The sequence below is a fragment of the Ovis canadensis genome, chromosome 13, assembly GCF_042477335.2.
Source record: "Ovis canadensis isolate MfBH-ARS-UI-01 breed Bighorn chromosome 13, ARS-UI_OviCan_v2, whole genome shotgun sequence".
NCBI lineage: Eukaryota > Metazoa > Chordata > Mammalia > Artiodactyla > Bovidae > Ovis > Ovis canadensis.
The window spans coordinates 12,826,346-12,966,346 of NC_091257.1; positions in this window are offsets into that span (position 1 = coordinate 12,826,346).

Sequence of the window (140,001 nt, forward strand, 5' to 3'; positions counted from 1 at the left end):
CTTTCCCACGGGGCTTTCCCTCAGGGCTGTCCCACGTGCACACGTGGTGGGAGTGGATCCTCGGCTTGAACGTCAAGGCAGTGCAGGGAAAACAGTTTCCTCTGGAATGGACTGACACATCTGGTGGACTCTGGAATGGTGGCACGACCCTGGAGTTCCTCTCGCCTTTCCTGTGGAGAGCGCCTCCTCTTGAGATGCGACGGGAACGCCGGGGAATTCTTTCCCTAAGAAACAGGGAAAGGATCCCTCATTTCGAGCAAGGAGTCGGAAACGGGGCTCCTCTGGATGTGTGCGGGACCCTCGTGCTTCCTCTCGAGTGGAGACGGGTATGTTGGGGAACTTCTTGAGTTGCAGCAAGGGTGTGAAGGACCCTTTGGAAGTTCCAGTGGTTACATGTGATTAGCCTCGAGAAGCCTCAGCGGAAATGGGCCTCATCTCGGCTGGAGGGCAAAACCTCCTGGATTTTCTCGAGTTGCGGCAGGTGCTCTCGACTTACGACAGGGACCTCAGGGACCCGCTCTGGTGGCCTCAGGAAAGGCCAGTCCCCATGCGAGTTCCTCGGGAGCCTCCTGGGAGTTCCTCTCCCGTCGATGCCGGGGCCTAAGACCTTGTGTGGAGTCGGGGCCGTAACCTGAGGATTCCTCTCCAGTGCTGACATGGATCTTGGGGTACTTCTGGAGTCTCCCCAGGGGAGTCAGTCCTCGTCTCGAATGCGGGCATGCACTTGCGCTTTCCTCCAGAGCGGTAGCAGCAGTGTCACGCAGTCCGCCGCGTGGATCAAAGGATCTATGGTTTTCCCTCGAGACTTTCCCAGGAGGCTTTGCAACGTGGCTTTCCCTCAGGGCTGTCCCACGTGCACACGTGGTGGGAGTCGATCCTCGGCTTGAACGTCAAGGCAGTACAGGGAAAACAGGTTCCTCTGGAATGGACTGACACATCTAGGGTCTCTTGGAATGGTGGCACGACCCTGGAGTTCCTCTCGCCTTTCCTGTGGAGAGCGCCTCCTCTTGAGATGCGACGGGAACGCCGGGAATTCTTTCCCTACGAAACATGGAAAGGATCCCTCATCTCAAGCTAGGAGGCGGAAACGGGGCTCCCCTGGATGTGTGCGGGACCCTCGTGCTTCCTCTCGAGTGGAGACGGGTATGTTGGGGAACTTCTTGAGTTGCAGCAAGGGTGTGAAGGACCCTTTGGAGGTTCCAGTGGTTAGATGTGATTAGCCTCGAGAAGCCTCAGCGGAAATGGGCCTCAACTCGCCTGGAGGGCAAAACCTCCTGGATTTTCTCGAGTTGCGGCAGGTGCTCTCGACTTAAGATGGGGACCACAGGGACCCGCTCTGGTGGCCTCAGGAAAGGCCAGTCCCCATGCGAGTTCCTCGGGGGCCTCCTGGGAGTTCCTCTCCCGTCGATGCCGGGGCCTAAGGCCTTGTGTGAAGTCGGGGACGGAACCTGAGGATTCCTCTCCAGTGCTGACATGGATCTTGGGGTACTTCTGGAGTCAACCCCGGGGGAGTCAGTCCTCGTCTCGAATGCGGGCATGCACTTGCGCTTTCCTCCAGAGCGGTAGCAGCAGTGTCACGCAGTCCGCCGCGTGGATCAAAGGATCTATGGTTTTCCCTCGAGTCTTTCCCACGAGGCTTTCCCACGGGGCTTTCCCACAGGGCTGTCCCACGTGCACACGTGGTGGGAGTCGATCCTCGGCTTGAACGTCAAGGCAGTGCAGGGAAAACAGGTTCCTCTGGAATGGACTGACACATCTGGTGGACTCTGGAATGGTGGCACGACCCTGGAGTTCCTCTCGCCTTTCCTGTGGAGAGCGCCTCCTCTTGAGATGCGACGGGAACGCCGGGAATTCTTTCCCTACGAAACAGGGAAAGGATCCCTCATTTCGAGCAAGGAGTCGGAAACGGGGCTCCTCTGGTTGTGTGCGGGACCCTCGTGCTTACTCTCGAGTGGAGACGGGTATGTCGGGGAACTTCTTGAGTTGCAGCAAGGGTGTGAAGGACCCTTAGGAAGTTCCAGTGGTTAGATGTGATTAGCCTCGAGAAGCCTCAGCGGAAATGGGCCTCATCTCGCCTGGAGGGCAAAACCTCGTGGATTTTCTCGAGTTGCGGCAGGTGCTCTCGACTTACGACGGGGACCTCAGGGACCCGCTCTTGAGGCCTCAGGAAAGGCCAGTCCCCATGCGAGTTCCTCGGGGCCTCTCGGGATTCCTCTCCCGTCGATGCCGGGGCCTAAGACCTTGTGTGGAGTCGGGGCCGGAACCTGAGGATTCCTCTCCAGTGCTGACATGGATCTTGGGGTGCTTCTGGAGTCTCCCCAGGGGAGTCAGTCCTCGTCTCGAATGCGGGCATGCACTTGCCCTTTCCTCCAGAGCGGTAGCAGCAGTGTCACGCAGTCCGCCGCGTGGATCAAAGGATCCATGGTTTTCACTCGAGTCTTTCCCACGAGGCTTTCCCACGAGGCTTTCCCACAGGGCTGTCCCACGTGCACACGTGGTGGGAGTCGATCCTCGGCTTGAACGTCAAGACAGTGCAGGGAAAACAGGTTCCTCTGGAATGGACTGACACATCTGGGGGACTCGTGGAATGGTGGCACGACCCTGGAGTTCCTCTCGCCTTTCCTGTGGAGAGCGCCTCCTCTTGAGATGCGACGGGAACGCCGGGAATTCTTTCCCTACGAAACAGGGAAAGGATCCCTCATCTCGAGCTAGGAGGCGGAAACGGGTCTCCCCTGGATGTGTGCGGGACCCTCGTGCTTCCTCTCGAGTGGAGACCGGTTTGTCCGGGAACTTCTTGAGTTGCAGCAAGGGTGTGAAGGACCCTTTGAAAGTTCCAGTGGTTAGATGTGATTAGCCTCGAGAAGCCTCAGTGGAAATGGGCCTCATCTCGCCTGGAGGGCAAAACCTCCTGGATTTTCTCGAGTTGCGGCAGGTGCTCTCGACTTACGACGGGGACCTCAGGGACCCGCTCTGGAGGCCTCAGGAAAGGCCAGTCCCCATGCGAGTTCCTCGGGGGCCTCTCGGGATTCCTCTCCCGTCGATGCCGGGGCCTAAGACCTTGTGTGGATTCGGGGCCGGAACCTGAGGATTCCTCTCCAGTGCTGACATGGATCTTGGGGTGCTTCTGGAGTCTCCCCAGGGGAGTCAGTCCTCGTCTCGAATGCGGGCATGCACTTGCGCTTTCCTCCAGAGCGGTAGCAGCAGTGTCACGCAGTCCACCGCGTGGATCAAAGGATCCATGGTTTTCACTCGAGTCTTTCCCATGAGGCTTTCCGACGAGGCTTCCCCACAGGGCTGTCCCACGTGCACACGTGGTGGTAGTCGATCCTCGGCTTCGACGTCAAGGCAGTGCAGGGAAAACAGGTTCCTCTGGAATGGACTGACACATCTGGGGTCTCTTGGAATGCTGGCACGACCCTGGAGTTCCTCTCGCCTTTCCTGTGGAGAGCGTCTCCTTTGAGATGCGACGGGAACGCCGGGAATTCTTTCCCTACGAAACAGGGAAAGGATCCCTCATCTCGAGCTAGGAGGCGGAAACGGGGCTCCCCTGGATATGTGCGGGACCCCACGTGCTTCCTCTCGAGTGGATACGGTTATGTCAGGGAACTTCTTGAGTTGCAGCAAGGGTGTGAAGGACCCTTTGGAAGTTCCAGTGGTCAGATGTGATTAGCCTCGAGAAGCCTCAGCGGAAATGGGCCTCATCTCGCCTGGAGGGCAAAACCTCCTGGATTTTCTCGAGTTGCGGCAGGTGCTCTCGACTCACGACGGGGACCTCAGGGACCCGCTCTGGTGGCCTCAGGAAAGGCCAGTCCCCATGCCAGTTCCTCGGGGGCCTCTCGGGATTCCTCTCCCGTCGATGCCGCGGCCTAAGACCTTGTGTAGAGTCGGGGCCGGAACCTGAGGATTCCTCTCCAGTGCTGACATGGATCTTGGGGTACTTCTGGAGTCTCCCCAGGGGAGTCATTCCTCGTCTCGAATGCGGGCATGCACTTGCGCTTTCCTCCAGAGCGGTAGCAGCAGTGTCACGCAGTCCGCCGCGTGGATCAAAGGATCTGTGGTTTTCCCTCGAGTCTTTCCCACGAGGCTTTCCCACGAGGCTTTCCCACAGGGCTGTCCCACGTGCACACGTGGTGGGAGTCGATCATCGGCTTGAACGTCAAGGCAGTGCAGGGAAAACAGGTTCCTCTGTAATGGAATGACACATCTGGGGGATTCGTTGAATGGTGGCACGACCCTGGAGTTCCTCTCGCCTTTCCTGTGGAGAGCGCCTCCTCTTGGGATGCGACGGGAACGCCGGGAATTCTTTCCCTACGAAACAGGGAAAGGATCCCTCATCTCGAGGTAGGAGGCGGAAACGGGGCTCCCCTGGATGTGTGCGGGACCCTCGTGCTTCCTCTCGAGTGGAGACGGGTATGTCGGGGAACTTCTTGAGTTGCAGCAAGGGTGTGAAGGACCCTTTGGAAGTAACAGTGGTTAGATGTGATTAGCCTCGAGAAGCCTCAGCGGAAATGGGCCTCATCTCGCCTGGAGGGCAACACCTCGTGGATTTTCTCGAGTTGCGGCAGGTGCTCTCGACTTACGACGGGGACCTCAGGGACCCGCTCTGGTGGCCTCAGGAAAGGCCAGTCCCCATGCGAGTTCCTCGGGGGCCTCTCGTGATTCCTCTCCCGTCGATGCCGGGGACTAAGACCTTGTGTGGATTCGGGGCCGGAACCTGAGGATTCCTCTCCAGTGCTGACATGGATCTTGGGGTACTTCTGGAGTCTCCCCAGGGGAGTCAGTCCTCGTCTCGAATGCGGGCATGCACTTGCGCTTTCCTCCAGAGCGGTAGCAGCAGTGTCACGCAGTCCGCCGCGCGGATCAAAGGATCTATGGTTTTCCCTCGAGTCTTTCCCACGAGGCTTTCCCACGAGGCTTTCCCACAGGGCTGTCCCACGTGCACACGTGGTGGGAGTCGATCCTCGGCTTGAACGTCAAGGCAGTGCAGGGAAAACAGGTTCCTCTGTAATGGACTGAGACATCTGGGGGTCTCTTGGAATGGTGCCACGACCCTGGAGTTCCTCTCGCCTTTCCTGTGGAGAGCGCCTCCTCTTGAGATGCGACGGGAACGCCGGGAATTCTTTCCCTACGAAACAGGGAAAGGATCCCTCATCTCGAGCTAGGAGGTCGAAACGGGGCTCCCCTGGATGTGTGCGGGACCCCACGTGCTTCCTCTCGAGTGGAGACGGGTATGTCGGGGAACTTCTTGAGTTGCAGCAAGGGTGTGGAGGACACTTTGGAAGTTCCAGTGGTTAGACGTGATTAGCCTCGAGAAGCCTCAGCGGAAATGGGCCTCATCTCGCCTGGAGGGCAAAACCTCCTGGATTTTCTCGAGTTGCGGCAGGTGCTCTCGACTTACGACGGGGACCTCAGGGACCCGCTCTGGTGGCCTCAGGAAAGGCCAGTCCCCATGCGAGTTCCACGGGGGCCTCTCGGGATTCCTCTCCCGTCGATGCCGGGTCCTAAGACCTCGTGTGGAGTCGGGGCCGGAACCTGAGGAGTTCTCTCCAGTGCTGACATTGATCTTGGGGTACTTCTGGAGTCTCCCCAGGGGAGTCAGTCCTCGTCTCGAATGCGGGCATGCACTTGCGCTTTCCTCCAGAGTGGTAGCATCAGTGTCACGCAGTCCGCCGCATGGATCAAAGGATCTATGGTTTTCCCTCGAGTCTTTCCCACGAGGCTTTCCCACGAGGCTTTCCCACAGGGCTGTCCCACGTGCACACGTGGTGGGAGTCGATCCTCGGCTTGAACGTCAAGGCAGTGCAGGGAAAACAGGTTCCTCTGGAATGGACTGAGACATCTGGGGGTCTCTTGGAATGGTGCCACGACCCTGGAGTTCCTCTCGCCTTTCCTGTGGAGAGCGCCTCCTCTTGAGATGCGACGGGAACGCCGGGAATTCTTTCCCTACGAAACAGGGAAAGGATCCCTCATCTCGAGCTAGGAGGTCGAAACGGGGCTCCCCTGGATGTGTGCGGGACCCCACGTGCTTCCTCTCGAGTGGAGACGTGTATGTCGGGGAACTTCTTGAGTTGCAGCAAGGGTGTGGAGGACACTTTGGAAGTTCCAGTGGTTAGACGTGATAAGCCTCGAGAAGCCTAAGCGGAAATGGGCCTCATCTCGCCTGGAGGGCAAAACCTCCTGCATTTTCTCGAGTTGCGGCAGGTGCTCTCGACTTACGACGGGGACCTCAGGGACCCGCTCTGGTGGCCTCAGGAAAGGCCAGTCCCCATGCGAGTTCCATGGGGGCCTCTCGGGATTCCTCTCCCGTCGATGCCGGGTCCTAAGACCTTGTGTGGAGTCGGGGCCGGAACCTGAGGAGTCCTCTCCAGTGCTGACATGGATCTTGGGGTACTTCTGGAGTCTCCCCAGGGGAGTCAGTCCTCGTCTCCAATGCGGGCATGCACTTGCGCTTTCCTCCAGAGCGGTAGCAGCAGTGTCACGCAGTCCGCCGCGTGGATCAAAGGATCTATGGTTTTCCCTCGAGTCTTTCCCACGAGGCTTTCCCACGAGGCTTTCCCACAGGGCTGTCCCACGTGCACACGTGGTGGGAGTCGATCCTCGGCTTGAACGTCAAGGCAGTGCCGGGAAAACAGGTTCCTCTGGAATGGACTGACACATCTGGGGGTCTCTTGGAATGGTGGCACGACCCTGGAGTTCCTCTCGCCTTTCCTGTGGAGAGCGCCTCCTCTTGAGATGCGACGGGAACGCCGGGAATTCTTTCCCTACGAAACAGGGAAAGGATCCCTCATCTCGAGCTAGGAGGTGGAAACGGGGCTCCCCTGGATGTGTGCGGGACCCCACGTGCTTCCTCTCGAGTGGAGACGGGTATGTCGGGGAACTTCTTGAGTTGCAGCAAGGGTGTGGAGGACACTTTGGAAGTTCCAGTGGTTAGACGTGATTAGCCTCGAGAAGCCTCAGCGGAAATGGGCCTCATCTCGCCTGGAGGGCAAAACCTCCTGGATTTTCTCGAGTTGCGGCAGGTGCTCTCGACTTACGACGGGGACCTCAGGGACCCGCTCTGGAGGCCTCAGGAAAGGCCAGTCCCCATGCGAGTTCCTCGGGGGCCTCTCGGGATTCCTCTCCCGTCGATGCCGGGTCCTAAGACCTTGTGTGGAGTCGGGGCCGGAACGTGAGGAGTCCTCTCCAGTGCTGACATGGATCTTGGGGTACTTCTGGAGTCTGCCCAGGGGAGTCAGTCCTCGTCTCGAATGAGGGCATGCACTTGCGCTTTCCTCCAGAGCGGTAGCAGCACTGTCAAGCAGTCCGCCGCGTGGCTCAAAGGATCTATGGTTTTCCCTCGAGTCTTTCCCACGAGGCTTTCCCACGAGGCTTTCCCACAGGGCTGTCCCACGTGCACACGTGGTGGGAGTCGATCCTCGGCTTGAACGTGAAGGCAGTGCCCTGAAAACAGGTTCCTCTGGAATGGACTGACACATCTGGGGGTCTCTTGGAATGATGCCACGACCCTGGAGTTCCTCTCGCCTTTCCTGTGGAGAGCGCCTCCTCTTGAGATGCGACGGGAACGCCGGGAATTCTTTCCCTAAGAAACAGGAAAAGGATCCCTCATCTCGAGCTAGGAGGCGGAAACGGGGCTCCCCTGGATGTGTGTGAGACCCCACGTGCTTCCTCTCGAGTGGAGACGGGTATGTCGGGGAACTTCTTGAGGTGCAGTAAGGGTGTGAAGGACACTTTGGAAGTTCCAGTGGTTAGATGTGATTAGCCTCGAGAAGCCTCAGCGGAAATGGGCCTCATCTCGCCTGGAGGGCAAAACCTCCTGGATTTTCTCGAGTTGCGGCAGGTGCTCTCGACTTACGACGGGGACCTCAGGGACCCGCTCTGGTGGCCTCAGGAAAGGCCAGTCCCCATGCGAGTTCCACGGGGGCCTCTCGGAATTCCTCTCCCGTCGATGCCGGGGCCTAAGACCTTGTGTGGAGTCGTGGCCGGAACCTGAGGAGTCCTCTCCAGTGCTGACATGGATCTTGGGGTACTTCTGGAGTCTCCCCAGGGGAGTCAGTCCTCGTCTCGAATGCGGGCATGCACTTGCGCTTTCCTCCAGAGCGGTAGCAGCAGTGTCACGCAGTCCGCCGCATGGATCAAAGGATCTATGGTTTTCCCTCGAGTCTTTCCCACGAGGCTTTCCCACGAGGCTTTCCCACAGGGCTGTCCCACGTGCACACGTGGTGGGAGTCGATCCTCGGCTTGAACGTCAAGGCAGTGCAGGGAAAACAGGTTCCTCTGGAATGGACTGACACATCTGGGGGTCTCTTGGAATGGTGCCACGACCCTGGAGTGCCTCTCGCCTTTCCTGTGGAGAGCGCCTCCTCTTGAGATGCGACGGGAACGCCGGGAATTCTTTCCCTACGAAACAGGGAAAGGATCCCTCATCTCGAGCTAGGAGGTCGAAACGGGGCTCCCATGGATGTGTGCGGGACCCCACGTGCTTCCTCTCGAGTGGAGACGGGTATGTCGGGGAACTTCTTGAGTTGCAGCAAGGGTGTGGAGGACACTTTGGAAGTTCCAGTGGTTAGACGTGATTAGCCTCGAGAAGCCTAAGCGGAAATGGGCCTCATCTCGCCTGGAGGGCAAAACCTCCTGGATTTTTTCGAGTTGCGGCAGGTGCTCTCGACTTACGACGGGGACCTCAGGGACCCGCTCTGGTGGCCTCAGGAAAGGCCAGTCCCCATGCGAGTTCCACGGGGGCCTCTCGGGATTCCTCTCCCGTCGATGCCGGGTCCTAAGACCTTGTGTGGAGTCGGGGCTGGAACCTGAGGAGTCCTCTCCAGTGCTGACATGGATCTTGGGGTACTTCTGGAGTCTCCCCAGGGGCGTCAGTCCTCGTCTCGAATGCGGGCATGCACTTGCGCTTTCCTCCAGAGCGGTAGCAGCAGTGTCACGCAGTCCGCCGCGTGGATCAAAGAATCTATGGTTTTCCCTCGAGTCTTTCCCACGATGCTTTCCCACGAGGCTTTCCCACAGTGCTGTCCCACGTGCACACGTGGTGGGAGTCGATCCTCGGCTTGAACGTCAAGGCAGTGCCGGGAAAACAGTTTCCTCTGGAATGGACTGACACATCTGGGGGTCTCTTGGAATGGTGCCACGACCCTGGAGTTCCTCTCGCCTTTCCTGTGGAGAGCGCTTCCTCTTGAGATGCGACGGGAACGCCGGGAATTCTTTCCCTACAAAACAGGGAAAGGATCCCTCATCTCGAGCTAGGAGGTGGAAACGGGGCTCCCCTGGATGTGTGCGGGACCCCACGTGCTTCCTCTCGAGTGGAGACGGGTATGTCGGGGAACTTCTTGAGTTGCAGCAAGGGTGTGAAGGACACTTTGGAAGTTCCAGTGGTTAGACGTGATTAGCCTGGAGAAGCCTCAGCGGAAATGGGCCTCATCTCGACTGGAGGGCAAAACCTCCTGGATTTTCTCGAGTTGCGGCAGGTGCTCTCGACTTACGACGGGGACCTCAGGGTCCCGCTCTGGTGGCCTCAGGAAAGGCCAGTCCCCATGCGAGTTCCTCGGGGGCCTCTCGGGATTCCTCTCCCGTCGATGCCGGGGCCTAAGACCTTGTGTGGAGTCGCGGCCGGAACCTGAGGATTCCTCTCCAGTGCTGACATGGATCTTGGGGTACTTCTGGAGTCTCCCCAGGGGAGTCAGTCCTCGTCTCGAATGCGGGCATGCACTTGCGCTTTCCTCCAGAGCGGTAGCAGCAGTGTCACGCAGTCCGCCGCGTGGATCAAAGGATCTATGGTTTTCCCTCGAGTCTTTCCCACGAGGCTTTCCCACGAGGCTTTCCCACAGGGCTGTCCCACGTGCACACGTGGTGGGAGTCGATCCTCGGCTTGAACGTCAAGGCAGTGCAGGGAAAACAGGTTCCTCTGGAAAGGACTGACACAACTGGGGGTCTCTTGGAATGGTGCCACGACCCTGGAGTTCCTCTCGCCTTTCCTGTGGAGAGCGCCTCCTCTTGAGATGCGACGGGAACGCCGGTAATTCTTTCCCTACTAAACAGGGAAAGGATCCCTCATCTCGAGCTAGGAGGCAGAAACGGTGCTCCACTGGATGTTTCCGGAACCCCACGTGCTTCCTCTCGAGTGGAGACGGGTATGTCGTGGAACTGCTTGAGTTGCAGCAAGGGTGTGAAATACCCTTTGGAAGTTCCAGTGGTTAGATGTGATTAGCCTCGAGAAGCCTCAGCGGAAATGGGCCTCATCTCGCCTGGAGGGCAAAACCTCCTGGATTTTCTCGAGTTGCGGCAGGTGCTCTCGACTTATGACGGGGACCTCAGGGACCCGCTCTGGTGGCCTCAGGAAAGGCCAGTCCCCATGCGAGTTCCTCGGGGGCCTCTCGGGATTCCTCTCCCGTGGATGCCGGGGACTAAGACCTTGTGTGGAGTCAGGGCCGGAACCTGAGGATTCCTCTCCAGTGCTGACATGGATCTTGGGGTACTTCTGGAGTCTCCCCAGGGGAGTCAGTCCTCATCTCGAATGCGGGCATGCACTTGCGCTTTCCTCCAGAGCGGTAGCAGCAGTGTCACGCAGTCCGCCGCGTGGATCAAAGGATCTATGGTTTTCCCTCCAGTCTTTCCCACGAGGCTTTCCCACGAGGCTTTCCCACAGGGCTGTCCCACGTGCACACGTGGTGGGAGTCGATCCTCGGCTTGAAAGTCAAGGCAGTGCAGGGAAAACAGGTTCCTCTGGAATGGACTGACACAACTGGGGGTCTCTTGGAATGGTGCCACGACCCTGGAGTTCCTCTCGCCTTTCCTGTGGAGAGCGCCTCCTCTTGAGATGCGACGGGAACGCCGGGAATTCTTTCCCTACTAAACAGGGAAAGGATCCCTCATCTCGAGCTAGGAGGCGGAAACGGGGCTCCCCTGGATGTGTGCGGGACCCCACGTTCTTCCTTTCGAGTGGAGACGGGTATGTCGCGGAACTGCTTGAGTTGCAGCAAGGGTGAGAAGGACCCTTTGGAAGTTCCAGTGGTTAGATGTGATTAGCATCTAGAAGCCTCAGCGGAAATGGGCCTCATCTCGCCTGGAGGGCAACACCTCGTGGATTTTCTCGAGTTGCGGCAGGTGCTCTCGACTTACGACTGGGACCTCAGGGACCCGCTCTGGAGGCCTCAGGAAAGGTCAGTCCCCATGCTAGTTCCTCGGGGGCCTCTCGGGATTCCTCTCCCGTGGATGCCGGGGCCTAAGACCTAGTGTGGAGTCGGGGCCGGAACCTGAGGTTTCCTCTCCAGTGCTGACATGGATCTTGGGGTACTTCTGGAGTCTCCCCAGGGGAGTCAGTCCTCGTCTCGAATGCGGGCATGCACTTGTGCTTTCCTCCAGAGCAGTAGTAGCAGTGTCACGCATTCCGCCGCGTGGATCAAAGGATCTATGGTTTTCCCTCGAGTCTTTCCCACGAGTCTTTCCCACGAGGCTTTCCCACAGGACTGTCCCACGTGCACACGTGGTGGGAATCGATCCTCGGCTTGAACGTCAAAGCAGTGCAGGGAAAACAGGTTCCTCTGGAATGGACTGACCCATCTGGGGGACTCTTGGAATGGTGGCACGACCCTGGAGTTCCTCTCGGCTTTCCTGTGGAGAGCGCCTCCTCTTGAGATGCGACGGGAACGCCGGGAATTCTTTCCCTACTAAACAGGGAAAGGATCCCTCATCTCGAGCTAGGAGGCGGAAACGGGGCTCCCCTGGATGTGTGCGGGACCCCACGTGCTTCCTCTTGAGTGGAGACGGGTATGTCGCGGAACTGCTTGAGTTGCAGCAAGGGTGTGAATGACCCTTTGGAAGTTCCAGTGGTTAGATGTGATTAGCCTCGAGAAGCCTCAGCGGAAATGGGCCTCATCTTGCCTGGAGGGCAAAATCTCCTGGATTTTCTCGAGTTGCGGCAGGTGCTCTCGACTTACGACGGGGACCTCAGGGACCCGCCTGGAGTCCTCAGGAAAGGCCAGTCCCCATGCGAGTTCCTCCAGGGCCTCTCGGGATTCCTCTCCCGTGGATGCCGGGGCCTAAGACCTTGTGTGGAGTCGGGGCCGGAACCTGAGGATTCCTCTCCAGTGCTGACATGGATCTTGGGGTACTTCTGGAGTCTCCCCAGGGGAGTCAGTCCTCGTCTCCAATGCGGGCATGCACTTGCGCTTTCCTCCAGAGCGGTAGCAGCAGTGTCACGCAGTCCTCCGCGTAGATCAAAGGATCTATGGTTTTCCCTCGAGTCTTTCCCACGAGGCTTTCTCACGAGGCTTTCCCACAGGGCTGTCCCACGTGAACACGTGGTGGGAGTCGATCCTCGGCTTGAACGTCAAGGCAGTGCAGGGAAAACAGGTTCCTCTGGAATGGACTGACCCATCTCGAGGACTCTTGGAATGGTGGCACGACCCTGGAGTTCCTCTCGCCTTTCCTGTGGAGAGCGCCTCCTCTTGAGATGCGACGGGAACGCCGGGAATTCTTTTCCTAGGAAACATGGAAAGGATCCCTCATCTCGAGCTAGGAGGCGGAAACGGGGCTCCCCTGGATGTGTGCGGGACCCCACGTGTTTCCTCTCGAGTGGAGATGGGTATGTCGGGGAACTTCTTGAGTTGCAGCAAGGATGTGAAGGACCCTTTGGAAGTTCCAGTGGTTAGATGTGATTAGCCTCGAGAAGCCTCAGCGGAAATGGGCCTCATCTTGCCTGGAGGGCAAAACCTCCTGGATTTTCTCGAGTTTCGGCAGGTGCTCTCGACTTACGACGGGGACCTCAGGGACCCGCTCTGGTGGCCTCAGGAAAGGCCAGTCCCCATGCGAGTTCCTCGGGGGCCTCTCGGGATTCCTCTCCCGTCGATGCCGGGGCCTAAGACCTTGTGTGGAGTCGGGGCCGGAACCTGAGGATTCCTCTCCAGTGCTGACATGGATCTTGGGGTACTTCTGGAGTCTCCCCAGGGGAGTCAGTCCTCGTCTCGAATGCGGGCATGCACTTGCGCTTTCCTCCAGAGCGGTAGCAGCAGTGTCACGCAGTCCGCCGCGTGGATCAAAGGATCTATGGTTTTCCCTCGAGTCTTTCCCACGAGGCTTTCCCACGAGGCTTTCCCACAGGGCTGTCCCACGTGCACACGTGGTGGGAGTCGATCCTCGGCTTGAACGTCAAGGCAGTGCACGGAAAACAGGTTCCTCTGGAATGGACTGACACATCTGGGGGTCTCTTGGAATGGTGGCACAACCCTGGAGTTCCTCTCCCCTTTCCTGTGGAGAGCGCCTCCACTTGAGATGCGACGGGAACACCGGGAATTCTTTCCCTACGAAACAGGGAAAGGATCCCTCATCTCGAGCTAGGAGGCGGAAACGGGGCTCCCCTGGATGTGTGCGGGACCCCATGTGCTTCCTCTCGAGTGGAGACGGGTATGTCGGGGAACTTCTTGAGTTGCAGCAAGGGTGTGAAGGACCCTTTGAAAGTTCCAGTGGTTAGATGTGATTAGCCTCGAGAAGCCTCAGCGGAAATGGGCCTCATCTCGCCTGGAGGGCAAAACCTCCTGGATTTTCTCGAGTTGCGGCAGGTGCTCTCGACTTACGACGGGGACCTCAGGGACCCGCTCTGGTGGCCTCAGGAAAGGCCAGTCCCCATGCGAGTGCCTCGGGGGCCTCTCGGGATTCCTCTCCCGTCGATGCCGGTGCCTAAGACCTTGTGTGGAGTCGGGGCCGGAACCTGAGGATTCCTCTCCAGTGCTGACATGGATCTTGGGGTACTTCTGTTGTCTCCCCAGGGGAGTCAGTCCTCGTCTCGAATGCGGGCATGCACTTGCGCTTTCCTCCAGAGCGGTAGCAGCAGTGTCACGCAGTCCGCCGCGTGGATCAAAGGATCTATGGTTTTCCCTCGAGTCTTTCCCACGAGGCTTTCCCACGAGGCTTTCCCACAGGGCTGTACCACGTGCACACGTGGTTGGTGTCGATCCTCGGCTTGAACGTCAAGGCAGTGCAGGGAAAACAGGTTCCTCTGGAATGGACTGACACATCTGGGGGTCTCTTGGAATGGTGGCACGACCCTGGAGTTCCTCTCGCCTTTCCTGTGGAGAGTGCCTCCTTTTGAGATGCGACGGGAACGCCGGGAAATCTTTCCCTACGAAACAGGGAAAGGATCCCTCATCTCGAGCTAGGAGGCGGAAACGGGGCTCCCCTGGATGTGTGCGGGACCCCGTATGCTTCCTCTCAAGTGGAGACGGGTATGTCGGGGAACTTCTTGAGTTGCACCAAGGGTGTGAAGGACCGTTTGGAAGCTCCAGTGGTTAGATGTGATTAGCCTCGAGAAGCCTCAGCGGAAATGGGCCTCATCTCGCCTGGAGAGCAAAACCTCCTGGATTTTCTCGAGTTGCGGCAGGTGCTCTCGACTTACGACGGGGACCTCAGGGACCCGCTCTGGAGGCCTCAGGAAAGGCCAGTCCCCATGCGAGTTCCTCCAGGGCCTCTCGGGATTCCTCTCCCGTGGATGCCGGGGCCTAAGACCTTGTGTGGAGTCGGGGCCGGAACCTGAGGATTCCTCTCCAGTGCTGACATGGATCTTGGGTACTTCTGGAGTCTCCCCAGGGGAGTCAGTCCTCGTCTCGAATTAGGGCATGCACTTGCGCTTTCCTCCAGGGCGGTAGCAGCAGTGTCACGCAGTCCGCCGCGTGGATCAAAGGATCTATGGTTTTCCCTCGAGGCTTTCCCACGAGGCTTTCCCACGAGGCTTTCCCACAGGGCTGTCCCACGTGCACACGTTGTGGGAGTCGATCCTCGGCTTGAACGTCAAGGCAGTGCACGGAAAACAGGTTCCTCTGGAATGGACTGACACATCTGGGGGTCTCTTGGAATGGTGGCACGACCCTGGAGTTCCTCTCGCCTTTCCTGTGAAGAGCGCCTCCTCTTGGATGCGACGGGAACTCCGGGAATTCTTTCCCTAGGAAACATGGAAAGGATCCCTCATCTCGAGCTAGGAGGCGGAAACGGGGCTCCCCTGGATGTGTGCGGGACCCCACGTGTTTCCTCTCGAGTGGAGATGGGTATGTCGGGGAACTTCTTGAGTTGCAGCAAGGATGTGAAGGACCCTTTGGAAGTTCCAGTGGTTAGATGTGATTAGCCTCGAGAAGCCTCAGCGGAAATGGGCCTCATCTTGCCTGGAGGGCAAAACCTCCTGGATTTTCTCGAATTGCGGCAGGTGCTCTCGACTTACGACGGGGACCTCAGGGACCCGCTCTGGTGGCCTCAGGAAAGGCCAGTCCCCATGCGAGTTCCTCGGGGGCCTCTCGGGATTCCTCTCCCGTCGATCCCGGGGCCTAAGACCTTGTGTGGAGTCGGGGCCGGAACCTGAGGATTCCTCTCCAGTGCTGACATTGATCTTGGGGTACTTCTGGAGTCTCCCCAGGGGAGTCAGTCCTCGTCTCGAATGCGGGCATGCACTTGCGCTTTCCTCCAGAGCGGTAGCAGCAGTGTCACGCAGTCCGCCGCGTGGATCAAAGGATCTATGGTTTTCCCTCGAGTCTTTCCCACGAGGCTTTCCCACGAGGCTTTCCCACAGGGCTGTCCCACGTGCACACGTGGTGGGAGTCGATCCTCGGCTTGAACGTCAAGGCAGTGCACGGAAAACAGGTTCCTCTGGAATGGACTGACACATCTGGGGGTCTCTTGGAATGGTGGCACAACCCTGGAGTTCCTCTCCCCTTTCCTGTGGAGAGCGCCTCCACTTGAGATGCGACGGGAACACCGGGAATTCTTTCCCTACGAAACAGGGAAAGGATCCCTCATCTCGAGCTAGGAGGCGGAAACGGGGCTCCCCTGGATGTGTGCGGGACCCCGTATGCTTCCTCTCAAGTGGAGACGGGTATGTCGGGGAACTTCTTGAGTTGCACCAAGGGTGTGAAGGACCGTTTGGAAGCTCCAGTGGTTAGATGTGATTAGCCTCGAGAAGCCTCAGCGGAAATGGGCCTCATCTCGCCTGGAGAGCAAAACCTCCTGGATTTTCTCGAGTTGCGGCAGGTGCTCTCGACTTACGATGGGGACCTCAGGGACCCGCTCTGGTGGCCTCAGGAAAGGCCAGTCCCCATGCGAGTTCCTCGGGGGCCTCTCGGGATTCCTCTCCCGTCGATGCCGTGGCCTAAGACCTTGTGTGGTGTCGAGGCCGGAACCTGAGGTTTCCTCTCCAGTGCTGACATGGATCTTGGGGTACTTCTGGAGTCTCCCCAGGGGAGTCAGTCCTCGTCTCGAATGCGGGCATGCACTTGCGCTTTCCTCCAGAGCGGTGGCAGCAGTGTCACGCAGTCCGCCGCGTGGATCAAAGGATCTATGGTTTTCCCTCGAGTCTTTCCCACGAGGCTTTCACACGAGGCTTTCCCACAGGGCTGTCAAACGTGCACACGTGGTGGGAGTCGATCCTCGGCTTGAACGTCAAGGCAGTGCAGGGAAAACAGGTTCCTCTGGAATGGACTGACACAACTGGGGGACTCTTGGAATGGTGCCACGACCCTGGAGTTCCTCTCGCCTTTCCTGTGGAGAGCGCCTCCTCTTGAGATGCGACGGGAACGCCGGGAATTCTTTCCCTACGAAACAGGGAAAGGATCCCTCATCTCGAGCTAGGAGGCGGAAACGGGGCTCCCCTGGATGTGTGCGGGACCCCATGTGCTTCCTCTCGAGTGGAGACGGGTATGTCGGGGAACTTCTTGAGTTGCAGCAAGGGTGTGAAGGACCCTTTGGAAGTTCCAGTGGTTAGATGTGATTAGCCTCGAGAAGCCTCAGCGGAAATGGGCCTCATCTCGCTTGGAGGGCAAAACCTCCTGGATTTTCTCGAGTTGCGGCAGGTGCTCTCGACTTACGACGGGGACCACAGGGACCCGCTCTGGAGGCCTCAGGAAAGGCCAGTCCCCATGCGAGTTCCTCGGGGGCCTCTCGGGATTCTTCTCCCGTGGATGCCGGGGCCTAAGACCTTGTGTGGAGTCGGGGCCGGAACCTGAGGATTCCTCTCCAGTGCTGACATGGATCGTGGGGTACTTCTGGAGTCTCCCCAGGGGAGTCAGTCCTCGTCTCGAATGCGGGCATGCACTTGCGCTTTCCTCCAGGGCGGTAGCAGCAGTGTCACGCAGTCCCCCGCGTGGATCAAAGGATCTATGGTTTTCCCTCGAGTCTTTCCCTCGAGGCTTTCCCACGAGGCTTTCCCACAGGGCTGTCCCACGTGCACACGTGGTGGGAGTCGATCCTCGGCTTGAACGTCAAGGCAGTGCAGGGAAAACAGGTTCCTCTGCAATGGACTGACACTTCTGGGGGATTCGTGGAATGGTGGCCAGACCCTGGAGTTTCTCTCGCCTTTCCTGTGGAGAGCGCCTCCTCTTGAGATGCGACGGGAACGCCGGGAATTCTTTCCCTACGAAAGAGGGAAAGGATCCCTCATCTCGAGCTAGGAGGCGGAAACGGGGCTCCTCTGGATGTGTGCGGGACCCCACGTGCTTCCTCTCGAGTGGAGACGGGTATGTCGCGGAACTGCTTGAGTTGCAGCAAGGGTGTGAAGGACCCTTTGGAAGTAACAGTGGTTAGATGTGATTAGCCTCGAGAAGCCTCAGCGGAAAAGGGCCTCATCTCGCCTGGAGGGCAAAACCTCCTGGATTTTCTCGAGTTGCATCAGGTGCTCTTGACTTACGACGGGGACCTCAGGGACCCGCTCTGGTGGCCTCAGGAAAGGCCAGTCCCCATGCGAGTTCCTCGGGGGCCTCTCGGGATTCCTCTCCCGTCGAGCCGGGGCCTCAGACCTTGTGTGGAGTCGGGGCCGGAACCTGAGGATTCCTCTCCAGTGCTGACATGGATCTTGGGGTACTTCTGGAGTCTCCCCAGGGGAGTCAGTCCTCGTCTCGAATGCGGGCATGCACTTGCGCTTTCCTCCAGAGCGGTAGCAGCAGTGTCACGCAGTCCGCCGCGTGGATCAAAGGATCTATGGTTTTCCCTCGAGTCTTTCCCACGAGGCTTTCCCACGAGGCTTTCCCACAGGGCTGTCCCACGTGCACACGTGGTGGGAGTCGATCATCGGCTTGAACGTCAAGGCAGTGCAGGGAAAACAGGTTCCTCTGGAATGGACTGACCCATTTGGTGGTCTCTTGGAATGCTGGCAAGACCCTGGAGTTCCTCTCGCCTTTCCTGTGGAGAGCGCCTCCTCTTGAGATGCGACGGGAACGCCGGTAATCCTTTCCCTACGAAACAGGGATAGGATCCCTCATCTCGATCTAGGAGGCGGAAACGGGGCTCCCCTGGATGTGTGCGGGACCCCACGTGCTTCCTCTCGAGTGGAGACGGGTATGTCGGGGAACTTCATGAGTTGCAGCAAGGGTGAGAGGGACCCTTAGGAAGTTCCAGTGGTTAGACGTGATTAGCCTCGAGAAGCCTCAGCAGAAATGGGCCTCATCTCGCCTGGAGGGCAAAACCTCGTGGATTTTCTCGAGTTGCGGCAGGTGCTCTCGACTTACGACGGGGACCTCAGGGACCCGCTCTGGTGGCCTCAGGAAAGGCTAGTCCCCATGCGAGTTCCTCGGGGGCCTCTGGGATTCCTCTCCCTTCGATGCCGGGTCCTAAGACCTTGTGTGGAGTCGGGGCCGGAACCTGAGGATTCCTCTCCAGTGCTGACATGGATCTTGGGGTACTTCTGGAGTCTCCCCAGGGGAGTCAGTCCTCGTCTCGAATGCGGGCATGCACTTGCGCTTTCCTCCAGAGCGGTAGCAGCAGTGTCACGCAGTCCGCCGCGTGGATCAAAGGATCTATGGTTTTCCCTCGAGTCTTTCCCACGAGGCTTTCCCACGAGGCTTTCCCTCAGGGCTGTCCCACGTGCACACGTGGTGGGAGTCGATCCTCGGCTTGAACGTCAAGGCAGTACAGGGAAAACAGGTTCCTCTGGAATGGACTGACATATATGGTGTCTCTTGGAATGGTGGCACGACCCTGGAGTTCCTCTCGCCTTTCCTGTGGAGAGCGCCTCCTCTTGAGATGCGACGGGAACGCCGGGAATCCTTTCCCTACGAAACAGGGAAAGGATCCCTCATCTCGAGCTAGGAGGCGGAAACGGGGCTCCCCTGGATGTGTGCGGGACCCTCGTTCTTTCTCTCGAGTGGAGACGGGTATGTTGGGGAACTTCTTGAGTTGCAGCAAGGGTGTGAAGGACCCTTTGGATATTCCATTGGTTAAATGTGATTAGCCTCGAGTAGCCTCAGCGGAAATGGGCCTCATCTCGGCTGGAGGGCAAAACCTCCTGGATTTTCTCGAGTTGCGGCAGGTGCTCTCGACTTACGACGGGGACCTCAGGGACCCGCTCTGGTGGCCTCAGGAAAGGCCAGTCCCCATGCTAGTTCCTCGGGAGCCTCCTGGGAGTTCCTCTCCCGTCGATGCCGGGGCCTCAGACCTTGTGTGGAGTCGGGGCCGGAACCTGAGGATTCCTCTCCAGTGCTGACATGGATCTTGGGGTACTTCTGTTGTCTCCCCAGGGGAGTCAGTCCTCGTCTCGAATGCGGGCATGCACTTGCGCTTTCCTCCAGAGCGGTAGCAGCAGTGTCACGCAGTCCGCCGCGTGCATCAAAGGATCTATGGTTTTCCCTCGAGTCTTTCCCACGAGGCTTTCCCACGAGGCTTTCCCACAGGGCTGTAGCACGTGCACACGTGGTTGGTGTCGATCCTCGGCTTGAACGTCAAGGCAGTGCAGGGAAAACAGGTTCCTCTGGAATGGACTGACACATCTGGGGGTCTCTTGGAATGGTGGCACGACCCTGGAGTTCCTCTCGCCTTTCCTGTGGAGAGTGCCTCCTTTTGAGATGCGACGGGAACGCCGGGAAATCTTTCCCTACGAAACAGGGAAAGGATCCCTCATCTCGAGCTAGGAGGCGGAAACGGGGCTCCCCTGGATGTGTGCGGGACCTCGTATGCTTCCTCTCAAGTGGAGACGGGTATGTCGGGGAACTTCTTGAGTTGCACCAAGGGTGTGAAGGACCGTTTGGAAGCTCCAGTGGTTAGATGTGATTAGCCTCGAGAAGCCTCAGCGGAAATGGGCCTCATCTCGCCTGGAGAGCAAAACCTCCTGGATTTTCTCGAGTTGCGGCAGGTGCTCTCGACTTACGATGGGGACCTCAGGGACCCGCTCTGGTGGCCTCAGGAAAGGCCAGTCCCCATGCGAGTTCCTCGGGGGCCTCTCGGGATTCCTCTCCCGTCGATGCCGTGGCCTAAGACCTTGTGTGGTGTCGAGGCCGGAACCTGAGGTTTCCTCTCCAGTGCTGACATGGATCTTGGGGTACTTCTGGAGTCTCCCCAGGGGAGTCAGTCCTCGTCTCGAATGCGGGCATGCACTTGCGCTTTCCTCCAGAGCGGTGGCAGCAGTGTCACGCAGTCCGCCGCGTGGATCAAAGGATCTATGGTTTTCCCTCGAGTCTTTCCCACGAGGCTTTCCCACGAGGCTTTCCCACAGGGCTGTCAAACGTGCACACGTGGTGGGAGTCGATCCTCGGCTTGAACGTCAAGGCAGTGCAGGGAAACAGGTTCCTCTGGAATGGACTGACACATCTGGGGGTCTCTTGGAATGGTGCCACGACCCTGGAGTTCCTCTCGCCTTTCCTGTGGAGAGCGCCTCCTCTTGAGATGCGACGGGAACGCCGGGAATTCTTTCCCTACGAAACAGGGAAAGGATCCCTCATCTCGAGCTAGGAGGCGGAAACGGGGCTCCCCTGGATGTGTGCGGGACCCCATGTGCTTCCTCTCGAGTGGAGACGGGTATGTCGGGGAACTTCTTGAGTTGCAGCAAGGGTGTGAAGGACCCTTTGGAAGTTCCAGTGGTTAGATGTGATTAGCCTCGAGAAGCCTCAGCGGAAATGGGCCTCATCTCGCTTGGAGGGCAAAACCTCCTGGATTTTCTCGAGTTGCGGCAGGTGCTCTCGACTTACAACGGGGACCACAGGGACCCGCTCTGGAGGCCTCAGGAAAGGCCAGTCCCCATGCGAGTTCCTCGGGGGCCTCTCGGGATTCTTCTCCAGTGGATGCCGGGGCCTAAGACCTTGTGTGGAGTCGGGGCCGGAACCTGAGGATTCCTCTCCAGTGCTGACATGGATCGTGGGGTACTTCTGGAGTCTCCCCAGGGGAGTCAGTCCTCGTCTCGAATGCGGGCATGCACTTGCGCTTTCCTCCAGGGCGGTAGCAGCAGTGTCACGCAGTCCCCCGCGTGGATCAAAGGATCTATGGTTTTCCCTCGAGTCTTTCCCACGAGGCTTTCCCACGAGGCTTTCCCACAGGGCTGTCCCACGTGCACACGTGGTGGGAGTCGATCCTCGGCTTGAACGTCAAGGCAGTGCAGGGAAAACAGGTTCCTCTGCAATGGACTGACACTTCTGGGGGATTCGTGGAATGGTGGCCCGACCCTGGAGTTCCTCTCGCCTTTCCTGTGGAGAGCGCCTCCTCTTGAGATGCGACGGGAACGCCGGGAATTCTTTCCCTACGAAAGAGGGAAAGGATCCCTCATCTCGAGCTAGGAGGCGGAAACGGGGCTCCTCTGGATGTGTGCGGGACCCCACGTGCTTCCTCTCGAGTGGAGACGGGTATGTCGCGGAACTGCTTGAGTTGCAGCAAGGGTGTGAAGGACCCTTTGGAAGTAACAGTGGTTAGATGTGATTAGCCTCGAGAAGCCTCAGCGGAAAAGGGCCTCATCTCGCCTGGAGGGCAAAACCTCCTGGATTTTCTCGAGTTGCATCAGGTGCTCTCGACTTACGACGGGGACCTCAGGGACCCGCTCTGGTGGCCTCAGGAAAGGCCAGTCCCCATGCGAGTTCCTCGGGGGCCTTTCGGGATTCCTCTCCCGTCGAGCCGGGGCCTCAGACCTTGTGTGGAGTCGGGGCCGGAACCTGAGGATTCCTCTCCAGTGCTGACACGGATCTTGGGGTACTTCTGGAGTCTCCCCAGGGGAGTCAGTCCTCGTCTCGAATGCGGGCATGCACTTGCGCTTTCCTCCAGAGCGGTAGCAGCAGTGTCACGCAGTCCGCCGCGTGGATCAAAGGATCTATGGTTTTCCCTCGAGTCTTTCCCACGAGGCTTTCCCACGAGGCTTTCCCACAGGGCTGTCCCACGTGCACACGTGGTGGGAGTCGATCCTCGGCTTGAACGTCAAGGCAGTGCAGGGAAAAGAGGTTCCTCTGGAATGGACTGACCCATCTGGTGGTCTCTTGGAATGCTGGCAAGACCCTGGAGTTCCTCTCGCCTTTCCTGTGGAGAGCGCCTCCTCTTGAGATGCGACGGGAACGCCGGTAATCCTTTCCCTACGATACAGGGATAGGATCCCTCATCTCGATCTAGGAGGCGGAAACGGGGCTCCCCTGGATGTGTGCGGGACCCCACGTGCTTCCTCTCGAGTGGAGACGGGTATGTCGGGGAACTTCTTGAGTTGCAGCAAGGGTGAGAGGGACCCTTAGGAAGTTCCAGTGGTTAGACGTGATTAGCCTCGAGAAGCCTCAGCAGAAATGGGCCTCATCTCGCCTGGAGGGCAAAACCTCGTGGATTTTCTCGAGTTGCGGCAGGTGCTCTCGACTTACGACGGGGACCTCAGGGACCCGCTCTGGTGGCCTCAGGAAAGGCTAGTCCCCATGCGAGTTCCTCGGGGGCCTCTGGGATTCCTCTCCCGTCGATCCCGGGGCCTAAGACCTTGTGTGGAGTCGGGGCCGGAACCTGAGGATTCCTCTCCAGTGCTGACATGGATCTTGGGGTACTTCTGGAGTCTCCCCAGGGGAGTCAGTCCTCGTCTCGAACGCGGGCATGCGCTTGCGCTTTCCTCCAGAGCGGTAGCAGCAGTGTCACGCAGTCCGCCGCGTGGATCAAAGGATCTATGGTTTTCCCTCGAGTCTTTCCCACGAGGCTTTCCCACGAGGCTTTCCCTCAGGGCTGTCCCACGTGCACACGTGGTGGGAGTCGATCCTCGGCTTGAACGTCAAGGCAGTACAGGGAAAACAGGTTCCTCTGGAATGGACTGACATATATGGTGTCTCTTGGAATGGTGGCACGACCCTGGAGCTCCTCTCGCCTTTCCTGTGGAGAGCGCCTCCTCTTGAGATGCGACGGGAACGCCGGGAATCCTTTCCCTACGAAACAGGGAAAGGATCCCTCATCTCGAGCTAGGAGGCGGAAACGGTGCTCCCCTGGATATGTGCGGGACCCTCGTGCTTCCTCTCCATTGGAGACGGGTATGTTGGGGAACTTCTTGAGTTGCAGCAAGGGTGTGAAGGACCCTTTGGAGGTTCCAGTGGTTAGATGTGATTAGCCTCCAGAAGCCTCAGCGGAAATGGGCCTCAACTCGCCTGGAGGGCAAAACCTCCTGGATTTTCTCGAGTTGCGGCAGGTGCTCTCGACTTAAGATGGGGACCACAGGGACCCGCTCTGGTGGCCTCAGGAAAGGCCAGTCCCCATGCGAGTTCCTCGGGGGCCTCCTGGGAGTTCCTCTCCCGTCGATGCCGGGGCCTAAGGCCTTGTGTGGAGTCGGGGCCGGAACCTGAGGATTCCTCTCCAGTGCTGACATGGATCTTGGGGTACTTCTGGAGTCAACCCCGGGGGAGTCAGTCCTCGTCTCGAATGCGGGCATGCACTTGCGCTTTCCTCCAGAGCGGTAGCAGCAGTGTCACGCAGTCCGCCGCGTGGATCAAAGGATCTATGGATTTCCCTCGAGTCTTTCCCACGAGGCTTTCCCACGAGGCTTTCCCTCAGGGCTGTCCCACGTGCACACGTGGTGGGAGTCGATCCTCGGCTTGAACGTCAAGGCAGTGCAGGGAAAACAGGTTCCTCTGGAATGGACTGACACATCTGGTGGACTCTGGAATGGTGGCACGACCCTGGAGTTCCTCTCGCCTTTCCTGTGGAGAGCGCCTCCTCTTGAGATGCGACGGGAACGCCGGGGAATTCTTTCCCTAAGAAACAGGGAAAGGATCCCTCATTTCGAGCAAGGAGTCGGAAACGGGGCTCCTCTGGATGTGTGCGGGACCCTCGTGCTTCCTCTCGAGTGGAGACGGGTATGTTGGGGAACTTCTTGAGTTGCAGCAAGGGTGTGAAGGACCCTTTGGAAGTTCCAGTGGTTACATGTGATTAGCCTCGAGAAGCCTCAGCGGAAATGGGCCTCATCTCGGCTGGAGGGCAAAACCTCCTGGATTTTCTCGAGTTGCGGCAGGTGCTCTCGACTTACGACAGGGACCTCAGGGACCCGCTCTGGTGGCCTCAGGAAAGGCCAGTCCCCATGCGAGTTCCTCGGGAGCCTCCTGGGAGTTCCTCTCCCGTCGATGCCGGGGCCTAAGACCTTGTGTGGAGTCGGGGCCGTAACCTGAGGATTCCTCTCCAGTGCTGACATGGATCTTGGGGTACTTCTGGAGTCTCCCCAGGGGAGTCAGTCCTCGTCTCGAATGCGGGCATGCACTTGCGCTTTCCTCCAGAGCGGTAGCAGCAGTGTCACGCAGTCCGCCGCGTGGATCAAAGGATCTATGGTTTTCCCTCGAGACTTTCCCAGGAGGCTTTGCAACGTGGCTTTCCCTCAGGGCTGTCCCACGTGCACACGTGGTGGGAGTCGATCCTCGGCTTGAACGTCAAGGCAGTACAGGGAAAACAGGTTCCTCTGGAATGGACTGACACATCTAGGGTCTCTTGGAATGGTGGCACGACCCTGGAGTTCCTCTCGCCTTTCCTGTGGAGAGCGCCTCCTCTTGAGATGCGACGGGAACGCCGGGAATTCTTTCCCTACGAAACATGGAAAGGATCCCTCATCTCAAGCTAGGAGGCGGAAACGGGGCTCCCCTGGATGTGTGCGGGACCCTCGTGCTTCCTCTCGAGTGGAGACGGGTATGTTGGGGAACTTCTTGAGTTGCAGCAAGGGTGTGAAGGACCCTTTGGAGGTTCCAGTGGTTAGATGTGATTAGCCTCGAGAAGCCTCAGCGGAAATGGGCCTCAACTCGCCTGGAGGGCAAAACCTCCTGGATTTTCTCGAGTTGCGGCAGGTGCTCTCGACTTAAGATGGGGACCACAGGGACCCGCTCTGGTGGCCTCAGGAAAGGCCAGTCCCCATGCGAGTTCCTCGGGGGCCTCCTGGGAGTTCCTCTCCCGTCGATGCCGGGGCCTAAGGCCTTGTGTGAAGTCGGGGCCGGAACCTGAGGATTCCTCTCCAGTGCTGACATGGATCTTGGGGTACTTCTGGAGTCAACCCCGGGGGAGTCAGTCCTCGTCTCGAATGCGGGCATGCACTTGCGCTTTCCTCCAGAGCGGTAGCAGCAGTGTCACGCAGTCCGCCGCGTGGATCAAAGGATCTATGGTTTTCCCTCGAGTCTTTCCCACGAGGCTTTCCCACGGGGCTTTCCCACAGGGCTGTCCCACGTGCACACGTGGTGGGAGTCGATCCTCGGCTTGAACGTCAAGGCAGTGCAGGGAAAACAGGTTCCTCTGGAATGGACTGACACATCTGGGGGACTCGTGGAATGGTGGCACGACCCTGGAGTTCCTCTCGCCTTTCCTGTGGAGAGCGCCTCCTCTTGAGATGCGACGGGAACGCCGGGAATTCTTTCCCTACGAAACAGGGAAAGGATCCCTCATCTCGAGCTAGGAGGCGGAAACGGGTCTCCCCTGGATGTGTGCGGGACCCTCGTGCTTCCTCTCGAGTGGAGACCGGTTTGTCCGGGAACTTCTTGAGTTGCAGCAAGGGTGTGAAGGACCCTTTGAAAGTTCCAGTGGTTAGATGTGATTAGCCTCGAGAAGCCTCAGCGGAAATGGGCCTCATCTCGCCTGGAGGGCAAAACCTCCTGGATTTTCTCGAGTTGCGGCAGGTGCTCTCGACTTACGACGGGGACCTCGGGGACCCGCTCTGGAGGCCTCAGGAAAGGCCAGTCCCCATGCGAGTTCCTCGGGGGCCTCTCGGGATTCCTCTCCCGTCGATGACGGGGCCTAAGACCTTGTGTGGAGTCGGGGCCGGAACCTGAGGATTCCTCTCCAGTGCTGACATGGATCTTGGGGTGCTTCTGGAGTCTCCCCAGGGGAGTCAGTCCTCGTCTCGAATGCGGGCATGCACTTGCGCTTTCCTCCAGAGCGGTAGCAGCAGTGTCACGCAGTCCGCCGCGTGGATCAAAGGATCCATGGTTTTCACTCGAGTCTTTCCCACGAGGCTTTCCGACGAGGCTTCCCCACAGGGTTGTCCCACGTGCACACGTGGTGGGAGTCGATCCTCGGCTTCAACGTCAAGGCAGTGCAGGGAAAACAGGTTCCTCTGGAATGGACTGACCCATCTGGGGTCTCTTGGAATGCTGGCACGACCCTGGAGTTCCTCTCGCCTTTCCTGTGGAGAGCGCCTCCTTTGAGATGCGACGGGAACGCCGGGAATTCTTTCCCTACGAAACAGGGAAAGGATCCCTCATCTCGAGCTAGGACGCGGAAACGGGGCTCCCCTGGATATGTGCGGGACCCCACGTGCTTCCTCTCGAGTGGATACGGTTATGTCGGGGAACTTCTTGAGTTGCAGCAAGGGTGTGAAGGACCCTTTGGAAGTTCCAGTGGTCAGATGTGATTAGCCTCGAGAAGCCTCAGCGGAAATGGGCCTCATCTCGCCTGGAGGGCAAAACCTCCTGGATTTTCTCGAGTTGCGGCAGGTGCTCTCGACTCAAGACGGGGACCTCAGGGACCCGCTCTGGTGGCCTCAGGAAAGGCCAGTCCCCATGCCAGTTCCTCGGGGGCCTCTCGGGATTCCTCTCCCGTCGATGCCGGGGCCTAAGACCTTGTGTGGAGTCGGGGCCGGAACCTGAGGATTCCTCTCCAGTGCTGACATGGATCTTGGGGTACTTCTGGAGTCTCCCCAGGGGAGTCAGTCCTCGTCTCGAATGCGGGCATGCACTTGCTCTTTCCTCCAGAGCAGTAGCAGCAGTGTCACGCAGTCCGCCGCGTGGATCAAAGGATCTATGGTTTTCCTTCGAGTCTTTCCCACGAGGCTTTCCCACGAGGCTTTCCCACAGGGCTGTCCCACGTGCACACGTGGTGGGAGTCGATCCTCGGCTTGAACGTCAAGGCAGTGCAGGGAAAACAGGTTCCTCTGGAATGGACTGACCCATTTGGGGGACTCTTGGAATGGTGGCACGACCCTGGAGTTCCTCTCGCCTTTCCTGTGGAGAGCGCCTCCTCTTGAGATGCGACGGGAACGCCGGGAATTCTTTCCCTACGAAACAGGGAAAGGATCCCTCATCTCGAGCTAGGAGGCGGAAACGGGGCTCCCCTGGATGTGTGCGGGACCCCACGTGCTTCCTCTCGAGTGGAGACGGGTATGTCGCGGAACTTCTTGAGTTGCAGCAAGGGTGTGAAGGACCCTTTGGAAGTTCCAGTGGTTAGATATGATTAGCCTCGAGAAGCCTCAGCGGAAATGGGCCTCATCTCGCCTGGAGGGCAAAACCTCCTGGATTTTCTCGCGTTGCGGCAGGTGCTCTCGACTTACGACGGGGAACTCAGGGACCCGCTCTGGAGGCCTCAGGAAAGGCCAGTCCGCATGCGAGTTCCTCTGGGGCCACTCGGGATTCCTCTCCCGTCGATGCCGGGGCCTAAGACCTTGTGTGGAGTCGGGGCCGGAACCTGAGGTTTCCTCTCCAGTGCTGACATGGATCTTGGGGTACTTCTGGAGTCTCCCCAGGGGAGTCAGTCCTCGTCTCGAATGCGGGCATGCACTTGCGCTTTCCTCCAGAGTGGTAGCAGCAGTGTCACGCAGTCCTTCGCGTGGATCAAAGGATCTATGGTTTTCCCTCGAGTCTTTCCCACGAGGCTTTCCCACGAGGCTTTCCCACAGGGCTGTCCCACGTGCACACGTGGTGGGAGTCGATCCTCGGCTTGAACGTCAAGGCAGTGCAGGGAAAACAGGTTCCTCTGTAATGGACTGACACATCTGGGGGACTTGTGGAATGGTGGCACGACCCTGGAGTTCCTCTCGCCTTTCCTGTGGAGAGCGCCTCCTCTTGAGATGCGACGGGAACGCCGGGAATTCTTTCCCTACGAAACAGGGAAAGGATCCCTCATCTCGAGCTAGGAGGCGGATACGGGGCTCCCCTGGATGTGTGCGGGACCCTCGTGCTTCCTCTCGAGTGGAGACGGGTATGTCGGGGAACTTCTTGAGTTGCAGCAAGGGTGTGAAGGACCCTTTGAAAGTTCCAGTGGTTAGATGTGATTAGCCTCGAGAAGCCTCAGCGGAAATGGGCCTCATCTCGCCTGGAGGGCAAAACCTCCTGGATTTTCTCGAGTTGCAGCAGGTGCTCTCGACTTACGACGGGGACCTCAGGGACCCGCTCTGGTGGCCTCAGGAAAGGCCAGTCCCCATGCGAGTTCCGCGGGGGCCTCTCGGGATTCCTCTCCCATCTATGCCGGGGCCTAAGACCTTGTGTGGAGTCGAGGCCGGAACCTGAGGATTCCTCTCCAGTGCTGACATGGATCTTGGGGTACTTCTGGAGTCTCCCCAGGGGAGTCAGTCCTCGTCTCGAATGCGGGCATGCACTTGCGCTTTCCTCCAGAGCGGTAGCAGCAGTGTCACGCAGTCCGCCGCGTGGATCAAAGGATCTATGGTTTTCCCTCGAGTCTTTCCCACGAGGCTTTCCCACGAGGGTTTCCCACAGGGCTGTCCCACGTGCACACGTGGTGAGAGTCGATCCTCGGCTTGAACGTCAATGCAGTACAGGGAAAACAGGTTCCTCTGGAAAGGACTGACACATCTGGGGGACTCTTGGAATGGTAGCACGACCCTGGAGTTCCTCTCACCTTTCCTGTGCAGAGCGCCTCCTCTTGAGATGCGACGGGAACGCCGGGAATTCTTTCCCTACGAAACAGGGAAAGGATCCCTCATCTCGAGCTAGGAGGCGGAAACGGGGCTCCCCTGGATATGTGTGGGACCCTCGTGCTTCCTCTCGAGTGGAGACGGGTATGTCGGGGAACTTCTGGACTTGCAGCAAGGGTTTGAAGGACCTTTTGGAAGTTCCAGTGGTTAGATGTGATTAGCCTCGAGAAGCCTCAGCGGAAATGGGCCTCATCTCGCCTGGAAGGCAAAACCTCCTGGATTTTCTCGAGTTGCGGCAGGTGCTCTCGACTTACGTCGGGAACCTCAGGGACCCGCAATGGTGGCCTCAGGAAAGGCCAGTCCCCATGCGAGTTCCTCGGGGGCCTCTCGGGATTCCTCTCCCATCGAGGCCGGGGCCTAAGACCTTGTGTGGAGTCGGGGCCAGAACCTGAGGATTCCTCTCCAGTGCTGACATGGATCTTGGGGTACTTCTGGAGTCTCCCCAGGGGAGTCAGTCCTCGTCTCGAATGCGGGCATGCACTTGCCCTTCCCTCCAGTGCTGTAGGAGCAGTGTCACGAAGTCTTCATCGTGGATCAAAGGATCTATAGTTTTCCCTCGAGTCTTTCCCACGAGGCTTTCCCACGAGGCGTTCCCCCAGGGATGTCCCACGTGCACACGTGGTGGGAGTCGATCCTCGGCTTGAACGTCAAGGCAGTGCAGGAAAAACAGTTTCCTCTGGAATGGACTGACACATCTGGGGGACTCTTGGAATGGTGGCACGACCCTGGAGTTCCTCTCGCCTTTCCTGTGGAGAGCGCCTCCTCTTGAGATGCGACGGGAACGCCGGGAATTCTTTCCCTACGAAACAGGGAAAGGATCCCTCATCTCGAGCTAGGAGGCGGAAACGGGGCTCCCCTGGATGTGTGCGGGACCCTCGTTCTTTCTCTCGAGTGGAGACGGCTATGTCGGGGAACTTCTTGAGTTGCAGCAAGGGTGTGAAGGACCCTTTGGAAGTTCCAGTGGTTAGATATGATTAGCCTCCAGAAGCCTAAGCGGAAATGGGCCTCATCTCGCCCGGAGGGCAAAACCTCCTGGATTTTCCCGAGTTGCGGCAGGTGCACTCGACTTACGACGGGGACCTCAGGGACCCGCTCTGGTGGCCTCAGGAAAGGCCAGTCCCCATGCGAGTTCCTCGGGGGCCTCTCGGGATTACTCTCCCGTCGATGCCGGGGCCTAAGACCTTGTGTGGAGTCGGGGCCGGAACCTGAGGATTCCTCTCCAGTGCTGACATGGATCTTGGGGTACTTCTGGAGTCTCCCCATGGGAGTCAGTCCTCGTCTCGAATGCGGGCATGCACTTGCGCTTTCCTCCAGAGCGGTAGCAGCAGTGTCACACAGTCCGCCGCGTGGATCAAAGGATCTATGGTTTTCTCTCTAGTCTTTCCCACGAGGCTTTCCCACGAGGCTTTCCCACAGGGCTGTCCCACGTGCACACGTGGTGGGAGTCGATCCTCGGCTTGAACGTCAAGGCAGTGCAGGGAAAACAGGTTCCTCTGGAATGGACTGACCCATCTGGGGGACTCTTGGAATGGTGGCACGACCCTGGAGTTCCTCTCGCCTTTCCTGTGGAGAGCGCCTCCTCTTGAGATGCGACGGGAACGCCGGGAATTCTTTCCCTACGAAACAGGGAAAGGATCCCTCATCTCGAGCTAGGAGGCGGAAACGAGGCTCCCCTGGATGTGTGCGGGACCCCACGTGCTTCCTCTCGCGTGGAGACGGGTATGTCGCGGAACTTCTTGAGTTGCAGCAAGGGTGTGAAGGACCCTTTGGAAGTTCCAGTGGTTAGATATGATTAGCCTCGAGAAGCCTCAGCGGAAATGGGCCTGATCTCGCCTGGAGGGCAAAACCTCCTGGATTTTCTCGCGTTGCGGCAGGTGCTCTCGACTTACGACGGGGACCTCAGGGACCCGCTCTGGAGGCCTCAGGAAAGGCCAGTCCGCATGCGAGTTCCTCTGGGGCCACTCGGGATTCCTCTCCCGTCGATGCCGGGGCCTAAGACCTTGTGTGGAGTCGGGGCCCGAACCTGAGGATTCCTCTCCAGTGCTGACATGGATCTTGGGGTACTTCTGGAGTCTCCCCAGGGGAGTCAGTCCTCGTCTCGAATGCGGGCCTGCACTTGCGCTTTCCTCCAGAGCGGTAGCAGCAGTGTCACGCAGTCCTCCGCGTGGATCAAAGGATCTATGGTTTTCCCTCGAGTCTTTCCCACGAGGCTTTCCCACGAGGCTTTCCCACAGGGATGTCCCACGTGCACACGTGGTGGGAGTCGATCCTCGGCTTGAACGTCAAGGCAGTTCAGGGAAAACAGGTTCCTCTGTAATGGACTGACACATCTGGGGGACTCGTGGAATGGTGGCACGACCCTGGAGTTCCTCTCGCCTTTCTTGTGGAGAGCGCCTCCTCTTGAGATGCGACGGGAACGCCGGGAATTCTTTCCCTACGAAAGAGGGAAAGGATCCCTCATCTAGAACTAGGAGGCGGAAACGGGGCTCCCCTGGATGTGTGCGGCACCCCACGTGCTTCCTCTCGAGTGGAGACGGGTATGTCGCGGAAATGCTTGAGTTGCAGCAAGGGTGTGAAGGACCCTTTGGAAGTTCCAGTGGTTAGATGTGATTAGCCTCAAGAAGCCTCAGCGGAAATGGGCCTCATCTCGCCTGGAGGGCAAAACCTCCTGGATTTTCTCGAGTTGCGGCAGGTGCTATCGACTTACGACGGGGACCTCAGGGACCCGCTCTGGTGGCCTCAGGAAAGGCCAGTCCCCATGCGAGTTCCTCGGGGGCCTCTCGGGATTCCTCTCCCGTCGATGCCGGGGCCTAAGACCTTGTGTGGAGTCGAGGCCGGAACCTGAGGATTCCTCTCCAGTGCTGACATGGATCTTGGGGTACTTCTGGAGTCTCCCCAGGGGAGTCAGTCCTCGTCTCGAATGCGGGCATGCACTTGCGCTTTCCTCCAGAGCGGTAGCAGCAGTGTCACGCAGTCCACCGCGTGTATCAAAGGATCTATGGTTTTCCCTCGAGTCTTTCCCACGGGGCTGTCCCACGAGGCTTTCCCACAGGGCTGTCCCATGTGCACACGTGGTGGGAGTCGATCCTCGGCTTGAAAGTCAAGGCAGTGCAGGGAAAACAGGTTCTTCTGTAATGGACTGACACATCTGGAGGACTCTTGGAATGGTGGCACGACCCTGGAGTTCCTCTCGCCTTTCCTGTGGAGAGTGCCTCCTCTTGAGATGCGACGGGAACGCCGGGAATTCTTTCCCTACGAAACAGGGAAAGGATCCCTCATCTCGAGCTAGGAGGCGGAAACGGGGCTCCCCTGGATGTGTGCGGGACCCTCGTGCTTCCTCTCGAGTGGACACGGATATGTCGGGGAACTTCTTGAGTTGCAGCAAGGGTGTGAAGGACCCTTTGAAAGTTCCAGTGGTTAGATGTGATTAGCCTCGAGAAGCCTCAGCGGAAATGGGCCTCATCTCGCCTGGAGGGCAAAACCTCCTGGATTTTCTCGAGTTGAGGCAGGTGCTCTCGACTTACGTCGGGGACCTGAGGGACCCGCTCTGGTGGCCTCAGGAAAGGCCAGTCCCCATGCGAGTTCGTCGGGGGCCTCTCGGGATTCCTCTCCCGTCGATGCCGGGGCCTAAGTCCTTGTGTGGAGTCGGGGCCGGAACCTGAGGATTCCTCTCCAGTGCTGACATGGATCTTGGGGTAATTCTGGAGTCTCCCCAGGGGAGTCAGTCCACGTCTCGAATGCGGGCATGCACTTGTGCTTTCCTCCAGAGTGGTAGCAGCAGGGTCACGCAGTCCGCCGCGTGGATCAAAGGATCTATGGTTTTCCCTCGAGTCTTTCCCACGAGGCTTTCCCACAGGGCTGTCCCACGTGCACACGTGGTGGGAGTCGATCCTCGGCTTGAACGTCAAGGCAGTGCAGGAACAACAGGTTCCTCTGGAATGGACTGACACATCTGGGGGTCTCTTGGAATGGTGCCACGACCCTGGAGTTCCTCTCGCCTTTCCTGTGGAGAGCGCCTGCTCTTGAGATGCGACGGGAACGCCGGGAATTCTTTCCCTACGAAACAGGGAAAGGATCCCTCATCTCGAGCTAGGAGGCGGAAACGGGGCTTCCCTGGATGTGTGCGGGACCCTCGTGCTTCCTCTCGAGTGGAGACGGGTATGTCGGGGAACTTCTTGAGTTGAGGCAAGGGTGTGAAGGACCCTTTGGAATTTCCAGTGGTTAGATGTGATTAGCCTAGAGAAGCCTCAGCGGAAATGGGCCTCATCTCGCCTGGAGGGCAAAACCTCCTGGATTTTCTCGAGTTGCGGCAGGTGCTCTCGACTTACGACGGGGACCTCAGGGACCCGCTCTGGTGGCCTCAGGAAAGGCCAGTCCCCATGCGAGTTCCTCGGGGGCCTCTCGGGATTCCTCTCCCGTCGATGCCGGGGCCTAAGACCTTGTGTGGAGTCGGGGCTGGAACCTGAGGATTCCTCTCCAGTGCTGACATGGATCTTGGGCGACTTCTGGAGTCTCCCCAGGGGAGACAGTCCTCGTTTCGAATGCGGGCATGCACTTGCGCTTTCCTCCAGAGCAGTAGCAGCAGTGTCACGCAGTCCGCCACGTGGATCAAAGGATCTATGGTTTTCCCTCGAGTCTTTCCCACGAGGCTTTCCCACGAGGCTTTCCCACAGGGCTGTCCCACGTGCACACTTGGTGGGAGTCGATCCTCGGCTTGAACGTCAAGGCAGTAATGGGAAAACAGGTTCCTCTGGAATGGACTGACACATCTGGGGGTCTCTTGGAATGGTGCCACGACCCTGGAGTTCCTCTCGCCTTTCCTGTGGAGAGCGCCTCCTCTTGAGATGCGACGGGAACGCCGGGAATTCTTTCCCTACGAAACAGGGAAAGGATCCCTCATCTCGAGCTAGGAGGCGGAAACGGGGCTCCCCTGGATGTGTGCGGGAACCCACGTGCTTCCTCTCGAGTGGAGACGGGTATGTCGGGGCACTTCTTGAGTTGCAGCAAGGGTGTGAAGGACCCTTTGGAAGTTCCAGTGGTTAGATGTGATTAGCCTTGAGAAGCCTCAGCGGAAATGGGCCTCATCTCGCCTGGAGGGCAAAACCTCCTGGAATTTCTCGAGTTGCGGCAGGTGCTCTCGACTTACGACGGGGACCTCGGGGACACGCTCTGGAGGCTGCAGGAAAGGCCAGTCCCCATGCGAGTTCCTCGGGGGCCTCTCGGGATTCCTCTCCCGTCGATACCGGGGCCTAAGACCTTGTGTGGAGTCGGGGCCGGCCCCTGAGGATTCCTCTCCAGTGCTGACATGGATCTTGGGGTACTTCTGGAGTCTCCGCAGGGGAGTCAGTCCTCGTCTCGAATGCGGGCATGCACTTGCGCTTTCCTCCAGAGCGGTAGCAGCACTGTCACGCATTCCGCCACGTGGATCAAAGGATCTATGGTTTTCCCTCGAGTCTTTCCCACGAGGCTTTCCCACAGGGCTGTGCCACGTGCACACGTGGTGGGACTCGATCCTCGGCTTGAACGTCAAGGCAGAGCAGGGAAAACAGGTTCCTCTGGAATGGACTGACATATCCGGGGGACTCTTGGAATGGTGGCACGACCCTGGAGATCCTCTCCCCTTTCCTGTGGAGAGCGCCTCCTCTTGAGATGCGACGGGAACACCGGGAATTCTTTCCCTACGAAACAGGGAAAGGATCCCTCATCTCGAGCTAAGAGGCGGAAACGGTGCTCCCCTGGATGTGTGCGGGACCCTCGTGCTTCCTCTCGAGTGGAGACGGGTATGTCGGGGAACTTCTTGAGTTGCAGCAATGGTGTGAAGGACCCTTTGGAAGTTCCAGTGGTTAGACGTGATTGGCCTCGAGAAGCCTCAACGGAAATGGGCCTCATCTCGCCTGGAGGGTAAAACCTCCTGGATTTTCTCGAGTTGCGGCAGGTGCTCTCGACTTACGAAGGGGACCACAGGGACCCGCTCTGGAGGCCTCAGGAAAGGCCAGTCCCCATGCGAGTTCCTCGGGGGCCTCTCGGGATTCCTCTCCCGTCGATGCCGTGGCCTAACACCTTGTGTGGAGTCGGGGCCGGAACCTGAGGATTCCTCTCCAGTGCTGACATGGATCTTGGGGTCCTTCTGGAGTCTCCCCAGGGGAGTCAGTCCTCATCTCGAATGCGGGCATGCACTTGCGCTTTCCTCCAGTGCAGTAGCAGCAGTGTCACGCAGTACGCCGCGTGGATCAAAGGATCTATGGTTTTCCCTCGAGTCTTTCCCTAGAGTCTTTCCCACGAGGCTTTCCCACAGGGGTGTCCCACGTGCAAACGTGGTGGGACTCGATCCTCGGCTTGAACGTCAAGGGAGTGCAGGGAAAACAGGTTCCTCTGGAATGGACTGACATATCCGGGGGACTCTTGGAATGGTGGCACGACCCTGGAGATCCTCTCCCCTTTCCTGTGGAGAGCGCCTCCTCTTGAGATGCGACGGGAACACCGGGAATTCTTTCCCTACGAAACAGGGAAAGGATCCCTCATCTCGAGCTACGAGGCGGAAACGGGGCTCCCCTGGATGTGTGCGGGACCCTCGTGCTTCCTCTCGAGTGGAGACGTGTATGTCGGGGAACTTCTTGAGTTGCAGCAATGGTGTGAAGGACCCTTTGGAAGTTCCAGTGGTTAGACGTGATTGGCCTCGAGAAGCCTCAACGGAAATGGGCCTCATCTCGCCTGGAGGGCAAAACCTCCTGGATTTTCTCGAGTTGCTGCAGGTGCTCTCGACTTACGACGGGGACCTCTGGGACCCGCTGTGGTGGCCTCAGGAAAGGCCAGTCCCCATGCGAGTTCCTCGGGGGCCTCTCGGGATTCCTCTCCCGTCGATGCCGGGGACTAAGACCTTGTGTGGAGTCGGGGCCGGAACCTGAGGTTTCCTCTCCAGTGCTGACATGGATCTTGGGGTACTTCTGGAGTCTCCCCAGGGGAGTCAGTCCTCGTCTCGAATGCGGGCATGCACTTGCGCTTTCCTCCAGAGCGGTAGCATCAGTGTCACGCAGTCCGCCACGTGGATCAAAGGATCTATGGTTTTCCCTCGAGTCTTTCCCACGAGGCTTTCCCACGAGGCTTTCCCACAGGGCTGTCCCACGTGCACACGTGGTGGGATTCGATCCTCGGCTTGAACGTCAAGGCAGTGCAGGGAAAACAGGTTCCTCTGGAATGGACTGACACATCTGGGGGACTCTAGGAATGGTGGCACGATCCTGGAGTTCCTCTCGCCTTTCCTGTGGAGAGCGCCTCCTCTTGAGATGCGACAGGAACGCCGGGAATTCTTTCCCTACGAAACAGGGAAAGGATCCCTCATCTCGAGCTAGGAGGCGGAAACGGGGCTCCCCTGGATGTTTGCGGGACCCCACGTGCTTCGTCTCGAGTGGAGACGGATATGTCGGGGAACTTCTTGAGTTGCAGCAAGGGTGTGAAGGACCCTTAGGAAGTTCCAGTGGTTAGATGTGATTAGCCTCGAGAAGCCTCAGCGGAAATGGGCTTCATCTCGCCTGGAGGGCAAAACCTCCTGGATTTTCTCGAGTTGCGGCAGGTGCTCTCGACTTATGACGGGGACCTCAGGGACCCGCTCTGGTGGCCTCAGGAAAGGCCAGTCCCCATGCGAGTTCCTCGGGGGCCTCTCGGGATTCCTCTCCCGTCGATGCCGGGGCCTAAGACCTTGTTGGAGTCGGGGCCGGAACCTGAGGTTTCCTCTCCAGTGCTGACATGGATCTTGGGGTACTTCTGGAGTCTCCCCAGGGGAGTCAGTCCTCGTCTCGAATGCAGGCATGCACTTGCGCTTTCCTCCAGAGCGGTAGCAGCAGTGTCACGCAGTCCGCCGCGTGGATCAAAGGTCTATGGTTTTCCCTCGAGTCTTTCCCACGAGGCTTTCCCACGAGGCTTTCCCACAGGGCTGTCCCACGTGCACACGTGGTGGGAGTCGATCCTCGTCTTGAACGTCAAGGCAGTGCAGGGAAAACAGGTTCCTCTGGAATGGACTGACACATCTGGGGGTCTCTTGGAATGGTGGCACGACCCTGGAGTTCCTCTCGCCTTTCCTGTGGAGAGCGCCTCCTCTTGAGATGCGATGGGAACGCCGGGAATTCTTTCCCTACGAAACAGGGAAAGGATCCCTCATCTCGAGCTAGGAGGCGGAAACGGGGCTCCCCTGGATGTGTGCGGGACCCCACGTGCTTCCTCCCTAGTGGAGACGAGTATGTCGGGGAACTGCTTGAGTTGCAGCAAGGGTGTGAAGGACCCTTTGGAAGTTCCAGCGGTTAGACGTGATTAGCCTGGAGAAGCCTCAGCGGAAATGGGCCTCATCTCGCCTGGAGGGCAAAACCTCCTGGATTTTCTCGAGTTGCGGCAGGTGCTCTCGACTTACGACGGGGACCTCAGGGACCCGCTCTGGTGGCCTCAGGAAAGGCCAGTCCCCATGCGAGTTCCTCGGGGGCCTCTCGGGATTCCTCTCCCATCGATGCTGGGGACTGAGACCTTGTGTGGAGTCGGGGCCGGAACCTGAGGATTCCTCTCCAGTGCTGACATGGATCTTGGGGTACTTCTGGAGTCTCCCAAGGGGAGTCAGTCCTAGTCTCGAATGCGGGCATGCACTTGCGCTTTCCTCCAGAGCGGTAGCAGCAGTGTCACGCAGTCCGCCGCATGGATCAAAGGATCTATGGTTTTCCCTCGAGTCTTTCCCACGAGGCTTTCCCACGAGGCTTTCCCACAGGGCTGTCCCACGTGCACACGTGGTGGGAGTCGATCCTCGGCTTGAACGTCAAGGCAGTGCAGGGAAAAAAGGTTCCTCTGGAATGGACTGACACATCTGGGGGACTCTTGGAATGGTGGCACGACCCTGGAGTTCCTCTCGCCTTTCCTGTGGAGAGCGTCGCCTCTTGAGTTGCGACGGGAAAGCCGGGAATTCTTTCCCTACGAAACAGGGAAAGGATCCCTCATCTCGAGCTAGGAGGCGGAAACGGGGATCCCCTGGATGTGTGCGGGACCCTCGTGCTTCCTCTCGAGTGGAGATGGGTATGTCGGGGAACTTCTTGAGTTGCAGCAAGGGTGTGAAGGACCCTTTGGAAGTTCCAGTGGTTAGAGGTGATTAGCCTCGAGAAGGCTCAGCGGAAGTGGGTCTCATCTCGCCTGAAGGGCAAAACCTCCTGGATTTTCTCGAGTTGTGGCAGGTGCTCTCGACTTACGACGGGGACCTCAGGGACCCGCTCTGGTGGCCTCAGGAAAGGCCAGTCCCCATGCGAGTTCCTCGGGGGCCTCTCGGGATTCCTCTCCCGTCGATGCCGTGGCCTAAGACCTTGTGTGGAGTCGGGGACGGAACCTGAGGATTCCTCTCCAGTGGTGACATGGATCTTGGGGTACTTCTGGAGTCTCCCCAGGGGAGTCAGTCCTCGTCTCGAATGCGGGCATGCACTTGCGCTTTCCTCCAAAGCGGTAGCAGCAGTGTCACGCAGTCCGCCACGTGGATCAAAGGATCTATGGTTTTCCCTCGAGTCTTTCCCACGAGGCTATCCCACAGGGCTGTCCCACGTGCACACGGGGTGGGACTCGATCCTCGGCTTGAACGTCAAGGCAGTGCAGGGAAAACAGGTTCCTCTGGAATGGACTGACACATCTGGGGGACTCTTGGAAAGGTGGCACGACCCTGGAGTTCCTCTCGCCTTTCCTGTGGAGAGCGCCTCCTCTTGAGATGCGACGGGAACGCCGGGAATTCTTTCCCTACGAAACAGGGAAAGGATCCCTCATCTCGAGCTAGGAGGCGGAAACGGGGCTCCCCTGGATATGTGCGGGACCCCACGTGCTTCCTCTCGAGTGGAGACGGGTATGTCGGGGAACTTCTTGAGTTGCAGCAAGGGTGTGAAGGACCCTTTGGAAGTTCCAGTGGTTAGATGTGATTAGCCTCGAGAAGCCTCAGCGGAAATGGGCCTCATCTCGCCTGGAGGGCAAAACCTCCTGGATTTTCTCGAGTTGCGGCAGGTGCTCTCGACTTACGACGGGGACCTCAGGGACCCGCTATGGTGGCCTCAGGAAAGGCCAGTCCCCATGCGAGTTCCTCCAGGGCCTCTCGGGATTCCTCTCCCGTCGATGCCGGGCCTAAGACCTTGTGTGGTGTCGGGGCCGGAACCTGAGGATTCCACTCCAGTGCTGACATGGATCTTGGGGTACTTCTGGAGTCTCCCCAGGGGAGTCAGTCCTCGTCTCGAATGCGGGCATGCACTTGCCCTTTCCTCCAGAGCGGTAGCAGCAGTGTCACGCAGTCCGCCACGTGGATCAAAGGATCTATGGTTTTCCCTCGAGTCTTTCCCACGAGGCTTTCCCACGAGGCTTTCCCACAGGGCTGTCCCACGTGCACACGTGGTGGGATTGGATCCTCGGCTTGAACGTCAAGGCAGTGCAGGGAAAACAGGTTCCTCTGGAATGGACTGACACATCTGGGGGACTCTAGGAATGGTGGCACGATCCTGGAGTTCCTCTCGCCTTTCCTGTGGAGAGCGCCTCCTCTTGAGATGCGACAGGAACGCCGGGAATTCTTTCCCTACGAAACAGGGACAGGATCCCTCATCTCGAGCTAGGAGGCGGAAACGGGGCTCCCCTGGATGTTTGCGGGACCCCACGTGCTTCGTCTCGAGTGGAGACGGATATGTCGGGGAACTTCTTGAGTTGCAGCAAGGGTGTGAAGGACCCTTAGGAAGTTCCAGTGGTTAGACGTGATTAGCCTCGAGAAGCCTCAGCGGAAATGGGCCTCATCTCGCCTGGAGGGCAAAACCTCCTGGATTTTCTCGAGTTGCGGCAGGTGCTCTCGACTTATGACGGGGACCTCAGGGACCCGCTCTGGTGGCCTCAGGAAAGGCCAGTCCCCATGCGAGTTCCTCGGGGGCCTCTCGGGATTCCTCTCCCGTCGATGCCGGGGCCTAAGACCTTGTGTGGAGTCGGGGCCGGAACCTGAGGTTTCCTCTCCAGTGCTGACATGGATCTTGGGGTACTTCTGGAGTCTCCCCAGGGGAGTCAGTCCTCGTCTCGAATGCAGGCATGCACTTGCGCTTTCCTCCAGAGCGGTAGCAGCAGTGTCACTCAGTCCGCCGCGTGGATCAAAGGTCTATGGTTTTCCCTCGAGTCTTTCCCACGAGGCTTTCCCACGAGGCTTTCCCACAGGGCTGTCCCACGTGCACACGTGGTGGGACTCGATCCTCGGCTTGAACGTCAAGGCAGTGCAGGGAAAACAGGTTCCTCTGGAATGGACTGACACATCTGGGGGTCTCTTGGAATGGTGGCACGACCCTGGAGTTCCTCTCGCCTTTCCTGTGGAGAGCGCCTCCTATTGAGATGCGATGGGAACGCCGGGAATTCGTTCCCTACGAAACAGGGAAAGGATCCCTCATCTCGAGCTAAGAGGCGGAAACGGGGCTCCCCTGGATGTGTGCGGGACCCCACGTGCTTCCTCCCTAGTGGAGACGAGTATGTCGGGGAACTGCTTGAGTTGCAGCAAGGGTGTGAAGGACCCTTTGGAAGTTCCAGTGGTTAGACGTGATTAGCCTGGAGAAGCCTCAGCGGAAATGGGCCTCATCTCGCCTGGAGGGCAAAACCTCCTGGATTTTCTCGAGTTGCGGCAGGTGCTCTCGACTTACGACGGGGACCTCAGGGACCCGCTCTGGTGGCCTCAGGAAAGGCCAGTCCCCATGCGAGTTCCTCGGGGGCCTCTCGGGATTCCTCTCCCATCGATGCTGGGGACTGAGACCTTGTGTGGATTCGGGGCCGGAACCTGAGGATTCCTCTCCAGTGCTGACATGGATCTTGGGGTACTTCTGGAGTCTCCCAAGGGGAGTCAGTCCTCGTCTCGAATGCGGGCATGCACTTGCGCTTTCCTCCAGAGCGGTAGCAGCAGTGTCACGCAGTCCGCCGCGTGGATCAAAGGATCTATGGTTTTCCCTCCAGACTTTCCCACGAGGCTTTCCCACGAGGCTTTCTCACAGGGCTGTACCACCTGCACACGTGGTGGGACTGGATCCTCGGCTTGAACGTCATGGCAGTGCAGGGAAAACAGGTTCCTCTGGAATGGACTGACCCAATTGGGATACTCTTGGAATGGTGGCACGACCCTGGAGTTCCTCTCGCCTTTCCTGTGGAGAGCGCCTCCTCTTGAGATGCGACGGGAATGCCGGGAATTCTTTCCCTACGAAACAGGGAAAGGATCCCTCATCTCGAGCTAGGAGGCGGAAACGGGGCTCCCCTGGATGTGTGCGGGACCCCACGTGCTACCTCTCGAGTGGAGACGGATATGTCGGGGAACTTCTTGAGTTGCAGCAAGGGTGTGAAGGACCCTTAGGAAGTTCCAGTGGTTAGACGTGATTAGCCTCGAGAAGCCTCAGCGGAAATGGGCCTCATCTCGCCTGGAGGGCAAAACCTCCTGGATTTTCTCGAGTTGCGGCAGGTGCTCTCGACTTACGACGGGGACCTCAGGGACCCGCTCTGGTGGCCTCAGGAAAGGCCAGTCCCCATGCGAGTTCCTCGGGGGCCTCTCGGGATTCCTCTCCCATCGATGCCGGGGCCTAAGACCTTGTGTGGAGTCGGGGCCGGAACCTGAGGATTCCTCTCCAGTGCTGACATGGCTCTTGGGGTACTTCTGGAGTCTCCCCAGGGGAGTCAGTCCTCGTCTCGAATGCGGGCATGCACTTGCGCTTTCCTCCAGAGCGGTAGCTGCAGTGTCACGCAGTCCGCCGCGTGGATCAAAGGATCTATGGTTTTCCCTCGAGTCTTTCCCACGAGGCTTTCCCACGAGGCTTTCCCACAGGGCTGTCCCACGTGCACACGTGGTTGGAGTCGATCCTCGGCTTGAACGTCAAGGCAGTGCAGGGAAAACAGGTTCCTGTGGAATGGACTGACACATCTGGGGGTCTCTTGGAATCGTGGCACGACCCTGGAGTTCCTCTCCCCTTTCCTGTGGAGAGCACCTCCTCTTGAGATGCGACGGGAACGCCGGGAATTATTTCCCTACGAAACAGGGAAAGGATCCCTCATCTCGAGCTAGGAGGCGGAAACGGGGCTCCCCTGGATGTGTGCGGGACCCCACGTGCTTCCTCTCGAGTGGAGACGGGTATGTCGGGGAACTTCTTGAGTTGCAGCAAGGGTGTGAAGGACCCTTTGGAAGTTCCAGTGGTTAGATATGATTAGCCTAGAAAAGATTCAGCGGAAATGGGCCTCATCTCGCCTGGAGGGCAAAACCTCCTGGATTTTCTCGAGTTGCGGCAGGTGCTCTCGACTTACGACGGGGACCTTAGGGACCCGCTCTGGTGGCCTCAGGAAAGTCCAGTCCCCATGCGAGTTCCTCGGGGGCCTCTCGGGATTCCTCTCCCGTCGATGCCGGGGACTAAGACCTTGTGTGGAGTCGGGGCCGGAACCTGAGGATTCCTCTCCAGTGCTGACATGGATCTTGGGGTACTTCTGGAGTCTCCCCAGGGGAGTCAGTCCTCGTCTCGAATGCGGGCATGCACTTGCGCTTTCCTCCAGAGCGGTAGCAGCAATGTCACGCAGTCCGCCACGTGGATCAAAGGATCTATGGTTTTCCCTCGAGTCTTTCCCATGAGGCTTTCCCACGAGGCTTTCCCACAGGGCTGTCCCACGTGCACACGTGGTGGGAGTCGATCCTCGGCTTGAACGTCAAGGCAGTGCAGGGAAAACAGGTTCCTCTGGAATGGACTGACACATCTGGGGGACTCTTGGAATGGTGCCACGACCCTGGAGTTCCTCTCGCCTCTCCTGTGGAGAGCGCCTCCTCTTGAGATGCGACGGGAACGCCGGGAATTCTTTCCCTACGAAACAGGGAAAGGATCCCTCATCTCGAGCTAGGAGGCGGAAATGGGGCTCCCCTGGATGTGTGCGGGACCCCACGTGCTTCCTCTCGAGTGGAGACGGGTATGTCGGGGAACTTCTTGAGTTGCAGCAAGGGTGTGAAAGACCCTTAGGAAGTTCCAATGGTTAGACGTGATTAGCCTCGAGAAGCCTCAGCGGAAATGGGCCTCATCTCGCCTGGAGGGCAAAACCTCCTGGATTTTCTCGAGTTGCGGCAGGTGCTCTCGACTTACGACGGGGACCTCAGGGACCCGCTCTGGAGGCCTCAGGAAAGGCCAGTCCCCATGCGAGTTCCTCGGGGGCCTCTCGGGATTCCTCTCCCGTCGATTCCGGGGCCTAAGACCTTGTGTGGAGTCGGGACCGGAACCTGAGGATTCCTCTCCAGTGCTGACATGGATCTTGGGGTACTTCTGGAGTCTCCCCAGGGGAGTCAGTCCTCGTCTCGAATGCGGGCATGCACTTGCGCTTTCCTCCAGAGCGGTAGCATCAGTGTCACGCAGTCCGCCACGTGGATCAAAGGATCTATGGTTTTCCCTCGAGTCTTTCCCTCGAGTCTTTCCCACGAGGCTTTCCCACGAGGCTTTCCCACAGGGCTGTCCCACGTGCACACGTGGTGGGAGTCGATCCTCGGCTTGAACGTCAAGGCAGTGCAGGGAAAACAGGTTCCTCTGGAATGGACTGACCCATCTGGGGGACTCTTGGAATGGTGGCTCGACCCTGGAGTTCCTCTCGCCTTTCCTGTGGAAAGGGCCTCCTCTTGAGATGCGACGGGAACGCCGGGAATTCTTTCCCTACGAAACAGAGAAAGGATCCCTCATCTCGAGCTTGGAGGCGGAAACGGGGCTCCCCTGGATGTGTGCGGGACCCCACGTGCTTCCTCTCGAGTGGAGATGGTTATTTCGGGGAAGTTCTTGAGTTGCAGCAAGGGTGTGAAGGACCCTTTGGAAGTTCCAGTGGTTAGACGTGATTAGCCTCGAGAAGCCTCAGCGGAAATGGGCCTCATCTCGCCTGGAGGGCAAAACCTCCTGGATTTTCTCGAGTTGCGGCAGGTGCTCTCGACTTACGACGGGGACCTCAGGGACCCGCTCTGGAGGCCTCAGGAAAGGCCAGTCCCCATGCGAGTTCCTCGGGGGCCTCTCGGGATTTCTCTCCGGTCGATGCCGGGGCCTAAGACCTTGTGTGGAGTCGGGGCCGGAACCTGAGGATTCCTCTCCAGTGCTGACATGGATCTTGGGGTACTTCTGGAGTCTCCCCAGGGGAGTCAGTCCTCGTCTCGAAGGCAGGCATACACTTGCGCTTTCCTCCAGAGCGGTAGCAGCAGTGTCACTCAGTCCGCCGCGTGGATCAAAGGTCTATGATTTTCCCTCGAGTCTTTCCCACCAGGCTTTCCCACGAGGCTTTCCCACAGGGCTGTCCCACGTGCACACGTGGTGGGAGTCGATCCTCGGCTTGAACGTCAAGGCAGTTCAGGGAAAACAGGTTCCTCTGGAATGGACTGACACACATGGGGGTCTCTTGGAATGGTGGCACGACCCTGGAGTTCCTCTCGCCTTTCCTGTGGAGAGCGCCTCCTCTTGAGATGCGACGGGAACGCCGGGAATTCTTTCCCTACGAAACAGGGAAAGGATCCCTCATCTCGAGCTAGGAGGCGGAAACGGGGCTCCCCTGGATGTGTGCGGGACCCCACGTGCTTCCTCCCTAGTGGAGACGAGTATGTCGGGGAACTGCTTGAGATGCAGCAAGGGTGTGAAGGACCCTTTGGAAGTTCCAGTGGTTAGATGTGATTAGCCTCGTGAAGCCTCAGCGGAAATGGGCCTCATCTCGCCTGGAGGACAAAACTTCCTGGATTTTCTCGAGTTGCGGCAGGTGCTCTCGACTTACGACGGGGACCTCAGGGACCCGCTCTGATGGCCTCAGGAAAGGCCAGTCCCCATGCGAGTTCCTCGGGGGCCTCTCGGGATTCCTCTCCCGTCGATGCCGGGGCCTAAGACCTTGTGTGGAGTCGGGGCCGGAACCTGAGGATTCCTCTCCAGTGCTGACATGGATCTTGGGGTACTTCTGGAGTCTCCCCAGGGGAGTCAGTCCTCGTCTCGAATGCGGGCATGCACTTGCGCTTTCCTCCAGAGCGGTAGCAGCAGTGTCACGCAGTCCGCCGCTTGGATCAAAGGATCTATGGATTTCCCTCGAGTCTTTCCCACGAGGCTTTCCCACGAGGCTTTCCCACAGGGCTGTCCCACGTGCACACGTGGTGGGAGTCGATCCTCGGCTTGAATGTCAAGGCAGTGCAGGGAAAACAGGTTCCTCTGGAATGGACTGACACATCTGGGGGACTCTTGGAATGGTGGCACGACCCAGGAGTTCCTCTCGCCTTTCCTGTGGAGAGCGCCTAATCTTGAGATGCGACGGGAACGCCGGGAATTCTTTCCCTACGAAAGAGAGAAAGGATCCCTCATCTCGAGTTAGGAGGCGGAAACAGGGCTCTCCTGGATGTGTGCGGGACCCTCGTGCTTCCTCTCGAGTGGAGACGGGTATGTCGGGGAACTTCTTGAGTTGCAGCAAGGGTGTGAAGGACCCTTTGGAAGTTCCAGTGGTTAGATGTGATTAGCCTCGAGAAGCCTCAGCGGAAATTTGCCTCATCTCGCCTGGAGGGCAAAACCTCCTGGATTTTCTCGAGTTGCGGCAGGTGCTCTCGACTTATGACGGGGACCTCAGGGACCCGCTCTGGTGGCCTCAGGAAAGGCCAGTCCCCATGCGAGTTCCTCGGGGGCCTCTCGGGATTCCTCTCCCGTCGATGCCGGGGCCTAAGACCTTGTGTGGAGTCGGGGCCGGAACCTGAGGATTCCTCTCCAGTGCTGACATGGATCTTGGGGTACTTCTGGAGTCTCCCCAGGGGAGTCAGTCCTCGTCTCGAATGCAGGCATGCACTTGCACTTTCCTCCAGAGCGGTAGCAGCAGTGTCACGCAGTCTGCCGCGTGGATCAAAGGATCTATGGTTTTCCCTCGAGTCTTTCCCACGAGGCTTTCCCACGAGGCTTTCCCACAGGGCTGTCCCACGTGCACACGTGGTGGGACTCGATCCTCGGCTTGAACGTCAAGGCAGTGCAGGGAAAACAGGTTCCTCTGGAATGGACTGACACATCTGGGCGTCTCTTGGAATGGTGGCACGACCCTGGAGTTCCTCTCGCCTTTCCTGTGGAGAGCGCCTCCTCTTGAGATGCGACGGGAAAGCCGGGAATTCTTTCCCTACGAAACAGGGAAAGGATCCCTCATCTCAAGCTAGGAAGCGGATACGGGGCTCCCCTGGATGTGTGCGGGACCCCACGTGCTTCCTCTCGAGTGGAGACGGGTATGTCGGGGAACATCACGAGTTGCAGCAAGGGTGTGAAGGACCCTTTGGAAGTTCCAGTGGTTAGATGTGATTAGCCTCGAGAAGCCTCAGCGGAAATGGGCCTCATCTCGCCTGGAGGGCAAAACCTCCTGGATTTTCTCGAGTTGCGGCAGATGCTCTCGACTTACGACGGGGACCTCAGGGACCCGCTCTGGAGGCCTCAGGAAATGCCAGTCCCCATGCGAGTTCCTCGGGGGCCTCTCGGGATTCCTCACCCGTCGATGCCGGGGCCTAAGACCTTGTGTGGAGTCGGGGCCGGAACCTGAGGATTCCTCTCCAGTTCTGACATGGATCTTAGGGTACTTCTGGAGTCTCCCCAGGGGAGTCAGTCCTCGTCTCGAATGCGGGCATGCACTTGCGCTTTCCTCCAGAGCGGTAGCAGCAGTGTCACGCTGTCCGCCGCGTGGATCAAAGGATCTATGGTTTTCCCTCGAGTCTTTCCCACGAGGCTTTCCCACAGGGCTGTCCCACGTGCACACGTGGTGGGAGTCGATCCTCGGCTTGAACGTCAAGGCAGTGCAGGGAAAACAGGTTCCTCTGGAATGGACTGACACATCTGGGGGACTCTTGGAATGGTGGCACGACCCTGGAGTTCCTCTCGCCTTTCCTGTGGAGAGCGCCTCCTCTTGAGATGCGACGGGAACGCCGGGAATTCTTTCCCTACGAAACAGGGAAAGGATCCCTCATCTCGAGCTAGGAGGCGGAAACGGAGCTCCCCTGGATGTGTGCGGGAACCCACGAGCTTCCTCTCGAGTGGGGACGGGTATGTCGGGGAACTTCTTGAGTTGCAGCAAGGGTGTGAAGGACCCTTTGGAAGTTCCAGGGGTTAGATGTGATTAGCCTAGAGAAGCCTCAGCGGAAATGGGCCTCATCTCGCCTGGAGGGCAAAACCTCCTGGATTTTCTCGAGTTGCGGCAGGTGCTCTCGACTTACGACGGGGACCTCAGGGACCCGCTGTGGTGGCCTCAGGAAAGGCCAGTCCCCATGCGAGTTCCTCGAGGGCCTCTCGGGATTCCTCTCCCGTCGATGCCGGGGCCTAAGACCTTGTGTGGAGTCGGGGCCGGAACCTGAGGTTTCCTCTCCAGTGCTGACATGGATCTTGGGGTACTTCTGGAGTCTCCCCAGGGGAGTCAGTCCTCGTCTCGAATGCGGGCATGCACTTGCGCTTTCCTCCAGAGCGGTAGCAGCAGTGTCACACAGTCCGCCGCGTGGATCAAAGGATCTATGGTTTTCCCTCGAGTCTTTCCCACGAGGCTTTCCCACGAGGCTTTCCCACAGGGCTGTCCCACGTGCACACGTGGTGGGAGTCGATCCTCGGCTTGAACGTCAAGGTAGTGCAGGGAAAACAGGTTCCTCTGGAATGGACTGACACATCTGGGGGACTCTTGGAATGGTGGCACGACCCTGGAGTTCCTCTCGCCTTTCCTGTGGAGAGCGCCTCCTCTTGAGATGCGACGGGAACGCCGGGAATTCTTTCCCTACGAAACAGGGAAAGGATCCCTCATCTCGAGCTAGGAGGCGGAAACGGGGCTCCCCTGGATGTGTGCGGGACCCCACGTGCTTCCTCTCGATTGGGGACGGGTATGTCGGGGAACTTCTTGAGTTGCAGCAAGGGTGTGAAGCACCCTTTGGAAGTTCCAGGGGTTAGATGTGATTAGCCTCGAGAAGCCTCAGCGGAAATGGGCCTCATCTCGCCTGGAGGGCAAAACCTCCTGGATTTTCTCGAGTTGCGGCAGGTGCTCTCGACTTACGACGGGGACCTCAGGGACCCGCTCTGGTGGCCTCAGGAAACGCCAGTCCCCATGCGAGTTCCTCGAGGGACTCTCGGGATTCCTCTCCCGTCGATGCCGGGACCTAAGACCTTGTGTGGAGTCGGGGCCGGAACCTGAGGTTTCCTCTCCAGTGCTGATATGGATCTTGGGGTACTTCTGGAGTCTCCCCAGGGGAGTCAGTCCTCGTCTCGAATGCGGGCATGCACTTGCGCTTTCCTCCAGAGCGGTAGCAGCAGTGTCACACAGTCCGCCGCGTGGATCAAAGGATCTATGGTTTTCCCTCGAGTCTTTCCCACGAGGCTTTCCCACGAGGCTTTCCCACAGGGCTGTCCCGCGTGCACACGTGGTGGGAGTCGATCCTCGGCTTGAACGTCAAGGTAGTGCAGGGAAAACAGGTTCCTCTGGAATGGACTGACACATCTGGGGGACTCTTGGAATGGTGGCACGACCCTGGAGTTCATCTCGCCTTTCCTGTGGAGAGCGCCTCCTCTTGAGATTCGACGGGACCGCCGGGAATTCTTTCCCTACGAAACAGGGAAAGGATCCCTCATCTCGAGCTAGGAGGCGGAAACGGGGCTCCCCTGGATGTGTGCGGGACCCCACGTGCTTACTCTCGAGTGGAGACGGGTATGTCGGCGAACTTCTTGAGTTGCAGCAAGGGTGTGAAGGACCCTTTGGAAGTTCCAGTGGTTAGATATGATTAGCCTAGAGAAGCCTCAGCGGAAATGGGCCTCATCTCGCCTGGAGGGCAAAACCTCCTGGATTTTCTCGAGTTGTGGCAGGTGCTCTCGACTTACGACGGGGACCTCAGGGACCCGCTCTGGTGGCCTCAGGAAAGGCCAGTCCCCATGCGAGTTCCTCGGGGGCCACTCGGGATTCCTCTCCCGTCGATGCCGGGGCCTAAGACCTTGTGTGGAGTCGGGGCCGGAACCAGAGGATTCCTCTCCAGTGCTGACATGGATCTTTGGGTACTTCTGGAGTCTCCCCAGGGGAGTCAGTCCTCGTCTCGAATGCGGGCATGCACTTGCGCTTTCCTCCAGAGCGGTAGCAGCAGTGTCACGCAGTCCGCCGCGTGGATCAAAGGATCTATGGTTTTCCCTCGAGTCTTTCCCACGAGGCTTTCCCACAGGGCTGTCCCACGTGCACACGTGGTGGGAGTCGATCCTCGGCTTGAACGTCAAGGCAGTGCAGGGAAAACAGGTTCCTCTGGAATGGACTGACACATCTGGGGGTCTCTTGGAATCGTGGCACGACCCTGGAGTTCCTCTCCCCTTTCCTGTGGAGAGCGCCTCCTCTTGAGATGCGACGGGAACGCCGGGAATTCTTTCCCTACGAAACAGGGAAAGGATCCCTCATCTCGAGCTAGGAGGCGGAAACGGGGCTCCCCTGGATGTGTGCGGGACCCCACGTGCTTCCTCTCGAGTGGAGACGGGTATGTCGGGGAACTGCTTGAGTTGCAGCAAGGGTGTGAAGGACCCTTTGGAAGTTCCAGTGGTTAGATGTGATTACCCTCGAGAAGCCTCAGCGGAAATGGGCCTCTTCTCACCTGGAGGGCAAAAGCTCCTGGATTTTCTCGAGTTGCGGCAGGTGCTCTCGACATATGACGGGGACCTCGGGGACCCGCTCTGGTGGCCTCAGGAAATGCCAGTCCCCATGCGAGTTCCTCGGGGGCCTCTCGGGATTTCTCTCCCGTCGATGCCGGGGCCTAAGACCTTGTGTGGAGTCGGGGCCGGAACCTGAGGATTCCTCTCCAGTGCTGACATGGATCTTGGGGTACTTCTGGAGTCTCCCCAGGGGAGTCAGTCCTCGTCTCGAATGCGGGCATGCACTTGCGCTTTCCTCCAGAGCGGTAGCAGCAATGTCACGCAGTCCGCCGCGTGGATCAAAGGATCTATGGTTTTCCCTCGAGTCTTTCCCACGAGGCTTTCCCACCAGGCTTTCCCACAGGGCTGTCCCACGTGCACACGTGGTGGGAGTCGATCCTCGGCTTGAACGTCAAGGCAGTGCAGGGAAAACAGGTTCCTCTGGAATGGACTGACCCATCTGGGGGACTCTTGGAATGGTGCCACGACCCTGGAGTTCCTCTCGCCTCTCCTGTGGAGAGCGCCTCCTCTTGAGATGCGACGGGAACGCCGGGAATTCTTTCCCTACGAAACAGGGAAAGGATCCCTCATCTCGAGCTAGGAGGCGGAAACGGGGCTCCCCTGGATGTGTGCGGGACCCTCGTGCTTCCTCTCGAGTGGAGACGGGTATGTCGGGGAACCTCTTGAGTTGCAGCAAGGGTGTGAAGGACCCTTTGAAAGTTCCAGTGGTTAGATGTGATTAGCCTCGAGAAGCCTCAGCGGAAATGGGCCTCATCTCGCCTGGAGGGCAAAACCTCCTGGATTTTTTCGAGTTGCGGCAGGTGCTCTCGACTTACGACGGGGACCTCAGGGACCCGCTCTGGTGGCCTCAGGAAAGGCCAGTCCCCATGCGAGTTCCTCGGGGGCCTCTCGGGATTCCTCTCCCGTCGATGCCGGGGACTAAGACCTTGTGTGGAGTCGGGGCCGGAACCTGAGGATTCCTCTCCAGTGCTGACATGGATCTTGGGGTACTTCTGGAGTCTCCCCAGGGGAGTCAGTCCTCGTCTCGAATGCGGGCATGCACTTGCGCTTTCCTCCAGAGCCGTAGGAGCAGTGTCACGCAGTCCGCCGCGTGGATCAAAGGATCTATGGTTTTCCCTCGAGTCTTTCCCACGAGGATTTCCCACGAGGCTTTCCCACAGGGCTGTCCCACGTGCACATGTGGTGGGAGTCGATCCTCGGCTTGAACGTCAAGGCAGTGCAGGGAAAACAGCTTCCTCTGGAATGGACTGACACATCTGGGGGACTCTTGGAATGGTGGCACGACCCTGGAGTTCCTCTCGCCTTTCCTGTGGAGAGCGCCTCCTCTTGAGATGCGACGGGAACGCCGGGAATTCTTTCCCTACGAAACAGGGAAAGGATCCCTCATCTCGAGCTAGGAGGCGGAAACGGGGCTCCCCTGGATGTGTGCGGGACCCTCGTGCTTCCTCTCGAGTGGAGACGGGTATGTCGGGGAACCTCTTGAGTTGCAGCAAGGGTGTGAAGGACCCTTTGGAAGTTCCAGTTGTTAGACGTGATTGGCCTCGAGAAGCCTCAGCGGAAATGGGCCTCATCTCGCCTGGAGGGCAAAACCTCCTGGATTTTCTCGAGTTGCGGCAGGTGCTCTCGACTTACCAAGGGGACCAGAGGGACCCGCTCTGAAGGCCTCAGGAAAAGCCAGTCCCCATGCAAGTTCCTCGGGGGCCTCTCGGGATTCCTCTCCCGACGATGCCGGGGAAAAGACCTTGTGTGGAGTCGGGGCCGGAACCTGAGGATTCCTCTCCAGTGCTGACATGGATCTTGGGGTACTTCTGGAGTCTCCCCAGGGGAGTCAGTCCTCGTCTCGAATGCGGGCATGCACTTGCGCTTTCCTCCAGAGCGGTATCAGCAGTGTCACGCAGTCCGCCGCGTGGATCAAAGGATCTATGGTTTTCCCTCGAGTCTTTCCCACGAGGCTTTCCCACGAGGCTTTCCCACAGGTCTGTCCCACGTGCACACGTGGTGGGAGTCGATCCTCGGCTTGAACGTCAAGGCAGTGCAGGGAAAACAGGTTCCCCTGGAATGGACTGACACATCTGGTGGACTCTTGGAATGGTGGCACGACCCTGGAGTTCCTCTCGCCTTTCCTGAGGAGAGCGCCTCCTCTTGAGATGCGACGGGAACGCCGGGAATTCTTTCCCTACGAAACAGGGAAAGGATCCCTCATCTCGAGCTAGGAGGCGGAAACGAGGCTCCCCTGGATGTGTGAGGGACCCTCGTGCTTCCTTTCGAGTGGAGACGGGTATGTCGGGGAACCTCTTGAGTTGCAGCAAAGGTGTGGAGGACCCTTTGGAAGTTCCAGTGGTTAGATGTGATTAGCCTCGTGAAGCCTCAGCGGAAATGGGCCTCATCTCGCCTGGAGGACAAAACTTCCTGGATTTTCTCGAGTTGCGGCAGGTGCTCTCGACTTACGATGGGGACCTCAGGGACCCGCTCTGGTGGCCTCAGGAAAGGCCAGTCCCCATGCGAGTTCCTCGGGGGCCTCTCGGGATTCCTCTCCCGTCGATGCCGGGGCCTAAGACCTTGTGTGGAGTCGGGGCCGGAACCTGAGGATTCCTCTCCAGTGCTGACATGGATCTTGGGGTACTTCTGGAGTCTCCCCAGGGGAGTCAGTCCTCGTCTCGAATGCGGGCATGCACTTGCGCTTTCCTCCAGAGCGGTAGCAGCAGTGTCACGCAGTCCGCCGCTTGGATCAAAGGATCTATGGATTTCCCTCGAGTCTTTCCCACGAGGCTTTCCCACGAGGCTTTCCCACAGGGCTGTCCCACGTGCACACGTGGTGGGAGTCGATCCTCGGCTTGAATGTCAAGGCAGTGCAGGGAAAACAGGTTCCTCTGGAATGGACTGACACATCTGGGGGACTCTTGGAATGGTGGCACGACCCTGGAGTTCCTCTCGCCTTTCCTGTGGAGAGCGCCTAATCTTGAGATGCGACGGGAACGCCGGGAATTCTTTCCCTACGAAAGAGAGAAAGGATCCCTCATCTCGAGTTAGGAGGCGGAAACAGGGCTCTCCTGGATGTGTGCGGGACCCTCGTGCTTCCTCTCGAGTGGAGACGGGTATGTCGGGGAACTTCTTGAGTTGCAGCAAGGGTGTGAAGGACCCTTTGGAAGTTCCAGTGGTTAGATGTGATTAGCCTCGAGAAGCCTCAGCGGAAATGGGCCTCATCTCGCCTGGAGGGCAAAACCTCCTGGATTTTCTCGAGTTGCGGCAGGTGCTCTCGACTTACGACGGGGACCTCAGGGACCCGCTCTGGTGGCCTCAGGAAAGGCCAGTCCCCATGCGAGTTCCTCGGGGGCCTCTCGGGATTCCTCTCCCGTCGATGCCGGGGCCTAAGACCTTGTGTGGAGTCGGGGCCGGAACCTGAGGATTCCTCTCCAGTGCTGACATGGATCTTGGGGTACTTCTGGAGTCTCCCCAGGGGAGTCAGTCCTCGTCTCGAATGCAGGCATGCACTTGCACTTTCCTCCAGAGCGGTAGCAGCAGTGTCACGCAGTCTGCCGCGTGGATCAAAGGATCTATGGTTTTCCCTCGAGTCTTTCCCACGAGGCTTTCCCACGAGGCTTTCCCACAGGGCTGTCCCACGTGCACACGTGGTGGGACTCGATCCTCGGCTTGAACGTCAAGGCAGTGCAGGGAAAACAGGTTCCTCTGGAATGGACTGACACATCTGGGGGTCTCTTGGAATGGTGGCACGACCCTGGAGTTCCTCTCGCCTTTCCTGTGGAGAGCGCCTCCTCTTGAGATGCGACGGGAAAGCCGGGAATTCTTTCCCTACGAAACAGGGAAAGGATCCCTCATCTCAAGCTAGGAAGCGGATACGGGGCTCCCCTGGATGTGTGCGGGACCCCACGTGCTTCCTCTCGAGTGGAGACGGGTATGTCGGGGAACATCACGAGTTGCAGCAAGGGTGTGAAGGACCCATTGGAAGTTCCAGTGGTTAGATGTGATTAGCCTCGAGAAGCCTCAGCGGAAATGGGCCTCATCTCGCCTGGAGGGCAAAACCTCCTGGATTTTCTCGAGTTGCGGCAGATGCTCTCGACTTACGACGGGGACCTCAGGGACCCGCTCTGGAGGCCTCAGGAAATGCCAGTCCCCATGCGAGTTCCTCGGGGGCCTCTCGGGATTCCTCAACCGTCGATGCCGGGGCCTAAGACCTTGTGTGGAGTCGGGGCCGGAACCTGAGGATTCCTCTCCAGTTCTGACATGGATCTTAGGGTACTTCTGGAGTCTCCCCAGGGGAGTCAGTCCTCGTCTCGAATGCGGGCATGCACTTGCGCTTTCCTCCAGAGCGGTAGCAGCAGTGTCACGCAGTCCGACGCGTGGATCAAAGGATCTATGGTTTTCCCTCGAGTCTTTCCCACGAGGCTTTCCCACAGGGCTGTCCCACGTGCACACGTGGTGGGAGTCGATCCTCGGCTTGAACGTCAAGGCAGTGCAGGGAAAACAGGTTCCTCTGGAATGGACTGACACATCTGGGGGACTCTTGGAATGGTGGCACGACCCTGGAGTTCCTCTCGCCTTTCCTGTGGAGAGCGCCTCCTCTTGAGATGCGACGGGAACGCCGGGAATTCTTTCCCTACGAAACAGGGAAAGGATCCCTCATCTCGAGCTAGGAGGCGGAAACGGGGCTCCCCTGGATGTGTGCGGGACCCCACGTGCTTCCTCTCGAGTGGAGACGGGTATGTCGGGGAACTTCTTGAGTTGCAGCAAGGGTGTGAAGGACCCTTTGGAAGTTCCAGGGGTTAGATGTGATTAGCCTCGAGAAGCCTCAGCGGAAATGGGCCTCATCTCGCCTGGAGGGCAATACCTCCTGGATTTTCTCGAGTTGCGGCAGGTGCTCTCGACTTGCGACGGGGACCTCAGGGACCCACTCTGGTGGCCTCAGGAAATGCCAGTCCCCATGCGAGTTCATCGGGGGCCTCTCGGGATTCCTCTCCCGGCGATGCCGGGGCCTAAGACCTTGTGTGGAGTCGGGGCCGGAACTTGAGGATTCCTCTCCAGTGCTGACATGGATCTTGGGGTACTTCTGGAGTCTCCCCAGGGGAGTCAGTCCTCGTCTCGATTGCGGGCATGCACTTGCGCTTTCCTCCAGAGCGGTAGCAGCAGTGTCACGCAGTCCGCCGCGTGGATCAAAGGATCTATGGATTTCCCTCGAGTCTTTCCCACGAGGCTTTCCCACGAGGCTTTCCCACAGGGCTGTCCCACGTGCACACGTGGTGGGAGTCGATCCTCGGCTTGAATGTCAAGGCAGTGCAGGGAAAACAGGTTCCTCTGGAATGGACTGACACATCTGGGGGACTCTTGGAATGGTGGCACGACCCAGGAGTTCCTCTCGCCTTTCCTGTGGAGAGCGCCTAATCTTGAGATGCGACGGGAACGCCGGGAATTCTTTCCCTACGAAAGAGAGAAAGGATCCCTCATCTCGAGTTAGGAGGCGGAAACGGGGCTCTCCTGGATGTGTGTGGGACCCTCGTTCTTCCTCTCGAGTGGAGACGGGAATGTCGGGGAACTTCTTGAGTTGCAGCAAGGGTGTGAAGGACCCTTTGGAAGTTCCAGTGGTTAGATGTGATTAGCCTCGAGAAGCCTCAGCGGAAATGGGCCTCATCTCGCCTGGAGGGCAAAACCTCCTGGATTTTCTCGAGTTGCGGCAGGTGCTCTCGACTTACGACGGGGACCTCAGGGACCCGCTCTGGTGGCCTCAGGAAAGGCCAGTCCCCATGCGAGTTCCTCGGGGGCCTCTCGGGATTCCTCTCCCGTCGATGCCGGGGCCTAAGACCTTGTGTGGAGTCGGGGCCGGAACCTGAGGATTCCTCTCCAGTGCTGACATGGATCTTGGGGTACTTCTGGAGTCTCCCCAGGGGAGTCAGTCCTCGTCTCAAATGCGGGCATGCACTTGCACTTTCCTCCAGAGCGGTAGCAGCAGTGTCACGCAGTCTGCCGCGTGGATCAAAGGATCTATGGTTTTCCCTCGAGTCTTTCCCACGAGGCTTTCCCACGAGGCTTTCCCACAGGGCTGTCCCACGTGCACACGTGGTGGGACTCAATCCTCGGCTTGAACGTCAAGGCAGTGCAGGGAAAACAGGTTCCTCTGGAATGGACTGACACATATGGGGGTCTCTTGGAATGGTGGCACGACCCTGGAGTTCCTCTCGCCTTTCCTGTGGAGAGCGCCTCCTCTTGAGATGCGACGGGAAAGCAGGGAATTCTTTCCCTACGAAACAGGGAAAGGATCCCTCATCTCAAGCTAGGAAGCGGATACGGGGCTCCCCTGGATGTGTGCGGGACCCAACGTGCTTCCTCTCGAGTGGAGACGGGTATGTCGGGGAACTTCACGAGTTGCAACAAGGGTGTGAAGGACCCTTTGGAAGTTCCAGTGGTTAGATGTGATTAGCCTCGAGAAGCCTCAGTGGAAATGGGCCTCATCTCGCCTGGAGGGCAAAACCTCCTGGATTTTCTCGAGTTGCGGCAGATGCTCTCGACTTACGACGGAGACCTCAGGGACCCGCTCTGGAGGCCTCAGGAAATGCCAGTCCCCATGCGAGTTCCTCGGGGGCCTCTCGGGATTCCTCACCCGTCGATGCCGGGGCCTAAGACCTTGTGTGGAGTCGGGGCCGGAACCTGAGGATTCCTCTCCAGTGCTGACATGGATCTTAGGGTACTTCTGGAGTCTCCCCAGGGGAGTCAGTCCTCGTCTCGAATGCGGGCATGCACTTGCGCTTTCCTCCAGAGCGGTAGCAGCAGTGTCACGCTGTCCGCCGCGTGGATCAAAGGATCTATAGTTTTCCCTCGAGTCTTTCCCACGAGGCTTTCCCACAGGGCTGTCCCACGTGCACACGTGGTGGGAGTCGATCCTTGGCTTGAACGTCAAGGCAGTGCAGGGAAAACAGGTTCCTCTGGAATGGACTGACACATCTGGGGGACTCTTGGAATGGTGGCACGACCCTGGAGTTCCTCTCGCCTTTCCTGTGGAGAGCGCCTCCTCTTGAGATGCGACGGGAACGCCGGGAATTCTTTCCCTACGAAACAGGGAAAGGATCCCTCATCTCGAGCTAGGAGGCGGAAACGGGGCTCCCCTGGATGTGTGCGGGACACCACGTGCTTCCTCTCGAGTGGAGACGGGTATGTCGGGGAACTTCTTGAGTTGCAGCAAGGGTGTGAAGGACCCTTTGGAAGTTCCAGTGGTTAGATGTGATTAGCCTCGAGAAGCCTCAGCGGAAATGGGCCTCATCTCGCCTGGAGGGCAAAACCTCCTGGATTTTCTCGAGTTGCGGCAGGTGCTCTCGACTTACGACGGGGACCTCAGGGACCCGCTCTGGTAGCCTCAGGAAAGGCCAGTCCCCATGCGAGTTCCTCGGGGGCCTCTCGGGATTCCTCTCCCGTCGATGCCGGGGCCGAAGACCTTGTGTGGAGTCGGGGCCGGAACCTGAGGATTCCTCTCCAGTGCTGACATGGATCTTGGGGTACTTCTGGAGTCTCCCCAGGGGAGTCAGTCCTCGTCTCAAATGCGGGCATGCACTTGCACTTTCCTCCAGAGCGGTAGCAGCAGTGTCACGCAGTCTGCCGCGTGGATCAAAGGATCTATGGTTTTCCCTCGAGTCTTTCCCACGAGGCTTTCCCACGAGGCTTTCCCACAGGGCTGTCCCACGTGCACACGTGGTGGGACTCAATCCTCGGCTTGAACGTCAAGGCAGTGCAGGGAAAACAGGTTCCTCTGGAATGGACTGACACATATGGGGGTCTCTTGGAATGGTGGCACGACCCTGGAGTTCCTCTCGCCTTTCCTGTGGAGAGCGCCTCCTCTTGAGATGCGACGGGAAAGCCGGGAATTCTTTCCCTACGAAACAGGGAAAGGATCCCTCATCTCAAGCTAGGAAGCGGATACGGGGCTCCCCTGGATGTGTGCGGGACCCAACGTGCTTCCTCTCGAGTGGAGACGGGTATGTCGGGGAACTTCACGAGTTGCAACAAGGGTGTGAAGGACCCTTTGGAAGTTCCAGTGGTTAGATGTGATTAGCCTCGAGAAGCCTCAGTGGAAATGGGCCTCATCTCGCCTGGAGGGCAAAACCTCCTGGATTTTCTCGAGTTGCGGCAGATGCTCTCGACTTACGACGGAGACCTCAGGGACCCGCTCTGGAGGCCTCAGGAAATGCCAGCCCCATGCGAGTTCCTCGGGGGCCTCTCGGGATTCCTCACCCGTCGATGCCGGGGCCTAAGACCTTGTGTGGAGTCGGGGCCGGAACCTGAGGATTCCTCTCCAGTGCTGACATGGATCTTAGGGTACTTCTGGAGTCTCCCCAGGGGAGTCAGTCCTCGTCTCGAATGCGGGCATGCACTTGCGCTTTCCTCCAGAGCGGTAGCAGCAGTGTCACGCTGTCCGCCGCGTGGATCAAAGGATCTATAGTTTTCCCTCGAGTCTTTCCCACGAGGCTTTCCCACAGGGCTGTCCCACGTGCACACGTGGTGGGAGTCGATCCTTGGCTTGAACGTCAAGGCAGTGCAGGGAAAACAGGTTCCTCTGGAATGGACTGACACATCTGGGGGACTCTTGGAATGGTGGCACGACCCTGGAGTTCCTCTCGCCTTTCCTGTGGAGAGCGCCTCCTCTTGAGATGCGACGGGAACGCCGGGAATTCTTTCCCTACGAAACAGGGAAAGGATCCCTCATCTCGAGCTAGGAGGCGGAAACGGGGCTCCCCTGGATGTGTGCGGGACCCAACGTGCTTCCTCTCGAGTGGAGACGGGTATGTCGGGGAACTTCTTGAGTTGCAGCAAGGGTGTGAAGGACCCTTTGGAAGTTCCAGTGGTTAGATGTGATTAGCCTCGAGAAGCCTCAGCGGAAATGGGCCTCATCTCGCCTGGAGGGCAAAACCTCCTGGATTTTCTCGAGTTGCGGCAGGTGCTCTCGACTTACGACGGGGACCTCAGGGACCCGCTCTGGTAGCCTCAGGAAAGGCCAGTCCCCATGCGAGTTCCTCGGGGGCCTCTCGGGATTCCTCTCCCGTCGATGCCGGGGCCGAAGACCTTGTGTGGAGTCGGGGCCGGAACCTGAGGATTCCTCTCCAGTGCTGACATGGATCTTGGGGTACTTCTGGAGTCTCCCCAGGGGAGTCAGTCCTCGTCTCGAATGCGGGCATGCACTTGCGCTTTCCTCCAGAGCGGTAGCAGCAGTGTCACGCAGTCTGCCGCGTGGATCAAAGGATCTATGGTTTTCCCTCGAGTCTTTCCCACGAGGCTTTCCCACGAGGCTTTCCCACAGGGCTGTCCCACGTGCACACGTGGTGAGAGTCGATCCTCGGCTTGAACGTCAAGGCAGTGCAGGGAAAACAGGTTCCTCTGGAATGGACTGACACATCTGGGGGACTTGTGGAATGGTTGCACGACCCTGGAGTTCCTCTCCCCTTTCCTGTGGAGAGCGCCTCCTCTTGAGATGCGACGGGAACGCCGGGAATTCTTTCCCTACGAAACAGGGAAAGGATCCCTCATCTCGAGCTAGGAGGCGGAAACGGGGCTCCCCTGGATGTGTGCGGGACCCCACGTGCTTCCTCTCGAGTGGAGACGGGTATGTCGTGGAACTTCTTGAGTTGCAGCAAGGGTGTGAAGGACCCTTTGGAAGTTCCAGTGGTTAGATGTGATTAGCCTCGAGAAGGCTCAGCGGAAATGGGCCTCATCTCGCCTGGAGGGCAAAACCTCCTGGATTTTCTCGAGTTGCGGCAGGTGCTCTCGACTTACGACGGGGACCTCAGGGACCCGCTCTGGAGGCCTCAGGAATTGCCAGTCCCGATGCGAGTTCCTCGGGGGCCTCTCGGGATTCCTCACCCGTCGATGCCGGGGCCTAAGACCTTATGTGGAGTCTTGGCCGGAACCTGAGGATTCCTCTCCAGTGCTGACATGGATCTTGGGGTACTTCTGGAGTCTCCCCAGGGGAGTCAGTCCTCGTCTCGAATGCGGGCATGCACTTGCGCTTTCCTCCAGAGCGGTAGCAGCAGTGTCACGCTGTCCGCCGCGTGGATCAAAGGATCTATGGTTTTTCCTCGAGTCTTTCCCACGAGGCTTTCCCATGAGGCTTTCCCACAGGGCTGTCCCACGTGCACACGTGGTGGGAGTCCATCCTCGGCTTGAACGTCAGGGCAGTGCAGGGAAAACAGGTTTCTCTGGAATGGACTGACACATCTGGGGGACTCTTGGAATGGTGGCACGACCCTGGAGTTCCTCTTGCCTTTCCTGTGGAGAGCACCTCCTCTTGAGATGCGACGGGAACGCCGGGAATTCTTTCCCTACGAAAAAGGGAAAGGATCCCTCATCTCGAGGTAGGAGGCAGAAACGGGGCTCCCCTGGATGTGTGCGGGACCCCACGTGCTTCCTCTCGAGTGGAGATGGGTATGTCGGGGAACTTCTTGAGTTGCAGCAAGGGTGTGAAGGACCCTTAGGAAGTTCCAGTGGTTAGACGTGATTAGCCTCGAGAAGCCTCAGCGGTAATGGGCCTCATCTCGCCTGGAGGGCAAAACCTCCTGGATTTTCTCGAGTTGCGGCAGGTGCTCTCGACTTACGACGGGGACCTCAGGGACCCGCTCTGGTGGCCTCAGGAAAGGCCAGTCCCCATTCGAGTTCCTCGGGGGCCTCTCGGGATTCCTCTCCCGTCGATCACGGGAACTAAGACCCTGTGTGGAGTCGGGGCCGGAACCTGAGGATTCCTCTCCAGTGCTGACATGGATCTTGGGGTACTTCTGGAGTCTCCCCAGGGGAGTCAGTCCTCGTCTCGAATGCGGACATGCACTTGCGCTTTCCTCCAGAGCGGTAGCAGCAGTGTCACGCAGTCCAACGCGTGGATCAAAGGATCTATGGTTTTCCCTCGAGTCTTTCCCACGAGGCTTTCCCACGAGGCTTTCCCACAGGGCTGTCCCACGTGCACACGTGGTGCCAGTCGATCCTCGGCTTGAACGTCAAGGCAGTGCAGGGAAAACAGGTTCCTCTGGAATGGACTGACACATCTGGGGGACTCTAGGAATGGTGGCACGACCCTGGAGTTCCTCTCGCGTTTCCTGTGGAGAGCGCCTCCTCTTGAGATGCGACGGGAACGCCGGGAATTCTTTCCCTACGAAACAGGGAAAGGATCCCTCTTCTCGAGCTAGGAGGCGGAAACGGGGCTCCCCTGGATGTGTGCGGGACCCCACGTGCTTCCTCTCGAGTGGAGATGGGTATGTCGGGGAACTTTTGAGTTGCAGCAAGGGTGTGAAGGAACCTTAGGAAGTTCCAGTGGTTAGACTTGATTAGGCTCGAGAAGCCTCAGCGGAAATGGGCCTCATCTCGCCTGGAGGGCAAAACCTCCTGGATTTTCTCGAGTTGCGGCAGGTGCTCTCGACTTACGACGGGGACCTCAGGGACCCGCTCTGGTGGCCTCAGGAAAGGCCAGTCCCCATGCGAGTTCCTCGGGGGCCTCTCGGGATTCCTCTCCCGTCAATGCCGGGGACTAAGACCTTGTGTGGAGTCGGGGCCGGAACCTGAGGATTCCTCTCCAGTGCTGACATGGATCCTGGGGTACTTCTGGAGTCTCCCCAGGGGAGTCAGTCCTCGTCTCGAATGCGGGCATGCACTTGCGCTTTCCTCCAGAGCAGTAGCAGCAGTGTCACGCAGTCCGCCGCGTGGATCAAAGGATCTATGGTTTTCCCTCGAATCTTTCCCACGAGGCTTTCCCACAGGGCTGTCCCACGTGCACACGTGGTGGGAGTTGATCCTCGGCTTGAACATCAAGGCAGTGCAGGGAAAACAGGTTCCTCTGGAATGGACTGACACATCTGTGGGTCTCTTGGAATGGTGGCACGACCCTGGAGTTCCTCTCGCCTTTCCTGTGGAGAGCGCCTCCTCTTGAGATGCGACGGGAACGCCGGGAATTCTTTCCCTACGAAACAGGGAAAGGATCCCTCTTCTCGAGCTAGGAGGCGGAAACGGGGCTCCCCTGGATGTGTGCGGGACCCACGTGCTTCCTCTCGAGTGGAGACGGGTATGTCGCGGAACTGCTTGAGTTGCAGCAAGGGTGTCAAGGACCCTTTCGAAGTTCCAGTGGTTAGATGTGATTAGCCTCGAGAAGCCTCAGCGGAAATGGGCCTCATCTCGCCTGGAGGGCAAAACCTCCTGGATTTTCTCGAGTTGCGGCAGGTGCTCTCGACTTACGACGGGGACCTCAGGGACCCGCTCTGGATGCCTCAGGAAAGGCCAGTCCCCATGGGAATTCCTCGGGGGCCTCTCGGGATTCCTCTCCCGTCGATGCCGGGGCCTAAAACCTTGTGTGGAGTCGGGGCCGGAACCTGAGGATTCCTCTCCAGTGCTGACATGGATCTTGGGGTACTTCTGGAGTCTCCCCAGGGGAGTCAGTCCTCGTCTCCAATGCGGGCATGCACTTGCGCTTTCCTCCAGAGCGGTAGCAGCAGTGTCACGCAGTCCGCCGCGTGGATCAAAGGATCTATGTTTTTCCCTCGAGTCTTTCCCACGAGGCTTTCCCACGAGGCTTTCCCACAGGGCTGTCCCACGTGCACACGTGGTGGGCGTCGATCCTCGGCTTGAACGTCAAGGCAGTGCAGGGAAAACAGGTTCCTCTGGAATGGACTGACACATCTGGGGGTCTCTTGGAATGGTGCCTCGACCCTGGAGTTCCTCTCGCCTTTCCTGTGGAGAGCGCCTCCTCTTGGGATGCGACGGGAACGCCGGGAATTCTTTCCCTACTAAACAGGGAAAGGATCCCTCATCTCGAGCTAGGAGGCAGAAACGGGGCTCCCCTGGATGTGTGCGGGACCCCACGTTCTTCCTCTCGAGTGGAGACGGGTATGTCGCGGAACTGCTTGAGTTGCAGCAAGGGTGTGAAGGACCCTTTGGATGTTCCAGTGGTTAGATGTGATTAGCCTCGAGAAGCCTCAGCGGAAATGGGCCTCATCTCGCCTGGAGGGCAAAACCTCCTGGATTTTCTCGATTTGCGGCAGATGCTCTCGACTTACGACGGGGACCTCAGGGACCCGCTCTGGTGGCCTCAGGAAAGGCCAGTCCCCATGCGAGTTCCCCGGGGCCTCTCGGAATTCCTCTCCCGTCGATGCCGGGGCCTAAGACCTTGTGTGGAGTCGTGGCCGGAACCTGAGGATTCCTCTCCAGTGCTGACATGGATCTTGGGATACTTCTGGAGTCTCCCCAGGGGAGTCAGTCCTCGTCTCGAATGCGGGCATGCACTTGCGCTTTCCTCCAGAGCGGTAGCAGCAGTGTCACGCAGTCCGCCGCGTGGATCAAAGGATCTATGGTTTTCCCTCGAGTCTTTCCCACGAGGCTTTCCCACGAGGCTTTCCCGCAGGGCTGTCCCACGTCCACACGTGGTGGGAGTCGATCCTCGGCTTGAATGTCAAGGCAGTGCAGGGAAAAAGGTTCCTCTGGAATGGACTGACACATCTGGGGGTCTCTTGGAATGGTGCCACGACCCTGGAGTTCCTCTCGCCTTTCCTGTGGAGAGCGCCTCCTCTTGAGATGCGAAGGTAACGCCGGGAATTCTTTCCCTACTAAACAGGGAAAGGATCCCTCATCTCGAGCTAGGAGGAGGAAACGGGGCTCCCCTGGATGTGTGCGGGACACAACGTGCTTCCTCTCGAGTGGAGACGGGTATGTCGCAGAACTGCTTGAGTTGCAGCAAGGGTGTCAAGGACCCTTTGGAAGTTCCAGTGGTTAGATGTGATTAGCCTCGAGAAGCCTCAGCGGAAATGGGCCTCATCTCGCCTGGAGGGCAAAACCTCCTGGATTTTCTCGAGTTCCGGCAGGTGCTCTCGACTTACGACGGGGACCTCAGGGACCCGCTCTGGAGGCCTCAGGAAAGGCCAGTCCCCATGCGAATTCCTCGGGGGCCTCTCGGGATTCCTCTCCCGTCGATGCCGGGGCCTAAAACCTTGTGTGGAGTCGGGGCCGGAACCTGAGGATTCCTCTCCAGTGCTGACATGGATCTTGGGGTACTTCTGGAGTCTCCCCAGGGGAGTCAGTCCTCGTCTCGAATGCGGGCATGCACTTGCGCTTTCTTCCAGAGCGGTAGCAGCAGTGTCACGCAGTCCGCCCCGTGGATCAAAGGATCTATGGTTTTCCCTCGAGGCTTTCCCACGAGGCTTTCCCACGAGGCTATCCACAGGGCTGTCCCACGTGTACACGTGCTGGGACTCGATCCTCGGCTTGAACGTCAAGGTAGTGCAGGGAAAACAGGTTCCTCTGGAATGGCCTGACACATCTGGGGGACTCTAGGAATGGTGGCACGACCCTGGAGTTCCTCTCGCCTTTCCTGTGGAGAGCGCCTCCTCTTGAGATGCGACGGGAACGCCGGGAATTCTTTCCCTACGAAACAGGGAAAGGATCCCTCATCTCGAGCTAGGAGGCGGAAACGGGGCTCCCCTGGATGTGTGCGGGACCCCACGTGCTTCCTCTCGAGTGGAGATGGGTATGTCGGGGAACTTTTGAGTTGCAGCAAGGGTGTGAAGGAACCTTAGGAAGTTCCAGTGGTTAGAATTGATTAGCCTCGAGAAGCCTCAGCGGAAATGGGCCTCATCTCGCCTGGAGGGCAAAACCTCCTGGATTTTCTCGAGTTGCGGCAGGTGCTCTCGACTTACGACGGTGACCTCAGGGACCCGCTCTGGTGGCCTCAGGAAAGGCCAGTCCCCATGCGAGTTCCTCGGGGGCCTCTCGGGATTCCTCTCCCGTCAATGCCGGGGACTAAGACCTTGTGTGGAGTCGGGGTCAGAACCTGAGGATTCCTCTCCAGTGCTGACATGGATCTTGGGGTACTTCTGGAGTCTCCCCAGCGGAGTCAATCCTCGTCTCCAATGCGGGCATGCACTTGCGCTTTCCTCCAGAGTGGTAGCAGCAGTGTCACGCATGCCGCCGCGTGGATCAAAGGATCTATGGTTTTCCCTCGAGTCTTTCCCACGAGGCTTTCCCACAGGGCGGTCCCACGTGCACACGTGGTGGGAGTCGATCCTCGGCTTGAACGTCAAGGCAGTGCAGGGAAAACAGGTTCCTCTGGAATGGACTGACACATCTGGGGGACTCTTGGAATGGTGGCACGACCCTGGAGTTCCTCTCGCCTTTCCTGTGGAGAGCGCCTCCTCTTGAGATGCGACGGGAACGCCGGGAATTCTTTCCCTACGAAACAGGGAAAGGATCCCTCATCTCGAGCTAGGAGGCGGAAACGGGGCTCCCCTGGATGTGTGCGGGACCCACGTGCTTCCTCTCGAGTGGAGACGGGTATGTTGGGGAACTTCTTGAGTTGCAGCAACGGTGTGAAGGACCCTTTGGAAGTTCCAGTGGTTAGACGTGAATGGCCTCGAGAAGCCTCAGCGGAAATGGGCCTCATCTAGCCTGGAGGGCAAAACATTCTGGATTTTCTCGAGTTGCGGCAGGTGCTCTCGACTTACGACGGGGACCTCAGGGATCCGCTCTGGTGGCCTCAGGAAAGGCCAGTCCCCATGCGAGTTCCTCGGGGGCCTCTCGGGATTCCTCTCCCGTCGATCGCGGGGACTAAGACCTTGTGTGGAGTCGGGGCCAGAACCTGAGGATTCCTCTCCAGTGCTGACATGGATCTTGGGGTACTTCTTGAGTCTCCCCAGGGGAGTCAGTCCTCGTCTCGAATGCGGACGTGCACTTGCGCTTTCCTCCAGAGCGGTAGCAGCAGTGTCACGCAGTCCGCCACGTGGATCAAAGGATCTATGGTTTTCCCTCGAGTCTTTCCCACGAGGCTTTCCCACGAGGCTTTCCCACAGGGCTGTCCCACGTGCACACGTGGTGCCAGTCGATCCTCGGCTTGAACGTCAAGGCAGTGCAGGGAAAACAGGTTCCTCTGGAATGGACTGACACATCTGGGGGACTCTAGGAATGGTGGCACGACCCTGGAGTTCCTCTCGCCTTTCCTGTGGAGAGCGCCTCCTCTTGAGATGCGACGGGAACGCCGGGAATTCTTTCCCTACGAAACAGGGAAAGGATCCCTCATCTCGAGCTAGGAGGCGGAAACGGGGCTCCCCTGGATGTGTGCGGGACCCCACGTGCTTCCTCTCGAGTGGAGACGGGTATGTCGCGGAACTGCTTGAGTTGCAGCAAGGGTGTGAAGGACCCTTTGGAAGTTCCAGTGGCTAGATATGATTAGCCTCCAGTAGCCTAAGCGGAAATGGGCCTCATCTCGCCTGGAGGGCAAAACCTCCTGGATTTTCTCGAGTTGCGGCAGGTGCTCTCGACTTACGACGGGGACCTCAGGGACCCGCTCTGGTGGCCTCAGGAAAGGCCAGTCCCCATGCGAGTTCCTCGGGGGCCTCTCGGGATTCCTCTCCCGTCGATGCCGGGGCCTAAGACCTTGTGTGGAGTCGGGGCCGGAACCTGAGGTTTCCTCTCCAGTGCTGACATGGATCTTGGGGTACTTCTGGAGTCTCCCCAGGGAAGTCAGTCCTCGTCTCGAATGCGAGCATGCACTTGCGCTTTCCTCCAGAGCGGTAGCAGCAGTGTCACGCAGTCCGCCGCGTGGATCAAAGGATCTATGGTTTTCCCTCGAGTCTTTAGCACGAGGCTTTCCCACGAGGCTATCCCACAGGGCTGTCCCACGTGAACACGTGGTGGGACTCGATCCTCGGCTTGAACGTCAAGGCAGTGCAGGGAAAACAGGTTCCTCTGGAATGGACTGACACATCTGGGGGACTCTTGGAATGGTGGCACGACCCTGGAGTTCCTTTCGCCTTTCCTGTGGAGAGCGCCTCCTCTTGAGATGCGACGGGAACGCCGGGAATTCTTTCCCTACGAAACAGGGAAAGGATCCCTCATCTCGAGCTAGGAGGCGGAAACGGGGCTCCCCTGGATGTGTGCGGGACCCCACGTGCTTCCTCTCGAGTGGAGATGGGTATGTCGGGGAACTTTTGAGTTGCAGCAAGGGTGTGAAGGAACCTTAGGAAGTTCCAGTGGTTAGACTTGATTAGGCTCGAGAAGCCTCAGCGGAAATGGGCCTCATCTCCCCTGGAGGGCAAAACCTCCTGGATTTTCTCGAGTTGCGGCAGGTGCTCTCGACTTACGACGGGGACCTCAGGGACCCGCTCTGGTGGCCTCAGGAAAGGCCAGTCCCCATGCGAGTTCCTCGGGGGCCTCTCGGGATTCCTCTCCCGTCAATGCCGGGGACTAAGACCTTGTGTGGAGTCGGGGCCGGAACCTGAGGATTCCTCTCCAGTGCTGACATGGATCCTGGGGTACTTCTGGAGTCTCCCCAGGGGAGTCAGTCCTCGTCTCGAATGCGGGCATGCACTTGCGCTTTCCTCCAGAGCGGTAGCAGCAGTGTCACGCAGTCCGCCGCATGGATCAAAGGATCTATGGTTTTCCCTCGAAACTTTCCCACGAGGCTTTCCCACAGGGCTGTCCCACGTGCACACGTGGTGGGAGTTGATCCTCGGCTTGAACATCAAGGCAGTGCAGGGAAAACAGGTTCCTCTGGAATGGACTGACACATCTGTGGGTCTCTTGGAATGGTGGCACGACCCTGGAGTTCCTCTCGCCTTTCCTGTGGAGAGCGCCTCCTCTTGAGATGCGACGGGAACGCCGGGAATTCTTTCCCTACGAAACAGGGAAAGGATCCCTCATCACAAGCTAGGAGGCGGAAACGGGGCTTCCCTGGATGTGTGCGGGACCCCACGTGCTTCCTCTCGAGTGGAGACCGGTATGTCGGGGAACTTCTCGAGTTACAGCAAGGTTGTGAAGGACCCTTTGGAAGTTCCAGTGGTTAGATGTGATTAGCCTCGAGAAGCCTCAGCGGAAATGGGCCTCATCTCGCCTGGAGGGCAAAACCTCCTGGATTTTCTCGAGTTGCGGCAGGTGCTCTCGACTTACGACGGGGACCTCAGGGACCCACTCTGGAGGCCTCAGGAAAGGCCAGTCCCCATGCGAGTTCCTCGGGGGCCTCTCGGGATTCCTCTCCCGTCGATGTCGGGGCCTAAGACCTTGTGTGGAGTCGGGGCCGGAACCTGAGGATTCCTCTCCAGTGCTGACATGGATCTTGGGGTACTTCTGGAGTCTCCCCAGGGGAGTCAGTCCTCGTCTCGAATGCGGGCATGCACTTGCGCTTTCCTCCAGAGCGGTAGCAGCAGTGTCACGCAGTCCGCCGCGTGGATCAAAGGATTTATTGTTTTCCCTCGAGTTTTTCCCACGAGGCTGTCCCACGAGGCTTTCCCACAGGGCTGTCCCACGTGCACACGTGGTGGGAGTCGATCCTCGGCTTGAACGTCAAGGCAGTTCAGGGAAAACAGGTTCCTCTGGAATGGACTGACACATCTGGGGGACTCTTGGAATGGTGGCACGACCTGGAGTTCCTCTCGCCTTTCCTGTGGAGAGCGCCTCCTCTTGAGATGCGACGGGAAAGCCGGGAATTCCTTCCCTACGAAACAGGGATAGGATCCCTCATCTCGAACTAGGAGGCTGAAACGGGGCTCCCCTGGATGTGTGCGGGACACCACGTGCTTCCTCTCGAGTGGAGACGGGTATGTCGGGGAACTTCTTGAGTTGCAGCACGGGTGTGAAGGTCCCTTTGTAAGTTCCAGTGGTTAGATGTGATTAGCCTCGAGAAGCTTCAGCGGAAATGGGCCTCATCTCGCCTGGAGGGCAAAACCTCCTGGAATTTCTCGAGTTGCGGCAGGTGCTCTCGACTTACGAAGGGACCACAGGGACCCGCTCTGGTGGCCTCAGGAAAGGCCAGTCCCCATGCGAGTTCCTCGGGGGCCTCTCGGGATTCCTCTCCCGTCGATGCCGGGGACTAAGACCTTGTGTGGATTCGGGGCCGGAACCTGAGGATTCCTCTCCAGTGCTGACATGGATCTTGGGGTACTTCTGGAGTCTCCCCAGGGGAGTCAGCCCTCGTCTCGAATGCGGGCATGCACTTGCGCTTTCCTCCAGAGCGGTAGCAGCAGTGTCACGCAGTCCGCCGCGTGGATCAAAGGATCTATGGTTTTCCCTTGAGTCTTTCCCACGAGGCTTTCCCACGAGGCTTTCCCACAGGGCTGTATCACGTGCACACGTGGTGGGAGTCGATCCTCGGCTTGAACGTCAAGGCAGTGCAGGGAAAACAGGTTCCTCTGGAATAGACTGACACATCTGGGGTCTCTTGGAATGGAGGCACGACCCTGGAGTTCCTCTCGCCTTTCCTGTGGAGAGCGCCTCCTCTTGAGATGCGACGGGAACGCCGGGAATTCTTTCCTTACGTAACAGGGAAAGGATCCCTCATCTCGAGATAGGAGGCGGAAACGGGGCTCCTCTGGATGTGTGCGGGACCCTCGTGTTTCCTCTCGAGTGGAGTCGGGTATGTCGGGGAACTTCTTGAGTTGCAGCAAGGGTGTGAAGGACCCTTTGGAAGTTCCAGTGGTTAGATGTGATTAGCCTCGAGAAGCCTCAGCGGAAATGGGCCTCATCTCGCCTGGAGGGCAAAACCTCCTGGATTTTCTCGAGTTGCGGCAGGTGCTCTCGACTTACGACGGGGACTTCAGGGACCCGCTCTGGTGGCCTCAGGAAAGGCCAGTCCCCATGCGAGTTCCTCGGGGGCCTCTCGGGATTCCTCTCCCGTCGATGTCGGGGCCTAAGACCTTGTGTGGAGTCGGGGCCGGAACCTGAGGATTCCTCTCCAGTGCTGACATGGATCTTGGGGTACTTCTGGAGTCTCCCCAGGGGAGTCAGTCCTCGTCTCGAATGCGGGCATGCACTTGCGCTTTCCTCCAGAGCGGTAGCAGCAGTGTCACGCAGTCCGCCGCGTGGATCAAAGGATTTATTGTTTTCCCTCGAGTCTTTCCCACGAGGCTGTCCCACGAGGCTTTCCCACAGGGCTGTCCCACGTGCACACGTGGTGGGAGTCGATCCTCGGCTTGAACGTCAAGGCAGTTCAGGGAAAACAGGTTCCTCTGGAATGGACTGACACATCTGGGGGACTCTTGGAATGGTGGCACGACCTGGAGTTCCTCTCGCCTTTCCTGTGGAGAGCGCCTCCTCTTGAGATGCGACGGGAAAGCCGGGAATTCCTTCCCTACGAAACAGGGATAGGATCCCTCATCTCGAACTAGGAGGCTGAAACGGGGCTCCCCTGGATGTGTGCGGGACACCACGTGCTTCCTCTCGAGTGGAGACGGGTATGTCGGGGAACTTCTTGAGTTGCAGCACGGGTGTGAAGGTCCCTTTGTAAGTTCCAGTGGTTAGATGTGATTAGCCTCGAGAAGCTTCAGCGGAAATGGGCCTCATCTCGCCTGGAGGGCAAAACCTCCTGGAATTTCTCGAGTTGCGGCAGGTGCTCTCGAATTACGAAGGGACCACAGGGACCCGCTCTGGTGGCCTCAGGAAAGGCCAGTCCCCATGCGAGTTCCTCGGGGGCCTCTCGGGATTCCTCTCCCGTCGATGCCGGGGACTAAGACCTTGTGTGGATTCGGGGCCGGAACCTGAGGATTCCTCTCCAGTGCTGACATGGATCTTGGGGTACTTCTGGAGTCTCCCCAGGGGAGTCAGCCCTCGTCTCGAATGCGGGCATGCACTTGCGCTTTCCTCCAGAGCGGTAGCAGCAGTGTCACGCAGTCCGCCGCGTGGATCAAAGGATCTATGGTTTTCCCTCGAGTCTTTCCCACGAGGCTTTCCCACGAAGCTTTCCCACAGGGCTGTCCCACGTGCACACGTGGTGGGAGTCGATCCTCGGCTTGAACGTCAAGGCAGTGCAGGGAAAACAGGTTCCTCTGGAATGGACTGACACATCTGGGGGACTCTTGGAATGGTGGCACGACCTTGGAGTTCCTCTCGCCTTTCCTGTGGAGAGCGCCTCCACTTGAGATACGACGGGAACGCCGGGAATTCTTTCCCTACGAAACAGGGAAAGGATCCCTCATCTCGAGCTAGGAGGTGGAAACGGGGCTCCCCTGGATGTGTGCGGGACCCCACGTGCTTCCTCTCGAGTGGAGACGGGTATGTCGGGGAACTTCTTGAGTTGCAGCAAGGGTGTGAAGGACCCTTTGGAAGTTCCAGTGGTTAGACCTGATTAGCCTCGAGAAGCCTCAGCGGAAATGGGCCTCATCTCGCCTGGAGGGCAAAACCTCCTGGATTTTCTCGAGTTGCGGCAGGTGCTCTCGACTTACGACGGGGACCACAGGGACCCTCTCTGGTGGCCTCAGGAAAGGCCAGTCCCCATGCGAGTTCCTCGGGGGCCTCACGGGATTCCTCTCCCGTCGATGCCGGGGCCTAAGACCTTGTGTGGATTCGGGGCCGGAACCTGAGGATTCCTCTCCAGTGCTGACATGGATCTTGGGGTATTTCTGGAGTCTCCCCAGGGGAGTCAGTCCTCGTCTCGAATGCGGTCATGCACTTGCGCTTTCCTCCAGAGCGGTAGCAGCAGTGTCACGCAGTCCGCCGCGTGGATCAAAGGATCTATGGTTTTCCCTCGAGTCTTTCCCACGAGGCTTTCCAACGAGGCTTTCCCACAGGGCTGTCCCACGTGCACACGTGGTGGGAGTCGATGCTCGGCTTGAACGTCAAGGCAGTGCAGGGAAAACAGGTTCCTCTGGAATGGACTGACACATCTGGGGGACTCTTGGAATGGTGGCACGACCCTGGAGTTCCTCTCGCCTTTCCTGTGGAGAGCACCACCTCTTGAGATGTGACGGGAACGTCGGGAACTCTTTCCCTACGAAACAGGGAAAGGATCCCTCATCTCGAGCTAGGAGGCGGAAACGGGGCTCCCCTGGATGTGTGCGGGAACCCACGTGCTTCCTCTCGAGTGGAGACGGGTATGTCGGGGAACTTCTTGAGTTGCAGCAAGGGTGTGAAGGACCCTTTGGAAGTTCCAGTGGTTAGATGTGGTTAGCCTCGAGAAGCCTCAGCGGAAATGGGCCTTATCTCGCCTGGAGGGCAAAACCTCCTGGATTTTCTCGAGTTGCGGCAGGTGCTCTCGACTTACGACGGGGACCTCATGGACCCGCTCTGGTGGCCTCAGGAAAGGCCAGTCCCCATGCGAGTTCCTCGCGGTCCTCTCGGGATTCCTCTCCCGTCGATGCCGGGGCCTAAGACCTTGTGTGGAGTCGGGGTCGGAAACTGAGGATTCCTCTCCAGTGCTGACATGGATCTTGGGGTACTTCTGGAGTCTCCCCAGGGGAGTCAGTCCTCGTCTCGAATGCGGGCATGCACTTGCGCTTTCCTCCAGAGCGGTAGCAGCAGTGTCACGCAGTCCACCGCGTGGATCAAAGGATCTATGGTTTTCCCTCGAGTCTTTCCCACGAGGCTTTCCCACGAGGCTTTCCCACAGGGCTGTCCCACGTGCACACGTTGTGGGAGTCGATCCTCGGCTTGAACGTCAAGGCAGTGCAGGGAAAACAGATTCCTCTGTAATGGACTAACACATCTGGGGGGCTCTTGGAATGCTGGCACGACCCTGGAGTTCCTCTCGCCTTTCCTGTGGAGAGCGCCTCCTCTTGAGATGCGACGGGAACGCCGGGAATTCTTTCCCTACGAAACAGGGAAAGGATCCCTCTTTTCGAGCTAGGAGGCTGAATCGGGGCTCCTCTGGATGTGTGAGGGACCCTCGTGCTTCCTCTCGAGTGGAGACGGGTATGTCGGGGAACTTTTGAGTTGCAGTATGGGTGTGAAGGACCCTTTGGAAGTTCCAGTGGTTAGATGTGATTAGCCTCGAGAAGCCTCAGCGGAAATGGGCCTCATCTCGCCTGGAGGGCAAAACCTCCTGGATTTTCTCGAGTTGCGGCAGGTGCTCTCGACTTACGACGGGGACCTCAGGGACCCGCGCTGGTGGCCTCAGGAAAGGCCAGTCCCCATGCGAGTTCCTCGGGGGCCTCTTGGGATTCCTCTCCCGTCGATGTCGGGGCCTAAGACCTTGTGTGGAGTCGGGGCCGGAACCTGAGGATTCCTCTCCAGTGCTGACATGGATCTTGGGGTACTTCAGGAGTCTCCCCAGGGGAGTCAGTCCTCGTCTCGAATGCGGGCATGCACTTGCGCTTTCCTCCAGAGCGGTAGCAGCAGTGTCACGCAGTCCGCCGCGTGGATCAAAGGATTTATTGTTTTCCCTCGAGTCTTTCCCACGAGGCTGTCCCACGAGGCTTTCCCACAGGGCTGTCCCACGTGCACACGTGGTGGGAGTCGATCCTCGGCTTGAACGTCAAGGCAGTTCAGGGAAAACAGGTTCCTCTGGAATGGACTGACACATCTGGGGGACTCTTGGAATGGTGGCACGACCTGGAGTTCCTCTCGCCTTTCCTGTGGAGAGCGCCTCCTCTTGAGATGCGACGGGAAAGCCGGGAATTCCTTCCCTACGAAACAGGGATAGGATCCCTCATCTCGAACTAGGAGGCTGAAACGGGGCTCCCCTGGATGTGTGCGGGACACCACGTGCTTCCTCTCGAGTGGAGACGGGTATGTCGGGGAACTTCTTGAGTTGCAGCACGGGTGTGAAGGTCCCTTTGTAAGTTCCAGTGGTTAGATGTGATTAGCCTCGAGAAGCTTCAGCGGAAATGGGCCTCATCTCGCCTGGAGGGCAAAACCTCCTGGAATTTCTCGAGTTGCGGCAGGTGCTCTCGACTTTCGAAGGGACCACAGGGACCCGCTCTGGTGGCCTCAGGAAAGGCCAGTCCCCATGCGAGTTCCTCGGGGGCCTCTCGGGATTCCTCTCCCGTCGATGCCGGGGACTAAGACCTTGTGTGGATTCGGGGCCGGAACCTGAGGATTCCTCTCCAGTGCTGACATGGATCTTGGGGTACTTCTGGAGTCTCCCCAGGGGAGTCAGCCCTCGTCTCGAATGCGGGCATGCACTTGCGCTTTCCTCCAGAGCGGTAGCAGCAGTGTCACGCAGTCCGCCGCGTGGATCAAAGGATCTATGGTTTTCCCTCGAGTCTTTCCCACGAGGCTTTCCCACGAAGCTTTCCCACAGGGCTGTCCCACGTGCACACGTGGTGGGAGTCGATCCTCGGCTTGAACGTCAAGGCAGTGCAGGGAAAACAGGTTCCTCTGGAATGGACTGACACATCTGGGGGACTCTTGGAATGGTGGCACGACCTTGGAGTTCCTCTCGCCTTTCCTGTGGAGAGCGCCTCCACTTGAGATACGACGGGAACGCCGGGAATTCTTTCCCTACGAAACAGGGAAAGGATCCCTCATCTCGAGCTAGGAGGTGGAAACGGGGCTCCCCTGGATGTGTGCGGGACCCCACGTGCTTCCTCTCGAGTGGAGACGGGTATGTCGGGGAACTTCTTGAGTTGCAGCAAGGGTGTGAAGGACCCTTTGGAAGTTCCAGTGGTTAGACCTGATTAGCCTCGAGAAGCCTCAGCGGAAATGGGCCTCATCTCGCCTGGAGGGCAAAACCTCCTGGATTTTCTCGAGTTGCGGCAGGTGCTCTCGACTTACGACGGGGACCACAGGGACCCTCTCTGGTGGCCTCAGGAAAGGCCAGTCCCCATGCGAGTTCCTCGGGGGCCTCACGGGATTCCTCTCCCGTCGATGCCGGGGCCTAAGACCTTGTGTGGATTCGGGGCCGGAACCTGAGGATTCCTCTCCAGTGCTGACATGGATCTTGGGGTACTTCTGGAGTCTCCCCAGGGGAGTCAGTCCTCGTCTCGAATGCGGTCATGCACTTGCGCTTTCCTCCAGAGCGGTAGCAGCAGTGTCACGCAGTCCGCCGCGTGGATCAAAGGATCTATGGTTTTCCCTCGAGTCTTTCCCATGAGGCTTTCCCACGAGGCTTTCCCACAGGGCTGTCCCATGTGAACACGTGGTGGGAGTCGATCCTCGGCTTGAACGTCAAGGCAGTGCAGGGAAAACAGGTTCCTCTGGAATGGACTGACACATCTGGGGGTCTCTTGGAATGGTGCCACGACCATGGAGTTGCTCTCGCCTTTCCTGTGGAGAGCGCCTCCTCTTGAGATGCGACGGGAACGCCGGGAATTCTTTCCCTACTTAACAGGGAAAGGATCCCTCATCTCGAGATAGGAGGCGGAAACGGGGCTCCCCTGGATGTGTGCGGGACCCCACGTGCTTCCTCTCCAGTGGAGACAGGTATGTCGGGGAACTTCTTGAGTTGCAGCAAGGGTGTGAAGGACCCTTTGGAAGTTCCAGTGGTAAGATGTGATTAGCCTCGAGAAGCCTCAGCGGAAATGGGCCTCATCTCGCCTGGAGGGCAAAACCTCCTGGATTTTCTCGAGTTGCGGCAGGTGCTCTCGACTTACGACGGGGACTTCGGGGACCCGCTCTGGAGGCCTCAGGAAAGGCCACTCCCCATGCGAGTTCCTCGGGGGCCTCTCGGGATTCCTCTCCCGTCGATGCCGGGGCCTAAGACCTTGTGTGGAGTCGGGGCCGGAACCTGAGGATTCCTCTCCAGTGCTGACATGGATCTTGGGGTACATCTGGAGTCTCCCCAGGGGAGTCAGTCCTCGTCTCGAATGCGGGCATACCCTTGCGCTTTCCTCCAGAGCGGTAGCAGCAGTGTCACGCAGTCTGCCGCGTGGATCAAAGGATCTATGGTTTTCCCTCGAGTCTTTCCCACGAGGCTTTCCAACGAGGCTTTCCCACAGGGCTGTCCCACGTGCACACGTGGTGGGAGTCGATCCGCGGCTTGAACGTCAAGGCAGTGCAGGGAAAACAGGTTCCTCTGGAATGGACTGACACATCTGGGGGACTCTTGGAATGGTGGCACGACCCTGGAGTTCCTCTCGCCTTTCCTGTGGAGAGCACCACCTCTTGAGATGCGACGGGAACGTCGGGAAATCTTTCCCTACGAAACAGGGAAAGGATCCCTCATCTCGAGCTAGGAGGCGGAAACGGGGCTCCCCTGGATGTGTGCGGGAACCCACGTGCTTCCTCTCGAGTGGAGACGGGTATGTCGGGGAACTTCTTGAGTTGCAGCAAGGGTGTGAAGGACCCTTTGGAAGTTCCAGTGGTTAGATGTGGTTAGCCTCGAGAAGCCTCAGCGGAAATGGGCCTTATCTCGCCTGGAGGGCAAAACCTCCTGGATTTTCTCGAGTTGCGGCAGGTGCTCTCGACTTACGACGGGGACCTCATGGACCCGCTCTGGTGGCCTCAGGAAAGGCCAGTCCCCATGCGAGTTCCTCGCGGTCCTCTCGGGATTCCTCTCCCGTCGATGCCGGGGCCTAAGACCTTGTGTGGAGTCGGGGTCGGAAGCTGAGGATTCCTCTCCAGTGCTGACATGGATCTTGGGGTACTTCTGGAGTCTCCCCAGGGGAGTCAGTCCTCGTCTCAAATGCGGGCATGCACTTGCGCTTTCCTCCAGAGCGGTAGCAGCAGTGTCACGCAGTCCGCTGCGTGGATAAAAGGATCTATGGTTTTCCCTCGAGTCTTTCCCACGAGGCTTTCCCACGAGGCGTTCCCCCAGGGCTGTCCCACGTGCACACGTGGTGGGAGTCGATCCTCGGCTTGAACGTCAAGGCAGTGCAGGGAAAACAGGTTCCTCTGTAATGGACTGACACATCTGGGGGACTCTTGGAATGGTGGCACGACCCTGGAGTTCCTCTCGCCTTTCCTGTGGAGAGCGCCTCCTCTTGAGATGCGAAGGGAACGCCGGGAATTCTTTCCCTACGAAACAGGGAAAGGATCACTCATCTCGAACTAGGAGGCGGAATCGGGGCTCCCCTGGATGTGTGCGGGACCCCACGTGCTTCCTCTCGAGTGGAGACGGGTATGTCGGGGAACTTCTTGAGTTGCAGCAAGGGTGTGAAGGACTCTTTGGAAGTTCCAGTGGTTAGACCTGATTAGCCTCGAGAAGCCTCAGCGGAAATGGGCCTCATCTCGCCTGGAGGGCAAAACCTTCTGGATTTTGTCGAGTTGTGGCAGGTGCTCTCGACTTACGACGGGGACCTCAGGGACCCGCTCTGGTGGCCTCAGGAAAGGCCAGTCCCCATGCGAGTTCCTCGGGGGCCTCTCGGGATTCCTCTCCCGTCGATGCCGGGGCCTAAGACCTTGTGTGGAGTCGGGGCCGGAACCTGAGGATTCCTCTCCAGTGCTGACATGGATCTTGGTGTACTTCGGGAGTCTCCCCAGAGGAGTAAGTCCTGGTCTCGAATGCGGGCATGCACTTGCGCTTTCCTCCAGAGCGGTAGGAGCAGTGTCACGCAGTCCGCCGCGTGGATCAAAGGATCTATGGTTTTCCCTCGAGTCTTTCCCACGAGGCTTTCCCACGAGGCTTTCCCACAGGGCTGTCCCACGTGCACACGTGGTGGGAGTCGATCCTCGGCTTGAACGTCAAGGCAGTGCAGGGAAAACAGGTTCCTCTGGAATGGACTGACACATCTGGGGGACTCTTGGAATAATGGCACGACCCTGGAGTTCCTCTCGCCTTTCCAGTGGAGAGAGCCTCCTCTTGAGATGCGACGGGAACGCCGGGAATTCTTTCCCTACGAAACAGGGAAAGGATCCTTCATCTCGAGCAAGGAGGCGGAAACGGGGCTCCCCTGGATGTGTGCGGGACCCCACGTGCTTCCTCTCGAGTGGAGACGGGTATGTCGAGGAACTTCTTGAGTTGCAGCAAGGGTGTGAAGGACCCTTTGGAAGTTCCAGTGGTTAGATGTGATTAGCCTCGAGAAGCCTCAGCGGAAATGGGCCTCATCTCGGCTGGAGGGCAAAACCTCCTGGATTTTCTCGAGTTGCGGCAGGTGCTCTCGACTTACGACGGGGACCTCAGGGACCCGCTCTGGTGGCCCCAGGAACGGCCAGTCCCCATGAGAGTTCCTCGGGGGCCTCTCGGGATTCCTCTCCCGTCGATGCCCGGGCCTAAGACCTTGTGTGGAGTCGGGGCCGGAACCTGAGTATTCCTCTCCAGTGCTGACATGGATCTTGGGGTACTTCTGGAGTCTCCCCCGGGGAGTCAGTCCTCGTCTCGAATGCGGGCAAGCACTTGCGCATTCCTCCAGAGCGGTAGCAGCAGTGTCACGCAGTCCGCCGCGTGGCCAAAGGATCTATCGTTTTCCCTCGAGTCTTTCCCATGAGGCTTTCCCACGAGGCTTTCCCACAGGGCTGTCCAACGGGCACACGTGGTGGGAATCGATCCTCGGCTTGAACGTCAAGGCAGTGCAGGGAAAACAGGTTCCTCTGGAATGGACTGACACATCTGGGGGACTCTTGGAATGGTGGCACGACCCTGGAGTTCCTCTCGCCTTTCCTGTGGAGAGCGCCTCCTCTTGAGATGCGTCGGGAACGCCGGGAATTCTTTCCCTACGAAACAGGGAAAGGATCCCTCATCTCGAGCTAGGAGGCGGAAACGGGGCTCCCCTGGATGTGTGCGGGACCCTCGTGCTTCCTCTTGGGTGGAGACAGGTATGTCGGGGAACTTCTTGAGTTGCAGCAAGGGTGTGAAGGACCCTTTGGAAGTTCCAGTTGTTAGATGTGATTAGCCTCGAGAAACCTCAGCGGAAATGGGCCTCATCTCCTGGAGGGCAAAACCTCCTGGGTTTTCTCGAGTTGCGGCAGGTTCTCTCGACTTACGACGTGGACCTCAGGGACCCGCTCTGGTGGCCTCAGGAAAGGCCAGTCCCCATGCGAGTTCCTCGGGGGCCTGTCGGGATTCCTCTCCCGTCGATGCCGGGGCCTAAGACCTTGTGTTTAGTCGGGGTCGGAACCTGAGGATTCCTCTCCTGTGCTGACATGGATCTTGGGGTACTTCTGGAGTCTCACCAGGGGAGTCAGTCCTCGTCTCGAATGCGGGCATGCCCTTGCGCTTTCCTCCAGAGCGGTAGCAGCAGTGTCACGCAGTCCGCCGCGTGGATCAAAGGATCTATGGTTTCCCTCGAGTCTTTCCCACGAGGCTTTCCCACGAGGCTTTCTCACAGGGCTGTCCCACGTGCACACGTGGTGGGAGTCGATCCTCGGCTTGAACGTCAAGGCAGTGCAGGGAAAACAGGTTCCTCTGGAATGGACTGACACATCTGGGGGACTCTTGGAATGGTGGCACGACCCTGGAGTTCCTCTCGCCTTTCCTGTGGAGAGCGCCTCCTCTTGAGATGCGACGGGAACGCCGGGAATTCTTTCCCTATGAAACAGGGAAAGGATCCCACATCTCGAGCTAGTAGGCGGAAACGGGGCTCCCCTGGATGTTTGCGGGACCCTCGTGCTTCCTCTCGAGTGGAGACGGGTATGTCGGGGAACTTCTTGAGTTGCAGCAAGGGTGTGAAGGACCCTTTGGAAGTCCAGTGGTTAGATGTGATTAGCCTCGAGAAGCCTCAGCGGAAAAGGGCCTCATCTCGCCTGGAGGGCAAAATCTCCTGGATTTTCTCGAGTTGCGGCAGGTGCTCTCGACTTACGACGGGGACCTCAGGAACCCGCTCTGGAGGCCTCAGGAAAGGCCAGTCCCCATGCGAGTTCCTCGGGGGCCTCTCGGGATTCCTCTCCCGTCGATGCCGGGGCCTAAGACCTTGTGTGAAGTCGGGGCCGGAACCTGAGGATTCCTCTCCAGCGCTGACATGGATCTTGGGGTACTTCTGGAGTCTCCCCAGGGGAGTCAGTCCTCGTCTCGAATGCGGGCATGCACTTGCGGTTTCCTCCAGAGTGGTAGCAGCAGTGTCACGCAGTCCGCCGCGTGGATCAAAGGATCTATGGTTTTCCCTTGAGTCTTTCCCACGAGGCTTTCCCACGAGGCTTTCCCACAGGGCTGTCCTACGTGCACACGTGGTGGGAGTCGATCCTCGGCTTGAACGTCAAGGCAGTGCAGGGAAAACAGGTTCCTCTGGAATGGACTGACCCATCTGGGGGACTCTTGGAATGGTGGCACTACCCTGGAGTTCCTCTCGCCTTTCCTGTGGAGAGCGCCTCCTCTTGACATGCGACGGGAACGCCGGGAATTCTTTCCCTACGAAACAGGGAAAGGATCCCTCATCTCGAGCTAGGAGGCGGAAACGGGGCTCCCCTGGTTTGTGCGGGACCCCACGTGCTTCCTCTCGAGTGGAGACGGGTATGTCGCGGAACTGCTTGAGTTGCAGCAAGGGTGTGAAGGACCCTTTGGAAGTTCCAGTGGTTAGATGTGATTAGCCTCGAGAAGCCTCAGCGGAAATGGGCCTCATCTCGCCTGGAGGGCAAAACCTCCTGGATTTTCTCGAGTTTCGGCAGGTGCTCTCGACTTACGACGGGGACCTCAGGGACCCGCTCTGGTGGCCTCAGGAAAGGCCAGTCCCCATGCGAGTTCCTCGGGGGCCTCTCGGGATTCCTCTCCCGTCGATGCCGGGACCTAGGACCTAGTGTGGAGTCGGGGCCGGAACCTGAGGATTCCTCTCCAGTGCTGACATGGATCTTGGGGTCCTTCTGGAGTCTCCCCAGGGGAGTCAGTCCTCGTTTCGAATGCGGGCATGCACTTGCGCTTTCCTCCAGAGCAGTAGCAGCAGTGTCACGCAGTCCGCCGCGTGGATCAAAGGATCTATGGTTTTCCCTCGAGTCTTTCCCACGAGGCTTTCCCACGAGGCTTTCCCACAGGGATGTCTCACGTGCACACGTGGTGGTAGTCGATCCTCTGCTTGAACGTCAAGGCAGTGTAGGGAAAACAGGTTCCTCTGGAATGGACTGACACATCTGGGGGTCTCTTGGAATGGTGGCACGACACTGGTGTTCCTCTCCGCTTTCCTGTGGAGAGCGCCTCCTCTTGAGGTGCGACGGGATCGCCGGGAATTCTTTCCCTACGAAACAGGGAAAGGATCCCTCATCTCGAGCTAGGAGGCGGAAACGGGGCTCCCCTGGATGTGTGCGGGACCCCATGTGCTTCCTCTCGAGTGGAGACGGGTAGGTCGGGGAACTTCTTGAGTTGCAGCAAGGGTGTGAAGGACCCTTTGGAAGTTCCAGTTGTTAGATGTGATTAGCCTCGAGAAGCCTCAGCGGAAATGGGCCTCATCTCGCCTGGAGGGCAAAACCTCCTGGATTTTCTCGAGTTGCGGCAGGTGCTCTCGACTTACGACGGGGACCTCAGGGACCCGCTCTGGTGGCCTCAGGAAAGACCAGTCCCCATGCGAGTTCCTCGGGGGCCTCTCGGGATTCCTCTCCCGTCGATGCCGGGGCCTAAGACCTTGTGTGAAGTCGGGGCCGGACCTGAGGATTCCTCTCCAGTGCTGACATGGATCTTGGGTTACTTTTGGAGTCTCCCCAGGAGAGTCAGTCCTCGTCTCGAATGCGGGCATGCACTTGCGCTTTCCTCCAGAGCGGTAGCAGCAGTGTCACGCAGTCCGCCGCGTGGATCAAAGGATCTATGGTTTTCCCTCGAGTCTTTCCCACGAGGCTTTCCCACGAGGCTTTCCCACAGGGCTGTCCCATGTGCACACGTGGTGGGAGTCGATCCTCGGCTTGAACGTCAAGGCAGTGCAGGGAAAACAGGTTCCTCTGGAATAGACTGACACATCTGGGGGTCTCTTGGAATGGTGGCACGACACTGGAGTTCCTCTCCGCTTTCCTGTGGAGAGCGCCTCCTCTTGAGATGCGACGGGAACGCCGGGAATTCTTTCCCTACGAAACAGGGAAAGGATCCCTCATCTCGAGCTAGGAGGCGGAAACGGGGCTCCCCTGGATGTGTGCGGGACCCCACGTGCTTCCTCTCGAGTGGAGATGGGTATGTCGCAGAACTGCTTGAGTTGCAGCAAGGGTGTGAAGGACCCTTTGGAAGTTCCAGTGGTTAGATGTGATTAGCCTCGAGAAGCCTCAGCGGGAAAGGGCCTCATCTCGCCTGGAGGGCAAAATCTCCTGGATTTTCTCGAGTTGCGGCAGGTGCTCTCGACTTACGATGGGAACCTCAGGAACCCGCTCTGGAGGCCTCAGGAAAGGCCAGTCCCCATGCGAGTTCCTCGGGGGCCTCTCGGGATTCCTCTCCCGTCGATGCCGGGGCCTAAGACCTTGTGTGGAGTCGGGGCCGGAACCTGAGGATTCCTCTCCAGTGCTGACATGGATCTTGGGGTACTTCTGGAGTCTCCCCAGGGGAGTCAGTCCTCGTCTCGAATGCGGGCATGCACTTGCGGTTTCCTCCAGAGTGGTAGCAGCAGTATCACGCAGTCCGCCGCGTGGATCAAAGCATCTATGGTTTTCCCTTGAGGCTTTCCCACGAGGCTTTCCCACGAGGCTTTCCCACAGGGCTGTCCTACGTGCACAGGTGGTGGGAGTCGATCCTCGGCTTGAACGTCAAGGTAGTGCAGGGAAAACAGGTTCCTCTGGAATGGACTGACCCATCTGGGGGACTCTTGGAATGGTGGCACGACCCTGGAGTTCCTCTCGCCTTTCCTGTGGAGAGCGCCTCCTCTTGAGATGCGACGGGAACGCCGGGAATTCTTTCCCTACGAAACAGGGAAAGGATCCCTCATCTCGAGCTAGGAGGCGGAAACGGGGCTCCCCTGGATGTGTGCGGGAACCCACGTGCTTCCTCTCGAGTGGAGACGGGTATGTCGCGGAACTGCTTGAGTTGCAGCAAGGGTGTGAAGGACCCTTTGGAAGTTCCAGTGGTTAGATGTGATTAGCCTCGAGAAGCCTCAGCGGAAATGGGCCTCATCTCGCCTGGAGGGCAAAACCTCCTGGATTTTCTCGAGTTGCGGCAGGTGCTCTCGACTTACGACGGGGACCTCAGGGACCCGCTCTGGTGGCCTCAGTAAAGGCCAGTCCCCATGGGAGTTCCTCGGGGGCCTCTCGGGATTCCACTCCCGTCGATGCCAGGGCCTAGGACCTAGTGTGGAGTCGGGTCCGGAACCTGAGGATTCCTCTCCAGTGCTGACATGGATCTTGGGGTCCTTCTGGAGTCTCCCCAGGGGAGTCAGTCCTCGTCTCGAATGCGGGCAAGCACTTGCGCATTCCTCCAGAGCGGTAGCAGCAGTGTCACGCAGTCCGCCGCGTGGCCAAAGGATCTATCGTTTTCCCTCGAGTCTTTCCCATGAGGCTTTCCCACGAGGCTTTCCCACAGGGCTGTCCAACGGGCACACGTGGTGGGAATCGATCCTCGGCTTGAACGTCAAGGCAGTGCAGGGAAAACAGGTTCCTCTGGAATGGACTGACACATCTGGGGGACTCTTGGAATGGTGGCACGACCCTGGAGTTCCTCTCGCCTTTCCTGTGGAGAGCGCCTCCTCTTGAGATGCGTCGGGAACGCCGGGAATTCTTTCCCTACGAAACAGGGAAAGGATCCCTCATCTCGAGCTAGGAGGCGGAAACGGGGCTCCCCTGGATGTGTGCGGGACCCTCGTGCTTCCTCTTGGGTGGAGACAGGTATGTCGGGGAACTTCTTGAGTTGCAGCAAGGGTGTGAAGGACCCTTTGGAAGTTCCAGTTGTTAGATGTGATTAGCCTCGAGAAACCTCAGCGGAAATGGGCCTCATCTCCTGGAGGGCAAAACCTCCTGGGTTTTCTCGAGTTGCGGCAGGTTCTCTCGACTTACGACGTGGACCTCAGGGACCCGCTCTGGTGGCCTCAGGAAAGGCCAGTCCCCATGCGAGTTCCTCGGGGGCCTCTCGGGATTCCTCTCCCGTCGATGCCGGGGCCTAAGACCTTGTGTTTAGTCGGGGTCGGAACCTGAGGATTCCTCTCCTGTGCTGACATGGATCTTGGGGTACTTCTGGAGTCTCACCAGGGGAGTCAGTCCTCGTCTCGAATGCGGGCATGCCCTTGCGCTTTCCTCCAGAGCGGTAGCAGCAGTGTCACGCAGTCCGCCGCGTGGATCAAAGGATCTATGGTTTCCCTCGAGTCTTTCCCACGAGGCTTTCCCACGAGGCTTTCTCACAGGGCTGTCCCACGTGCACACGTGGTGGGAGTCGATCCTCGGCTTGAACGTCAAGGCAGTGCAGGGAAAACAGGTTCCTCTGGAATGGACTGACACATCTGGGGGACTCTTGGAATGGTGGCACGACCCTGGAGTTCCTCTCGCCTTTCCTGTGGAGAGCGCCTCCTCTTGAGATGCGACGGGAACGCCGGGAATTCTTTCCCTATGAAACAGGGAAAGGATCCCACATCTCGAGCTAGTAGGCGGAAACGGGGCTCCCCTGGATGTTTGCGGGACCCTCGTGCTTCCTCTCGAGTGGAGACGGGTATGTCGGGGAACTTCTTGAGTTGCAGCAAGGGTGTGAAGGACCCTTTGGAAGTCCAGTGGTTAGATGTGATTAGCCTCGAGAAGCCTCAGCGGAAAAGGGCCTCATCTCGCCTGGAGGGCAAAATCTCCTGGATTTTCTCGAGTTGCGGCAGGTGCTCTCGACTTACGACGGGGACCTCAGGAACCCGCTCTGGAGGCCTCAGGAAAGGCCAGTCCCCATGCGAGTTCCTCGGGGGCCTCTCGGGATTCCTCTCCCGTCGATGCCGGGGCCTAAGACCTTGTGTGAAGTCGGGGCCGGAACCTGAGGATTCCTCTCCAGCGCTGACATGGATCTTGGGGTACTTCTGGAGTCTCCCCAGGGGAGTCAGTCCTCGTCTCGAATGCGGGCATGCACTTGCGGTTTCCTCCAGAGTGGTAGCAGCAGTGTCACGCAGTCCGCCGCGTGGATCAAAGGATCTATGGTTTTCCCTTGAGTCTTTCCCACGAGGCTTTCCCACGAGGCTTTCCCACAGGGCTGTCCTACGTGCACACGTGGTGGGAGTCGATCCTCGGCTTGAACGTCAAGGCAGTGCAGGGAAAACAGGTTCCTCTGGAATGGACTGACCCATCTGGGGGACTCTTGGAATGGTGGCACTACCCTGGAGTTCCTCTCGCCTTTCCTGTGGAGAGCGCCTCCTCTTGACATGCGACGGGAACGCCGGGAATTCTTTCCCTACGAAACAGGGAAAGGATCCCTCATCTCGAGCTAGGAGGCGGAAACGGGGCTCCCCTGGTTTGTGCGGGACCCCACGTGCTTCCTCTCGAGTGGAGACGGGTATGTCGCGGAACTGCTTGAGTTGCAGCAAGGGTGTGAAGGACCCTTTGGAAGTTCCAGTGGTTAGATGTGATTAGCCTCGAGAAGCCTCAGCGGAAATGGGCCTCATCTCGCCTGGAGGGCAAAACCTCCTGGATTTTCTCGAGTTTCGGCAGGTGCTCTCGACTTACGACGGGGACCTCAGGGACCCGCTCTGGTGGCCTCAGGAAAGGCCAGTCCCCATGCGAGTTCCTCGGGGGCCTCTCGGGATTCCTCTCCCGTCGATGCCGGGACCTAGGACCTAGTGTGGAGTCGGGGCCGGAACCTGAGGATTCCTCTCCAGTGCTGACATGGATCTTGGGGTCCTTCTGGAGTCTCCCCAGGGGAGTCAGTCCTCGTTTCGAATGCGGGCATGCACTTGCGCTTTCCTCCAGAGCAGTAGCAGCAGTGTCACGCAGTCCGCCGCGTGGATCAAAGGATCTATGGTTTTCCCTCGAGTCTTTCCCACGAGGCTTTCCCACGAGGCTTTCCCACAGGGATGTCTCACGTGCACACGTGGTGGTAGTCGATCCTCTGCTTGAACGTCAAGGCAGTGTAGGGAAAACAGGTTCCTCTGGAATGGACTGACACATCTGGGGGTCTCTTGGAATGGTGGCACGACACTGGTGTTCCTCTCCGCTTTCCTGTGGAGAGCGCCTCCTCTTGAGGTGCGACGGGATCGCCGGGAATTCTTTCCCTACGAAACAGGGAAAGGATCCCTCATCTCGAGCTAGGAGGCGGAAACGGGGCTCCCCTGGATGTGTGCGGGACCCCATGTGCTTCCTCTCGAGTGGAGACGGGTAGGTCGGGGAACTTCTTGAGTTGCAGCAAGGGTGTGAAGGACCCTTTGGAAGTTCCAGTTGTTAGATGTGATTAGCCTCGAGAAGCCTCAGCGGAAATGGGCCTCATCTCGCCTGGAGGGCAAAACCTCCTGGATTTTCTCGAGTTGCGGCAGGTGCTCTCGACTTACGACGGGGACCTCAGGGACCCGCTCTGGTGGCCTCAGGAAAGACCAGTCCCCATGCGAGTTCCTCGGGGGCCTCTCGGGATTCCTCTCCCGTCGATGCCGGGGCCTAAGACCTTGTGTGAAGTCGGGGCCGGACCTGAGGATTCCTCTCCAGTGCTGACATGGATCTTGGGTTACTTTTGGAGTCTCCCCAGGAGAGTCAGTCCTCGTCTCGAATGCGGGCATGCACTTGCGCTTTCCTCCAGAGCGGTAGCAGCAGTGTCACGCAGTCCGCCGCGTGGATCAAAGGATCTATGGTTTTCCCTCGAGTCTTTCCCACGAGGCTTTCCCACGAGGCTTTCCCACAGGGCTGTCCCATGTGCACACGTGGTGGGAGTCGATCCTCGGCTTGAACGTCAAGGCAGTGCAGGGAAAACAGGTTCCTCTGGAATAGACTGACACATCTGGGGGTCTCTTGGAATGGTGGCACGACACTGGAGTTCCTCTCCGCTTTCCTGTGGAGAGCGCCTCCTCTTGAGATGCGACGGGAACGCCGGGAATTCTTTCCCTACGAAACAGGGAAAGGATCCCTCATCTCGAGCTAGGAGGCGGAAACGGGGCTCCCCTGGATGTGTGCGGGACCCCACGTGCTTCCTCTCGAGTGGAGATGGGTATGTCGCAGAACTGCTTGAGTTGCAGCAAGGGTGTGAAGGACCCTTTGGAAGTTCCAGTGGTTAGATGTGATTAGCCTCGAGAAGCCTCAGCGGGAAAGGGCCTCATCTCGCCTGGAGGGCAAAATCTCCTGGATTTTCTCGAGTTGCGGCAGGTGCTCTCGACTTACGATGGGAACCTCAGGAACCCGCTCTGGAGGCCTCAGGAAAGGCCAGTCCCCATGCGAGTTCCTCGGGGGCCTCTCGGGATTCCTCTCCCGTCGATGCCGGGGCCTAAGACCTTGTGTGGAGTCGGGGCCGGAACCTGAGGATTCCTCTCCAGTGCTGACATGGATCTTGGGGTACTTCTGGAGTCTCCCCAGGGGAGTCAGTCCTCGTCTCGAATGCGGGCATGCACTTGCGGTTTCCTCCAGAGTGGTAGCAGCAGTATCACGCAGTCCGCCGCGTGGATCAAAGCATCTATGGTTTTCCCTTGAGGCTTTCCCACGAGGCTTTCCCACGAGGCTTTCCCACAGGGCTGTCCTACGTGCACAGGTGGTGGGAGTCGATCCTCGGCTTGAACGTCAAGGTAGTGCAGGGAAAACAGGTTCCTCTGGAATGGACTGACCCATCTGGGGGACTCTTGGAATGGTGGCACGACCCTGGAGTTCCTCTCGCCTTTCCTGTGGAGAGCGCCTCCTCTTGAGATGCGACGGGAACGCCGGGAATTCTTTCCCTACGAAACAGGGAAAGGATCCCTCATCTCGAGCTAGGAGGCGGAAACGGGGCTCCCCTGGATGTGTGCGGGAACCCACGTGCTTCCTCTCGAGTGGAGACGGGTATGTCGCGGAACTGCTTGAGTTGCAGCAAGGGTGTGAAGGACCCTTTGGAAGTTCCAGTGGTTAGATGTGATTAGCCTCGAGAAGCCTCAGCGGAAATGGGCCTCATCTCGCCTGGAGGGCAAAACCTCCTGGATTTTCTCGAGTTGCGGCAGGTGCTCTCGACTTACGACGGGGACCTCAGGGACCCGCTCTGGTGGCCTCAGGAAAGGCCAGTCCCCATGGGAGTTCCTCGGGGGCCTCTCGGGATTCCACTCCCGTCGATGCCAGGGCCTAGGACCTAGTGTGGAGTCGGGTCCGGAACCTGAGGATTCCTCTCCAGTGCTGACATGGATCTTGGGGTCCTTCTGGAGTCTCCCCAGGGGAGTCAGTCCTCGTCTCGAATGCGGGCATGCACTTGCGCTTTCCTCCAGAGCAGTAGCAGCAGTGTCACGCAGTCCGCCGCGTGGATCAAAGGATCTATGGTTTTCCCTCGAGTCTTTCCCACGAGGCTTTCCCACGAGGCTTTCCCACAGGGATGTCCCACGTGCACACGTGGTGGGAGTCGATCCTCGGCTTGAACGTCAAGGCAGTGCAGGGAAAACAGGTTCCTCTGGAATGGACTGACACATCTGGGGGTCTCTTGGAATGGTGGCACGACACTGGAGTTCCTCTCCGCTTTCCTGTGGAGAGCGCCTCCTCTTGAGATGCGACGGGAACGCCGGGAATTCTTTCCCTACGAAACAGGGAAAGGATCCCTCATCTCGAGCTAGGAGGCGGAAACGGGGCTCCCCTGGATGTGTGCGGGACCCCATGTGCTTCCTCTCGAGTGGAGACGGGTATGTCGGGGAACTTCTTGAGTTGCAGCAAGGGTGTGAAGGACCCTTTGGAAGTTCCAGTTGTTAGATGTGATTAGCCTCGAGAAGCCTCAGCGGAAATGGGCCTCATCTCACCTGGAGGGCAAAACCTCCTGGATTTTCTCGAGTTGCGGCAGGTGCTCTCGACTTACGACGGGGACCTCAGGGACCCGCTCTGGTGGCCTCAGGAAAGGCCAGTCCCCATGCGAGTTCCTCGGTGGCCTCTCGGGATTCCTCTCCCGTCGATGCCGGGGCCTAAGACCTTGTGTGAAGTCGGGGCCGGACCTGAGGATTCCTCTCCAGTGCTGACATGGATCTTGGGGTACTTCTGGAGTCTCCCCAGGGGAGTCAGTCCTCGTCTCGAATGCGGGCATGCACTTGCGCTTTCCTCCAGAGCGGTAGCAGCAGTGTCACGCAGTCCGCCGCGTGGATCAAAGGATCTATGGTTTTCCCTCGAGTCTTTCCCACGAGGCTTTCCCACGAGGCTTTCCCACAGGGATGTCCCACGTGCACACGTGGTGGGAGTCGATCCTCGGCTTGAACGTCAAGGCAGTGCAGGAAAACAGGTTCCTCTGTAATGGACTGACACATCTGGGGGTCTCTTGGAATGCTGGCACGACCCTGGAGTTCCTCTCGCCTTTCCTGTGGAGAGCGCCTTCTCTTGAGATGCGACGGCAACCCCGGGAATTCTTTCCCTACGAAACAGGGAAAGGATCCCTCATCTCGAGCTAGGAGGCGGAAACGGGGCTCCCCTGGATGTGTGCGGGACCCCACGTGCTTCCTCTCGAGTGGAGACGGGTATGTCGGGGAACTTCTTGAGTTGCAGCAAGGGTGTGAAGTACCCTTTGGAAGTTCCACTGGTTAGATGTGATTAGCCTCGAGAAGCCTCAGCGGAAATGGGCCTCATCTCGCCTGGAGGGCAAAACCTCCTGGATTTTCTCGAGTTAGGGCAGGTGCTCTCGACTTACGAGGGGGACCACAGGGACCGGCTCTGGTGGCCTCAGGAAAGGCCAGTCCCCATGCGAGTTCCTCGGGGGCCTCTCGGAATTCCTCTCCCGTCGATGCCGGGGCCTCAGACCTTGTGTGGAGTCGGGGCCTGAACCTGAGGATTCCTCTCCAGTGCTGACATGGATCTTGGGGTCCTTCTGGAGTCTCCCCAGGGGAGTCAGTCCTCGTTTCGAATGCGGGCATGCACTTGCTCTTTCCTCCAGAGCGGTAGCAGCAGTGTCACGCAGTCCGCCGCGTGGATCAAAGGATCTATGGTTTTCCCTCGAGTCTTTCCCACGAGGCTTTCCCACGAGGCTTTCCCACAGGGCTGTCCCACGTGCACACGTGTTGGGAGTCGATCCTCGGCTTGAACGTCAAGGCAGTGCAGGGAAAACAGGTTCCTCTGGAATGGACTGACCCATCTAGGGGACTCTTCGAATGGTGGCACGACCCTGGAGTTCCTCTCGCCTTTCCTGTGGAGAGCGCCTCCTCTTGAGATGCGACGGGAACGCCGGGAATTCTTTCCCTACGAAACAGGGAAAGGATCCCTCATCTCGAGCTAGGAGGCGGAAACGGGGCTCCCCTGGATGTGTGCGGGACCCCACGTGCTTCCTCTCGAGTGGAGACGGGTATGTCGGGGAACTTCTTGAGTTGCAGCAAGGGTGTGAAGTACCCTTTGGAAGTTCCACTGGTTAGATGTGATTAGCCTCGAGAAGCCTCAGCGGAAATGGGCCTCATCTCGCCTGGAGGGCAAAACCTCCTGGATTTTCTCGAGTTAGGGCAGGTGCTCTCGACTTACGAGGGGGACCACAGGGACCGGCTCTGGTGGCCTCAGGAAAGGCCAGTCCCCATGCGAGTTCCTCGGGGGCCTCTCGGAATTCCTCTCCCGTCGATGCCGGGGCCTCAGACCTTGTGTGGAGTCGGGGCCTGAACCTGAGGATTCCTCTCCAGTGCTGACATGGATCTTGGGGTCCTTCTGGAGTCTCCCCAGGGGAGTCAGTCCTCGTTTCGAATGCGGGCATGCACTTGCTCTTTCCTCCAGAGCGGTAGCAGCAGTGTCACGCAGTCCGCCGCGTGGATCAAAGGATCTATGGTTTTCCCTCGAGTCTTTCCCACGAGGCTTTCCCACGAGGCTTTCCCACAGGGCTGTCCCACGTGCACACGTGTTGGGAGTCGATCCTCGGCTTGAACGTCAAGGCAGTGCAGGGAAAACAGGTTCCTCTGGAATGGACTGACCCATCTAGGGGACTCTTCGAATGGTGGCACGACCCTGGAGTTCCTCTCGCCTTTCCTGTGGAGAGCGCCTCCTCTTGAGATGCGACGGGAACGCCGGGAATTCTTTCCCTACGAAACAGGGAAAGGATCCCTCATCTCGAGCTAGGAGGCGGAAACGGGGCTCCCCTGGATGTGTGCGGGACCCCACGTGCTTCCTCTCGAGTGGAGACGGGTATGTCAGGGAACTTCTTGAGTTGCAGCAAGGGTGTGAAGGACCCTTTGGAAGTTCCAGTGGTTAGATGTGATTAGCCTCGAGAAGCCTCAGCGGAAATGGGCCTCATCTCGCCTGGAGGGCAAAACCTCCTGGATTTTCTCCAGTTAGGGCAGGTGCTCTCGACTTACGACGGGGACCTCAGGGACCCGCTCTGGTGGCCTCAGGAAAGGCCAGTCCCCATGCGAGTTCCTCGGGGGCCTCTCGGGATTCCTCTCCCGTCGATGCCGGGGCCTAAGACCTTGTGTGGAGTCGGGGCCGGACCTGAGGATTCCTCTCCAGTGCTGACATGGATCTTGGGGTAATTCTGGAGTCTCCCCAGGGGAGTCAGTCCTCGTCTCGAATGCGGGCATGCACTTGCGCTTTCCTCCAGAGCGGTAGCAGCAGTGTCACGCAGTCCGCCGCGTGGATCAAAGGATCTATGGTTTTCCCTCGAGTCTTTCCCACGAGGCTTTCCCACGAGGCTTTCCCACAGGGCTGTCCTAGGTGCACACGTGGTGGGAGTCGATCCTCGGCTTGAACGTCAAGGCAGTGCAGGGAAAACAGGTTCCTCTGGAATGGACTGACCCATCTGGGGGACTCTTGGAATGCTGGCACGACCCTGGAGTTCCTCTCGCCTTTCCTGTGGAGAGCGCCTCCTCTTGAGATGCGATGGGAACGCCGGGAATTCTTTCCCTACGAAACAGGGAAAGGATCCCTCATCTCGAGCTAGGAGGCGGAAACGGGGCTCCCCTGGTTTGTGCGGGACCCCACGTGCTTCCTCTCGAGTGGAGACGGGTATGTCGCGGAACTGCTTGAGTTGCAGCAAGGGTGTGAAGGACCCTTTGGAAGTTCCAATGGTTAGATGTGATTAGCCTCGAGAAGCCTCAGCAGAAATGGGCCTCATCTAGCCTGGAGGGCAAAACCTCCTGGATTTTCTCGAGTTGCGGCAGGTGCTCTCGACTTACGACGGGGACCTCAGGGAACCGCTCTGTTGGCCTCAGGAAAGGCCAGTCCCCATGCGAGTTCCTCGGGGGCCTCTAGGGATTCCTCTCCCGCGGATTCCCGGGCCTAGGACCTAGTGTGGAGTCGGGGCCGGAACCTGAGGATTCCTCTCCAGTGCTGACATGGATCTTGGGGTCCTTCTGGAGTCTTCCCAGGGGAGTCAGTCCTCGTTTCGAATGCGGGCATGCACTTGCGCTTTCCTCCAGAGCAGTAGCAGCAGTGTCACTCAGTCCGCCGCGTGGATCAAAGGATCTATGGTTTTCCCTCGAGTCTTTCCCACGAGGCTTTCCCACGAGGCTTTCCCACAGGGCTGTCCCACGTGCACACGTGGTGGGAGTCGATCCTCGGCTTGTACTTCAAGGCAGTGTAGGGAAAACAGGTTCCTCTGGAATGGACTGAACCATCTAGGGGACTCTTCGAATGGTGGCACGACCCTGGAGTTCCTCTCGCCTTTCCTGTGGAGAGCGCCTCCTCTTGAGATGCGACGGGATCGCCGGGAATTCTTTCCCTACTAAACAGGGAAAGGATCCCTCACCTCGAGCTAGAAGGCGGAAACGGGGCTTCCCTGGATGTGTGCGGGACCCCACGTGCTTCCTCTCGAGTGGAGACGGTTATGTCGGGGAACTTCTTGAGTTGCAGCAAGGGTGTGAAGGACCCTTTGGAAGTTCCTGTGGTTAGATGTGATTAGCCTCGAGAAGCCTCAGCGGAAAAGGGCCTCATCTCGCCTGGAGGGCAAAACCTCCTGGATTTTCTCGAGTTGCGGCAGGTGCTCTCGACTTACGACCGGGACCTCAGGGACCCGCTTTGGTGGCCTCAGGAAAGGCCAGTCCCCATGCGAGTTCCTCTGGGGCCTCTCGGGATTCCTCTCCCGTCAATGCCGGGGCCTAAGACCTTGTGTGAAGTCGGGGCCGGACCTGAGGATTCCTATCCAGTGCTGACATGAATCTTGGGGTACTTCTGGAGTCTCCCCAGGGGAGTCAGTCCTCGTCTTGAATGCGGGCATGCACTTGCGCTTTCCTCCAGAGCGGTAGCAGCAGTGTCACGCAGTCCGCCGCGTGGATCAAAGGATTTATGGTTTTCCCTCGAGTCTTTCCCACCAGGCTTTCCCACGAGGCTTTCCCACAGGGCTGTCCCACGTGCACACGTGGTGGGAGTCGATCCTCGGCTTGAACGTCAAGGCAGTGCAGGGAAAACAGGTTCCTCTGTAATGGACTGACACATCTGGGGGTCTCTTGGAATGCTGGCACGACCCTGGAGTTCCTCTCGCCTTTCCTGTGGAGAGCGCCTTCTCTTGAGATGCGACGGCAACCCCGGGAATTCTTTCCCTACGAAACAGGGAAAGGATCCCTCATCTCGAGCTAGGAGGCGGAAACGGGGCTCCCCTGGATGTGTGCGGGACCCCACGTGCTTCCTCTCGAGTGGAGACGGGTATGTCAGGGAACTTCTTGACTTGCAGCAAGGGTGTGAAGGACCCTTTGGAAGTTCCAGTGGTTAGATGTGATTAGCCTCGAGAAGCCTCAGCGGAAATGGGCCTCATCTCGCCTGGAGGGCAAAACCTCCTGGATTTTCTCCAGTTAGGGCAGGTGCTCTCGACTTACGAGGGGGACCACAGGGACCCGCTCTGGTGGCCTCAGGAAAGGCCAGTCCCCATGCGAGTTCCTCGGGGGCCTCTCGGAATTCCTCTCCCGTCGATGCCGGGGCCTCAGACCTTGTGTGGAGTCGGGGCCGGAACCTGAGGATTCCTCTCCAGTGCTGACATGGATCTTGGGGTCCTTCTGGAGTCTCCCCAGGGGAGTCAGTCCTCGTTTCGAATGCGGGCATGCACTTGCGCTTTCCTCCAGAGCGGTAGCAGCAGTGTCACGCAGTCCGCCGCGTGGATCAAAGGATCTATGGTTTTCCCTCGAGTCTTTCCCACGAGGCTTTCCCACGAGGCTTTCCCACAGGGCTGTCCTACGTGCACACGTGGTGGGAGTCGATCCTCGGCTTGAACGTCAAGGCAGTGCAGGGAAAACAGGTTCCTCTGGAATGGACTGACCCATCTGGGGGACTCTTGGAATGCTGGCACGACCCTGGAGTTCCTCTCGCCTTTCCTGTGGAGAGCGCCTCCTCTTGAGATGCGATGGGAACGCCGGGAATTCTTTCCCTACGAAACAGGGAAAGGATCCCTCATCTCGAGCTAGGAGGCGGAAACGGGGCTCCCCTGGTTTGTGCGGGACCCCACGTGCTTCCTCTCGAGTGGAGACGGGTATGTCGCGGAACTGCTTGAGTTGCAGCAAGGGTGTGAAGGACCCTTTGGAAGTTCCTGTGGTTAGATGCGATTAGCCTCGAGAAGCCTCAGCGGAAATGGGCCTCATCTCTCCTGGAGGGCAAAACCTCCTGGATTTTCTCGAGTTGCGACAGGTGCTCTCGACTTACAACGGGGACCTCAGGGACCCGCTCTGGTAGCCTCAGGAAAGGCCAGTCCCCATGCGAGTTCCTCGGGGGCCTCTCGGGATTCCTCTCCCGTAGATGCCGGGGCCTAAGACCTTGTGTGGAGTCGGGGCCGGAACCTGAGGATTCCTCTCCAGTGCTGACATGGTACTTGGGGTACGTCTGGAGTCTCCCCAGGGGAGTCAGTCCTCGTCTCGAATGCGGGCATGCACTTGCGCTTTCCTCCAGAGCGGTAGCAGCAGTGTCACGCAGTCCGCCGCGTGGATCAAAGGATTTATGGTTTTCCCTCGAGTCTTTCCCACGAGGCTTTCCCACGAGGCTTTCCCACAGGGCTGTCCCACGTGCACACGTGGTGGGAGTCGATCCTCGGCTTGAACGTCAAGGCAGTGCAGGGAAAAAAGGTTCCTCTGTAATGGACTGACACATCTGGGGGTCTCTTGGAATGCTGGCACGACCCTGGAGTTCCTCTCGCCTTTCCTGTGGAGAGCGCCTCCTCTTGAGATGCGACGGGAACGCCGGGAATTCTTTCCCTACGAAACAGGGAAAGGATCCCTCATCTCGAGCTAGGAGGCGGAAACGGGGCTCCCCTGGATGTGTGCAGGACCCCACGTATTTCCTCTCGAGTGGAGACGGGTATGTCGGGGAACTGCTTGAGTTGCAGCAAGGGTGTGAAGGACCCTTTGTAAGTTCCAGTGGTTAGATGTGATTAGCCTCGAGAAGCCTCAGCGGAAATGGGCCTCATCTCGCCTGGAGGGCAAAACCTCCTGGATTTTCTCGAGTTGCGGCAGGTGCTCTCAACTTACGACAGGGACCTCAGGGACCCGCTCTGGTGGCCTCAGGAAAGGCCAGTCCCCATGCGAGTTCCTCGGGGGCCTCTCGGGATTCCTCTCCCGTCGATGCCGGGGCCTAAGACCTTGTGTGGAGTCGGGGCCGGAACCTGAGGATTCCTCTCCAGTGCTGACATGGATCTTGGGGTACTTCTGGAGTCTCCCCAGGGGAGTCAGTCCTCGTCTCGAATGCGGGCATGCACTTGCGCTTTCCTCCAGAGCGGTAGCAGCAGTGTCACGCAGTCCGCCGCGTGGATCAAAGGATTTATGGTTTTCCCTCGAGTCTTTCCCATGAGGCTTTCCCACGAGGCTTTCCCACAGGGATATCCCACGTGCACACGTGGTGGGAGTCGATCCTCGGCTGGAACGTCAAGGCAGTGCAGGGAAAAGAGGTTCCTCTGGAATGGACTGACACATCTGGGGGTCTCTTGGAATGGTTGCACGACACTGGAGTTCCTCTCCGCTTTCCTGTGGAGAGCGCCTCCTCTTGAGATGCGACGGGAACGCCGGGAATTCTTTCCCTACGAAACAGGGAAAGGATCCCTCATCTCGAGCTAGGAGGCGGAAACGGGGCTCCCCTGGATGTGTGCGGGACCCCATGTGCTTCCTCTCGAGTGGAGACGGGTAGGTCGGGGAACTTCTTGAGTTGCAGCAAGGGTGTGAAGGACCCTTTGGAAGTTCCAGTTGTTAGATGTGATTAGCCTCGAGAAGCCTCAGCGGAAATGGGCCTCATCTCGCCTGGAGGGCAAAACCTCCTGGATTTTCTCGAGTTGCGGCAGGTGCTCTCAACTTACGACGGGGACCTCAGGGACCCGCTCTGGTGGCCTCAGGAAAGGCCAGTCCCCATGCGAGTTCCTCGGGGGCCTCTCGGGATTCCTCTCCCGTCGATGCCGGGGCCTAAGACCTTGTGTGGAGTCGGGGCCGGAACCTGAGGATTCCTCTCCAGTGCTGACATGGATCTTGGGGTACTTCTGGAGTCTCCCCAGGGGAGTCAGTCCTCGTCTCGAATGCGGGCATGCACTTGCGCTTTCCTCCAGAGCGGTAGCAGCAGTGTCACGCAGTCCGCCGCGTCGATCAAAGGATTTATGGTTTTCCCTCGAGTCTTTCCCATGAGGCTTTCCTACGAGGCTTTCCCACAGGGCTGTCCCACGTGCACACGTGGTGGGAGTCGATCCTCGGCTTGAACGTCAAGGCAGTGCAGGGAAAACAGGTTCCTCTGGAATGGACTGACACATCTGGGGGTCTCTTGGAATGGTTGCACGACACTGGAGTTCCTCTCCGCTTTCCTGTGGAGAGCGCCTCCTCTTGAGATGCGACGGGAACGCCGGGAATTCTTTCCCTACGAAACAGGGAAAGGATCCCTCATCTCGAGCTAGGAGGCGGAAACGGGGCTCCCCTGGATGTGTGCGGGACCCCATGTGCTTCCTCTCGAGTGGAGACGGGTAGGTCGGGGAACTTCTTGAGTTGCAGCAAGGGTGTGAAGGACCCTTTGGAAGTTGCAGTTGTTAGATGTGATTAGCCTCGAGAAGCCTCAGCGGAAATGGGCCTCATCTCGCCTGGAGGGCAAAACCTCCTGGATTTTCTCGAGTTGCGGCAGGTGCTCTCGACTTACGACCGGGACCTCAGGGACCCGCTTTGGTGGCCTCAGGAAAGGCCAGTCCCCATGCGAGTTCCTCTGGGGCCTCTCGGGATTCCTCTCCCGTCAATGCCGGGGCCTAAGACCTTGTGTGAAGTCGGGGCCGGACCTGAGGATTCCTATCCAGTGCTGACATGAATCTTGGGGTACTTCTGGAGTCTCCCCAGGGGAGTCAGTCCTCGTCTCGAATGCGGGCATGCACTTGCGCTTTCCTCCAGAGCGGTAGCAGCAGTGTCACGCAGTCCGCCGCGTGGATCAAAGGATCTATGGTTTTCCCTCGAGTCTTTCCCACGAGGCTTTCCCACGAGGCTTTCCCACAGGGATGTCCCACGTGCACACGTGGTGGGAGTCGATCCTCGGCTTGAACGTCAAGGCAGTGCAGGGAAAACAGGTTCCTCTGGAATGGACTGACACATCTGGGGGTCTCTTGGAATGGTGGCACGACACTGGAGTTCCTCTCCGCTTTCCTGTGGAGAGCGCCTCCTCTTGAGATGCGACGGGAACACCGGGAATTCTTTCCCTACGAAACAGGGAAAGGATTCCTCATCTCGAGCTAGGAGGCGGAAGCGGGGCTCCCCTGGATGTGTACGGGACCCCATGTGCTTCCTCTCGAGTGGAGACGGGTATGTCGGGGAACTTCTTGAGTTGCAGCAAGGGTGTGAAGGACCCTTTGGAAGTTCCAGTGGTTAGATGTGATTAGCCTCGAGAAGCCTCAGCGGAAAAGGGCCTCATCTCGCCTGGAGGGCAAAATCTCCTTGATTTTCTCGAGTTGCGGCAGGTGCTCTCGACTTACGACGGGGACCTCAGGAACCCGCTCTGGAGGCCTCAGGAAAGGCCAGTCCCCATGCGAGTTCCTCGCGGGCCTCTCGGGATTCCTCTCCCGTCGATGCCGGGGCCTAAGACCTTGTGTGGAGTCGGGGCCGGAACCTGAGGATTCCTTTCCAGTGCTGACATGGATCTTGGGGTAATTCTGGAGTCTCCCCAGGGGAGTCAGTCCTCGTCTTGAATGCGGGCATGCACTTGCGCTTTCCTCCAGAGCGGTAGCAGCAGTGTCACGCAGTCCGCCGCGTGGATCAAAGGATTTATGGTTTTCCCTCGAGTCTTTCCCACCAGGCTTTCCCACTAGGCTTTCCCACAGGGCTGTCCCACGTGCACACGTGGTGGGAGTCGATCCTCGGCTTGAACGTCAAGGCAGTGCAGGGAAAACAGGTTCCTCTGTAATGGACTGGCACATCTGGGGGTCTCTTGGAATGCTGGCACGACCCTGGAGTTCCTCTCGCCTTTCCTGTGGAGAGCGCCTTCTCTTGAGATGCGACGGCAACCCCGGGAATTCTTTCCCTACGAAACAGGGAAAGGATCCCTCATCTCGAGCTAGGAGGCGGAAACGGGGCTCCCCTGGATGTGTGCGGGACCCCACGTGCTTCCTCTCGAGTGGAGACGGGTATGTCAGGGAACTTCTTGAGTTGCAGCAAGGGTGTGAAGGACCCTTTGGAAGTTCCAGTGGTTAGATGTGATTAGCCTCGAGAAGCCTCAGCGGAAATGGGCCTCATCTCGCCTGGAGGGCAAAACCTCCTGGATTTTCTCCAGTTAGGGCAGGTGCTCTCGACTTACGAGGGGGACCACAGGGACCCGCTCTGGTGGCCTCAGGAAAGGCCAGTCCCCATGCGAGTTCCTCGGGGGCCTCTCGGAATTCCTCTCCCGTCGATGCCGGGGCCTCAGACCTTGTGTGGAGTCGGGGCCGGAACCTGAGGATTCCTCTCCAGTGCTGACATGGATCTTGGGGTCCTTCTGGAGTCTCCCCAGGGGAGTCAGTCCTCGTTTCGAATGCGGGCATGCACTTGCGCTTTCCTCCAGAGCGGTAGCAGCAGTGTCACGCAGTCCGCCGCGTGGATCAAAGGATCTATGGTTTTCCCTCGAGTCTTTCCCACGAGGCTTTCCCACGAGGCTTTCCCACAGGGCTGTCCTACGTGCACACGTGGTGGGAGTCGATCCTCGGCTTGAACGTCAAGGCAGTGCAGGGAAAACAGGTTCCTCTGGAATGGACTGACCCATCTGGGGGACTCTTGGAATGCTGGCACGACCCTGGAGTTCCTCTCGCCTTTCCTGTGGAGAGCGCCTCCTCTTGAGATGCGATGGGAACGCCGGGAATTCTTTCCCTACGAAACAGGGAAAGGATCCCTCATCTCGAGCTAGGAGGCGGAAACGGGGCTCCCCTGGTTTGTGCGGGACCCCACGTGCTTCCTCTCGAGTGGAGACGGGTATGTCGCGGAACTGCTTGAGTTGCAGCAAGGGTGTGAAGGACCCTTTGGAAGTTCCAATGGTTAGATGTGATTAGCCTCGAGAAGCCTCAGCGGAAATGGGCCTCATCTCGCCTGGAGGGCAAAACCTCCTGGATTTTCTCGAGTTGCGGCAGGTGCTCTCGACTTACGACGGGGACCTCAGGGACCCGCTCTGGTGGCCTCAGGAAAGGCCAGTCCCCATGGGAGTTCCTCGGGGGACTCTCGGGATTCCTCTCCCGCGGATTCCCGGGCCTAGGACCTAGTGTGGAGTCGGGGCCGGAACCTGAGGATTCCTCTCCAGTGCTGACATGGATCTTGGGGTCCTTCTGGAGTCTTCCCAGGGGAGTCAGTCCTCGTTTCGAATGCGGGCATGCACTTGCGCTTTCCTCCAGAGCAGTAGCAGCAGTGTCACGCAGTCCGCCGGGTGGATCAAAGGATCTATGGTTTTCCCTCGAGTCTTTCGCACGAGGCTTTCCCACGAGGCTTTCCCACAGGGCTGTCCCACGTGCACACGTGGTGGGAGTCGATCCTCGGCTTGAACTTCAAGGCAGTGTAGGGAAAACAGGTTCCTCTGGAATGGACGGACCCATCTAGGGGACTCTTCGAATGGTGGCACGACCCTGGAGTTCCTCTCGCCTTTCCTGTGGAGAGCGCCTCCTCTTGAGATGCGACGGGAACGCCGGGAATTCTTTCCCTATGAAACAGGGAAAGGATCCCTCATCTCGAGCTAGGAGGCGGAAACGGGGCTCCCCTGGATGTGTGCGGGACACACGTGCTTCCTCTCGAGTGGAGACGGGTATGTCGGGGAACTTCTTGAGTTGCAGCAAGGGTGTGAAGGACCCTTTGGAAGTTCCAGTGGTTAGACGTGATTAGCCTCGAGAAGCCTCAGCGGAAATGGGCCTCATCTCGCCTGGAGGGCAAAACCTCCTGGATTTTCTCGAGTTGCGGCAGGTGCTTTCGACTTACGACGGGGACCTCAGGGACCCGCTCTGGTGGCCTCAGGAAAGGCCAGTCCCCATGCGAGTTCCTCGGGGGCCTCTCGGGATTCCTCTCCCGTCGATGCCGGGGCCTAAGACCTTGTGTGGAGTCGGGGCCGGAACCTGAGGATTCCTCTCCAGTGCTGACATGGATCTTGGGGTACTTCTGGAGTCTCCCCAGGGGAGTCAGTCCTCGTCTCGAATGCGGGCATGCACTTGCGCTTTCCTCCAGAGCGGTAGCAGCCGTGTCACGCAGTCCTCCGCGTGGATCAAAGGATCTATGGTTTTCCCTCGAGTCTTCCCACGAGGCTTTCCCACGAGGCTTTCCCACAGGGCTGTCCCACGTGCACACGTGGTGGGAGTCGATCCTCGGCTTGAACGTCAAGGCAGTGCAGGGAAAACAGGTTCCTCTGGAATAGACTGACACATCTGGGGGACTCTTGGAATGGTGGCACGACCCTGGAGTTCCTCTCGCCTTTCCTGTGGAGAGCGCCTCCTCTTGAGATGCGACGGGAACGCCGGGAATTCTTTCCCTACGAAACAGGGAAAGGATCCCTCATCTCGCTCTAGGAGGCGGAAACGGGGCTCCCCTGGATGTGTGCGGGACACCACGTGGTTCCTCTCGAGTGGAGACGGGTATGTCGGGGAACTTCTTGAGTTGCAGCAAGGGTGTGAAGGACCCTTTGGAAGTTCCAGTGGTTAGATGTGATTGGCCTCGAGAAGCCTCAGCGGAAATGGGCCTCATCTCGCCTGGAGGGCAAAACCTCCTGGATTTTCTCGAGTTGCGGCAGGTGCTCTCGACTTACGACGGGGACCTCAGGGACCCGCTCTGGTGGCCTCAGGAAAGGCCAGTCCCCATGCGAGTTCCTCGGGGGCCTCTCGGGATTCCTCTCCCGTCGATGCCGGGGCCTAAGACCTTGTGTGGAGTCGGGGCCGGAACCTGAGGATTCCTCTCCAGTGCTGACATGGATCTTGGGGTACTTCTAGAGTCTCCCCAGGGGAGTCAGTCCTCGTCTCGAATGCGGGCATGCACTTGCGCTTTCCTCCAGAGCGGTAGCAGCAGTGTCACGCAGTCCGCCGCGTGGATCAAAGGATCTATGGTTTTCCCTCGAGTCTTTCCCACGAGGCTTTCCCACGAGGCTTTCCCACAGGGCTGTCCCACGTGCACACGTGGTGGGAGTCGATCCTCGGCTTGAACGTCAAGGCAGTGCAGGGAAAACAGGTTCCTCTGGAATGGACTGACACATCTGGGGGACTCTTGGAATGGTGGCACGACCCTGGAGTTCCTCTCTCCTTTCCTGTGGAGAGCGCCTCCTCTTAAGATGCGAAGGGAACGCCGGGAATTCTTTCCCTACGAAACAGGGAAAGGATCCCTCATCTCGAGCTAGGAGGCGGAAACGGGGCTCCCCAGATGTGTGCGGGACACCACGTGCTTCCTCTCGAGTGCAGACGGGTATGTCGGGGAACTTCTTGAGTTGCAGCAAGGGTGTGAAGGACCCTTTGGAGTTCCAGTGGTTAGATGTGATTGGCCTCGAGAAGCCTCAGCGGAAATGGGCCTCATCTCGCCTGGAGGGCAAAACCCCCTGGATTTTCTCGAGTTGCGGCAGGTGCTCTCGACTTATGACGGGGACCTCAGGGACCCGCTCTGGTGGCCTCAGGAAAGGCCAGTCCCCATGCGAGTTCCTCGGGGGCCTCTCGGGATTCCTCTCCCATCGATGCCGGGGCCTAAGGCCTTGTGTGGAGTCGGGGCCGGAACCTGAGGATTCCTCTCCAGTGCTGACATGGATCTTGGGGTACTTCTGGAGTCTCCCCAGGGGAGTCAGTCCTCGTCTGGAATGCGGGCATGCACTTGTGCTTTCCTCCAGAGTGGTAGCAGCAGTGTCACGCAGTCCGCCGCGTGGATCAAAGGATCTATGGTTTTCCCTCGAGTCTTTCCCATGAGGTTTTCCCACGAGGCTTTCCCACAGGGCTGTCCCACGTGCACACGTGGTGGGAGTCGATCCTCGGCTTGAACGTCAAGGCAGTGCAGGGAAAACAGGTTCCTCTGGAATGGACTGAAACATCTGGGGGACTCTTGGAATGGTGTCACGACCCTGGAGTTCCTCTCGCCTTTCCTGTGGAGAGCGCCTCCTCTTGAGATGCGACGGGAACGCCGGGAATTCTTTCCCTATGAAACAGGGAAAGGATCCCTCATCTCGAGCTAGTAGGCGGAAACGGGGCTCCCCTGGATGTGTGCGGGACCCCACGTGCTTCCTCTCGTGTGGAGACGGGTATGTCGGGGAACTTCTTGAGTTGCAGCAATGGTGTGAAGGACCCTTTGGAAGTTCCAGTGGTTAGATGTGATTGGCCTCGAGAAGCCTCAGCGGAAATGGGCCTCATCTCGCCTGGAGGGCAAAACCTCCTGGATTTTCTCGAGTTGCGGCAGGTGCTCTCGACTTACGACGGGGACCTCAGGGAACCGCTCTGGTGGCCTCAGGAAAGGCCAGTCCCCATGCGAGTTCCTCGGGGGCGTTTCGGGATTCCTCTCCCGTCGATGTCGGGGCCTAAGACCTTGTGTGGAGTCGGGGCCGGAACCTGAGGATTCCTCTCAAGTGCTGACATGGATCTTGGGGTACTTCTGGAGTCTCCCCAGGGGAGTCAGTCCTCGTCTCGAAAGCGGGCATGCATTGTGCTTTCCTCCAGAGCGGTAGCAGCAGTGTCACGCAGTCCGCCGCGTGGATCAAAGGATCTATGGTTTTCCCTCGAGTCTTTCCCACGAGGCTTTCCCACGAGGCTTTCCCACAGGGCTGTCCCACGTGCACACGTGGTGGGAGTCGATCCTCGGCTTGAACGTCAAGGCAGTGCAGGGAAAACAGGTTCCTCTGGAATGGACTGACACATCTGTGGGACTCTTGGAATGGTGTCACGACCCTGGAGTTCCTCTCGCCTTTCCTGTGGAGAACGCCTCCTCTTGAGATGCGACGGGAACGCCGGAATTCTTTCCCTACGAAACAGGGAAAGGATCTCTCATCTCGAGCTAGGAGGCGGAAACGGGGCTCCCCTGGATGTGTGCGGGACCCACGTGCTTCCTCTCGAGTGGAGACGGGTATGTCGGGGAACTTCTTGAGTTGCAGCAAGGGTGTGAAGGACCCTTTGGAAGTTCCAGTGGTTAGACGTGATTAGCCTCGAGAAGCCTCAGCGGAAATGGGCCTCATCTCGCCTGGAGGGCAAAACCTCCTGGATTTTCTCGAGTTGCGGCAGGTGCTCTCGGCTTACGACGGGGACCTCAGGGACCCGCTCTGGTGGCCTCAGGAAAGGCCAGTCCCCATGCGAGTTCCTCGGGGGCCTCTCGGGATTCCTCTCCCGTCGATGCCGGGGCCTAAGACCTTGTGTGGAGTCGGGGCCGGAACCTGAGGATTCCTCTCCAGTGCTGACATGGATCTTGGGGTACTTCTGGAGTCTCCCCAGGGGAGTCAGTCCTCGTCTCGAATGCGGGCATGCACGTGCGCTTTCCTCCAGAGCGGTAGCAGCAGTGTCACGCAGTCCGCCGCGTGGATCAAAGGATCTATGGTTTTCCCTCGAGTCTTTCCCACGAGGCTTTCCCACGAGGCTTTCCCACAGGGCTGTCCCACGTGCACACGTGGTGGGAGTCGATCCTCGGCTTGAACGTCAAGGCAGTGCAGGGAAAACAGGTTCCTCTGTAATGGACTGACACATCTGGGGGACTCTTGGAATGGTGGCACGACCCTGGAGTTCCTCTCTCCTTTCCTGTGGAGAGCGCCTCCTCTTAAGATGCGACGGGAACGCCGGGAATACTTTCCCTATGAAACAGGGAAAGGATCCCTCATCTCGAGCTAGGAGGCGGAAACGGGGCTCCCCTGGATGTGTGTGGGACCCCACGTGCTTCCTCTCGAGTGGAGACGGGTATGTCCCTGAACTGCTTGAGTTGCAGCAAGGGTGTGAAGGACCCTTTGGAAGTTCCAGTGGTTAGATGTGATTGGCCTCGAGAAGCCTCAGCGGAAATGGGCCTCATCTCGCCTGGAGGGCAAAACCTCCTGGATTTTCTCGAGTTGCGGCAGGTGCTCTCGACTTACGACGGGGACCTCAGGGACCCGCTCTGGTGGCCTCAGGAAAGGCCAGTCCCCATGCGAGTTCCTCGGGGGCCTCTCGGGATTCCTCTCCCATCGATGCCGGGGCCTAAGACCTTGTGTGGAGTCGGGGCCGGAACCTGAGGATTCCTCTCCAGTGCTGACATGGATCTTGGGGTACTTCTGGAGTCTCCCCAGGGGAGTCAATCCTCGTCTCGAATGCGGGCATGCACTTGCGCTTTCCTCCAGAGCGGTAGCAGCAGTGTCACGCAGTCCGCCGCGTGGATCAAAGGATCTATGGTTTTCCCTCGAGTCTTTCCCACGAGGCTTTCCCACGAGGCTTTCCCACAGGGCTGTCCCACGTGCACACGTGGTGGGAGTCGATCCTCGGCTTGAACGTCAAGGCAGTGCAGGGAAAACAGGTTCCTCTGGAATGGACTGACACATCTGGGGGACTCTTGGAATGGTGTCACGACCCTGGAGTTCCTCTCTCCTTTCCTGTGGAGAGCGCCTCCTCTTGAGATGCGACGGGAACGCCGGGAATTCTTTCCCTACGAAACAGGGAAAGGATCCCTCATCTCGAGCTAGGAGGCGGAAACGGGGCTCCCCTGGATGTGTGCGGGACCCCACGTGCTTCCTCTCCAGTGCAGACGGGTATGTCGGGGAACTTCTTGAGTTGCAGCAAGGGTGTGAAGGACCCTTTGGAAGTTCCAGTGGTTAGACGTGATTAGCCTCGAGAAGCCTCAGCGGAAATGGGCCTCATCTCGCCTGGAGGGCCAAACCTACTGGATTTTCTCGAGTTGCGGCAGGTGCTCTCGACTTACGACGGGGACCTCAGGGACCCGCTCTGGTGGCCTCAGGAAAGGCCAGTCCCCATGCGAATTCCTCCGGGGCCTCTCGGGATTCCTCTCCCGTCGATGCCGGGGCCTAAGACCTTGTGTGGAGTCGGGGCCGGAACCTGAGGATTCCTCTCCAGTGCTGACATGGATCTTGGGGTACTTCTGGAGTCTCCCCAGGGGAGTCAGTCCTCGTCTCGAATGCGGGCATGCACTTGCGCTTTCCTCCAGAGCGGTAGCAGCAGTGTCACGCAGTCCGCCGCGTGGATCAAAGGATCTATGGTTTTCCCTCGAGTCTTTCCCACGAAGCTTTCCCACGAGGCTTTCCCACAGGGCTGTCCCACGTGCACACGTGGTGGGAGTGGATCCTCGGCTTGAACGTCAAGGCAGTGCAGGGAAAACAGGTTCCTCTGGAATGGACTGACACATCTGGGGACTCTTGGAATGGTGGCACGACCCTGGAGTTCCTCTCGCCTTTCCTGTGGAGAGCGCCTCCTCTTGAGATGCGACGGGAACGCCGGGAATTCTTTCCCTACGAAACAGGGAAAGGATCCCTCATCTCGAGCTAGGAGGCGGAAACGGGGCTCCCCTGGATGTGTGCGGGACCCCACGTGCTTCCTCTCGAGTGGAGACGGGTATGTCGGGGAACTTCTTGAGTTGCAGCAAGGGTGTGAAGGACCATTTGGAAGTTCCAGTGGTTAGATGTGATTAGCCTCGAGAAGCCTCAGCGGAAATGGGCCTCATCTCGCCTGGAGGGCAAAACCTCCTGGATTTTCTCGAGTGGCGGCAGGTGCTCTCGACTTACGACGGGGACCTCAGGGACCCGCTCTGGTGGCCTCAGGAAAGGCCAGTCCCCATGCGAGTTCCTCGGGGGCCTCTCAGGATTCCTCTCCCGTCGATGCCAGGGCCTAAGACCTTGTGTGGAGTCGGGGCCTGAACCTGAGGATTCCTCTCCAATGCTGACATGGATCTTGGGGTACTTCTGGAGTCTCCCCAGGGGAGTCAGTCCTCGTCTCGAATGCGGGCATGCACTTGCGCTTTCCTCCAGAGCGGTAGCAGCAGTGTCACGCAGTCCGCCGCGTGGATCAAAGGATCTATGGTTTTCCCTCGAGTCTTTCCCACGAGGCTTTCCCACGAGGCTTTCCCACAGGGCTGTCCCACGTGCACAAGTGGTGGGAGTCGATCCTCGGCTTGAACGTCAAGGCAGTGCAGGGAAAACAGTTTCCTCTGAAATGGACTGACACATCTGGGGGACTCTTGGAATGGTGGCCCGACCCTCGAGTTCCTCTCGCCTTTCCTGTGGAGAGCGCCTCCTCTTGAGATGCGACGGGAACGCCGGGAATTCTTTCCCTACGAAACAGGGAAAGGATCCCTCATCTCGAGCTAGGAGGCGGAAACGGGGCTCCCCTGGATGTGTCCGGGACCCCACGTGCTTCCTCCCGAGTGGAGACGGGTATGTCGGGGAACTTCTTGTGTTGCAGCAAGTGTGTGAAGGACCCTTTGGAAGTTCCAGTGGTTAGACGTGATTAGCCTCGAGAAGCCTCAGCGGAAATGGGCCTCATTTCGCCTGGAGGGCAAAACCTCCTGGATTTTCTCGAGTTGCGGCAGGTGCTCTCGACTTACGACGGGGACCTCAGGGACCCGCTCTGGTGGCCTCAGGAAAGGCCAGTCCCCATGCGAGTTCCTCGGGGGCCTCTCAGGATTCCTCTCCCGTCGATGCCGGGGCCTAAGACCTTGTGTGGAGTCGGGGCCGGAACCTGAGGATTCCTGTCCAGTGCTGACATGGATCTTGGGGTACTTCTGGAGTCTCCCCAGGGGAGTCATTCCTCGTCTCGAATGCGGGCATGCACTTGCGCTTTCCTCCAGAGCGGTAGCAGCAGTGTCACGCAGTCCGCCGCGTGGATCAAAGGATCTATGGTTTTCCCTCGAGTCTTTCCCACGAGGCTTTCCCACGAGGCTTTCCCACAGGGCTGTCCCACGTGCACACGTGGTGGGAGTCGATCCTCCGCTTGAACGTCAAGGCAGTGCAGGGAAAACAGGTTCCTCTGGAATGGACTGACACATCTGGGGGACTCTTGGAATGGTGGCACGACCCTGGAGTTCCTCTCGCCTTTCCTGTGGAGAGCGCCTCCTCTTGAGATGCGACGGGAACGCCGGGAATTCTTTCCCTAGGAAACAGGGAAAGGATCCTCATCTCGAGCTAGGAGGCGGAAACGGGGCTCCCCTGGATGTGTGCGGGACCCCACGTGCTTCCTCTCGAGTGGAGACGGGTATGTCGGGGAACTTCTTGAGTTGCAGCAAGGGTGTGAAGGACCCTTTGGAAGTTCCAGTGGTTAGACGTGATTAGCCTCGAGAAGCCTCAGCGGAAATGGGCCTCATCTCTCCTGGAGGGCAAAACCTCCTGGATTTTCTCGAGTTGCGGCAGGTGCTCTCGACTTACGACGGGGACCTGAGGGACCCGCTCTGGTGGCCTCAGGAAAGGCCAGTCCCCATGCGAGTTCCTCGGGGTCCTCTCGGGATTCCTCTCCCGTCGATGCCGGGGCCTAAGACCTTGTGTGGAGTCAGGGCCGGAACCTGAGGATTCCTCTCCAGTGCTGACATGGATCTTGGGGTACTTCTGGAGTCTCCCCAGGGGAGTCAGTCCTCGTCTCGAATGCGGGCATGCACTTGCGCTTTCCTCCAGAGCGGTAGCAGCAGTGTCACGCAGTCCGCCGTGTGGAGCAAAGGATCTATGGTTTTCCCTCGAGTCTTTCCCACGATGCTTTCCCACGAGGCTTTCCCACAAGGCTGTCCCACGTGCACACGTGGTGGGAGTCGATCCTCGGCTTGAACGTCAAGGCAGTGCAGGGAAAACAGGTTCCTCTGGAATGGACTGACACATCTGGGGGACTCTTGGAATGGTGGCACGACCCTGGAGTTCCTCTCGCCTTTCCTGTGGAGAGCGCCTCCTCTTGAGATGCGACGGGAACGCCGGGAATTCTTTCCCTACCAAACAGGGGAAGGATCCCTCATCTCGAGCTAGGAGGCGGAAACGGGGCTCCCCTGGATGTGTGCGGGACCCCACGTGCTTCCTCTCGAGTGGAGACGGGTATGTCGGGGAACTTCTTGAGATGCAGCAAGGGTGTGAAGAACCCTTTGGAAGTTCCAGTGGTTAGACGTGATTAGCCTCGAGAAGCCTCAGCGGAAATGGGCCTCATCTCGCCTGGAGGGCAAAACCTCCTGGATTTTCTCGAGTTGCGGCAGGTGCTCTCGACTTTCGACGGGGACCTCAGGGACCCGCTCTGGTGGCCTCAGGAAAGGCCAGTCCCCATGCGAGTTCCTCGGGGTCCTCTCGGGATTCCTCTCCCGTCGATGCCGCGGCCTAAGACCTTGTGTGGAGTCGGGGCCGGAACCTGAGGATTCCTCTCCAGTGCTGACATGGATCTTGGGGTACTTCTGGAGTCTCCCCAGGGGAGTCAGTCCTCGTCTCGAATGCGGGCATGCACTTGCGCTTTCCTCCAGAGCGGTAGCAGCAGTGTCACGCAGTCCGCCGCGTGGATCAAAGGATCTATGGTTTTCCCTCGAGTCTTTCCCACGAGGCTTTCCCACGAGGCTTTCCCACAGGGCTGTCCCACGTGCACACGTGGTGGGAGTCGATCCTCGGCTTGAACGTCAAGGCAGTGCAGGGAAAACAGGTTCCTCTGGAATGGACTGACACATCTGGGGGACTCTTGGAATGGTGGCACGACCCTGGAGTTCCTCTCGCCTTTCCTGTGGAGAGCGCCTCCTCTTGAGATGCGACGGGAACACCGGGAATTCTTTCCCTACCAAACAGGGAAAGGATCCCTCATCTCGATCTAGGAGGCGGAAACGGGGCTCCCCTGGATGTGTGCGGGACCCCACGTGCTTCCTCTCGAGTGGAGACGGGTATGTCGGGGAACTTCTTGAGATGCAGCAAGGGTGTGAAGGACCCTTTGGAAGTTCCAGTGGTTAGACGTGATTAGCCTCGAGAAGCCTCAGCGGAAATGGGCCTCATCTCGCCTGGAGGGCAAAACCTCCTGGATTTTCTCGAGTTGCGGCAGGTGCTCTCGACTTACGACGGGGACCTCAGGGACCCGCTCTGGTGGCCTCAGGAAAGGCCAGTCCCCATGCGAGTTCCTCGGGGGCCTCTCGGGATTCCTCTCCCGTCGATGCCGGGGCCTAAGACCTTGTGTGGAGTCGGGGCCGGAACCTGAGGATTCCTCTCCAGTGCTGACATGGATCTTGGGGTACTTCTGGAGTCTCCCCAGGGGAGTCAGTCCTCGTCTCGAATGCGGGCATGCACTTGCGCTTTCCTCCAGAGCGGTAGCAGCAGTGTCACGCAGTCCGCCGCGTGGATCAAAGTATCTATGGTTTTCCCTCCAGTCTTTCCCACGAGGCTTTCCCACGAGGCTTTCCCACAGGGCTGTCCCACGTGCACACGTGGTGGGAGTCGATCCTCGGCTTGAACGTCAAGGCAGTGCAGGGAAAACAGGTTCCTCTGGAATGGACTGACACATCTGGGGGACTCTTGGAATGCTGGCACGACCCTGGAGTTCCTCTCGCCTTTCCTGTGGAGAGCGCCTCCTCTTGAGATGCGACGGGAACGCCGGGAATTCTTTCCCTACGAAACAGGGAAAGGATCCCTCATCTCGAGCTAGGAGGCGGAAACGGGGCTCCCCTGGATGTGGGCGGGACCCCACGTGCTTCCTCTCGAGTGGAGACGGGTATGTCGGGGAACTTCTTGAGATGCAGCAAGGGTGTGAAGGACCCTTTGGAAGTTCCTGTGGTTAGACGTGATTAGCCTCGAGAAGCCTCAGCGGAAATGGGCCTCATCTCGCCTGGAGGGCAAAACCTCCTGGATTTTCTCGAGTTGCGGCAGGTGCTCTCGACTTTCGACGGGGACCTCAGGGACACGCTCTGGTGGCCTCAGGAAAGGCCAGTCCCCATGCGAGTTCCTCGGGGGCCTCTCGGGATTCCTCTCCCGTCGATGCCGGGGCCTTAGACCTTGTGTGGAGTCGGGGCCGGAACCTGAGGATTCTTCTCCTGTGCTGACATGGATCTTTGGGTACTTCTAGAGTCTCCCCAGGGGAGTCAGTCCTCGTCTCGAATGCGGGCATGCACTTGCGCTTTCCTCGAGAGCGGTAGCAGCAGTGTCACGCAGTCCGCCGCGTGGATCAAAGGATCTATGGTTTTCCCTCGAGTCTTTCCCACGAGGCTTTCCCACGAGGCTTTCCCACAGGGCTGTCCCACGTGCACACGTGGTGGGAGTCGATCCTCGGCTTGAACGTCAAGGCAGTGCAGGGAAAACAGGTTCCTCTGGAATGGACTGACACATCTGGGGGACTCTTGGAATGGTGGCACGACCCTGGAGTCCCTCTCGCCTTTCCTGTGGAGAGCGCCTCCTCTTGAGATGCGACGGGAACGCCGGGAATTCTTTCCCTACGAAACAGGGAAAGGATCCCTCATCTCGAGCTAGGAGGCGGAAACGGGGCTCCCCTGGATGTGTGCGGGACCCCACGTGCTTCCTCTCGAGTGGAGACGGGTATGTCGGGGAACTTCTTGAGATGCAGCAAGGGTGTGAAGGACCCTTTGGATGTTCCAGTGGTTAGACGTGATTAGCCTCGAGAAGCCTCAGCGGAAATGGGCCTCATCTCGCCTGGAGGGCAAAACCTCCTGGATTTTCTCGAGTTGGGGCAGGTGCTCTCGACTTACGACGGGGACCTGAGGGACCCGCTCTGGTGGCCACAGGAAAGGCCAGTCCCCATGCGAGTTCCTCGGGGGCCTCTCGGGATTCCTCTCCCGTCGATGCCGGGGCCTAAGACCTTGTGTGGAGTCGGGGCCGGAACCTGAGGATTCCTCTCCAGTGCTGACATGGATCTTGGTTTACTTCTGGAGTCTCCCCAGGGGAGTCAGTCCTCGTCTCGAATGCGGGCATGCACTTGCGCTTTCCTCCAGAGCGGTAGCAGCAGTGTCACGCAGTCCGCCGCGTGGATCAAAGGATCTATGGTTTTCCCTCGAGTCTTTCCCACGAGGATTTCCCACGAGGCTTTCCCACAGCGCTGTCCCACGTGCACAGGTGGTGGGAGTCGATCCTCGGCTTGAACGTCAAGGCAGTGCAGGGAAAACAGGTTCCTCTGGAATGGACTTACCCATCTGGGCGTCTCTTGGAATGGTGGCACGACCCTGGAGTTCCTCTCGCCTCTCCTGTGGAGAGCGCCTCCTCTTGAGATGCGACGGGAACGCCGGGAATTCTTTCCCTACGAAACAGGGAAAGGATCCCTCATCTCGAGCTAGGAAGCGGAAACGGGGCTCCCCTGGATGTGTGCGGGACCCCACGGGCTTCCTCTCTAGTGGAGACGGGTATGTCGGGGAACTTCTTGAGTTGCAGCAAGGGTGTGAAGGACCCTTTGGAAGTTCCAGTGGTTAGACGTGATTCGCCTCGAGAAGCCTCAGCGGAAATGGGCCTCATCTCGCCTGGAGGGCAAAACCTCCTGGAGTTTCTCGAGTTGTGGCAGGTGCTCTCGACTTACGACGGGGACCTCAGGGACCCGCTCTGGTGGCCTCAGGAAAGGCCAGTCCCCATGCGAATTCCTCGGGGGCCTCTCGGGATTACTCTCCCGTTGATGCCGGGCCTAAGACCTTGTGTGGAGTCGGGGCCGGAACCTGAGGATTCCTCTCCAGTGCTGACATGGATCTTGGGGTACTTCTGGAGTCTCCCCAGGGGAGTCAGTCCTCGTCTCGAATGCGGGCATGCACTTGCGCTTTCCTCTAGAGCGGTAGCAGCAGTGTCACGCAGTCCGCCGCGTGGATCAAAGGATCTATGGTTTTCCCTCGAGTCTTTCCCACGAGGCTTTCCCACGAGGCTTTCCCACAGGGCTGTCCCACGTGCACACGTGGTGGGAGTCGATCCTCGGCTTGAACGTCAAGGCAGTGCAGGGAAAACAGGTTCCTCTGGAATGGACTGACACATCTGGGGGACTCTTGGAATGGTGGCACGACTCTGGAGTCCCTCTCGCCTTTCCTGTGGAGAGCGCCTCCTCTTGAGATGCGACGGGAACGCCGGGAATTCTTTCCCTACGAAACAGGGAAAGGATCCCTCATCTCGAGCTAGGAGGCGGAAACGGGGCTCCCCTGGATGTGTGCGGGACCCCACGTGCTTCCTCTCGAGTGGAGACGGGTATGTCGGGGAACTTCTTGAGATGCAGCAAGGGTGTGAAGGACCCTTTGGATGTTCCAGTGGTTAGACGTGATTAGCCTCGAGAAGCCTCAGCGGAAATGGGCCTCATCTCGCCTGGAGGGCAAAACCTCCTGGATTTTCTCGAGTTGGGGCAGGTGCTCTCGACTTACGACGGGGACCTGAGGGACCCGCTCTGGTGGCCACAGGAAAGGCCAGTCCCCATGCGAGTTCCTCGGGGGCCTCTCGGGATTCCTCTCCCGTCGATGCCGGGGCCTAAGACCTTGTGTGGAGTCGGGGCCGGAACCTGAGGATTCCTCTCCAGTGCTGACATGGATCTTGGTTTACTTCTGGAGTCTCCCCAGGGGAGTCAGTCCTCGTCTCGAATGCGGGCATGCACTTGCGCTTTCCTCCAGAGCGGTAGCAGCAGTGTCACGCAGTCCGCCGCGTGGATCAAAGGTTCGATGGTTTTCCCTCGAGTCTTTCCCACGAGGCTTTCCCACAGGGCTGTCCCACGTGCACACGTGGTGGGAGTCGATCCTCGGCTTGAAAGTCAAGGCAGTGCAGGGAAAACAGGTTCCTCTGTAATGGACTGACACATCTGGGGGTCTCTTGGAATGGTGGCACGACCCTGGAGTTCCTCTCCCCTTTCCTGTGGAGAGCGCCTCCTCTTGAGATGCGACGGGAACGCCGGGAATTCTTTCCCTACGAAACAGGGAAAGGATCCCTCATCTCGAGCTAGGAGGCGAAACGGGGCTCCCCTGGATGTGTGCGGGACACCACGTGCTTCCTCTCGAGTGGAGACGGGTATGTCGGGGAACTTCTTGAGCTGCAGCAAGGGTGTGAAGGACCCTTTGGAAGTTCCAGTGGTTCGATGTGATTGGCCTTGAGAAGCCTCAGCGGAAATGGGCCTCATCTCGCCTGGAGGGCAAAACCTCCTGGATTTTCTCGAGTTGCGGCAGGTGCTCTCGACTTTCGACGGGGACCTCACGGACCCGCTCTGGTGGCCTCAGGAAAGGCCAGTCCCCATGCGAGTTCCTCGGGGGCCTCTCGGCATTCCTCTCCCGTCGATGCCGGGGCCTAAGACCTTGTGTGGAGTCGGGGCCGGAACCTGAGGATTCCTCTCCAGTGCTGACATGGATCTTGGGGTACTTCTGGAGTCTCCCCAGGGGAGTCAGTCCTCGTCTCGAATGCGGGCATGCACTTGCGCTTTCCACCAGAGCGGTAGCAGCAGTGTCACGCAGTCCGCCGCGTGGATCAAAGGATCTATGGTTTTCCCTCGAGTCTTTCCCACGAGGCTTTCCCACGAGGCTTTCCCACAGGGCTGTCCCACGTGCACACGTGGTGGGAGTCGATCCTCGGCTTGAACGTCAAGGCAGTGCAGGGAAAACAGGTTCCTCTGGAATGGACTGACACATCTGGGGGACTCTTGGAATGGTGGCACGACCCTGGAGTTCCTCTCGCCTTTCCTGTGGAGAGCGCCTCCTCTTGAGATGCGACGGGAACACCGGGAATTCTTTCCCTACCAAACAGGGAAAGGATCCCTCATCTCGATCTAGGAGGCGGAAACGGGGCTCCCCTGGATGTGTGCGGGACCCCACGTGCTTCCTCTCGAGTGGAGACGGGTATGTCGGGGAACTTCTTGAGATGCAGCAAGGGTGTGAAGGACCCTTTGGAAGTTCCAGTGGTTAGACGTGATTAGCCTCGAGAAGCCTCAGCGGAAATGGGCCTCATCTCGCCTGGAGGGCAAAACCTCCTGGATTTTCTCGAGTTGCGGCAGGTGCTCTCGACTTACGACGGGGACCTCAGGGACCCGCTCTGGTGGCCTCAGGAAAGGCCAGTCCCCATGCGAGTTCCTCGGGGGCCTCTCGGGATTCCTCTCCCGTCGATGCCGGGGCCTAAGACCTTGTGTGGAGTCGGGGCCGGAACCTGAGGATTCCTCTCCAGTGCTGACATGGATCTTGGGGTACTTCTGGAGTCTCCCCAGGGGAGTCAGTCCTCGTCTCGAATGCGGGCATGCACTTGCGCTTTCCTCCAGAGCGGTAGCAGCAGTGTCACGCAGTCCGCCGCGTGGATCAAAGGATCTATGGTTTTCCCTCCAGTCTTTCCCACGAGGCTTTCCCACGAGGCTTTCCCACAGGGCTGTCCCACGTGCACACGTGGTGGGAGTCGATCCTCGGCTTGAACGTCAAGGCAGTGCAGGGAAAACAGGTTCCTCTGGAATGGACTGACACATCTGGGGGACTCTTGGAATGGTGGCACGACCCTGGAGTTCCTCTCGCCTTTCCTGTGGAGAGCGCCTCCTCTTGAGATGCGACGGGAACGCCGGGAATTCTTTCCCTACGAAACAGGGAAAGGATCCCTCATCTCGAGCTAGGAGGCGGAAACGGGGCTCCCCTGGATGTGGGCGGGACCCCACGTGCTTCCTCTCGAGTGGAGACGGGTATGTCGGGGAACTTCTTGAGATGCAGCAAGGGTGTGAAGGACCCTTTGGAAGTTCCTGTGGTTAGACGTGATTAGCCTCGAGAAGCCTCAGCGGAAATGGGCCTCATCTCGCCTGGAGGGCAAAACCTCCTGGATTTTCTCGAGTTGCGGCAGGTGCTCTCGACTTTCGACGGGTACCTCAGGGACACGCTCTGGTGGCCTCAGGAAAGGCCAGTCCCCATGCGAGTTTCTCGGGGGCCTCTCGGGATTCCTCTCCCGTCGATGCCGGGGCCTTAGACCTTGTGTGGAGTCGGGGCCGGAACCTGAGGATTCTTCTCCTGTGCTGACATGGATCTTTGGGTACTTCTAGAGTCTCCCCAGGGGAGTCAGTCCTCGTCTCGAATGCGGGCATGCACTTGCGCTTTCCTCCAGAGCGGTAGCAGCAGTGTCACGCAGTCCGCCGCGTGGATCAAAGGATCTATGGTTTTCCCTCGAGTCTTTCCCACGAGGCTTTCCCACGAGGCTTTCCCACAGGGCTGTCCCACGTGCACACGTGGTGGGAGTCGATCCTCGGCTTGAACGTCAAGGCAGTGCAGGGAAAACAGGTTCCTCTGGAATGGACTGACACATCTGGGGGACTCTTGGAATGGTGGCACGACTCTGGAGTCCCTCTCGCCTTTCCTGTGGAGAGCGCCTCCTCTTGAGATGCGACGGGAACGCCGGGAATTCTTTCCCTACGAAACAGGGAAAGGATCCCTCATCTCGAGCTAGGAGGCGGAAACGGGGCTCCCCTGGATGTGTGCGGGACCCCACGTGCTTCCTCTCGAGTGGAGACGGGTATGTCGGGGAACTTCTTGAGATGCAGCAAGGGTGTGAAGGAACCTTTGGATGTTCCAGTGGTTAGACGTGATTAGCCTCGAGAAGCCTCAGCGGAAATGGGCCTCATCTCGCCTGGAGGGCAAAACCTCCTGGATTTTCTCGAGTTGGGGCAGGTGCTCTCGACTTACGACGGGGACCTGAGGGACCCGCTCTGGTGGCCACAGGAAAGGCCAGTCCCCATGCGAGTTCCTCGGGGGCCTCTCGGGATTCCTCTCCCGTCGATGCCGGGGCCTAAGACCTTGTGTGGAGTCGGGGCCGGAACCTGAGGATTCCTCTCCAGTGCTGACATGGATCTTGGTTTACTTCTGGAGTCTCCCCAGGGGAGTCAGTCCTCGTCTCGAATGCGGGCATGCACTTGCGCTTTCCTCCAGAGCGGTAGCAGCAGTGTCACGCAGTCCGCCGCGTGGATCAAAGGATCGATGGTTTTCCCTCGAGTCTTTCCCACGAGGCTTTCCCACAGGGCTGTCCCACGTGCACACGTGGTGGGAGTCGATCCTCGGCTTGAAAGTCAAGGCAGTGCAGGGAAAACAGGTTCCTCTGTAATGGACTGACACATCTGGGGGTCTCTTGGAATGGTGGCACGACCCTGGAGTTCCTCTCCCCTTTCCTGTGGAGAGCGCCTCCTCTTGAGATGCGACGGGAACGCCGGGAATTCTTTCCCTACGAAACAGGGAAAGGATCCCTCATCTCGAGCTAGGAGGCGAAACGGGGCTCCCCTGGATGTGTGCGGGACACCACGTGCTTCCTCTCGAGTGGAGACGGGTATGTCGGGGAACTTCTTGAGCTGCAGCAAGGGTGTGAAGGACCCTTTGGAAGTTCCAGTGGTTCGATGTGATTGGCCTTGAGAAGCCTCAGCGGAAATGGGCCTCATCTCGCCTGGAGGGCAAAACCTCCTGGATTTTCTCGAGTTGCGGCAGGTGCTCTCGACTTTCGACGGGGACCTCACGGACCCGCTCTGGTGGCCTCAGGAAAGGCCAGTCCCCATGCGAGTTCCTCGGGGGCCTCTCGGCATTCCTCTCCCGTCGATGCCGGGGCCTAAGACCTTGTGTGGAGTCGGGGCCGGAACCTGAGGATTCCTCTCCAGTGCTGACATGGATCTTGGGGTACTTCTGGAGTCTCCCCAGGGGAGTCAGTCCTCGTCTCGAATGCGGGCATGCACTTGCGCTTTCCACCAGAGCGGTAGCAGCAGTGTCACGCAGTCCGCCGCGTGGATCAAAGGATCTATGGTTTTCCCTCGAGTCTTTCCCACGAGGCTTTCCCACGAGGCTTTCCCACAGGGCTGTCCCACGTGCACACGTGGTGGGAGTCGATCCTCGGCTTGAACGTCAAGGCAGTGCAGGGAAAACAGGTTCCTCTGGAATGGACTGACACATCTGGGGGACTCTTGGAATTTTGTCACGACCCTGGAGTTCCTCTCGCCTTTCCTGTGGAGAGCGCCTCCTCTTGAGATGCGACGGGAACGCCGGGAATTCTTTCCCTACGAAACAGGGAAAGGATCCCTCATCTCGAGCTAGGAGGCGGAAACGGGGCTCCCCTGGATGTGTGTGGGACCCCACGTGCTTCCTCTCGAGTGGAGACGGGTATGTCGGGGAACTTCTTGAGTTGCAGTAATGGTGTGAAGCACCCTTTGGAAGTTCCAGTGGTTAGATGTGATTGGCCTCGAGAAGCCTCAGCGGAAATGGGCCTCATCTCGCCTGGAGGGCAAAACCTCCTGGATTTTCTCGAGTTGCGGCAGGTGCTCTCGACTTACGGCGGGGACCTCAGGGACCCGCTCTGGTGGCCTCAGGAAAGGCCAGTCCCGATGCGAGTTCCTCGGGGGCCTCTGGGGATTCCTCTCCCATCGATGCCGGTGCCTAAGACCTTGTGTGGAGTCGGGGCCGGAACCTGAGGATTCCTCTCCAGTGCTGACATGGATCTTGGGGTATTTCCGGAATCTCCCCAGGAGAGTCAGTCCTCGTCTCGAATGCGGGCATGCACTTGCGCTTTCCTCCAGAGAGGTCGCAGCAGTGTCACGCAGTCCGCCGCGTGGATCAAAGGATCTATGTTTTTCCCTCGAGTCTTTCAAACGAGGCTTTCCCACGAGGCTTTCCCACAGGGCTGTCCCACGTGCACACGTGGTGGGAGTCGATCCTCGGCTTGAACGTCAAGGCAGTGCAGGGAAAACAGGTTCCTCTGGAATGGACTGACACATCTGGGGGACTCTTGGAATGGTGACACGACCCTTCAGTTCCTCTCGCCTTTCCTGTGGAGAGCGCCTCCTCTTGAGATGCGACGGGAACGCCGGGAATTCTTTCCCTACGAAACAGGGAAAGGATCCCTCATCTCGAGCTAGGAGGCGGAAACGGGGCTCCCCTGGATGTGTGCCGGACCCCACGTGCTTCCTCTCGAGTGGAGACGGGTATGTCGGGGAACTTCTTGAGTTGCAGCAAGGGTGTGAAGGACCCTTTGGAAGTTCCAGTGGTTAGATGTGATTGGCCTCGAGAAGCCTCAGCGGAAATGGGCTTCATCTCGCCTGGAGGGCAAAACCGCCTGGATTTTCTCGAGTTGCGGCAGGTGCTCTCGACTTACGACGAGGACCTCAGGGACCCGCTCTGGTGGCCTCAGGAAAGGACAGTCCCCATGCGAGTTCCTCTGGGGATTCCTCTCCCGTCGATGCCGGGGCCTAAGACCTTGTGTGAAGTCGGGGCCGGAACCTGAGGATTCCTCTCCAGTGCTGACATGGATCTTGGGGTACTTCTGGAGTCTCCCCAGGGGAGTCAGTCCTCGTCTCGAATGCGGGCATGCACTTGCGCTTTCCTCCAGAGCGGTAGCAGCAGTGTCACGCAGTCCGTCTCGTGGATCAAAGGATCTATGGTTTTCCCTCGAGGCTTTCCCACGAGGCTTTCCCACGAGGCTTTCCCACAGGGCTGTCCCACGTGCACACGTGGTGGGAGTCGATCCTCGGCTTGAACGTCAAGGCAGTGCAGGGAAAACAGGTTCCTCTGGAATGGACTGACACATCTGGGGGACTCTTGGAATGGTGGCACGACCCTGGAGTTCCTCTCGCCTTTCCTGTGGAGAGCGCCTCCTCTTGAGATGCGACGGGAACGCCGGGAATTCTTTCTCTACGAAACAGGGAAAGGATCCCTCATCTCGAGCTAGGAGGCGGAAACGGGGCTCCCCTGGATGTGTGCGGGACCCCACGTGCTTCCTTTCGAGTGGAGACGGGTATGTCGGGGAACTTCTTGAGTTGCAGCAAGGGTGTGAAGGACCCTTTGGAAGTTCCAGTGTTTAGACGTGATTAGCCTCGAAAACCTCTGCGGAAATGAGCCTCATCTCGCCTGGAGGGCAAAACATCCTGGATTTTCTCGAGTTGCGGCAGGTGATCTCGACTAACGACGGGGACCTCAGGGACCCGCTCTGGTGGCCTCAGGAAAAGCCAGTCCCCATGCGAGTTCCTCGGGGGCCTCTCGGGATCCCTCTCCCGTCGATGCCGGGGCCTAAGTCCTTGTGTGGAGTCGGGGCCGGAACCTGAGGATTCCTCTCCAGTGCTGACATGGATCTTGGGGTACTTCTGGAGTCTCCCCAGGGGAGTCAGTCCTCGTCTCGAATGCGGGCATGCACTTGCGCTTTCCTCCAGAGCGGTAGCAGCAGTGTCACACAGTCCGCCGCGGGGATCAAAGGATCTATGGTTTTCCCTCGAGTCTTTCCCACGAGGCTTTCCCACGAGGCTTTCCCACAGGGCTGTCCCACGTGCACACGTGGTGGGACTCGATCCTCGGCTTGAACGTCAAGGCAGTGCAGGGAAAACAGGTTCCTCTGGAATGGACTGACACATCTGGGGGACTCTTGGAATGGTGGCACGACCCTTGAGTTCCTCTCGCCTTTCCTGTGGAGAGCGCCTCCTCTTGAGATGCGACGGGAACGCCGGGAATTCTTTCCCTACGAAACAGGGAAAGGATCCCTCATCTCGAGATAAGAGTCGGAAACGGAGCTCCCCTGGATGTGGGCGGGACACCACGTGCTTCCTCTCGAGTGGAGACGGGTATGTCGGGGAACTTCTTGAGTTGCAGCAAGGGTGTGAAGGACCCGTTGGAAGTTCCAGTGGTTAGACGTGATTAGCCTCGAGAAGCCTCAGCGGAAATGGGCCTCATCTCGCCTGGAGGGCAAAACCTCCTGGATTTTCTCGAGTTGCGGCAGGTGCTCTCGACTTACCACGGGGACCTCAGGGACCCGCTCTGGTGGCCTCAGGAAAGGCCAGTCCCCATGCGAGTTCCTCGTGGGCCTCTCGGGATTCCTCTCCCATCGATGCCGGGGCCTAAGACCTTGTGTGGAGTCGGGGCCGGAACCTGAGGATTCCTCTCCAGTACTGACATGGATCTTGGGGTACTTCTGGAGTCTCCCCAGGGGAGTCAGTCCTCGTCTCGAATGAGGGCATGCACTTGAGCTTTCCTCCAGAGCGGCAGCAGCAGTGTCACGCAGTCCGCCGCGGGGATCAAAGGATCTATGGTTTTCCCTCGAGTCTTTCCCACGAGGCTTTCCCACGAGGCTTTCCCACAGGGCTGTCCCACGTGCACAGGTGGTGGGAGTCGATCCTCGGCTTGAACGTCAAGGCAGTGCAGGGAAAACAGGTTCCTCTGGAATGGACTGACACATCTGGGGGACTCTTGGAATGGTGGCACGACCCTGGAGTTCCTTTCGCCTTTCCTGTGGAGAGCGCCTCCTCTTGAGATGCGACGGGAACGCCGGGAATTCTTTCCCTACGAAACAGGGAAGGATCCCTCATCTCGAGCTAGGAGGCGGAATCGGGGCTCCCCTGGATGTGTGCGGGACCCCACGTGCTTCCTCTCGAGTGGAGACGGGTATGTCGGGGAAATTCTTGAGTTGCAGCAAGGGTGTGAAGGACCCTTTGTAAGTTCCAGTGGTTAGATGTGATTGGCCTCTTGAAGACTCAGCGGAAATGGGCCTCATCTCGCCTGGAGGGCAAAACCTCCTGGATTTTCTCGAGTTGCGGCAGGTGCTCTCGACTTACCACGGGGACCTCAGGGACCCGCTCTGGTGGCCTCAGGAAAGGCCAGTCCCCATGCGAGTTCCTCGGGGGCCTCTGGGGATTCCTCTCCCGTCGATGCCAGGGCCTAAGACCTTGTGTGGAGTCGGGGCCGGAACCTGAGGATTCCTCTCCAGTGCTGACATGGATCTTGGGGTACTTCTGGAGTCTCCCCAGGGGAGTCAGTCCTCGTCTCGAATGCGGGCATGCACTTGCGCTTTCCTCCAGAGCGGTAGCAGCAGTGTCACACAGTCCGCCGCGGGGATCAAAGGATCTATGGTTTTCCCTCGAGTCTTTCCCACGAGGCTTTCCCACGAGGCTTTCCCACAGGGCTGTCCCACGTGCACACGTGGTGGGACTCGATCCTCGGCTTGAACGTCAAGGCAGTGCAGGGAAAACAGGTTCCTCTGGAATGGACTGACACATCTAGGGGACTCTTGGAATGGTGGCATGACCCTGGAGTTCCTCTCGCCTTTCCTGTGGAGAGCGCCTTCTCTTGAGATGCGACGGGAACGCCGGGAATTCTTTCCCTACGAAACAGGGAAAGGATCCCTCATCTCGAGCTAGGAGGCGGAAACGGGGCTCCCCTGGATGTGTGCGGGACCCCACGTGCTTCCTCTCGAGTGGAGACGGGTATGTCGGGGAACTTCTTGAGTTGCAGCAATGGTGTGAAGGACCCTTTGGAAGTTCCAGTGGTTAGATGTGATTGGCCTCGAGAAGCTTCAGCGGAAATGGGACACATCTCGCCTGGAGGGCAAAACCTCCTGGATTTTCTCGAGTTGCGGCAGGTGCTCTCGACTTACGACGGGGACCTCAGGGACTCGCTCTGGTGGCCTCAGGAAAGGCCAGTCCCCATGCGAGTTCCTCGGGGGCGTCTCGGGATTCCTCTCCCGTCGATGCCGGTGCCTAAGACCTTGTGTGGAGTCGGGGCCGGAACCTGAGGATTCCTCTCCAGTGCTGACATGGATCTTGGGGTACTTCTGGAGTCCCCCCAGGGGAGTCAGTCCTCGTCTCGAATGCGGGCATGCACTTGCGCTTTCCTCCAGAGCGGTAGCAGCAGTGTCACGCAGTCCGCCGCGTGGATCAAAGGATCTATGGTTTTCCCTCGAGTCTTTCCCACGAGGCTTTCCCACGAGGCTTTCCCACAGGGCTGTCCCACGTGCACACGTGGTGGGACTCGATCCTCGGCTTGAACGTCAAGGCAGTGCAGGGAAAACAGGTTCCTCTGGAATGGACTGACACATCTGGGGGACTCTTGGAATGGTGTCTCGACCCTGGAGTTCCCTTCACCTTTCCTGGGGAGAGCGCCTCCTCTTGAGATGCGACGGGAACGCCGGGAATTCTTTCCCTACGAAACAGGGAAAGGATCCCTCATCTCGAGCTAGGAGGCGGAAACGGGTCTCCCCTGGATGTGTGCGGGACCCCACGTGCTTCCTCTCGAGTGCAGACGGGTATGTCGGGGAACTTCTTGAGTTGCAGCAAGGGTGTGAAGGACCCTTTGGAAGTTCCAGTGGTTAGACGTGATTAGCCTCGAGAAGCCTCAGAGGAAATGGGCCTCATCTCGCCTGGAGGGCAAAACCTCCTGGATTTTCTCGAGTTGCGGCAGGTGCTCTCGACTTACGACGGGGACCTCAGGGACCCGCTCTGGTGGCCTCAGGAAAGGCCAGTCCCCATGCGAGTTCCTCGTGGGCCTCTCGGGATTCCTCTCCCATCGATGCCGGGGCCTAAGACCTTGTGTGGATTCGGCGCCGGAACCTGAGGATTCCTCTCCAGTACTGACATGGATCTTGGGGTACTTCTGGAGTCTCCCCAGGGGAGTCAGTCCTCGTCTCGAATGAGGGCATGCACTTGCGCTTTCCTCCAGAGCGGTAGCAGCAGTGTCACGCAGTCCGCCGCGTGGATCAAAGGATCTATGGTTTTCCCTCGAGTCTTTCCCACGAGGCTTTCCCACGAGGCTTTCCCACAGGGCTGTCCCACGTGCACACGTGGTGGGAGTCGGTCCTCGGCTTGAACGTCAAGGCAGTGCAGGGAAAACAGGTTCCTCTGGAATGGACTGACACATCTGGGGGACTCTTGGAATGGTGTCACGATCCTGGAGTTCCTTTCGCCTTTCCTGTGGAGAGCGCCTCCTCTTGAGATGCGACGGGAACGCCGGGAATTCTTTCCCTACGAAACAGGGAAGGATCCCTCATCTCGAGCTAGGAGGCGGAAACGGGGCTCCCCTGGATGTGTGCGGGACCCCACGTGCTTCCTCTCGTGTGGAGACGGGTATGTCGGGGAACTTCTTGAGTTGCAGCAAGGGTGTGAAGGACCCTTTGGAAGTTCCAGTGGTTAGACGTGATTAGCCTCGAGAAGCCTCAGCGGAAATGGGCCTCATCTCGCCTGGAGGGCAAAACCTCCTGGATTTTCTCGAGTTGCGGCAGGTGCTCTCGACTTACGACGGGGACCTCAGGGACCCGCTCTGGTGGCCTCAGGAAAGGCCAGTCCCCATGCGAGTTCCTCGTGGGCCTCTCGGGATTCCTCTCCCATCGATGCCGGGGCCTAAGACCTTGTGTGGAGTCGGGGCCGGAACCTGAGGATTCCTCTCCAGTACTGACATGGATCTTGGGGTACTTCTGGAGTCTCCCCAGGGGAGTCAGTCCTCGTCTCGAATGAGGGCATGCACTTGCGCTTTCCTCCAGAGCGGTAGCAGCAGTGTCACGCAGTCCGCCGCGGGGATCAAAGGATCTATGGTTTTCCCTCGAGTCTTTCCCACGAGGCTTTCCCACGAGGCTTTCCCACAGGGCTGTCCCACGTGCACAGGTGGTGGGAGTCGATCCTCGGCTTGAACGTCAAGGCAGTGCAGGGAAAACAGGTTCCTCTGGAATGGACTGACACATCTGGGGGACTCTTGGAATGGTGGCACGACCCTGGAGTTCCTTTCGCCTTTCCTGTGGAGAGCGCCTCCTCTTGAGATGCGACGGGAACGCCGGGAATTCTTTCCCTACGAAACAGGGAAGGATCCCTCATCTCGAGCTAGGAGGCGGAATCGGGGCTCCCCTGGATGTGTGCGGGACCCCACGTGCTTCCTCTCGAGTGGAGACGGGTATGTCGGGGAACTTCTTGAGTTGCAGCAAGTGTGTGAAGGACCCTTTGTAAGTTCCAGTGGTTAGATGTGATTGGCCTCTTGAAGACTCAGCGGAAATGGGCCTCATCTCGCCTGGAGGGCAAAACCTCCTGGATTTTCTCGAGTTGCGGCAGGTGCTCTCGACTTACGACGGGGACCTCAGGGACCCGCTCTGGTGGCCTGAGGAAAGGCCAGTCCCAATGCGAGTTCCTCGGGGGCCTCTGGGGATTCCTCTCCCGTCGATGCCGGGGCCTAAGACCTTGTGTGGAGTCGGGCCGGAACCTGAGGATTCCTCTCCAGTGCTGACATGGATCTTGGGGTACTTCTGGAGTCTCCCCAGGGGAGTCAGTCCTCGTCTCGAATGCGGGCATGCACTTGCGATTTCCTCCAGAGCGGTAGGAGCAGTGTCACGCAGTCCGCCGCGTGGATCAAAGGATCTATGGTTTTCCCTCGAGACTTTCCCACGAGGCTTTCCCACGAGGCTTTCCCACAGGGCTGTCCCACGTGCACACGTGGTGGGACTCGATCCTCGGCTTGAACGTCAAGGCAGTGCAGGGAAATCAGGTTCCTCTGGAATGGACTGACACATCTGGGGGACTCTTGGAATGGTGGCACGACCCTGGAGCTCCTCTCGCCTTTCCTGTGGAGAGCGCCTCCTCTTGAGATGCGACGGGAACGCCGGGAATTCTTTCCCTACGAAACAGTGAAAGGATCCCTCATCTCGAGCTAGGAGGCGGAAACGGGGCTCCCCTGGATGTGTGCGGGACACCACGTGCTTCCTCTAGAGTGGAGACGGATATGTCGGGGAACTTCTTGAGTTGCAGGAAGGGTGTGAAGGACCCTTTGGAAGTTCCAGTGGTTAGATGTGATTGGCCTCGAGAAGACTCAGCGGAAATGGGCCTCATCTCGCCTGGAGGGCAAAACCTCCTGGATTTTCTCGAGTTGCGGCAGGTGCTCACGACTTACGACGGGGACCTCAGGGACCCGCTCTGGTGGCCTCAGGAAAGGCCAGTCCCCATGCGAGTTCCTCGGGGGCCTCTCGGGATTCCTCTCCCGTCGATTCCGGGGCCTAAGACCTTGTGTGGAGTCGGGGCCGGAACCTGAGGATTCCTCTCCAGTGCTGACATGGATCTTGGGGTACTTCTGGAGTCTCCCCAGGGGAGTCAGTCCTCGTCTCGAATGCGGGCATGCACTTGCGCTTTCCTCCAGAGCGGTAGCAGCAGTGTCACGCAGTCCGCCGCGTGGATCAAAGGATCTATGGTTTTCCCTCGAGTCTTTCCCACGAGGCTTTCCCACGAGGCTTTCCCACAGGGCTGTCCCACGTGCACACGTGGTGGGAGTCGATCCTCGGCTTGAACGTCAATGCAGTGCAGGGAAAACAGGTTCCTCTGGAATGGACTGACACATCTGGGGGACTCTTGGAATGGTGGCACGACCCTGGAGCTCCTCTCGCCTTTCCTGTGGAGAGCGCCTCCTCTTGAGATGCGACGGGAACGCCGGGAATTCTTTCCCTACGAAACAGGGAAAGGATCCCTCATCTCGAGCTAGGAGGCGAAACGGGGCTCCCCTGGATGTGTGCGGGACACCACGTGCTTCCTCTCGAGTGGAGACGGGTATGTCGGGGAACTTCTTGAGTTGCAGCAAGGGTGTGAAGGACCCTTTGGAAGTTCCAGTGGTTAGATGTGATTGGCCTCGAGAAGCCTCAGCGGAAATGGGCCTCATCTCGCCTGGAGGGCAAAACCTCCTGGATTTTCTCGAGTTGCGGCAGGTGCTCTCGACTTACGACGGGGACCTCAGGGACCCGCTCTGGTGGCCTCAGGAAAGGCCAGTCCCCATGCGAGTTCCTCGTGGGCCTCTCGGGATTCCTCTCCCATCGATGCCGGGGCCTAAGACCTTGTGTGGATTCGGGGCCGGAACCTGAGGATTCCTCTCCAGTACTGACATGGATCTTGGGGTATTCTGGAGTCTCCCCAGGGGAGTCAGTCCTCGTCTCAAATGCGGGCATGCACTTGCGCTTTCCTCCAGAGCGGTAGCAGCAGTGTCACGCAGTCCGCCGCGGGGATCAAAGGATCTATGGTTTTCCCTCGAGTCTTTCCCACGAGGCTTTCCCACGAGGCTTTCCCACAAGGCTGTCCCACGTGCACACGTGGTGGGAGTCGATCCTCGGCTTGAACGTCAAGGCAGTGCAGGGAAAACAGGTTCCTCTGGAATGGACTGACACATCTGGGGGACTCTTGGAATGGTGTCACGACCCTGGAGTTCCTTTCGCCTTTCCTGTGGAGAGCGCCTCCACTTGAGATGCGACGGGAACGCCGGGAATTCTTTCCCTACGAAATAGGGAAGGATCCCTCATCTCGAGCTAGGAGGCGGAAACGGGGCTCCCCTGGATGTGTGCGGGACCCCACGTGCTTCCTCTCGAGTGGAGACGGGTATGTCGGGGAACTTCTTGAGTTGCAGCAAGGGTGTGAAGGACCCTTTGGAAGTTCCAGCGGTTAGATGTGATTGGCCTCGAGAAGCCTCAGCGGAAATGGGCCTCATCTCGCCTGGAGGGCAAAACCTCCTGGATTTTCTCGAGTTGCGGCAGGTGCTCTCGACTTACTACGGGGACCTCAATGACCCGCTCTGGTGGCCTCAGGAAAGGCCAGTCCCCATGCGAGTTCCTCGTGGGCCTCTCGGGATTCCTCTCCCATCGATGCCGGGGCCTAAGACCTTGTGTGGAGTCGGGGCCGGAACCTGAGGATTCCTCTCCAGTACTGACATGGATCTTGGGGTACTTCTGGAGTCTCCCCAGGGGAGTCAGTCCTCGTCTCGAATGAGGGCATGCACTTGCGCTTTCCTCCAGAGCGGTAGCAGCAGTGTCACGCAGTCCGCCGCGGGGATCAAAGGATCTATGGTTTTCCCTCGAGTCTTTCCCACGAGGCTTTCCCACGAGGCTTTCCCACAGGGCTGTCCCACGTGCACAGGTGGTGGGAGTCGATCCTCGGCTTGAACGTCAAGGCAGTGCAGGGAAAACAGGTTCCTCTGGAATGGACTGACACATCTGGGGGACTCTTGGAATGGTGTCACGACCCTGGAGTTCCTTTCGCCTTTCCTGTGGAGAGCGCCTCCTCTTGAGATGCGACGGGAACGCCGGGAATTCTTTCCCTACGAAACAGGGAAGGATCCCTCATCTCGAGCTAGGAGGCGGAAACGGGGCTCCCCTGGATGTGTGCGGGACCCCACGTGCTTCCTCTCGAGTGGAGACGGGTATGTCGGGGAACTTCTTGAGTTGCAGCAAGGGTGTGAAGGACCCTTTGGAAGTTCCAGTGGTTAGATGTGATTGGCCTCGAGAAGCCTCAGCGGAAATGGGCCTCATCTCGCCTGGAGGGCAAAACCTCCTGGATTTTCTCGAGTTGCGGCAGGTGCTCTCGACTTACGACGGGGACATCAGGGACCCGCTCTGGTGGCCTCAGGAAAGGCCAGTCCCCATGCGAGTTCCTCGGGGGCCTCTGGGGATTCCTCTCCCGTCGATGCCGGGGCCTAAGACCTTGTGTGGAGTCGGGGCCGGAACCTGAGGATTCCTCTCCAGTGCTGACATGGATCTTGGGGTACTTCTGGAGTCTCCCCAGGGGAGTCAGTCCTCGTCTCGAATGCGGGCATGCACTTGCGCTTTCCTCCAGAGCTGTAGGAGCAGTGTCACGCAGTCCGCCGCGTGGATCAAAGGATCTATGGTTTTCCCTCGAGTCTTTCCCACGAGGCTTTCCCACGAGGCTTTCCCACAGGGCTGTCCCACGTGCACACGGGGTGGGACTCGATCCTCGGCTTGAACGTCAAGGCAGTGCAGGGAAAACAGGTTCCTCTTGAATGGACTGACACATCTAGGGGACTCTTGGAATGGTGGCATGACCCTGGAGTTCCTCTCGCCTTTCCTGTGGAGAGCGCCTCCTCTTGAGATGCGACGCGAACGCCGGGAATTCTTTCCCTACGAAACAGGGAAAGGATCCCTCATCTCGAGCTAGCAGGCGGAAACGGGGCTCCCCTGGATGTGTGCGGGACCCCACGTGCTTCCGCTCGAGTGCAGACGGGTATGTCGGGGAACTTCTTGAGTTGCAGCAAGGGTGTGAAGGACCCTTTGGAAGTTCCAGTGGTTAGACGTGATTAGCCTCGAGAAGCCTCAGCGGAAATGGGCCTCATCTCGCCTGGAGGGCAAAACCTCCTGGATTTTCTCGAGTTGCGGCAGGTGCTCTCGAATTACGACGGGGACCTCAGGGACCCGCTCTGGTGGCCTCTGGAAAGGCCAGTCCCCATGCGAGTTCCTCGTGGGCCTCTCGGGATTCCTCTCCCATCGATGCCGGGGCCTAAGACCTTGTGTGGATTCGGGGCCGGAACCTGAGGATTCCTCTCCAGTACTGACATGGATCTTGGGGTACTTCTGGAGTCTCCCCAGGGGAGTCAGTCCTCGTCTCGAATGAGGGCATGCACTTGCGCTTTCCTCCAGAGCGGTAGCAGCAGTGTCACGCAGTCCGCCGCGGGGATCAAAGGATCTATGGTTTTCCCTCGAGTCTTTCCCAGGAGGCTTTCCCACGAGGCTTTCCCACAGGGCTGTCCCACGTGCACACGTGGTGGGAGTCGATCCTCGGCTTGAACGTCAAGGCAGTGCAGGGAAAACAGGTTCCTCTGGAATGGACTGACACATCTGGGGGACTCTTGGAATGGTGTCACGACCCTGGAGTTCCTTTCTCCTTTCCTGTGGAGAGCGCGTCCTCTTGAGATGCGACGGGAACGCCGGGAATTCTTTCCCTACGAAACAGGGAAGGATCCCTCATCTCGAGCTAGGAGGCGGAAACGGGGCTCCCCTGGATGTGTGCGGGACCCCACATGCTTCCTCTCGAGTGGAGACGGGTATGTCGGGGAACTTCTTGAGTTGCAGCAAGGGTGTGAAGGACCCTTTGGAAGTTCCAGTGGTTAGATGTGATTGGCCTCAAGAAGACTCAGCGGAAATGGGCCTCATCTCGCCTGGAGGGCAAAACCTCCTGGATTTTCTCGAGTTGCGGCAGGTGCTCTCGACTTACGACGGGGACCTCAGGGACCCGCTCTGGTGGCCTGAGGAAAGGCCAGTCCCCATGCGAGTTCCTCGGGGGCCTCTCGGGATTCCTCTCCCGTCGATGCCGGGGCCTAAGACCTTGTGTGGAGACTTGGCCGGAACCTGAGGATTCCTCTCCAGTGCTGACATGGATCTTGGGGTACTTCTGGAGTCTCCCCAGGGGAGTCAGTCCTCGTCTCGAATGCGGGCATGCACTTGCGCTTTCCTCCAGAGCGGTAGCAGCAGTGTCACGCAGTCCGCCGCGTGGATCAAAGGATCTATGGTTTTCCCTCGAGTCTTTCCCACGAGGCGTTCCCACGAGGCTTTCCCACAGGGCTGTCCCACGTGCACACGTGGTGGGAGTCGATCCTCGGCTTGAACGTCAAGGCAGTGCAGGGAAAACAGGTTCCTCTGGAATGGACTGACACATCTGGGGGACTCTTGGAATGGTGGCACGACCCTGGAGCTCCTCTCGCCTTTCCTGTGGAGAGCGCCTCCTCTTGAGATGCGACGGGAACGCCGGGAATTCTTTCCCTACGAATCAGGGAAAGGATCCCTCATCTCGAGCTAGGAGGCGGAAACGGGGCTCCCCTGGATGTGTGCGGGACACCACGTGCTTCCTCTCGAGTGGAGACGGGTATGTCGGGGAACTTCTTGAGTTGCAGCAAGGGTGTGAAGGACCCTTTGGAAGTTCCAGTGGTTAGATGTGATTGGCCTCGAGAAGACTCAGCGGAAATGGGCCTCATCTCGCCTGGAGGGCAAAACCTCCCGGATTTTCTCGAGTTGCGGCAGGTGCTCTCGACTTACGACGGGGACCTCAGGGACCCGCTCTGGTGGCCTGAGGAAAGTCCAGTCCCCATGCGAGTTCCTCGGGGGCCAATCGGGATTCCTATCCCGTCGATGCCGGGGCCTAAGACCTTGTGTGGAGTCGGGTCGGAACCTGAGGATTCCTCTCCAGTGCTGACATGGATCTTGGGGTACTTCTGGAGTCTCCCCAGGGGAGTCAGTCCTCGTCTCGAATGCGGGCATGCACTTGCGCTTTCCTCCAGAGCGGTAGCAGCAGTGTCACGCAGTGCGCCGCGTGGATCAAAGGATCTATGGTTTTCCCTCGAGTCTTTCCCACGAGGCTTTCCCACGAGGCTTTCCCACAGGGCTGACCCACGTGCACACGTGGTGGGAGTCGATCCTCGGCTTGAACGTCAATGCAGTGCAGGGAAAACAGGTTCCTCTGGAATGGACTGACACATCTGGGGAACTCTTGGAATGGTGGCACGACCCTGGAGCTCCTCTCGCCTTTCCTGTGGAGAGCGCCTCCTCTTGAGATGCGACGGGAACGCCGGGAATTCTTTCCCTACGAAACAGGGAAAGGATCCCTCATCTCGAGCTAGGAGGCGGAAACGGGGCTCCCCTGGATGTGTGCGGGACACCACGTGCTTCCTCTCGAGTGGAGACGGGTATGTCGGGGAACTTCTTGAGTTGCAGCAAGGGTGTGAAGGACCCTTTGTAAGTTCCAGTGGTTAGATGTGATTGGCCTCGAGAAGACTCAGCGGAAATGGGCCTCATCTCGCCTGGAGGGCAAAACCTCCTGGATTTTCTCGAGTTGCGGCAGGTGCTCTCGACTTACGACGGGGACCTCAGGGACCCGCTCTGGTGGCCTGAGGAAAGGCCAGTCCCCATGCGAGTTCCTCGGGATCCTCTCGGGATTCCTCTCCCGTCGATGCCGGGGCCTAAGACCTTGTGTGGAGTCGGGGCCGGAACCTGAGGATTCCTCTCCAGTGCTGACATGGATCTCGGGGTACTTCTGGAGTCTCCCCAGGGGAGTCAGTCCTTGTCTCGAATGCGGGCATGCACTTGCGCTTTCCTCCAGAGCGGTAGCAGCAGTGTCACGCAGTCCGCCGCGTGGATCAAAGGATCTATGGTTTTCCCTCGAGTCTTTCCCACGAGGCTTTCCCACGAGGCTTTCCCACAGGGCTGTCCCACGTGCACACGTCGTGGGAGTCGATCCTCGGCTTGAACGTCAAGGCAGTTCAGGGAAAACAGGTTCCTCTGGAATGGACTGACACATCTGGGGGACTCTTGGAATGGTTGCAAGACCCTGGAGTTCCTCTCGCCTTTCCTGTGGAGAGCGCCTCCTCTTGAGATGCGACGGGAACGCCGGGAATTCTTTCCCCACGAAACAGGGAAAGGATCCCTCATCTCGAGCTAGAAGGTGGAAACGGGGCTCCCCTGGATGTGTGGGGGACCCCACGTGCTTCCCCTCGAGTGGAGACGGGTATGTCGGGGAACTTCTTGAGTTGCAGCAAGGGTGTGAAGGACCCTTTGGAAGTTCCAGTGGTTAGATGTGATTGGCCTCGAAAAGCCTCAGCGGAAATGGGCCTCATCTCGCCTGGAGGGCAAAACCTCCTGGATTTTCTCGAGTTGCGGCAGGTACTCTCGACTTACGACGGGGACCTCAGGGACCCGCTCTGGTGGCCTGAGGAAAGTCCAGTCCCCATGCGAGTTCCTCGGGGGCCAATCGGGATTCCTATCCCGTCGATGCCGGGGCCTAAGACCTTGTGTGGAGTCGGGTCGGAACCTGAGGATTCCTCTCCAGTGCTGACATGGATCTTGGGGTACTTCTGGAGTCTCCCCAGGGGAGTCAGTCCTCGTCTCGAATGCGGGCATGCACTTGCGCTTTCCTCCAGAGCGGTAGCAGCAGTGTCACGCAGTGCGCCGCGTGGATCAAAGGATCTATGGTTTTCCCTCGAGTCTTTCCCACGAGGCTTTCCCACGAGGCTTTCCCACAGGGCTGACCCACGTGCACACGTGGTGGGAGTCGATCCTCGGCTTGAACGTCAATGCAGTGCAGGGAAAACAGGTTCCTCTGGAATGGACTGACACATCTGGGGAACTCTTGGAATGGTGGCACGACCCTGGAGCTCCTCTCGCCTTTCCTGTGGAGAGCGCCTCCTCTTGAGATGCGAGGGGAACGCCGGGAATTCTTTCCCTACGAAACAGGGAAAGGATCCCTCATCTCGAGCTAGGAGGCGGAAACGGGGCTCCCCTGGATGTGTGCGGGACACCACGTGCTTCCTCTCGAGTGGAGACGGGTATGTCGGGGAACTTCTTGAGTTGCAGCAAGGGTGTGAAGGACCCTTTGTAAGTTCCAGTGGTTAGATGTGATTGGCCTCGAGAAGACTCAGCGGAAATGGGCCTCATCTCGCCTGGAGGGCAAAACCTCCTGGATTTTCTCGAGTTGCGGCAGGTGCTCTCGACTTACGACGGGGACCTCAGGGACCCGCTCTGGTGGCCTGAGGAAAGGCCAGTCCCCATGCGAGTTCCTCGGGATCCTCTCGGGATTCCTCTCCCGTCGATGCCGGGGCCTAAGACCTTGTGTGGAGTCGGGGCCGGAACCTGAGGATTCCTCTCCAGTGCTGACATGGATCTCGGGGTACTTCTGGAGTCTCCCCAGGGGAGTCAGTCCTTGTCTCGAATGCGGGCATGCACTTGCGCTTTCCTCCAGAGCGGTAGCAGCAGTGTCACGCAGTCCGCCGCGTGGATCAAAGGATCTATGGTTTTCCCTCGAGTCTTTCCCACGAGGCTTTCCCACGAGGCTTTCCCACAGGGCTGTCCCACGTGCACACGTCGTGGGAGTCGATCCTCGGCTTGAACGTCAAGGCAGTTCAGGGAAAACAGGTTCCTCTGGAATGGACTGACACATCTGGGGGACTCTTGGAATGGTTGCAAGACCCTGGAGTTCCTCTCGCCTTTCCTGTGGAGAGCGCCTCCTCTTGAGATGCGACGGGAACGCCGGGAATTCTTTCCCCACGAAACAGGGAAAGGATCCCTCATCTCGAGCTAGAAGGTGGAAACGGGGCTCCCCTGGATGTGTGGGGGACCCCACGTGCTTCCCCTCGAGTGGAGACGGGTATGTCGGGGAACTTCTTGAGTTGCAGCAAGGGTGTGAAGGACCCTTTGGAAGTTCCAGTGGTTAGATGTGATTGGCCTCGAGAAGCCTCAGCGGAAATGGGCCTCATCTCGCCTGGAGGGCAAAACCTCCTGGATTTTCTCGAGTTGCGGCAGGTACTCTCGACTTACGACGGGGATCTCAGGGAACCGCTCTGGTGGCCTCAGGAAAGGCCAGTCCCCATGCGAGTTCCTCGGGGGCCTCTCGGGATTCCTCTCCCGTCGATGCCGGGGCCTAAGACCTTGTGTGGAGTCGGGGACGGAACCTGAGGATTCCTCTCCAGTGCTGACATGGATCTTGGGGTACTTCTGGAGTCTCCCCAGGGGAGTCAGTCCTCGTCTCGAATGCGGGCATGCACTTGCGCTTTCCTCCAGAGCGGTAGCAGCAGTGTCACGCAGTCCGCCGCGTGGATCAAAGGATCTATGGTTTTCCCTCGAGTCTTTCCCACGAGGCTTTCCCACGAGGCTTTCCCACAGGGCTGTCCCACGTGCACACGTGGTGGGAGTCGATCCTCGGCTTGAACGTCAAGGCAGTGCAGGGAAAACAGGTTCCTCGGGAATGGACTGACACATCTGGGGGACTCTTGGAATGGTGGCACGACCCTGGAGTTCCTCTCGCCTTTCCTTGGAGAGCGCCTCCTCATGAGATGCGACGGGAACGCCGGGAATTCTTTCCCTACGAAACAGGGAAAGGACCCCTCATCTCGAGCTAGGAGGCGGAAACGGGGCTCCCCTGGATGTGTGCGGGACCCCACGTGCTTCCTCTCGAGCGGAGACCGGTATGTCGGGGAACTTCTTGAGTTACAGCAAGGGTGTGAAGGACCCTTTGGAAGTTCCAGTGGTTAGATGTGATTGGCCTCGAGAAGCCTCAGCGGAAATGGGACTCATCTCGCCTGGAGGGCAAAACCTCCTGGATTTTCTCGAGTTGGGGCAGGTGCTCTCGACTTACGACGGGGACCTCAGGGACCCGATCTGGTGGCCTCAGGAAAGGCCAGTCCCCATGCGAGTTCCTCGGGGGCCTCTCGGGATTCCTCTCCCGTCGATGCCGGGGCCTAAGACCTTGTGTGGAGTCGGGGCCGGAACCTGAGGATTCCTCTCCAGTGCTGACATGGATCTTGGGGTACTTCTGGAGTCTCCCCAGGGGAGTCAGTCCTCGTCTCGAATGCGGGCATGCACTTGCGCTTTCCTCCAGAGCGGTAGCAGCAGTGTCACGCAGTCCGCCGCGTGGATCAAAGGATCTGTGGTTTTCCCTCGAGTCTTTCCCACGAGGCTTTCCCACGAGGCTTTCCCACAGGGCTGTCCCACGTGCACACGTGGTGGGAGTCGATCCTCGGCTTGAACGTCAAGGCAGTACAGGGAAAACAGGTTCCTCTGGAATGGACTGACACATCTGGGGGACTCTTGGAATGGTGGCATGACCCTGGAGTTCCTCTCGCCTTTCCTGTGGAGAGCAACTCCTCTTGAGATGCGACGGGAACGCCGGGAATTCTTTCCCTACGAAACAGGGAAAGTATCCCTCATCTCAAGCTAGCAGGCGGAAACGGGGCTCCCCTGGATGTGTGCGGGACCCCACGTGCTTCCTCTCGAGTGCAGACGGGTATGTCGGGGAACTTCTTGAGTTGCAGCAAGGGTGTGAAGGACCCTTTGGAAGTTCCAGTAGTTAGACGTGATTGGCCTCGAGAAGCCTCAGCGGAAATGGGCCTCATCTCGCCTGGAGGGCAAAACCTCCTGGATTTTCTCGAGTTGCGGCAGGTGCTCTCGACATACGTCGGGGACCTCAGGGACCCGCTCTGGTGGCCTCAGGAAAGGCCAGTCCCCATGCGAGTTCCTCGGGGGCCTCTCGGGATTCCTCTCCCGTCGATGCCGGGGCCTAAGACCTTGTGTGGAGTCGGGGCCGGAACCTGAGGATTCCTCTCCAGTGCTGACATGGATCTTGGGGTACTTCTGGAGTCTCCCCAGGGGAGTCAGTCCTCGTCTCGAATGCGGGCATGCACTTGTGCTTTCCTCCAGAGCGGTAGCAGCAGTGTCACGCAGTCCGCCGCGTTGATCAAAGGATGTATGGTTTTCCCTCGAGTCTTTCCCACGAGGCTTTCCCACGAGGCTTTCCCACAGGGCTGTCCCACGTGCACACGTGGTGGGAGTCGATCCTCGGCTTGAACGTCAAGGCAGTGCAGGGAAAACAGGTTCCTCTGGAATGGACTGGCACATCTGGGGGACTCTTGGAATGGTGGCACGACCCTGGAGTTCCTCTCGCCTTTCCTGTGGAGAGCGCCTCCTCTTGAGATGCGACGAGAACGCCGGGAATTCTTTCCCTACGAAACAGGGAAAGGATCCCTCACCTCGAGCTAGGAGGCGGAAACGGGGCTCCCCTGGATGTGTGCGGGACCCACGTGCTTCCTCTCGAGTGGAGACGGGTATGTCGGGGAACTTCTTGAGTTGCAGCAAGGGTGTGAAGGACCCTTTGGAAGTTCCAGTGGTTAGACGTGATTGGCCTCGAGAAGCCTCAGCGGAAATGGGCCTCATCTCGCCTGGAGGGCAAAACCTCCTGGATATTCTCGAGTTGCGGCAGGTGCTCTCGACTTACGACGGGGACCTCAGGGACCCGCTCTGGTGGCCTCAGGAAATGCCAGTCCCCATGCGAATTCCTCGGGGGCCTCTCGGGATTCCTCTCCCGTCGATGCCAGGGCCTAAGACCTTGTGTGTAGTCGGGGCCGGAATCTGAGGATTCCTCTCCAGTGCTGACATGGATCTTGGGGTACTTCTGGAGTCTCCCCAGGGGAGTCAGTCCTCGTCTCGAATGCGGGCATGCACTTGCGCTTTCCTCCAGAGCGGTTGCAGCAGTGTCACGCAGTCCGCCGCGTGGATCAAAGGATCGATGGTTTTCTCTCGAGTCTTTCCCACGAGGCTTTCCCACGAGGCTTTCCCACAGGGCTGTCCCACGTGCACACGTGGTGGGAGTCGATCCTCGGCTTGAACGTCAAGGCAGTGCAGGGAAAACAGGTTCCTCTGGAATGGACTGACTCATCTGGGGGACTCTTGGAATGGTGGCACGACCCTGGAGTTCCTCTCGCCTTTCCTGCGGAGAGCGCCTCCTCTTGAGATGCGACGGGAACGCCGGGAATTCTTTCCCTACGAAACAGGGAAAGGATCCCTCATCTCGAGCTAGGAGGCGGAAACGGGGCTCCCCTGGATGTGTGCGGGACCCCACGTGCTTCCTCTCGAGTGCAGACAGGTATGTCGGGGAACTTCTTGAGTTGCAGCAATGGTGTGAAGGACCCTTTGGAAGTTCCAGTGGTTAGATGTGATTGGCCTCGAGAAGCCTCAGCGGAAATGGGCCTCATCTCGCCTGGAGTGCAAAACCTCCTGGATTTTCTAGAGTTGCGTCAGGTGCTCTTGATTTACGACGGGGACCTCAGGGACCCGCTCTGTTGGCCTCAGGAAAGGCCAGTCCCCTTGCGAGTTCCACGGGGGACTCTCGGGTTCCTCTCCCGTCGATGCCGGGGCCTAAGACCTTGTGTGGAGTCGGGGCCGGAACCTGAGGATTCCTCTCCAGTGCTGACATGGATCTTGGGATACTTCTGGAGTCTCCCCAGGGGAGTCAGTCCTCGTCTCGAATGCGGGCATGCACTTGCGCTTTCCTCCAGAGCGTTAGCAGCAGTGTCACGCAGTCCGCCGCGTGGATCAAAGGATCTATGGTTTTCCCTCGTGTCTTTCCCACGAGGCTTTCCCACGAGGCTTTCCCACAGGGCTGTCCCACGTGCACACGTGGTGGGAGTCGATCCTCGGCTTGAACGTCAAGGCAGTGCAGGGAAAACAGGTTCCTCTGGAATGGACTGGCACATCTGGGGGACTCTTGGAATGGTGGCACGACCCTGGAGTTCCTCTCGCCTTTCCTGTGGAGAGCGCCTCCTCTTGAGATGCGACGGGAACGCCGGGAATTCTTTCCCTACGAAACAGGGAAAGGATCCCTCACCTCGAGCTAGGAGGCGGAAACGGGGCTCCCCTGGATGTGTGCGGGACCCACGTGCTTCCTCTCGAGTGGAGACGGGTATGTCGGGGAACTTCTTGAGTTGCAGCAAGGGTGTGAAGGACCCTTTGGAAGTTCCAGTGGTTAGACGTGATTGGCCTCGAGAAGCCTCAGCGGAAATGGTCCTCATCTCGCCTGGAGGGCAAAACCTCCTGGATTTTCTCGAGTTGCGGCAGGTGCTCTCGACATACGACGGGGACATCAGGGACCCGCTCTGGTGGCCTCAGGAAAGGCCAGTCCCCATGCGAGTTCCTTGGGCGCGTCTCGGGATTCCTCTCCCGTCGATGGCGGGGCCTAAGACCTTGTGTGGAGTCGGGGCCGGAACCTGAGGATTCCTCTCCAGTGCTGACATGGATCTTGGGGTACTTCTGGAGTCTCCCCAGGGGAGTCAGTCCTCGTCTCGAATGCGGGCATGCACTTGCGCTTTCCTCCAGAGCGGTAGCAGCAGTGTCACGCAGTCCGCCGCGTGGATCAAAGGATCGATGGTTTTCTCTCGAGTCTTTCCCACGAGGCTTTCCCACGAGGCTTTCCCACAGGGCTGTCCCACGTGCACACGTGGTGGGAGTCGATCCTCGGCTTGAACGTCAAGGCAGTGCAGGGAAAACAGGTTCCTCTGGAATGGACTGACTCATCTGGGGGACTCTTGGAATGGTGGCACGACCCTGGAGTTCCTCTCGCCTTTCCTGCGGAGAGCGCCTCCTCTTGAGATGCGACGGGAACGCCGGGAATTCTTTCCCTACGAAACAGGGAAAGGATCCCTCATCTCGAGCTAGGAGGCGGAAACGGGGCTCCCCTGGATGTGTGCGGGACCCCACGTGCTTCCTCTCGAGTGCAGACAGGCATGTCGGGGAACTTCTTGAGTTGCAGCAATGGTGTGAAGGACCCTTTGGAAGTTCCAGTGGTTAGATGTGATTGGCCTCGAGAAGCCTCAGCGGAAATGGGCCTCATCTCGCCTGGAGTGCAAAACCTCCTGGATTTTCTAGAGTTGCGGCAGGTGCTCTTGACTTACGACGGGGACCTCAGGGACCCGCTCTGTTGGCCTCAGGAAAGGCCAGTCCCCTTGCGAGTTCCACGGGGGACTCTCGGGTTCCTCTCCCGTCGATGCCGGGGCCTAAGACCTTGTGTGGAGTCGGGGCCGGAACCTGAGGATTCCTCTCCAGTGCTGACATGGATCTTGGGATACTTCTGGAGTCTCCCCAGGGGAGTCAGTCCTCGTCTCGAATGCGGGCATGCACTTGCGCTTTGCTCCAGAGCGTTAGCAGCAGTGTCACGCAGTCCGCCGCGTGGATCAAAGGATCTATGGTTTTCCCTCGTGTCTTTCCCACGAGGCTTTCCCACGAGGCTTTCCCACAGGGCTGTCCCACGTGCACACGTGGTGGGAGTCGATCCTCGGCTTGAACGTCAAGGCAGTGCAGGGAAAACAGGTTCCTCTGGAATGGACTGGCACATCTGGGGGACTCTTGGAATGGTGGCACGACCCTGGAGTTCCTCTCGCCTTTCCTGTGGAGAGCGCCTCCTCTTGAGATGCGACGGGAACGCCGGGAATTCTTTCCCTACGAAACAGGGAAAGGATCCCTCACCTCGAGCTAGGAGGCGGAAACGGGGCTCCCCTGGATGTGTGCGGGACCCACGTGCTTCCTCTCGAGTGGAGACGGGTATGTCGGGGAACTTCTTGAGTTGCAGCAAGGGTGTGAAGGACCCTTTGGAAGTTCCAGTGGTTAGACGTGATTGGCCTCGAGAAGCCTCAGCGGAAATGGTCCTCATCTCGCCTGGAGGGCAAAACCTCCTGGATTTTCTCGAGTTGCGGCAGGTGCTCTCGACATACGACGGGGACATCAGGGACCCGCTCTGGTGGCCTCAGGAAAGGCCAGTCCCCATGCGAGTTCCTTGGGCGCGTCTCGGGATTCCTCTCCCGTCGATGGCGGGGCCTAAGACCTTGTGTGGAGTCGGGGCCGGAACCTGAGGATTCCTCTCCAGTGCTGACATGGATCTTGGGGTACTTCTGGAGTCTCCCCAGGGGAGTCAGTCCTCGTCTCGAATGCGGGCATGCACTTGCGCTTTCCTCCAGAGCGGTAGCAGCAGTGTCACGCAGTCCGCCGCGTGGATCAAAGGATCTATGTTTTTCCCTAGAGTCTTTCCCACGAGGCTTTCCCACGAGGCTTTCCCACAGGGCTGTCCCACGTGCACACGTGGTGGGAGTCGATCCTCGGCTTGAACGTCAAGGCAGTGCAGGGAAAACAGGTTCCTCTGGAATGGACTGACACATCTGGGGGACTCTTGGAATGGTGGCACGACCCTGGAGTTCCTCTCGCCTTTCCTGTGGAGAGCGCCTCCTCTTGAGATGCGACGGGAACGCCGGGAATTCTTTCCCTACGAAACAGGGAAAGGATCCCTCATCTCGAGCTAGGAGGCGGAAACGGGGCTCCCCTGGATGTGTGCGGGACCCCACGTGCTTCCTCTCGAGTGCAGACGGGTATGTCGGGTAACTTCTTGAGTTGCAGCAAGGGTGTGAAGGACCCTTTGGAAGTTCCAGTGGTTAGATGTGATTGGCCTCGAGAAGCCTCAGCGGAAATGGGCCTCATCTCGCCTGGAGGGCAAAACCTCCTGGATTTTCTCGAGTTGCGGCAGGTGCTCTCGACTTACGATGGGGACCTCACGGACCCGCTCTGGTGGCCTCAGGAAAGGCCAGTCCCCATGCGAGTTCCTCGGGGGCCTCTCGGGATTCCTCTCCCGTCGATGCCGGGGCCTAAGACCTTGTGTGGAGTCGGGGCCGGAACCTGAGGATTCCTCTCCAGTGCTGACATGGATCTTGGGGTACTTCTGGAGTCTCCCCTGGGGAGTCAGTCCTCGTCTAGAATGCGGGCATGCCCTTGCGCTTTCCTCCAGAGCGGTAGCAGCAGTGTCACGCAGTCCGCCACGTGGATCAAAGGATCTATGGTTTTCCCTCGAGTCTTTCCCACGAGGCTTTCCCACGAGGCTTTCCCACAGGGCTCTCCCACGTGCACACGTGGTGGGAGTCGATCCTCGGCTTGAACGTCAAGGCAGTGCAGGGAAAACAGGTTCCTCTGGAATGGACTGACACATCTGGGGGACTCTTGGAATGGTGGCATGACCCTGGAGTTCCTCTCGCCCTTCCGGTGGAGAGCGCGTCTTCTTGAGATGCGACGGGAACGCCGGGAATTCTTTCCCTACGAAACAGGGAAAGGATCCCTCATCTCGAGCTAGGAGGCGGAAACGGGGCTCCCCTGGATGTGTGCGGGACCCCACGTGCTTCCTCTCGAGTGGAGACGGGTATGTCGGGGAACTTCTTGAGTTGCAGCAAGGGTGTGAAGAACCCTTTGGAAGTTTCAGTAGTTAGACGTGATTGGCCTCGAGAAGCCTCAGCGGAAATGGGCCTCATCTCGCCTGGAGGGCAAAACCTCCTGGATTTTCTCGAGTTGCGGCAGGTGCTCTCGACATACGACGGGGACCTCAGGGACCCGCTCTGGTGGCCTCAGGAAAGGCCAGTCCCCATGCGAGTTCCTCGGGGGCCTCTCGGGATTCCTCTCCCGTCGATGCCGGGGCCTAAGACCTTGTGTGGAGTCGGGGCCGGAACCTGAGGATTCCTCTCCAGTGCTGACATGGATCTTGGGGTACTTCTGGAGTCTCCCCAGGGGAGTCAGTCCTCGTCTCGAATGCGGGCATGCACTTGCGCTTTCCTCCAGAGCGGTAGCAGCAGTGTCACGCAGTCCCCCGCGTGGATCAAAGGATCTATGGTTTTCCCTCGAGTCTTTCCCACGAGGCTTTCCCACGAGGCTTTCCCACAGGGCTGTCCCACGTGCACACGTGTTGGGAGTCGATCCTCGGCTTGAACGTCAAGGCAGTTCAGGGAAAACAGGTTCCTCTGGAATGGACTGACACATCTGGGGGACTCTTGGAATGGTGTCACGACCCTGGAGTTCCTCTCGCCTTTCCTGTGGAGAACGCCTCCTCTTGAGATGCGACGGGAACGCCGGGAATTCTTTCCCTACGAAACAGGGAAAGGATCCCTCATCTCAAGCTAGGAGGCGGGAACCGGGCTCCCCTGGATGTGTGCGGGACCCCACGTGCTTCCTCTGGAGTGCAGACGGGTATGTCGGGGAACTTCTTGAGTTGCAGCAAGGGTGTGAAGGACCCTTTGGAAGTTCCAGTGGTTAGACGTGATT